The sequence below is a fragment of the Ictidomys tridecemlineatus genome, chromosome 4 (genome assembly GCF_052094955.1).
Source record: "Ictidomys tridecemlineatus isolate mIctTri1 chromosome 4, mIctTri1.hap1, whole genome shotgun sequence".
Lineage (NCBI taxonomy): Eukaryota > Metazoa > Chordata > Mammalia > Rodentia > Sciuridae > Ictidomys > Ictidomys tridecemlineatus.
Window position 1 is genome coordinate 1,519,600 of NC_135480.1, and position 120,804 is coordinate 1,640,403.

The window sequence follows — 120,804 nt, forward strand, 5'->3', positions numbered from 1 at the left end:
AGTGGGCTTCACCAGGACGAGACCGAGGCACCCACAGCCGTGGCCCTCTGGAGGCTCTGGGGACAGCCCTGCTCCCCTCTTCCTGGCTCCCGCCTGCAGGCCTTGGCTGGGGGCCCACTCCAGCTCCTGGGGTCCCCGGCTTCCCGAGCACCTTGTGATTGCACTGCACACTCAGATAATCCAGGGTTATCTCCTGGGCAGTCAGCTGTCCGGTGGCCTCCGTCCCCTCTGCCGTCCCGGGCCTGGGACAGGACAGGGATTTGGACTGGGCCTCATGGAGTGGGGGTGGGATGGTTCCTCTTGTGCCTACCGCAGTCACTGCCTCATTAATTTTAATTGCTGAATAGCTTTCTGTCACGTGCATGTGCCACAGGTTTGCCCATTGACTGTGCATGGTCTTGGGTGGGTTCCAGCCTGGGGCACTGCAGGGTAGCTGCTGGGATGTGCCAGCGCTAGTCCTCATGGGGACTTGTGACTTGGATTCTGAGGCTTGCAGGGCTGCATGGTGGCACACGGTTCATCTCCAGAGCACCCCCGGGTGGGGTTTGCCTAGTCCTTGGGCCCTCTCCGCTCCTCCAGCCTACGGACCCGTCAGCCTGGTGCCGCTCACAGGTATGAGGGGACCTGCCGCCTTGCTGTGCACTGACCCGAGGTTCTCACCTAGGCACCTTTTCGGGTCGTTAGTGGCCCTTCTCTTCTTTGGGGCTGCTCATCTGAACCTCTGTCTCCTTTACATATGGCATTATTTATCCTGTTATCCAGTGGAAAGTGGTCGTTGTTTATCCTAAGCCTTTTGTCAAAGACGATATTTTGCTGATATTTCCCAATGTGGCTTGTCCTTGCATTCTTTTGGAAAGGGTCATTCAAACAACAGAAGTCTTAAGTTTTTTAATAAAGTCTAACTTATTGATTTTTCTTTACTGTTTTATGTGGTATCTGATAATTCTTTGCTAAATTTGAGTAAGAATTTTCTCCTGTTTTCTTCTAGAGGTTTTATAGTTCTTCTTCTCACTTGTAGGTCTAAGGTTCCTTTGGAGTTAACTTCTGTATGGGACATGACCTAAGGATTGTCCTTCATTTTTATGACACTCCACTGTTAGCGTTGGGATGTCCAGTCCAACTCCAGGTCCTTGATGTCCCGAGCAAAGCATCGAGAGAGACACACAGAAGTCACGGAGAGGAGAGGGAGTTGAAGGTGAAGAGAGCACTCTGTTAGGCACAGCAGAGTGGCCCAGAGGGACAGGGCTCAAGGACCTGGTGCCTGGAAATGGGGGTCTTAGCTCCTTCCCTAGTGGGCCTGATTGAAGACCTCATCCCATTTCTCCCATTGGTCATCTTAGGATCCCAATTAAAACGTTTTCCAATCCCCCCACCTTTGATTACTTTAGAAAACCTCAGTTAGAATACTTTACCCCATTGGTCATTTTAGAATCTGAACCTGTGGCAGGAGCTGTCATGGTGACAAGTGCTCAGTGGTGGGAGTTGTCATTATCATGGAGTTCATCACAAACAGTCTCCTTGACTTGGCCTCCAGTGGCTTCTTTCTGATACCCTGGCTCGGCCATCTTGGAGTCCCTGAGCTCCTGCCTGGCGTCGTGGATCAACCTCTCTGTTTACAAGATAGCCCTTTCTCTGATGAATGGCATCAGCTGTGGCTGAGAATCAGGTGGCTGTTTGTGGGGCTCCACCTCAGGGTGCTCTTTTGGACGGAGGCCAGGACGTGGTGCACTGACCACACAGGCGCCCTGTTCTGCCTTCCGCTAGGTGCCCAGGATACACCTCCAAGTCAAGTAGGCGAGCCATGGTTCTCTTTCAAAGTTGTTCTATATGAATTTTAAAATCATCTTGTCGATTTCTACAAAAGAAACCCACCTGACGTTGGATCCAGATTGCGTCTGTAGACCATGTTGGATTGTCACTGTAACCTGGACTCTTCCTGTCCTTGAACACTGGATGTCTCTGGGTTCTTTATTTTCTCTTAGTATGTTCCATAGCTTTCAGAGTGAGTCCTAGAGGTCAGGTTCATCTCTAAACATTGCCTGATTTCCATTCCCCTGTAAATGGACATTTAAAACTCCACCTTCGCCATTTCTGTTAATTATACAGAAATACAGTTAACTTTCATCTGCTGATGCTCCACCCTACCACCCTGCTAAATCCACATATTAGTCTTCCTATTTGGGGGTGGATTTTCATGAAGATCGTGTCTTCCTCAAATAAAGCCAGTTCTATTTTCCAGCGAGGCCACCCTCACCTGGGCAGGCAGCCCTGGGCTTCCCTTCCAGGGACGGTTGGAGGCTGTAGCCTCAGCTTGGGGGTAGGTAAGGGCTGCTGGGTTATCTGCTTCCTGCAGCTGCCTTGAGGCTCATGCCGTCATTGCAGCCCGAGGAGCCGGTAGGCTCCGCCAGGATCCCCACGATATTGCTCATCTCCCCCAGACCACGGGCCTAGAGGGTGTCCCGAACTTCATCTTCTCGAGCAAACCTCTTCAGAGTCACGGACCGCCTTTCCTGTTGTCAAGTTTCTGCGCTCACAGGGACCATCTCCATCCTCTGCCTGCTTGAGTTTTGTTGGTTTATTTTTCTGATTCTTAGGGAGGAAGATGAGGCCTTTTCTAGATCACCTGACATCGTGTGCGGTGTCTTCTCTGTCGCTTTGCTCCCTCTGGAGTGACAACTCTCTGGCTGTGTGTCAGGTGGATGGTGCTTAGCGTTCCGTCCGTCCATCCGTCTAACAGCGCCAACCCACAGGGCCGTCAGAGGCGGTGCTTTTCACGAGGCTGGCTGCTGCTGGGCAGAGTCAGGGCCGGGGCCCCAGAGGTGGGATCCCCCCACCATCCTGCCTGCTGGCAGGAGCCAGCGCCCTGCTGTAGGAAGGTCCTCGCTGGGCGTTGGTCAGGCACCTGCAGCTCTGCAGCCCTCTGCGTCATTGCTCCCTGAGTGTCCACCCTGTGCTACAGGGCCTACGGCCTTCTGACCTCTGCCTGCCTCTTTCTAGAGGCCTGGTCCCCTGCCCACATGTCCTAACTCCATCCCAGGAGTCACCATGGGCAAGGCCTGAGGCTGACGTGGGGTGCTGCCCTCCACATGAGGACTGGGCGACCTCCTGGTCACAGCCACTTTCTACTCTTCCAGTTGACCCCCTGGCCTGCTGCACAGGACTCAGGCCCTTGCACATTCCTGAGACTGGTTTTATGGCCAGAGTGGTGTATTCGGAGAGTGCTCCGCACCCCTGGGAGACGCAGGCTGTGCCATCAGGGTGGGGTGCGCCATCGTCACCGAGGCCTGTAGTTGGGGGCTGGCACTGCAGTCTGTGCTCCTTCTGGTTTCCCAGGGTGCGTCCCCTGGGTCACCAACAGAGCCTGGCTCTGCTGAAGGCCTGGGTCAGTGCCTTCCCCGTTAGTGCTGGGCGTGCTGTCTCCATGGGCCTCAGTGGGTGCCCATCAGGGCCGCCGGGTCCCCTGGACGAGCTGGCCCGTTGTCATTACAAAACAGCCCTTTAGAAGCCCCCCACACACTTCCTTTTTTCTTAAAATCTATTCTCTGGAATTAACGTATCAGCCCAAGCTTCTTTAGCTTAGTGTTAGATATTTCCTTTTCCATCCCTAAAAACTAAAATGTCTGTCTTTGAACAGATTTAGATTTCTGCCGCAGTCTGGCTGGGCACAAATAACCGAGCCGCCACAAAGCCTTGTAGGTTCAAACAGCAACTCTTTATTCCCGAATTCTCAGCGGCCCTCTACACACACTTCCCGGGAACACACTGCCTCCACCGGCTTCTCTCAGAACCCGGGAGAACTCAGCGGGAACTCCAAAGTAGCCGGCTGGGAATAGGGCGGATCCCGAGGCAGTGGGATCCGCCCTATTCCCAGCAGGATCCGCCCTAATCCTGGAGCCGCCCTAATCCCAGAGCAGGGTCACCTTTCAACCATTCCCTCTGGCAAAAATGCCAGGCCTCATTCTGACTCAACTGTGGCTCTCAACAGATTTCCAGAAAATTTGAGCAGATCTTGCATGTCCTGTGTCCCCGGCCCCCACGTCTCTCCTATTATCAGTACCTTGCACTGGGTGGTGCGTTGTTCCATGAGGAGCCAGTGTTGACGTGGCCCCCAGCCACACTCTGTGTGTCATTGGGGTTAGACAGGGTCAGGGCGAGTCACCAAGGGCAACGCGGGGCCTTCAGGGCATGCGCCAGGGACCTGGGAAGGGCCTCCCGCTGGGGGCTGGGGGGCCGGAGGGAAAGACAAAGCCCTGCAGAGTCTGTGGCTGTGGGGGGGGACTCGGAGGGGAGACAGGGGACCTGAAGGTGCCTGGGCTGTTTCCCCATCACAGTACCACACAGCAGGCTTCTCCACCTTCATGTCCCCTGTCTCCCCTCCAAGTCCCCTCCCCCCCACAGCCAGGGGACTCTGCGCCACCACCGAGCCCCGTCCCTGCCTGCCCTGCCCGTGAAGATATCGCTGTGACCTTTGAATTTCAAGGTTCTCTGTCCATCTGAACCCAGGCCTCAGCAGATGTTGCCAGCGGCCTCATCGTGGGGCCTGGGGTAGCTGGCACATTGCCACCAGGCCCCAGGTCAGCGGGAACTTCCCGGCCTCCACTTGGCACCTGTTCTGTGACCCTCTGAATGACCTCCTCTGGAGGTTTCTCTGCTGTGACTTCTTGTGCCATGTACCTGGCTGGTTGGGGGCTGCGCATTTCACTTGCCTGTGGCGTCCCCTTGTCCCGGCACCATTCCTAGTGTCCATCCTTTCTCCTGAATCTCCTCTGCTCCTTGAGACCGGCTGGGGCTGCCTCCTGGTCTCCCTGGTTCTCTGTTCTGCTCATGATCCGCCGCCGTCACCATGGAGTCTGCAGCCATCCAGAGCCCAGTTCTCTGGCTCTGTACGTCCCCAGTACTGACTCGGCTCTTTGGGTCTTGGGTTCTCTCCTAGAGACTTTAGAATCCACCTGTCTATGGTCCCAGAAGAGCTGGCCGAGGTGTGGGTGGGACTGAGCTGAGCCCACAGGCCGAGCGGGCAGAACTGATACATGCCCAGTATTGGGTTCCTATGAATCACACGGATCCCTGCTTCTTTAGATCTCCTTTGATTTATTTTCTGAGCTATGTAGTTTTCTCCTGTAGGTCTTGTACATATGTCATTTCATTAGATTTATACTGTGGTGTCTCATTTTGGGTACTAAGGAAAACAGGAAAGTGTTTTTAATCTCACACTCCAGTGGCTCATTGCTGGGCCATTTTTGTTTAATCTATTTGTGGCTCTGTGTTTAGGCAGGATATGGTTGGGTCCTGCTTTTCTTCTTAAAACCCAATTTGGTTCTTTCTTTCTTTTCTGGGGGGAGATTCTAGGGATTGAACCTGGGGATGCTTTGCCACTGAGCCACATCCCCAGCCCTATTTTATTTCTTATTTTCAGACAGGGTTTTGCTAAATTGCTCAGAGCCTGGCTGAGTTGCTGAGGCTGGGTATGAACTTGTGATCCTCCTGCCTCAGCCTCCCCAATTGCTGGAATTACAGACCTGTGCCCCCTGCCCTGCCGTTTCCTTTAATTGGGGATTTTAGACGGTGGGGCCGTTTAGACCTTTATTAGAGCTGAATTCAAGCAGAACACCTTGCTGTGGCCTTCCGCTGGCCTCACTGGTCCTTGGGCTGTTTCTCTTCTGCCTTTGTCTCTTTCTGGGCAATATTGTAAGTACTTTTTCATGCCATCTTCTTCCTCTGCTGGTTCCTTTGCTGTGACTTTTTGCTGTGTTATGTCACTGGCTGGTTGGCTCAGGGCCACAGTGTGCCTGTTCTGCTGACCGCCGTCCATCCTCCTGGTACCTGCCTCTCGCAGGCCTGGGCCTCTGTGGTGACTGCATGCCCCTCCCTGTGCCCAGGCCTCTGGACCACGGCGATCAGTTCTGTTTGGACAGTTGGTATCTCTTAAAGAGCTCTGATGCCGTACTGTCCACTGCTGGAGCTGGGGGCTCTGCGCAGCTGTGGATTTCCGTGTGGTGTCCGCTGGCCCTGCAGGGGCAGGCCCACTGGCGCGAATCCTCCAGCTGGAAGCGTCTGGTTCTGCCCTCACCACGGGGGGGATTTCTGCGGGATTCAGGAGTTGGGCCAAAGGATTCTTTCTTGGAACTTCACGCGGCCGCCCCCCAAGCCCAGATGGCCCCTCTGCTGCGCTTCCTGCTGTCCATCTTCAGGGTCCTCTCTCTGTGCGCGAGGCGACAGTCTTCCGCGGAGGCGTTGGAGGCGAGGGCTGGTCTTGGGCACTCCGATGGTGGTGTGCTGTGCTGTGGTTTACTCCTGTTTGTGGGCGTTTCTGGATCTGTGGGTCACGTACTTTATGAGACTTGGTGGTTTTGGCCGCAGCCCTCCCGTAATTCTGGCACCACCCTCCCCTGGGAATCGTGATTTCATGCATGTTGGCCAGCTTGGCGCTGTCCCCCTGGCTCACAGATGCCCCATTCACCTTGGTCATGTGGCTCTTTCCCTGTGCTCCGTTGCGTAGTCGGTCACGATCTGCCCCTGGTTGAACCTGGTGTCACTGTGTCTCGGGCGAGGTGGTTTGGACCCCTGGGTGTGTCCTGGGTCTTCCCCTTTGCTCCTGTCTCTTTCAGCCCACGCGTCTCCCCTTCGCCTTCCTGGACACGTGGGCTAGGGCACGCGTCAGCCAACCTGTCCACGCGCCTCTCGTGCTGCCGTCTGTGAACGTGCCTCCACGGGCTGATTGTCCTGTCCATGGAGATCACATCTCCTGCTTCACCGCCGCCCGCTGTTCCTGGTGGGACCTTGACACTGTGCGTCCCCTTGGGTGGGGCTGGCTCCCCCCTGAGCTTCGTTCTGGGTGTGGTCATATTTGGCCCTTGGTCTTGCTCTGAGCCTTGGCAGGAGGGAGGACCTTCCCGGGCCTCTACTCCACACCTCAGGTCTCAGGAGGTGTTTCCACCCTGGCTGCCAGGACCCCATTCCCCGGCCCTTGTGAGCTCCGAGGGCTGCTCCCTGGTCCCCTCGGGGAGGTGGCCTCCTTTTTGGGGAGTCCTCTCCTCTTGGGGGGTGGTCTCCTCCTGGGGGTGGTCTCTGGCACTCTCCTGCATTCTCTTCTCTGGAACTTTCCCCCTTGGACTCCGCTCACTGCCAGGGCCATTGCATCTGGGTGGCATGGACATCTGCACCTGGGGGCACCACTCTGAGGCCTCAGCTGGTGCTGGGCTGTGTCGTGTGGCCTTTTCCACACATGAACCTTTCCAGGTTTCGGGTGCTGTTCCAGGATGGAGGCTATCTGACCCCCGCCTCGCCCTCTGCTCCAAGGCCCGATTGTCTGAAGTAGGTTTCTCTGTTTCCGTGGCCTTCGGAGGTTTTGAACTCCCAAGAGCAGGGGGTCGGGCTGGGTCCAGTCCCTGGGTCTGGTTGAGGTTTTGGGTGAAAGTCTGCATGGAGGTGAGTTTGTAGGTTGGATGGGCGGAAACTGGCCCTGTCCAGCAGACACATGTTTCTGGGGCTGGACAGAGCTCACCCACCCTTCCCTTGGTTACAGCTGGCCAGGGATGGGCTCAGGGGGACATTGCCTACCCAGGCCTGGCCTCTTGTGAGTGCTCTGCAGGACTCTCGGGACCTAGGCCAGGTGCACCTGTGGGTCACGTCCTGCCCCTCGGGAGCAGAGAGGAATCAGCCTAAACCCCGGCCCCCGGACAGGATCCAGATGCCGACCCAGCGACGGCACGGCTGGGCCGGCCCCGAGCCCCGGAGGGTCGTGTCTTCTCACCTGCGTCTCAGCAGAGGGGCCCCAGGCTCCGGGGCCAGGTGTGGCCAGGGCTCAGAGCTCAACCTGCCCGCCAGTCGCGGCCACGACAGTTGAGGGACAGGCCCGGGAGTCACGGAGACGTCACCCAGGCCGCAGCAGCCCGCACGAGTCTGCTTCCAGGGAAAGCCAACTGGACTTGCTGGCGGGTCAGTGAAGGAAGCCCAGCCGGGGACCCTGAGGTGTGGTGGAGGCGAGGGAGCCCAGGAGGGAGCTGGACACAGAGCTGAGCTCAGGAAAGGGGGCCGGCTAGCCTCTGGGTGTCGGTGCCCACACGCAGCTCAAAGTGACGGGGACAGGCCAGTCTCCTGGGCCGGAGCGTGCCCTGAGACCCGGGGAGCCAAGGGCTCGGCAACAAGCCTCCACAGGGCACACCCCAGGAAGCCGGGGCCTCACCCCAGGTAAGCGCCTGTGGGTTAAAACTGACCTGCAGAGTGGAGGAGGGTCAAAGGGGAGCCTGGGCATCGGGTTCACCTGGCTCTGTGACTGGGAGGCCACTGAGCCTCCCGGGCCTCCAGCTCCTCGTCTGCAAGGTGCGTGGATGGCACAGCTGCAGGAAGCTCAAGCGGGGGTCTGGGGGTGCGCTCAGCGCTCAGGGCGCCTGGGAGTGTGGGGCAGTGTGGATGTTCCACTGCACCTGCCCCAGGGGAGGCCCTTTCTCCCCCTCGGGTGCAGGGAGGGAGCCCCATCCTTAGGGGAAGCTGTTTCCCGTCTGAGGCTAAACCCAGAAAGACTGACGGCCGGGAGACGCCTGGCTGCGGGTAGCAACGGTCGCAGGAACAGGTGGCAGCACACAGCAAGGTGTTGCGGGGGCAGAGGCGGAGCCCGGCCCTGGGAGAACCCGGCAGTCATGACCCTGGCCATCCCTGACCTTGGCACGGCCCTTGCAGGCGGCGGAGGGCAGATCTGCCCTCGGCTGGGTAGGTGGTGTGCGCCCAGCAGTGAGGGCTGTGCGTGCCTCCTGGAGACCGGGGCCCCATGCAGGCGTCCCGGAAACAAGCACCAGGACCGTCTTCCCATGTCACGGCCCAGGATGGCTGGGCTGGGTGCCCAGGAGACAGACTGTGGCGGGAGGCACTGCGCTGATCCTCTGGGCACAGAGAAGGTGGTTAACAGAGCGCCGTTGGGTCAGGAGCCAGGCATCTCAGGAGGACACCAGAAAACTGGGGGTGGGCAGAGGGGTCTCTCGGCAGCCCTGTTCCGACTGGTTCATGTGAACGTGGGACTCAGGCAAAACAACACAGTTAATTTCAAACTCGTGAAAAGAAAACTGAAAAGCCATCTCAAGGCCTGCAGGAATTCTCCCGGTAAAACTCATCGTGGGGGGTGGCCTTGGTTTAAATGAGTGCTCAAGCTAACTAGAGCCTGGGCACCTCCCTAAGCCGCCCCCAGCACGTGGTGCCAAGCTTCCCGCAAACACTGCGCTGACGGGGAAGTACTCAGGCACCCCAGCCAAGAGCAGGACGGGAACTGGCCGCCACCTTCCCTCAGCGGGCAGATTCCTCTCCAGCCCAGAGGGACAGACATCTCATCAAGGCAGAAAACCTGTAGAAGGTGAAGGAAGAAAGAATTCTCAGCCGACGTGCCTCTCTCCTCACCTAGAAAGCCCAAGAGAAGCAGCGGAGAGATGCACAAGGATCCGCCAGGACCCTGGATACCAGACCAACAGAGCAGAAGGCAGAATGAATGCATGCCACATACAGGACAGCGGGAAACACGTTTAATTACTTGTCCAGTCAACCAGTGTATGATACTGGGCATCGAACCCACGGACATCCTGCTGCTGAGCCACCTCCCAGCCCTTTTTGTCTGGTTTTATTTTGAGACAGGACCTTTGCTGAGGCTGGCCTTGGACTTGGGATCCTCCTTCCTCAGCCTCCTGAGTAGCTGGGATCGCAGGCTGCGCCACCCTGCCTGCTCAGAAAACAGACTTTAAAAGTTAACTCTAGTAACGAGAAAGGGGTGCTTAGGGATAGACCTAGGGTACTGACCTAGGGCACTGGTGGGAAGAGGGGTCCTGAAGGGGCTATGGCAGTACCTTTGTCCCCCTAACCCACAGCTGGAGTGGCCAAAGAGTTGTGGCTGGGGGTTCCCTTAGGGGGACACAGCCTTCCGAGATGGGGTCAGTTGGGTCCTGAGAGAAACACCGGAGGCTGGGGAGAGCTTTTACAAGGGGGCTCGGGCACAGGGCGGGACGGCAGGACCCAGGGCGCTCAGCCCAGGGGTCTGCAGCGAGGAGGAGTCGTGTCAGGGTGTCTCGGGGCTGGGTGCAGTTCCCTCCAGCGTTTGCGGAACAGCCCGGACACCCTCGCCCTGCCAGCTGGGCGTGGTGCTGCATGGAAGTAACACACGGTGGCCCACGCTGGCCTCGGCTCCCCAGCACACAGCCTGCACCCCGTCTTCCTTCGTCTTTCCAGCGTTTCCAGAGCTCCCCTGGGATCCATCTTGGCTTGGAATCCCTCGTTTTGTCCTTGGCCTGGGGTGGCATGTGCCTATGAAGGCCGAGTTCCATCCCCAGCCCTGGGGGAAAAAAATGTATTTTTAAATAATTTGCTTCTCTGAAGCCTGGGGTGGTGGCTATCCCAGTCTTTTATATGACCTCACAAGTAGATGACCGGCTCGCTGAGTCCAGCCTCTGCCCTCCGCAACTCAGAGCCCCGGCTCTCCTGCCAGGTGCTGACCAGGTTCCCCACGCTCTGAGGGGCGTGTTCCCTGTTTTCATGATTGCTTAGTCTTGAGTCCTACCGGGTGTCCAGGGCGAGTTCTTCTCTGGCCTCCATCTATTTTGGAATGTCCTTCCAAGTTTAAAAATGCATCTCAGGTCATGTTCTTCTTGCGCTGGATTCCAGCCTGTTTGCAATCTGATCAGAGCCTGGGTCAACGTGCTACAAAGGGATTGGCGTGCACGAGGCTTGCTCTGTGGACCCAGAGCCCACGAACGCGGGCCTGAGATGCGGCTCTGGAGCTGAAGGGCCCAGGGCCACCTCCTGTCAGTCAGGCCTGTTAATGGTGCTCAGTCACCTGGATCAATGTGGGTTCCAGCAGCAGCAAGTGGCCTTCATCAGGCCAAATTCTCTGCAGAGAGCAATGATGAAATGGGGAGAAAACATCTTTTCAGACTATTTAAAGGAACTGGGGAGCGATGGAACTTAGGAAGAAACTGCAGAGTCATTGCCAGGGAGCGCGGGCTTGTCCCCAGGACATAAGTTCACCTGGGGCAGGGAGCTCAGCAGAGGGCCAGATCCGGCCGGATTCGGCCTCCGAGGAGCAGTGTGGGGTGAGGGGGGAAATCCCAGAGAGGACCCCAGACCTGCCAGAAATTGTGCCATAGCCTCTACTACTAACCCAGGCCCCCACGGGGGAGGTCCCAGGGACCCTAACCCAGGCCACCTCCCCACCCCCCAGGTCCCAGGGACCCTAACCCAGGCCCCCACGGGGGAGGTCCCAGGGACCCTAACCCAGGCCACCCCCCCCCAGGTCCCAGGGACCCTAACCCAGGCCCCCACGGGGGGGGGAGGGGAGGGAGGTCCCAGGGACCCTAACCCAGGCCACCCCCCCACCCCCCAGGTCCCAGGGACCCTAACCCGGGACCCTAACCCAGGCCCCCACGGGGGGCGGGGGGAGGGAGGTCCCAGGGACCCTGGTTGGAAGCTGGAGGATGCAGTGGGTTTCCAGCCAGGCCCCAGAGAGCGTGGAGCCCGCTGTCGGAATCACAGGAAGCAGGAAGGCAGACACACACTCAGCTTCCTGCCCCCATGGGGCTGCCCCAGGTATCCATTTAACCATGGAAGACAGTGTATTATGATTTAAAGCTCACACAGGAAAACTCCGGCCCAGGTGGCTCCGCAGAGGCCTCGCAGACCTCCTTGTCCTGCGGGTGAGGAGGAAGCTCAGGGCCTGACTCTCCCTTGAAACCGGCACTGACCTAGCACCCAAACCAGGCCAGGAGGCACCCACAAGTCTCGAGACTGAGTTTCCGGTCACAGGGACGGGGCTGGGAACCCAGCGAAATTAGACATCCGTCTTCAAAGGAAAAGCCACCAAACGTTGGCATAAAAAGAAATCACAGGGAGGTTAGAAAACATTTAACCCAAGGAAAATGGGAATACAGCAGGTCAGAACTGGCGGGAGCAGTTAATGCTGCGCTTGGAAGGAAAGGTGTGGCTTTGTGTGCTGATCAAGACAAAGACCTAAGATCAGCTCCCTCTGCTTCACCTGATCAAGCTAAACAGAAAAGGAGAAAACTAGCCTAACTACAGGATAAAAAAGGACCAACACTCAGAGTAGGAATTTTGTGTGGTGCTGGGAGCCATGTACACTAGGCAAAGACTCAATCACTGAGCTACAGCCCCAGCCAAGAAACCGCCAAAACCCAAAGCAGAAAGATGATGAAGGATGATTAACAAATTGTTAAAGGCCTAGCAAAGCACAGAGAGAACGAGGAGGGTGCAGAATAGGGGGCTCCCAGGTCTCTGGAAGGCCCCACACCCCAGTCCTGCACCTTGGAAGCAGTTAGACACATTCCATTCTGGTACATCAGCTCTTTTAGCTAAGATGCTTGAAAAACAGCAGGTGCAGAGAGATTACTGTGACCTTCCTGTCATTTATTAAAAGCAGGAGATGAAATTCTCCTGTGAAAGATGCAACATCCTTATCTTCAAAGACCACAGGGCTCCATTTGGGTCTTATCTGGGACACTTCCCATGGAATCCAGTGCTTTTCCCCCACGGGCTCCTCTGTTCAGTTCAGCACAAGGGCTGGCCTCCTCCCACCCCCTGGGTCTTCATGTCCTTAGGAACATTCCAGCCCCTTAAAACTTGCCTGAAATAAGTCTGCATGCCTTTCTCCTGTGAATCCCTGGCGTCTAACTCTGGGCCCAGCCAGGACCCCAGGAGGACGGAGGTGAAGACTGTGTCCTGTGCTCTCTGTGGAGCCAGGAGCCTGGGAAGGGAGGTGCTGACCCTGGGCAGAGACAGACGCCCAGAGTGATAAAGAGGTGGGGTGCAGCGCTGAGCAGGTCTGACAGCAGCTCCTTGTGAAACGGGATCTTTCCCAAGCTCCAAGAAGCAAACCCACTGCACCAGCACACCCTCTGAGGTGTCCCCTGTCACCCAGGGACTAGGACAGAGAATCTAGTGCTTGCAGGAGGTTAGGCTGCCTTAGCTGAGCAGCAGGTCGACCGGGTTGGTCTGCAACTGAAAGAGTCAGAGCTGTCGATACGTCAGTCATCTCCAAGTTCCCCTAGAAGTCAGCACAGCCCCCGTCAGAATACCACCAGGGTTCCAAAGCGTGCACAGAACCACAAAGAAGCCAGGAGAGCCCAACAAGGGTTTTCAAAAGGGAATGAAGTGGGAGGCGCCGCCCTACCGGGCTTTCAGGGGAATCCACTTACTGTGAGGCTGCGGTGGTGGCTCGGTGGCTCGGTGGCTCGGGAAGGACCGACTGGCAGACCAAGCGCAAGCCAGAAACAGGTCACGCGGAGGGCTGGATGGCTTTTGACAAGGGCAGAGGTAAGTTAATGGAGGAAGGACGGCCTCTTCAATCAAGGGCAAGGACTCACCAGACGTCCTCTGCAAAAGGAGCGATGAGAACCTTCAAGCTGCCCCACACTTAGAGAAAAGTTAGGGTCAGTGGCGATCACAGGCCCAGGGGTAAAGTGGGCAGGAGAAGGCTTGCAGAAGCGAGACTCGTCCAGGAAAGGGTTGGTGGGCCAGGCTTCATCAACGGGAAACGTGGCTCTTCCAAAGACCCCGTCAAGACAAGCCTCTGTCCTGGAGAAAGGATCTGCCACTTCCACGTCAGAGACCCGTGAGCTCTCAGAATTCAACAAAAGGCAAGCCACCAATGAAACAATGGGCAGAGACTTCCCTGGACACCCGGGAGGGCAGACGGGCCCAGGAGGCTCAACCTGCCAGCCTCAGAAGTCCAGGTTAAACCCACAGCCAGTTGTCCCCGCACACCTGCCAGACGGGCTGCGCCAAGCAGTTTGGGAACAGGCCAGGTAAGTGCTGGGGGGGGGCAGCCGGACGTCAGTTAGCATTCACCTACATCTAAGTGAAAGCGCGGAGCCCACCAGGCGCAGCACCTGGACGTCAGTCTGGCAGCCCTTGGTGCCTTTTCTGGGGTGTTGGCATCCCACCGGCCCCGCGGCTCACACAGACGGCAGCACCCGAGCGTCGAGGCAGCCTGGCCCCTCCTCGTCAAGTCTGGAACCACCCCGGGCCCTCAGTGAATGTTGGGGACACCCCCAGATCCAGCCCCACTGGGGAGGCCGCCCCACGATGGACAGCCAGGCCCTTTGGACCCCGCGGGCCCCCGACTTGGAGCTTCCAGCACAGAGAGCTGACAGCGGGTGCCATGTGCTGTGATTCCATTCACGTGACATTCTGGAAGTGACAAAAACTATGGGGACCAAAGCCAGGCAGGTGGCTGCAGGGCTGAGTGGGAGGACGGGTCCTACCCAGGAAGCTTGAGGGACAGTTTGTGGAGTCCCTCTTCCTCCTGATTCTGATGCAGGTCACACTAGTTACACAGTCACCCAAAAAGCCAGATGCACTGTGTGAGGGAGAGGCTGCTCCAGTGCTCCAGCTTCTCACCACGCCCCCTCCTCTTTGGGGACTGGGGTCCGGGGCAGCGGCAGACCCCCCTCTCCCATCTGAGGGATTATCAGCAAGCATTTCATTTTAACTTTTTTTTAAAACCCTACAAATTAGTCATTCGTCGTTTCTGAGCAAACGTTGGTCTAGGTGCTCCAACAGGCCCCTTGCCCTTGCTCTGCCTGGTGGTCTCTGCCCCTGGAGGGTCCGTCCCTGCCGCTTTGGTGAGCTGTGGGGTGAACTCTTGGTGTGCAGGCGACGCCTCATTTCCACCCAGTCCTGAGGAGCCGCGGCGGTGTGCTGAGTCAGCAGGGGCCTCTTCCAAGCCCAGCGGCTCCTGGGGCTGGGCCGGGGCGAGCGCCTGCCGGGTGCCCGGGCCCTGCTCGGGAGTCTGCGCTGGCACCGGTCGTTGCCAGGTGGTTTTCCAGGCTGCTCTCCTTACTGCTGCTCTGTGAGAGCAGGCCATCGGCCTCCTGGGGCCTGCGAGGGCGCCTCCTGTCCAGTTTCCCTGCGGGGCCGCGTGCGTGGCGCACTCCTGCTCTGCTCATCACCTGGTGGGCCCCGGAAGTGGCCGGGAGGGCAGAGCTGTGTGTGAGGGTGTGTGTGAGGGTGTGTGCGCACGTGCATGTGTGGGGGGTGTTTGGGTGGAGTATGTGCGTGGGTGCAGGTGTGTGTGTGTGTGCGTGTGTGCGTGTGTGTGCATGCTCGTGTGTGTGTGTGTGTGTGTGCGTGCGAGTGTGTGGGGGTGTTTGGGTGGAGTATGTGCGTGGATGCGGGCGTGTGTATGTGTGTGTGTGTGTGTGTGCGTGCGAGTGTGTGGGGGGTGTTTGGGTGGAGTATGTGCGTGGGTGCAGGTGTGTGTGTGTGCGTGTGTGTGCACGCTCGTGTGTGTGTGTGTGTATGTGTGTGTGTGTGTGTGGTGATGTGCATTTTGGGAGCTGCTCTGGGATCCAGGGTTGGTGGCAGGATCTTTCCACACTTCCTGCCCAATGCCAGGGACTTCCCAGCGCCAGGCAGTTTGCCCACATCAGTGCAGCAGCGCCAGGCTTGGATCTCTCGCTGGTGCCTCTGCGTGGTCCCCTGGAGCCCTGACCACTTGCCCCTCTGCCATGGTAAGCTGGCATGGCTTCTTGGAAACTTCACTGAGGTAGAATCCACGTGCCACGTGGTACGTGGGCCCATGGATCTTGGTGTGTTGAGAGTTGCCAGACGTGGCCATAGGCCATTCCAGAACACCCCAAAGAGGCCCTGGACCACCTGGCGTCACCCACCAGCAGCCTGCTCACCCACAGCCACTAATCGACCTTTTGTGGCCATCATTGGGGCCTGCCCGGGGCATCTCACAGAAGCCGAGTCGTCAGAGATCGAGGTCTTTCGGGGCTGGCTTCTCTCTGAGCAGAGTTCCCAAGGCCTGAGGGCTCAGGAGTGGGTCAGGGCTTTGTCCCTCTGTGGCCAATAGCATTCCACAGAGCAGGAGACCTGCATCCTCGGTGGACACCTGGAAGATGGCACTTCCATCTGCCGTGAGTGACGCTGCTGGGGGCATGGTGTGGATGTGTCTGAGTGGACATGCTCTCCGTTTCTCCTGGGCACAGGCCTGGGAGTGGAATGGTGGCCGTGTGGCACCTCTGTGCTCGGCCTTGGGGGAAATGAAGACCATCTCCACAGCAGCTGCCCCACTTTCCTTCCCTGCCAGCAGCAGGTGACGGCTCCATTTGCTGGGCATCAGTGCTTGGTGTCTGTCACCTGTTTGATTATGGCCACCGTAGGGGTTGAAGTGACATCTCATTATGGCTGCGTGGCATTTCCCTGGTGGCTGGTGACGTGGAGTAGCTTCTGTGCCGTGGGGCGTGCAATGTCTTCTCTGAGGGGCGGTCAGGAGCGTGCTTTGGTCTTCACCCGACACACACAAGGTGGAGCCTGTGTCCCGGTGGTCACTGGTGGGGCATCTCCAAGCTGCCAGCGCCTGTTTCGTAGCCCGCCATTTCCCTGGGCGCTGTGGTTTTTGGATGGTCTGTCAGAGCCCGACTTCTGTAACTCTTCCCACAGCCTTGATGAGTGGGACTTGAGAGGGAGGAGGGTCAAGAGGGCCACTCTCTCGGACCTCACCCAGGAAATCCTCTCCTGCCTCGGCCGTGCAGGTGCCCTGTGGCCTCTGCTGCCTGCGTGACTCTGGCCCGTCCCACGGTCCAGCACATGTTCTAAGGTGATGGTCGAGATGCCAGCTGGTCAGCTGTCCAGGTGTGCACAGGTGGCCTTTGGGGACCTGCCGTTCTCATGGATCACCACTTACATGGTGCAGGGAGTAGGCGGTGGGTTCCTCGAGCCAACGGTGCCCTGACATCGGATGGGGAGCTCCTGGGCTGCTCCTGGCTCCGGGCCTGTGCACTCCCCCTCAGTCCATCCACTTCTGCCAACCCCGGGGCTCGTTGCTGGAGACCTGATGGACCCACGGGACCTTGGGGATAGTGGTGTTTTAGAATATGAAGGATGCAAAGTCGATGCACCTTTATTCCTTATTATTTGAGACAGGCAGAGGAGTACATGAAGCTTATTTGCATTGAGCTTTGTGATGTGCACACCCATGTGACGAACCGAGGCACACAAGTGGCAGTTGGGGCACTTTTCCAAAGCGGTTGTAGAGGTGGGCCAGGGCCAGGGTGTCCGGGAGGCGTGCAGCTCCTCGGCCTGCACACCAGGCCTGTCTCAGGCTTGGTAATTCCTGCCACTTCAGTGAGAACGTCCACTTCCTGGTGACAGGGCTTTCCCAGCCACGGACGAACGCCGCTCGGCGTGTTTACTGGGGACGTGGACGAGCCATGTTGTCCACTGCCCGGGCAGCCACTCGCTCGCATTCCTCCCTGGTGCTAGAAGCCTCTCCACCCTAACGGTCCTTTCCACCCTGTGTGTGCAAAGCAGCGTCCCCAGCTCCTCTGGTGACATTGCTCACTCTTTATGGAAATCTATGTAATCAACTTTATCAAGATAAGATTAAAGGCAATGGAGCGCGTGGCACATGTACGGTGCGTGTCTGGCTGCCCACCTGTGAGGCGCCATGCTCTCCCTCCACGGGTTCCCTCAGGTTCTCTGTGGCTCGTGCACCCAGCCGCCAGCCCCCATGCCTGTCACCTGCTCCACACACCTCTGATCTGAGTCCCATCCATGTGGCTCCCGAACGCCACCCGCGTGGATGTCCACGGCTTTCTTCACGGTCAGGAGCCGGCCCCGGGCTGCACAGGCTGTGGCAGTGCCCCCCTTGCCCAGTGTGGATGTAGCACAGCGAGCTCCCTGTCAGCAGCTGAGGGGCCTTCAACCTGCTCCTAACCTGCTGCTGTGGATGACGCTTCTGGGAGCACCTGCGGGGACGTCTGAGAGCGGAGGTCCCTGCGTCTCTTGGGAGAGCAGGTGTGTTGGCTCCGCAGGGAACCGCAGAGCCCGACCCCAGGCTGCTCGGTACAGCGCAGGTTTCACGGACTGCCCCCTCGCCACTCTGTGACGTCCTGAGTTGTCGCTGCTCCTCTTTCTTGAATCGGGATCTTGCCCTGGGCTCAAGGGATTCTCCCGCCTCAGCCTCCCACGTGCTGGACCAGGTGGGCCACTGCGCCCTGCCAAGTTCTTTAAAGTGCTGTGCTCAGGTATGAGGACAGGCACACTGGGAGAGGGTGGCAGCTGCCTGGCCACATGACCCAGAGCCTTGAGAGATGCTGGGGGACTAGCTTTCCCACTTTGGGGCCAAAGTGGCCCCTGGCTGCCCGCCTGTATTGCCAGAAGTGGCTGCAGGGGAGACACACATGGCTTCCTGGACAGGAATGGGCAGCCTGGTTCCCCGGGCAGCAGCCAGGAAGAAGCATGGGAAGCTCAGAGACCAGATGTCCAGGGTGGGAGATGTGGACAGACGTTGGAGCAGGGGCACAGGCCTGAAGACCACTGGAACATGCCTGCCCCCAAGGAGGATGCAGGCAGGACGACTTGGGCATCGGGGTCAGCTGCCCAGACCTGGCCCCTTATGCCCATGAATGGAGGACCCAGCATGGGCGGCCACTCACCCAGGCTGAGCTGGGCACTGCTGCCTCAGAAACTCAGCCTTCCAGCAGCCGGGGCAGTGCTGAGCCCCCAGCTCTGTGCTGCTCCTTGGGGACCCAACTGGCCTCCTGGCACCAGGCAGCCACACGGGCCCTGCCCATCGCCGAGGGCCAGGCCTTCTCTTGATGCCTACTCCAGATACGGACTTGCCTTTCCTGTCCACAGAAACCCTGCCTGCCCCACTGTGGGGAGCTCCTGCCCGCCGCGCGGTCAAGGATCACACGCAAGGCACCACCCAGTCCGGGAACTCAGGGAGGGAGGCGGGAAGGGGCCGGGAGCAGACTGGGCCTGCCACAGACCACAGCGCCGGGAGGGAGTGCAGGCCTGGCCCAGCACAGGAGCCGTCTCGGAGAGGCGCCGAGGGAGGGCCACTAGGAGACCATGTGGGGACAGGAGGGCACCCCTCAGGAACAGCTGTGGCCAAGTCAGACACAGTGTCCGCGGAGACCTGCGAGGGGAGAGTGGAGGGAGGAGGGAGGGGGTCTCCCCCGAGAGACAGGGCCTGGGTGGCTCTGCCCTTGTCCTCAAGTCCTCTACCCTGTGTTGGAGGGTGCAGTCGGCCCTCTCTGACCACTCGCAGGGCCCAACCTGGCATGAGGGCCAGTGAGCAGATGGACCCTCCTCTGTCTCCAAGCCACGGATGCCACCTCCGTCACTCACCAGAACGTTCAGCCTCCTGGAACGGGCAGGGGCCAGTACCCCCCGGAGCCCCGCAGTGAGAGCCCACACAGCCCATGTCCCAGCCTGAAGGCCTGTGGCTTCTCTTCTCCCCTCGGGGCGCAGGGCAGAGCCCCACAGCAGGGGCCTAAAGAGCAGGAGCCTCCGTCCTGTCGTGGAGGGGCTGCAGTCCGGGATCCCCGTCACAGCAGGCTCCTCCTGTGTCCTCACGTGGTCCTCTGTCTAGACCGATGGCCTCTTCTTACAAGGACACCATCATGGGTCCTTGTACCTCGTTCCACCTCGGTCACCCCTTAGGAAACCCACCTCCTCGTGCGGGAATCTGAGGGTCAGGGCTTCAACACATGCACCTGGGGGGAAGAGGGCCCATTCAGCCCCCCGTGGCCACTCAACACACATTCAGGGGCGGCAGAGGAGAGTCGCCCTGTCTCCCCAGGAGGGGACCCACCTGGACTGCATCCTCGGGGCCCAGGGAGCCTGCAGGACAGGGGCCATGCCTGTCTCCAGGGCTGCATCTCCAGGGAGTCAGGATCCTGTCCCGCCAGCAGCTCTCCGCTCCCTGAGCCCCAACACAGCCCCAAGAAGGAGACTGGAGAGGAAACTGGTGTCCAGGGGGACGGGGTGCCCAAGGGATCTGACAGGCCGCATTGGATACAGTAAGCCCTGAGGGTCCTCCCACTGTGGGGCCTTCTGGGCTGGAGGGATGAGCCTTTGCACCCCCCAGGTGCCTGCCCAGACCCTCCACTGGCCTCTTGGAGCACTCCCTCTCCCTTTGGGCATCAGACCCAGCCCCCTGGGCCGTGGTGGACCTGCCCATCACCGTTGGCCATGCCAGCCGGAAAGGATGTGATGGACACACAGGATGGTCTGGGGCCTTGAGCCTGCTCCCCATGGAGTCCCCAGGGGCGCTCACGGCTGCCCCTCTCCAGCAAATGTCTCCAATTATTTTTTCCCTGTCTGGAGTTGGCCAGGGTCAGTTTGTGCTACGGTCAACCAGAACGTTGGCCGACACTCTCCGATGACCATGCTGGGATTTGGGGTGGGGGTCCAGAGGCACTGGTGATGTATTGCAGGTTGACTGGGCTGTGGAGTGTGGGCAGTGGAACCCTCCGGAGCAGTTAATGCTCTGGGCAGCACCTTGGTGGCCTTCCTCTTCCTGGCTGCATGGTCTGCCTCCCAGGAGAAAGGCCAGGGAGCGGCCCAGACACCCACTTCCCTCCCATGGACAGACACACCCACATCTGTCCCATCGATGGAGGAAGGACCCCCACCTGTCACACCAACAGCGTCAGACGCAGAGCTACCAAACAGTGAGACGTGCCACCTTGGCCAGGGGACCTCCAGGGATGTGGATCTGGACCCCGGGGCAGAGCAGGGTGGGGACTGGTAAGAGAGGGTGTGGATGAGCCCCGGCGGGCCGCTAAGTGAGCGGGGAAAGTCAGGACAACAGAAAGGACCACCCTCCGGACCAGAGAGGGCAGGGGGGGCCATCGGGGTCTGCCATTCTGTCTTCAAAGTCCAAGAAATGCTTCACGCAGGTGTGACGCGCAGGGAACCCAGGTGAAGAGGCCAAGAGAGGGGGAGGTCAGTGCACCCAACTTGGAGCTGGCTGGTCCCCCTTCCAGAAAGGTGTGCCCTAGCCACTTGAGAGCCGGGACTGAGGACGCCTGTCCTGTGGGGTGAGTGTGTGCGAGCGGCTGGGCGTGAGCCCTGTGTCGGGCCGCTGGGGAGCAGGGTTTTCCAATGACAACAGATATGAGCCCAGGAGTCAAAGGAAAGCTGGGAATCTCACAGTCAAATATCCGGCGTGGGCCCCAGAGGCCTTCTGTCTTAACAAAATGCGCGTCTCCTGCGCCAGGGAGGAGCGGTGGGCAGGAGCAGATTCAGTGGGACGGAGCTCCAGGCTGGGGAGAGGCGGGAGCTGGGGCTGGAGGTGGGGAAGGCTGCCCGGCAGGGAGTATGCCCAGGCCCCCGGACTTGCTAAGTGCCGTCAAGATGGAGAATTTTACATAATTTTTCCCACAGTGAAAAAAAAAAAAAGGTGGGTATTCCCGGATCCCAGCTACTGGAAAGTTCTAGAAACAGTGGCCAGACCAGGAGTGATGTGGGAAGCAGGGTCCGTGGAGAAGTGACCGGCTCAGGCAACCGGAGGGGGTGTGTGGGCCAGCCTGGAACCGCAGCCTCTCTGAGAACAAAACTCCAGAGACCAGGGGGCCTTCAGAACCACACGCCCGGTGACTCCAAAGCCTGCCCACTGGCCACAGACTGGCCACTTGTCCCCAGAGGATGTGAGCACAGTGGCAGGCGGTGCATGGTGGCAGACGCACCCCATGTGACCTCTGTGAGGGGTGACCCAGGTGACAGCTGAGTGTGGCCCTCCCAAGTGCCCGCATTCACGTACTTGCTTTCAGCCAAGACTCTAGGCCAAAGCCAAGCGGTTCTGCAGAGGTGATCCAGGACCCTGGTGGTCAAACTGGACAGTTTCCTGTGGGCCTGACCCAATGGGAAGCCTCCATCGGACAGTCCAGGCTTCTCTGACCTTAGAGGTGGACACGCGGAGGCCCTCCCTGTCCTGCTGACTTTGAAGAAGGGCCTGCCAAGACTCGCTCAGCTGCATGGAGATGGGTCCCAGTGGCACCCTGCAGGGGTGAGAGCTGCTGACCCCCCTCCCTGGGCCTAGATCTCAGCCTCACGAGGCCCTGCCAGCCACGCACCAGCAAGGCCACGAGCAGCGGGCTGTCTCAGACCTTTAGTGGTGGCAATTCACATGTGTGATGTGTGACTTTATGTATTTATCCTAGGAGAGCGTACCTTTTGTTTTTCCCCCGGTGGTGGGGATGGAACTCGGGGCTCCACCCTGGCCAGGCACGCACCCTACCACTGAGCCACCTCCCCAGCCTCAGAAAGCGTGTCTTGGTAGGATTCTTGCAGATCACCGATGAAGAAATGCTGGGTTTGGAGGCCTGCTCTTTGCCACCCCGAGAGTGATCATGGCTCTGGTGCGCAGCTGGGGCTTTGCCCGCACTCTGGGAGCCATCGCAGTGTCCGGAAACAAGCTTGATTGTCACTGTGGGATGCTGCTGGCTCCCAGCGGGTAGGGACCAGGAACGCTGGTCCACAACCTATAATGCACAGGACCCACACCACCATCACAGAGCTGGCAGACAGACCCTGAGAGACCTTAGTCACTGGCTTGCTGTGGTCCATGCTTTTATCTAATCCCCTCCCCTCAAGAGTGGGTGCACCTGTGACTTGCTCCTGACTCATGGAATGTTGTTTGGGGGCAGTTGTCACACCCAGGACAATGTCACAGTATTGATGGTGCCAGAGTCACTCTCTCCTGCCATCCTGGAGAAGCCAGCCGCCTGGCCTGGACTGCCCAGGAAAGCCCCGCATGCTCCCAGCGCTGTGGTCATGGGAGGACCTGGGTCCCACGTCCACCAGGAGCCGAGCTCCGTGCAACTCACAGCAGAGTGGGCCCAGAAGCTCCTGTGCTCCATCCTCAGATGAGAACCAGTCCTGGTCGCTGGGGCCGGGACCCGAGTGCTGCCCTGCGGGAACCGGGACAGCAGCGCGTGAGCATTGCTCGAAGCCCGCCACTGGAGGCCAATAGTGCAGGGCTGGCCAGCTGAGACGCGTCCCTCCTGTGAGGGAAAGGAAGGGTGGTGAGCATCCTTGGTCTTGCAGGCCTTCTGGTCTGTCACAAGGCCCAGCTCTGCAGTGACTTTGCAACAAATCACCAGCTTTGCAGCCACTTCCTGGCCCAGGAAATGGGCCCTGGTGAGCCCCTGGAGTAGAGCACATGGAGTCAGACACAGGAAGCAGGCCACAGTGGATGGGTGGACGGTGAGTGGACAGAGGGATGGATGGGTGGGAAGGCGAGTGGATGGGTGGTGGATATGTGGATAGGTGTAGACATGGTGAATGAATGGGTTGGAGGATGGACACACGGGATGGAAGTATGGGTGGGTGGATGAGTAGATGAGTGGACTTCAGACAGATACCACATGACTAGACAGGTTCATAGAAGGATGGGTGGATGATGGATAGACGGGCAGATGGGTGGGCAGAAGGGTTCATAGTGGATGGGTAGATGAGTGGATGGGTGGGTGGAGAGAGGAAAGGACAGATGGGTGGATGGATGGAAGTTTGGGTGAATTAATTCATGGAATACATGCACAGACGTGGTGTTGATTGACGGATGAGGCCCATGTGTACCGAGAGGCACAGCTGCCTGGACGTGCCTGTGGACAGCACCACAGGGCCACGCTGAGGCTCTGGCTCTGAAGCACCTGTTCTGGCCTCACAGCAGCCCTACAGGTGGGTGCCAGGTCACAGAAGAGGGAGCTCGAGTGCAGAATGTCCCGGCCCCGGTCAGAGTCACACCAAGTGCCTGCAGGCACCATGCGGGGACTCCCAGAAATGGAAGGGGGTCCCAGCACAGCCAGGCTGACGAGAAGCAGGTGACAGATGTGATGACCAGGGGTGACTGCAGCATGAAGAAGTGAGCTGCCCCTGCTGACCTACCCAGACCCCACCTAAAGACCCTGCCCTGCAGGGGGCTCCGGCTGACCCCACCCTCCCCACAGTGCGCCCTGCAGCTGGACTGCTCTGACTCCCAGGGGCTGCTGCCTAAGGTCAGGGTCAGGGCCAGGGTTCCTGCGCCTCCAGTCCTCCACTGGGGCCCGTTCAGAGTGGGTGAGTGAGGAGAGGCTGTGCTGGGCAGGCAGGCTGAGGGCACAGGGAGCTCCCGGGCCTTGGGAGGTCTCTGCAGCACCTGCTCCTCACTCTTCCTTCCTCCATCCTGACCACAACCGGCTCTGCAGAAGTCAAGGCCACAGGCACTCGAACCCAGGAGAGGTGGGCAGCAAGCCCTCAGCTGCCACGTGTGGCCGGACACACCCTGGCGGGCAGAGGAGAGCAGTGCCGGAGAGTGGGTCCTGTCCAGCCGGTGGTGCTGGTCAGAGTGCCTGGAGGAGGGTGGCAGGGCCTGTCCCCGATCCTGCAGGACGAGGCTGGATTTGGTCTGCAGCAGGTGCTGGCCACCCTCAGACCCCATACGCCCAGCAGGGAACCAAGGCCAAGGCTGTGTTCAGGGGTGAGAGTGGAGACGGGAGCCTCGGGCTCCAGCCCAGCACTGCCCCGCCGGCACCCGCTCGTGCCCTCGCCCACCAGCACCTGTTCTGGGGCAAGGGCAGCAGTCCTGTGCCTGTGTGCATGTGTCCTGCTGGGCAGTGCCAGGTACGTGGTGGCCACGGGGAGTCAGGCTCATCCCTTCTGTGGCCGTCCGAGGGCTTCCCCAAGGGGAGCAGGGCGGGAGGAGACACCCTCTTCTGGTCCCCTGGGGAGCTGGGACGGCCTCTTGGGTTTCACCTTGAAGAGAGTGCACCTGCTTGTGTGTGGTGTGCACACAGGTATCTGGGTGTCCACGAGTCACACACCTGTGCTCCCTCACCCGGGGAGGAGGGCCCCGCCTTCTCAGGAGGAGCTGGTGGGTGGGCGGTGAGGGAAGCCAGAGGGGCTCCCTTGGGGGCCAACCCCTTGCCTTCTCTCCACTCCCTCAATGCCCCGTAGCCCCGCCCGCTCTGCGGTGGTCTGCGGGCACTCTCCAGCCAGCTGAGACCCACACCCCACGCCCCACCTGCCGGCTCCCCTGGGAGTCCCCATTTCCGCCCAGGACCCCGCTGCCTTCTCCCAGGGGCAGGGCTGGACGGGTTCTCATTTCTCCCTCTGTTTTGGGGCTGGTGGCCTCTCCGCCCGCCAGACCATCCACTGTCCGGACCCCGGCACACCTGGCTCGTGGGTGTCTGGAGCTGCGTGAGGGCCTCGTGCTCCTGGGCCCTCTCCTCCTCTCCCAGCCGCTGGGGACTTCAGTGCTGTGGCCTGATCTTGGGGCCCGAGGCCTCTGGGTTGAAGGCTGGGGGAGATCCAAGGTCAGAGGCCAGAGCTCCTTCCAAGATGATCTGCTGTCCTAAGGTCCCAGGGAGCCCTGCCCAGAGGGGACCCGTCCAGAGGATCTGCCCAGCCCAGACCCCCCAGGCCCCAGACTTCTACCCAGAAAGCCAGTCCTTGTGGGGAGGGAGCCCTGGCCGGGAACTCTGCACTGCCGGGGGCCCTGGACGGCCCTCTTGGGAGGAGGAGGGCCTGCTGTGGCTGTGGTGGAGGGGCCCAGCTAGAGGCCTGTGTACAGAAGGGGGCGCTCAAAGGCCTGCCAGGCGAGGAACGGGAGGGCAGGGCGGAGCCAGGCCGGTGGGCGGGGGCGGGAGGGGGGTGCGAGCAGGGGTCGGGCCGGAGCCGGAGGTCAGGCCGCTTCCAGGAGCGGCCAGCGGACGGCAGGGGGAGCTGGGAGCCTGGCTCGGCCTGCCCGCGCTGCGCCCGGCCTGCCGCCGGACCTCCCCCAGAGTGCACCTACGGGGACCAGGCGGACATCTCAGGGCTAGTGACTGCCCCTCAGATGACCCCCGGAGGCTGAGAAAGGCCCTGAAGACCCATGAGGGACAAATCTTAGCCATTTGCACTCAGTTCTGGGGCCTGGTGGACCTGCACACCACTGGCCAGGCAGGGAGGAGGGCCCACCCTACCTCCGACCCCCGGCCTGAGCAAGGGGTGGACAGGGAGAGGTGTGGCCTCAACCAAGCTGCCCCTGAACTGCAGGGAGACTGGCCAGGATGACTCGGCCCACTTGGTCCTGGGCTCCTTCAGCCCTGAGCCCGGTGGCCCCGGATCTAACTATAGCCTGTCACCAGGACGCTCGCCCAGGGTTCCCACACCGTGGGGTCTCTAGAGCTGAGCCGGTGCCCATGGTCCATTCAGGCCCATCAGCAGGTTTCAGGAAAGCCTTGGCCGTCCCTGGGAGACCCCCAACCTGTCTGGAAAGGACTCCTGGTCCATCCTGGGCCTGTCCCCACTGGGGAGCCTGGAGGGCGGGGCCAGCAGCAGAGGGAGCCTGCTGAGGTCCTGAGGGAGCAGCCAGGCAGGGCTGTGGGGCAGCACGTCTGAACTGGACCACGGGGACCACCCGGAGAGGGGTCCTTCTGGGCAGGCCCCAGCGCCTGGCTTCCACTGGGCAGCCCAGAGAACACAAGCCGCCCCAGACTCCCTGCACAGCCCCCCAGGACGAGGGTGGCCCTCACGGGCTGCAGAGCTCCTGTCACCCGAGAGCCCTGGGGAGTGGGCGCCACTCCCACCACGCCAGGGGTCCCTGGGGCAGAAAGTGGGTCACATGCTTATTCCGCTTCACCTCTGACCCCAGGAGCCGTCAGGAGACAGGGACACCTTTTAGAGGGCCACAGAGGGCAGGCAGAGCAGGAGCAGAGACCCACCTCCTTGGGTTTCTCCCAGTGTGAAGAGGGCAGGGGTCTCTGCCCCGGAGGTGAGACCCCCATTGTGCACCCCTGCCCCAGCCAATACTGACAAGTCTGGCAGCGGGGGCCCCCCTTTCCTGGCTGGGCAGCAGTGGGTGGGCAGCCTCATCAGGAAATGGCAGCCGCGGTGGAGGGATCTGGAACATTCCTCCCACCCAGTACACACAGCCACTCCTGCTGGCAGGCAGTCCAGGCCAGGCCTCCGTCATGGGGCTGGGCCCGCACCCCAACGTCCCCTTGGCTGGAGGACACTGTGGACAGGGAAGGCTTTCATCGCATGCCCCCGAACTGGGGGTCCCAGTCCCCCTCCCTGCCCGCCCCTCCATCATCCCACGCCTGCCTGGGCTGACGCTTGCGCCAGCAATCCTCGGGTTTGCGTTGGCCCCCGGCCAAACCCCGGAATGTGCCTGCTGGCTGCACGGCGGCTGTTCCTGGAACAGGGGTGACAATGGACAGACTGTCTTGGAGATGGGGGCGGACGGGGTGCAGACTGCCCAGGGCCACGCATGAATAGGGCACAGAGTCCTGAGACAGGATGAATGGCCTCACCCGAGCCCAGACACCCCTGAATGGGTCTGGGGCATCCAAAGACGCAGTGGAACTTGGCATGGCCGCCAGGAGCCCAGGCTGGGACGTGGGCCTACGTGAGCGCTGAGACGAGGGGCTGGGGGCACGGGCACTCGCTGAGGGCTGAGAGACTGGACCCCTGGGGCCCGTGCACTCTGACACTGAGTCACGGGATGCCTGAGAGGGGCACCGGAGGGGCACGTGCCACAGTACCCGACTCCAGGTGATAAGGAGACGTTCAGTCAGAAGGCATGTCACCAGGCACTCGGTGGCACAGTTACAGGGGGGCAGGACACCCAGACTCTTGGGTCAGTGGGGTTCATGTCCTTGTGATGCTCCTCAGGTGGGGGCTGCAGACCTCCAGGGAAGGCCAGGGACCCTGGATGCTCAGGGGGAGGTGGTCTGCCTGGCCCCAGGCATGAACAGGGCACAGAGGTGCTGGACAACGTGGCTGATAGGCCTGGACAGGATGAACGGGCAGCAGCGCCCAAGGATGCAATGGGCCTGGGAACTGGTCCTGGGCCCTCGCCTGCCACGAGGGCTCTTGTGAAAGGCATTGAGAGCCAGCCGGGGGGGGGGGGGCTGTCAGAGCCCCTGAGGAGGGGGACAGGCTGTCCAGACCCTGGGGTAATGAGGGAAGAGGGGGACAGGGGGACCGCAGCATGGTGCCCAGCTCACTAAGGCTTAGTGGAAACTGGGCTTCGAGGACTGTGCGTGACATTTGAGGTCCCTGTTACCTGGGTGTGTGGAGGAGTGGGGGACAGGCTACCAGCAGAGGCCAGGGATAGAGCTGGAGCCTGGGCAGGGGCTACAGGAAGAGGGGCCAGGCTGCAGGTGGCCGAGAGGCCAAGTATCCACTCATTCTGAGGGGCCACGGGGTCAGAGGCTTGGGGACAGCTATGCAGGGGAGGGTGGGACTAGTGCAGCCTGGGTGGCCAGGGGCACCTGTGTGGGTCTACTCTCAGGACCTCTGGGAGTTTGGGACTTGGTCACAGAAACCTGGTGGCTGAGGGGACTGGAGGTTAGGTGGTCAGCTATAAGGACCACCTAGGGCAGTCTAATGTCCCAGGGTGGGCTCCTGGGACCCAGACGTTCAGACAGTGAGTGTCCGGGTAGAAGCCCCTGGTGTCCAGGTGGGCAGCATTCGGGCGCAGAATTGCCAAGGAGCATGAGGCAGCAGCCAGCGCGTCCCCAGGGAACGGGTAGAGGCCACTCGGCCCCAACAGCGTCCACAGGTCCTCAGGGCACAGGGATGACCCAGACCTGCTCAGAAGACGAGCCAGCGCTCCGACTCTCGGGGTGCAGGGACCCAGGTGCCCAGACAGGGTACAGAGACTAACTCAGTTTAATGAGGCCCTTGGGCTAAGGGGTACCTAGACTAGACTCACTCAGGCCAATGGGGTGCAGAGACTAGACTCAGGCTAAGGGGGTACAGAGACTAGACTCACACAGGCCAATGGGGTGCAGAGACTAGACTCAGGCTAAGGGGGTACCTAGACTAGACTCACACAGGCCAATGGGGTGCAGAGACTAGACTCACTCAGGCTAATGGGGTGCAGAGACTAGACTCAGGCTAAGGGGGTACCTAGACTAGACTCACACAGGCCAATGGGGTGCAGAGACTAGACTCACACAGGCCAATGGGGTGCAGAGACTAGACTCACACAGGCCAATGGGGTGCAGAGACTAGACTCACTCAGGCCAATGGGGTGCAGAGACTAGACTCACTCAGGCCAATGGGGTGCAGAGACTAGACTCACTCAGGCCAATGGGGTGCAGAGACTAGACTCAGGCTAAGGGGGTACAGAGACTAGACTCACACAGGCCAATGGGGTGCAGAGACTAGACTCAGGCTAAGGGGGTACCTAGACTAGACTCACACAGGCCAATGGGGTGCAGAGACTAGACTCACTCAGGCTAATGGGGTGCAGAGACTAGACTCAGGCTAAGGGGGTACCTAGACTAGACTCACACAGGCCAATGGGGTGCAGAGACTAGACTCACTCAGGCCAATGGGGTGCAGAGACTAGACTCACTCAGGCCAATGGGGTGCAGAGACTAGACTCACTCAGGCCAATGGGGTGCAGAGACTAGACTCAGGCTAAGGGGGTACCTAGACTAGACTCACACAGGCCAATGGGGTGCAGAGACTAGACTCAGGCTAAGGGGGTACCTAGACTAGACTCACACAGGCCAATGGGGTGCAGAGACTAGACTCAGGCCAATGGGGTTCAGAGACTAGACTCAGGCTAAGGGGGTGCAGAGACTAGACTCAGGCTAAGGGGGTGCAGAGACTAGACTCACTCAGGCTAATGGGGTGCAGAGACTAGACTCACTCAGGCTAATGGGGTGCAGAGACTAGACTCACTCAGGCTAATGGGGTGCAGAGACTGGACTCAGGCCAATGGGGTGCAGAGACTAGACTCACTCAGGCCAATGGGGTGCAGAGACTAGACTCAGGCCAATGGGGTGCAGAGACTAGACTCAGGCTAATGGGGTGCAGAGACTAGACTCACGCAGGCCAATGGGGTGCAGAGACTAGACTCAGGCTAAGGGGGTACCTAGACTAGACTCACACAGGCCAATGGGGTGCAGAGACTAGACTCACACAGGCCAATGGGGTGCAGAGACTAGACTCAGGCTAAGGGGGTACAGAGACTAGACTCAGGCTAAGGGGGTACAGAGACTAGACTCACTCAGGCTAATGGGGTGCAGAGACTAGACTCACTCAGGCCAATGGGGTGCAGAGACTGGACTCAGGCTAAGGGGGTACCTAGACTAGACTCACACAGGCCAATGGGGTGCAGAGACTAGACTCAGGCTAATGGGGTACAGAGACTAGACTCACACAGGCCAATGGGGTGCAGAGACTAGACTCAGGCTAATGGGGGTACCTAGACTAGACTCACACAGGCCAATGGGGTGCAGAGACTAGACTCAGGCTAAGGGGGTACCTAGACTAGACTCACACAGGCCAATGGGGTGCAGAGACTAGACTCAGGCTAAGGGGGTACCTAGACTAGACTCACACAGGCCAATGGGGTGCAGAGACTAGACTCAGGCCAATGGGGTTCAGAGACTAGACTCACACAGGCCAATGGGGTTCAGAGACTAGACTCAGGCTAATGGGGTGCAGAGACTAGACTCAGGCTAAGGGGGTGCAGAGACTAGACTCACTCAGGCTAATGGGGTGCAGAGACTAGACTCACTCAGGCTAATGGGGTGCAGAGACTAGACTCACTCAGGCTAATGGGGTGCAGAGACTGGACTCAGGCCAATGGGGTGCAGAGACTAGACTCAGAATAACTGGGTACAGGGCAGGGGGACCAGACGCTGGCCTCTCTGGAGCAGGAAACCAGCCTGGGCCGGGCTCGTCTCCTGTGGGCTCAGGTTCATAGTCCAGACCCCTGGGCAGCTCGGGGTGGGCAGGCGGCCCAGCACACTAATGAATGGTGCACAGAGAGCAGAGACAAGGGTGAATGGGACACATACAGCCGTGCAAGGGACGGGCACAAGGCGTCCAAAACCACAGGAAGAGGGCACCGGCCCCTGGGCCCCGGGCCTGGCACACAGGCCCACGAGCTGTGTCAATGGGGCATTCAGTGGGCCCAACCAGCCGGTACAGGCTGTCCAGGGCCCTGGCGACCATAGAATAGAGTCCTGTTCTCCAGCTGACGGGGCCAGCTCACCCAGGCTGTGAGGGCACTCAGGTGACCAGGACACGGGCCCCAGGTATTCACAAGTGGGGTCAGAGACACTGACTCTTGGGGTCCTGGGGTGAACAGGGAGCCTGGGACAAAGTGGGGGGCTCACACAAATCTCCAGAAGGTGGTGGAGCAAGTGAGGGAGGCAGAGACCCCCATCCAGTTGGTGAGTGGGTTCCAGCCAGGAGATGATGGGTGGGTGCCACCAGACCCTCAGGGAAATGGGGTTCACCTGGACACCCCAAGGAGTGGTGTGCACAGTCCTAAAAGCCCAGGTCTCAGAACACATGCACCACCCCAAAGGGCCAGAGCACAGTGTCACAGTCGAGTGGGGAGCAGGTACCGATGCTCCGATCATGGGGTGCAGCCCCTCCCAAAGATGAGGTACAGTTCCTGTGTGGTCAGATAATGAGGTAACCTCCCTGGATGCTCGGGTGATGGGCAAATTCTTCCCTGGTGCTTGGAAGACGGGGTTCAGTTGACCTGGGAGGTTGGAATGTTGGGGTACAGCCTCCCAGGTGAGCAGAGCATGGACAATCTGAGTTACAGGTGACTGGGGCACACAGAGTGGTCTCAGGGTACAGAGGACAGGGCCCGCTGAGCACCCCCCGGCCATCCTGGGCTCTAGGGGAAGGGGCACCCGGGCAGTCGGGGTGCACAGCGGGTCAGCACAGGCGGAGAGCGCGCGTGCTGAGCTAGCACGTCCCACACATGTGTGCCAGCAGCTCCCGGCTCCCCGGCCAGTGTCTGCCTTGTGTTCCAACCTCAGACATTCCCCAGGCGCCCTCAAAGGAAGAGCCCCCGTCCAGGAGCCCCGCCAGGGTCTCCACGGGGCTGCTGGCTGCCAAGCCGCCGTCTCGGGGCCGAGGGGCTGGCCGCGGGGTGGTCGCAGGCTGCCAGCTCTGTTTGGTTTTCTCCTTCCTGCCCAGGAACCTCAGACGCCGTCTCGCCACGGAGGCGCCCTCATCCTGGGGAGGCACAAAGCCCTACACAGCCAGCCTGGGGAGCGGCTCGGGGGGCCCTCGTGTCCCCCACAGCACAGGCGCCTGCTGGCCGAGGTGCCCTGTGGCCTGCCCTGAGGTGGGCGCCTCCTGGGTCAGCTTCTTCCAAGCCCCCCTCACCCCAGCTAGGTCAGCGTGGAGGATGGGGACGCCCACGTGGCAGGACCCAGTGTCGAGCCACACAGGCACAACTCACGGCCCCCACAGCCCAAGCGCTCTGGGCCTGGGCCCTGCTGGTGCAGCAGGTTCTGTGTTAAGCATTAACCAGCCACGTCTCACTGCCAGCAGCAGATAAGGGGTGGGTGAGACACCTGGCCTGGGACCTGGAGGGACTGGACCAGATCAGCTGGCCACAGCACAGTGGGGGAGCTCGGATGTGCAGGCCCAACTGAAGCGGCACCATCGGGGACAGACTGCAGGGAGGGCTTCGGTCCCCTGGCTCTCCCGCCATCCAGATGAGGGCTGCTCGTTGGGAAACCCAGAGCTCCAGGGACCGGGGCAGAGCACAGACAGGATGGCCTCCACCAAGCTCCCTGGTCCCGGAAGCTGGGTGGCAGCAGGACCCAGCAGGCCCACGTGACCCTGTGAGAGCTCCACCCGGCATGGCTTGGGGAGGCCCCAGCTCTAGGGCCTGCAGACCCCTGCCCAGCTCCCACCCTCCTCACCCTTGGTGTGGGGCAGCCAGCGGTGCCGGAAGGCCGCCCCATGACTCAGCAGCCCCTTGGAGGGCCAAGCTGCACAGGCCAGTCTGCCCCCTCCCAGGGTCAGCCCGCTGGGCCCATCACTCGGCTCGAAAAGCCCCTGGGGCTCAGGACCCCTCCAGCCCTGAGGGACCCCTGGAAAGGCTGGGCCCAGACCCTCAGCCCAGGTTTGGGGGGCTGCCTCCCCAGAGTTTTCTGGCTCCTGAGGGCCAGCAGTTCCGGCCACGAGGTGGGGCTCCCCGAAGCCCTGCCTCCCACACCCTTCCTCCCACTGAGCTTTCCTGATCACTAGAGGCACAGGGAGCACTGGGCTCCGGCCGCAGGCTGCAAGTGGGCCTGGCCTCTTGGTGTCCAGGGTCTGAGAGGAAGGCCTGAGGCCGGCTAGCCAAGGAAGTGTTGGGCATCAGGTGAGAGCCGCACACGTGGGATTCGCCAGCAGATTGTGGGGAGATCTGGCACACAGAGGGCGTCCACGTCTCAGTTGACTGGTGGTGGAGGACAGTGGTCAGCAGTAAGTGCCGGGCCTGGGCTGGCAGAGTGGGCAGGAGGCACCCAGCCACTGCACTGACCCCAGCGAGGGATCCAGCCTGGAAGGCTCCCTGGAGGAGGTGGGGCCGCCGATGCAGGCCCTGAAGGGCTCCCGGGTGGCATGGGGCGGAGACTGTGGGAATGAGCTGGAGCCCTCCCAGATGGGCAGCCAGGGCTGGGTGCACACGGGGACAGGGAGGGGGCCGGGGGTGGGGACTGCAATTGGGGAAGGACACCTGTTTCCCTTTCCTGGTCAAACTGCCCTGACCCCTAGAGAGGCTTTCCTCTTAGGGCCACAGAAGGCAGACCACTAATTTTAGGCAGCAGGACGAGAGGCCTGCCTTCCCTTCCCAGGGGGACGCTGTCCCAGCAAGAATGGCCCAGTCCCAGGCTCTGAGGCTGTGTGCCTCTCTGGCCTGTCTGGCCTGCCCTGGGCTCCTGGGTGCTTTCCCCTGGATGCCCAGTCTGGAGGCTGGAGGCTGCCCAGTGATGGGGACCAGTGGAGTGGACGGCGCCACCTGGTGGCTGTGTGCCCGCCGGAACCTGTACCACCGTAGGGACCCAGAGGTCCAGTGGGACCCTGCCGGGTTTGCGATTCTCCGGGCCCAGCAACTGGTGTCCCCAGGGTCCCAAGACCCTCCATGTTCAGCCTCCAGGCAACCCCTGTGGTCCCCTGTGGACTGGCTTTGCAAGGCCGGCCCAGGAATCCTGCTGGACCGGCAACACCAATTCACCATTCAGGCCCCATCCCCGCCCTTTGCCCCCAGCCCTGCTTAGACTCAGGGCGGTAGGACCCCCAGTCAAGCGGGGCTAGAGGAGGCCTCAGGAGTCGGCTCCAGTCACCGAATGCATGTGTTCTCTGGCTTCTCAAAGGGCAAAGAGGCTTTGAGTTCCACACAGGGAGCAGGAGGCTGTTTGAACCTGGCCTGGCCTCCTACTTCAGGACCCCCTGAGGCTCCTGCCACCTCCTTCCATCCCCAGCCACTAGGGGTGCTCTGCCAGCCACAGGTGGGCAAGAGGGAGAGCAGTGGCTGGAGCCACAGGGCAGACCGTCTGGGCAGAGGGGCCCCGACCAAATTAGGGACTGGGGTCCATAACCAAATTATGGCCAGATACGGACTTTACGGGGCCCAGCATGGAATGAAAATGTGCAACCTCTTATTCAGAAAACCAGGAATTTCAGGAGCAAGGACAGACAGGCCAGCATGGAGCACCTCTCGGGGGGTGGGGGTCTGGGCTGCAGGCTGTAGAAGCCTCCCCACCTTCACGTCCCCAGGCCCTGCTCTGGGGTCGACCTGTGTGCAGCCTCTGGTCACCGAGGAGGGGTGTTCTGGGACCAGAGCTCCTCAGCCCGTTGGCCGAGAGACACTGATGCTGTGTGTGGGGGGGTCACCCCTGGGATCAGGGTGTGTAGGGGACAGGTTGAGAGGTGAAAGGGTCCAACGACTGGTTCCTTCTGGGGGGCTGGCCCCTGAGGTCTGTGGGCTCTGTGCGCGGGCTGGAATTAGGCTTCAAGGGCTGGAACCCAGACTCTGGCTGGATGCTGCCCCTGGGATGGGGAGAGCTGAGCTAGAGAGGACTCTCCCCAGGGTCAGAGAGGAACCCCAGCCCCCAGCTGGGGACCCCGTCCTCCACTCGTGGGGGCGGGACCACCCTGGCCAGGTGCGCTTCCTCCCCAGCCCCAGGCAGGTGGGGTGCAGTCCCAGGACGGCAGTGCCCCACCCTCCATCCCACCCGCCTGCCCAGGGGTTGGGGCAGGCAGGTAGGCGAGTCTGGGCAGGGCTGCGTCAGAGTGGAGGAATGTTCCGGCGCTCCCAGCTACGCCCTGCCCCTGCCTGCCCCCACCTCGCCCTCCTCCCCAGGCACTGCTGGCCTGGCGCCCGCCTGACAAATGCACCTTAAGCCCAGGCCTGCTCCAACGAGCCCCTGCCAGTGCAGCCCTGCTCCGCGGACCCCCAGCTCCCTCCCATGACTCCCACAGAGCTCTAGGTCCACGGTCCCGAGCAGCCCCTGGTCCTGGGGCCATGGTGATCAGGTCCACCTGTGAACAAGAAAACTCGAGTGGACCCCAGCTGAGGAGGGGGGTGAAATGAGACCCCAGGAAGAGCTCAGAACCCGGAAAGGGGCAGGGAGGGGGCTTCTTGGAAGGGGGAGAGGCATCTCGTGGGCCAAGGCCAGCTTGGGCAGGGCAGGGGCTGCCCGGGCCGGGCCTGTTGGCTGGGGCTGGGGAGGGGGCCGTCAGGCCAGGCCCGAGGCGGCCAGCTCAGGCTTTGGCCAAGGCCCAGCGCTCCTCTCCCTTTGGCTTGCTGCACCCAGAATCCTGCCCCTGGCCACCAGCCTCCTCCTTGACCAGGCAGCCCCAGCTCTGCTACTGCCTGGCAAATGGGGCAACAGGCCGGAGCCGAGTGGCCACTTCTCCCAGGTGACTTGGCCGCCATGACCATCTCGCAGGGCAGGAGGATGGGGCGCCCACCTGGTCCCTCCAGCCCCCTGGCCCCAGCTGGCACCACAGCTATGCCAGGGCTCATTCCGGACCTCATCTCTGGGATCCCCTGTGAGTGGTGAAACCCCAGGCAGGGCATGGGATGGCCTGGCTGCTGGTCCATGGTTGTCCACAGAGGCATCTCAGTCCCTGCCCCTAGGGCCCCGCTGGGCACTCATCCTTGTGGCCCTGGCTGCCAGTGCCCTGATCGTGTCCTGTCTGCTGTGTGCCTTCTGTTGCTGCCGTCGCCGCCACAAGAATCAGCCTCGAGACAAGGAGGCCGTGGGCCTGGGCAGTGCCCGCAGTAGCACCACCACCCACCTGGTAGGAGCAGGCACCTGTGCCTCCTGGTGCCCACCTCCATGCTGGCTCAGCCCAGAGAGGGCAAGGCCAAATTCCTGGGAGCTCAGGGAAGCACAGGGAGTTAGGGGTGAGCCCCCAGGGTCAGTCTGAGCCACGCAGAAGCAGGGCAGAGAGGGCCTTCCCGGCAAGGCAAGTGGGTGAAGAAGGTGAGGGGAGCGTTGCCAAGCAGGGGCAGATGTTGGCCCACGGGTCACAGGAACCTTGTGGGGGCGGAGCTGAGCTCGGGAGGTGAGCCCATCTGGCAGCCTGGCCTGGAGGTGGGAGGCTTGACCCACGTCAGGGAGGAGCCACATTTTGGGAATGCAGTTCTCTGATGGGGGCATGATCCCCATCACACCAGTGTCCCTGGTCCCTGCCCACCCAGGTGCAGCCAGATGTGGATAGACTGCAAGGCGACCCGGGGGACCCTCGACAGTGGGGTCGCCTGCAGCTCTCCCTGGAGTACGACCTGGGGAGGGAGGAGGTGAGGCCTTGGGCAGGCCCGGAGGCCCTGTGGTTCAGGAGGCTGTGAGGGAGCAGTGGGCTGCTGGGGAGACCCTCGGCTGAGCCCACACTGCTGCCTCCCAGGTAAAGGTGGGCCTGAAGCAGGCAGCCGACCTGAGGGCGGGGGGCACGGCAGACCCCTATGTCCGCGTCAGCGTCTCCACTCAGCCGGGGCACGGGCACGAGACGAAGGTGCACCATGGGACGCTCTGCCCCGTGTTTGAGGAAACCTGCTGCTTCCACGTGAGTCTGGGCGGCAGGCGGTGGCCTGGGCCGGGTGGCAGGCTTGACTCACAGCCCTCTGCAGGTCCCGCAGGCAGAGCTGCCTCGGACCACCCTGCACGTGCGGCTGCTGGACTTCAAGCCCTTCTCGGAGCACCGGCCCCTGGGGGAGCTCCACTTGCCGCTGGGAGCGGTGGACCCGCAGCATGTGCTGGAACGCTGGTACCAGCTGGGCCCGCCGGGTCCCCAGGAGGTGAGGCCCAGGGTGGCAGCAGTGCAGGCAGACTCCCCCCGGCAAGGCCGATCCCCCAGCGGAAGCCTTCTGGGTGCCCACAGCCCGAGCAGACCGGGGAGCTGTGCTTCTCGCTGCGGTACGTCCCCAGCTCTGGCCGCCTGACAGTGGTGGTGCTGGAGGCCCGAGGCCTGAGTCCAGGACTGGCAGGTGAGGGCCACACTTGCCCACTCGGGAGAGGACTAGGGGCCTTGTGCTCGACCCAGTCCTGGGCCCCTTCTCGTCTTCCCAGAGCCCTACGTGAAGGTCCAGCTCATGGTGAACCAGAGGAAGTGGAGGAAGAGAAAGACCTCTGCCAGGAGGGGCACGGCCAGCCCCTACTTCAACGAGGCCTTCACCTTCCTGGTGCCCTTCAGCCAGATCCAGGTGGGCTGTGGGGAGGCCGAGGCAGGGTGGGAAGGCCTTGCACAGGGCTGACTGACCAGGCCTTCCTCTCCCCGTGCTGCCCGTCTGAGCAGAGCGTGGACCTGGTGCTGGCTGTCTGGGCTCACGGTCTGCGGTTCCGAGCTGAGCCTGTGGGCAAGGTACTGCTCGGCTCCCGGGCCTCCGGCCAGCCTCTGCAGCACTGGGCAGATATGCTGGCCCATGCCCGGCGGCCCATTGCTCAGTGGCACCGTTTGAGGCCTGCCATGGAGGTGGACAGCACCCTGGCCCTGCGGCCCCGACTGCACCTACCACTGCCCGGCTCCTGACAGCACCCTGAGCTTCAGCCCACTCCCAGGAACCCCCTGTAATAAACACCCTCTTTCCACCACCTGTGTTCTCGGGGGCCCTGGGGGGACTCTGTCCTCAGCTGTGGACCCTCCCGAGGGTGGAGCAGGCTCTCCTTTCAGATTCCCGAGGCCCTGACCCCAGGTCAGGGGAAGGATCCTTCGAGAGGCTCGGGTCCAAGCAGGATGCCGTGGGGACCTCCCATCGGGTGGGCTGGCAATCGCATGGGTGGGGGCTGGAGCTGTCCTGCGGGGACTCGGTGTGGAAACTGGGGACGGTGATGACGGGGACAGCGGAGTGAGGGGATGGGGCGCCTTCAGGGACAAGCGGTTACGGCCTCCCCTGTGCGGGCAGCAGGGGGCAGTAGACACCTTTGGAAGCTGCTGGGGGCCTTGGGGGAGCAGCCCTGGCCCAGGATGCACTCCTAATCCCCGCACATCTGGAGGGCTTCAGCGCTCCAAGCCTCCTGCCTCTCATGTCTCTGATCCCCGTGGGCTGGGGAGCCTTTGGAGCTGGGCCCAGCGCCCCACCACTCAGAGAGGGGCCTTGGCAGGGTTGGGCCCCAGGGGCGGGTGGGGAGCGGCCTGGCCGGGTGAGAAGGGCAATGCGGGCCTGCCCAGGCGGCTGAGGGGCCCCGAGCCCCCACAGGTCAGAGAAAGGTTCCCAGGGCGTCGCTGTGCTGTCCTGGGTGGAGGACGTGTTCTGAGTTGTCTCTCAGAGGCGCCAGCAGGCAGGCAGGGCGCGGTGGCAGGCCGGGGCAGCTCAGCGGCTCAGCCCGGCCCCACCCTTCTCCAGCAACCCTGCAGGAGGAAAGTTCATGCCCAGGGAAGAGTAGCACCCCAGTCCTGGTCACTGCTCAGGGCCCAGGGGCTGAGGTTGGGGGCCCGGTCTCCCCCAGAAGGGAGGCACCTGGCCGGGTCTGCCTGAAGAGCCGGCCCCGGGCTGAAGTGGGGAGCAGTCAGCTGGCGGTAGGATCTGAGTGGGGGGCCACTCAGCAGGCAGCGAGGCAGTCCTGTGGAAGCAGAGCTTGGGGAGTCCAGGAGGGGGTCCGATGTGGACCCAGGCAGACGGGTGCTGTGGGCCCAGCTCGCGGCCGAGGAGGCTCCCTGATGTGGGGGCTGCAGCTTCTCCAAGAGCCACACTCAAAGCCACCCACGCTGTCCTCAGCTCCTTGCTCCTTGTAAGAACAAGGGAGGTATCTCGAACTCGTCACTGAGCCCTAAATAGAGCAGCCCCACCGCACCCTCCCCAAGACTTCTTGGACAGGATGGCAGCACGAGGCCAGCAGCAAGTGCCTGGGCTGGGCCGGGCCAGGCGGCCTGGGCAGGTGGGGAGGCCTCTCTGTGCCCCCATTGGTCTAAGGAAGTCTCCATGCCCTTTCTGAGCAGGGGCCCAGCCTGGGGGAGGCCATTTATACCCCTCCCCCGGGCCCACCAGCCGACTCTCCACGGCCGGCCTGACCTCGTTCCCAGCCCTGCTGCCCCGACTCTAGGTGAGGCCAGCCTTGCCCACTGAGGCCAGAGGACAAGGCGTACTCAAGTTTGCAGAGGGCTTCCCGGGGCAGGGGCTGGGGCTGGGGGTGGGGGGCAGCTGCCTGCAGCCCTCCCGGGGAGCTCCGCGAAGCAGGCAGTGAGAAGCAGACGTTTGGGGAGGTAGCCAGGATGGGCAGGGGTCTTGGAGAGGCCCCTGATGACCAGACCTCAACGGGGGACACTGGCATGAGCTTTCAGGTCAAGAGCCCAGGACCTGAGACCCCAGCCGCATTGGGGCGACTCCTGCATGCACTTGGGTTCAAAGCCAAAGGAGCAGAGTTAAAAATAGCAACACCATGTGGGCAGCCACCTGTGCTGGCCCGTCCCACCCCTCCCTCGGGACAGCTGCAGCTCCCCTCAGGCCCTGCCTGGACATCTGGGAGCCCTGTCTCCTGGCTTCTTACCCTGGGGAGCTACTCCAGGGCCTGGCCCTCTGAGGAGGCTGGATTGGGGCTGGCAGGCGGAAGGGGCCAGCGAGCGAGCGGCTGCTGCCCTCACCACCTGCCTGGCCAGCCTCGTGTGGCCTGGGCCTGACGCCTCCGCCCTGTCTCTCCCCACAGGCTCCGAGCTCAAGACCTCAGGATGGGGGAGTAAGTGGCACCAGGGCAGGGCCCCTGCTGCCCCCCCCCCCCCACGCGCCCTCACATGTCCCCAGAAGCGGCCCCTGCCCACCCTGGCCCCCAGGAGCCCCTGTGCCCCTCTCATGCCCACACTCTGCCAGCAGGGCCCTAACCTCTCTCTTTTCTCCCCCTCCCCCTTCCTTTCTCCGGGGACAGTGAGGAGGTGAGTACCCCCTGGGGGGCCTGAGACCTGGAGGGAACAACCCTCCCACTCAGAACAGGTCAGAGGGCAGACCTTGAAGGTCCTGAGGCCCAGGAAGATCCTCCACACCGGAAAGGCCCCGCCCACGGAGGCACTCAAGAAAGAGAGGAAGCGGCTGCCTGCTGCCCTGGGGCAGGGGAAGTGGGCTGGGCCTGGACACCCAGAAGCACTTCTTCTTTCTAATTTCTGTACCCCACACACCTTCCCAGCCTCCCGCACTGCTGTGCCCCCCCCCCAGGCCACAGTTCCTCCTAGCAGAGTGTTACAGCCACAGGCCCCGAGTCCTCGGGAAGGCCCTGGGCTGCGTGGGGGGACAGGGCCTGGGCTCTGGGAGCAGGCCCCAGGTGGGAGGGAATGGGCCCTGGGGCAGAGACCCTGGGGCGGGGCAAGCCCTGGGGGACACGGCCTCCCCCTCAGAAGCACCAGGCTCAGCACCATCTGCAGGAGCCATGCCTGGGCCACTCCTGGGGTGGGGGGACTCCAGCCATGGCCTGACTCTGCCCCCGGACCCGCTTTGCAGAAGCGTAACAGGGCCATCACGGCCCGGAGACAGCACCTGAAGGTGGGTACTGGCTGCAGGGGGGCCGCCAGGGTGTGCGGTCTCTGCAGCCCCTCACGGCCTGCCCCCACCCCACCCTGCAGAGCGTGATGCTCCAGATCGCCGCCACGGAGCAGGAGAAGGAGAGGGCCCGCCGGGAGACGGAGAAGCAGAACTACCTCTCCGAGCACTGCCCGCCACTGCACATCCCGGGCTCCATGGCCGAAGTGCAGGTACTGGGCTTCTCACGCCCTGAGAGGGCCCGCGGGGTGGGGAGGGGCGGCCAGGGGCCCCGGGTGTGGAGAGGGTGCCCACTTGCTGCCCGCCCCCACCCCAGGAGCTGTGCAAGCAGCTGCACGCCAAGATCGACGCGGCTGAGGAGGAGAAGTACGACATGGAGGTGAAAGTGCAGAAGAGCAGCAAGGAGGTGAGGCCAGCCGGCCGCGGGGCGCGGGGCAGGGGGCGCGGGGCAGCGGGCACCTACCCACTGGCTCCCTCCCTGCAGCTGGAGGACATGAACCAGAAGCTGTTCGACCTGAGGGGCAAGTTCAAGAGGCCCCCGCTGCGCAGGGTGCGCATGTCCGCAGACGCCATGCTGAAGGCGCTGCTGGGCTCCAAGCACAAGGTGTGCATGGACCTGAGGGCTAACCTGAAGCAGGTCAAGAAGGAGGACACGGAGAAGGTAAGTCAAGAAGGCCTCCGGGAGGCCCTGACGGAGGGGACGATGAGGCAGGGCGATGTGGGGCTGGTGGGTGGGGGCCTGAGTCCTCTCTGTCCCCCCAGGAGCGGGACCTGCGCGACGTGGGTGACTGGAGGAAGAACATCGAGGAGAAGTCTGGCATGGAGGGCCGGAAGAAGATGTTCGAAACGGAATCCTAGGCCGCCTACCGCCCCCCCAACCCCAGTGCCCAGCTGGGGAGGCGCCCGATGCCCAGCCCAGCCCCAGGGGCAGCTGGCCTTGGCCTCGTGCCCATGGTCAATAAAGGATGGAAACCCATGCTGGTCTGGTCTGGTTCTTCCCCACCTGCTCTGGGCCGTAGCACCCGCTGGCAGGGCGTCAGGGTGCAGCGGATTTGGGCTTGGGGAAAAGGGGGAGCCAGGAGAGCCCCACAGGGAACCTACCCCAGGCTGCTGGGCATGGTTGGCGCCAGCCCCAGGATTCCCCAGGCCACTCTGGACACATCCACCATCGCGGAGCCCTGGGGCCCGGCCATGTCTGGGTGGGAGTTCCCAAGGTGAGCTCACCGCTCCTCGGCACTGCCATCCAGAGCCCTGGTGGGATTCAGAGAAACCGACTCTGAGGGACGCAGGGCCAGGCAGGGCCATGGCAGGCAGGCCCCTCCCCAGCTGCCCTCCCATTGAAGGCCAGAAGCCGGAAGCCACTTTGGGTCCCTGTCTGCCGTCCCTGTGTTTCCACCAGCATCACTCAGGAGTGGTGTCCGTGCCCGGGACCGCCCTGTAGGCTGTGCCTGCCCCCTGACTGGGCATGGGGCCTGAGGCCTCACCATCTCTGCGCAGGGCTACACCGGAGGACGTAGGACCTTGGTGCTTGGCTACAAAGTTGAGCTGTGGGCCAGGCCCTCCCAGCCTCTCCCACAGAGGCACACAGGCCCTCCCACAGGCCAGGGCTGGGTCCTTGATCTTGTGCTAGGACTGACAGCAGGACCCACCTGGCCACTCCTGGGCCCAGAGGGCACTTGCCCCTGTTTTCTGTTCCGCCCAGGCCCTGGCTGCAGAACAAGGTCCCCAACAGTCCCTAACAAGAGTTGGTACAGCAGGGCTGGGTGTCAGTCTCCCTGTGCCATGGGCCCCAAAGTCCCCCTGCCCAGATCTCCAGTGGGAGCCCAGGGAGGCTGCCCGCCAAGGGCCTGCCCTAGCCCTCCAGAGGTCCTGGGCTGGGTCTGTCGTCCCTGGAGGTAGGAAGGGCAGCTGCAGGTCAGCCTGATGCCCAAGACAGCTTCACTGAGAATAGCTCCCCCCGGCCTGCCCAGCCCTAGGGTGCCCACCGTACGCCTGTCCAGGACCCCTGAGGCCTTCCCAGCCTGGGGATACTGCAGCTGGAGCCCCAACCTCATTACCTGCCCCCAGCCCTGGGCCTTCTGCCCAGGGCCTAGGCCACCCCTCCAGCTCCTGAGGGAAAGAGAGGCCTCTGGGGAAAGCTCTTGTTCAGGGCAGGAGGCTGAGGGCTAGTGGGTGGAGCTGCAGGGACAGGACTGTGACCGGGGCATGTCCAGAGCTCAGGCACCTCAGGGCCTGTGAGTGGGGCCCGTGCCAGCCTGGGTTTGGGTACCCTGCATGGCGAGGTGTCGGCGCGGTCCCCAGAGACCATCAGGGAGGGAGGCTGAGCCTGAGGAACCCAGGTGTTCTGGACTCAGGTACAGCTGGCCTTGGCCTCGTCCCAGTGGTCGTCACCCACAGGGCACAGGAGGGCACAGTGGTGGCTACAAGGAGCAGACTGCGGCCAGAGCTTGGCCACAGATGTCACAGAGCCATGGAGGCCATCCCACCAGGGAGAGAGCAGAGAGGCCTGGAGATGGGTGAAGAAGAAGGAGGAGGCGGGACGCTGGGAGCCCGCTCCCCACAGGCAGGACTCGCCCCTCCGCTTTAGGCAGACTCTGAGGGAGATTTCTTTTCATTTTAAGGCAAAGAAAGATTGTCGGCAGCCATGATCGGGGTAGGTGGGGTCAGCAGGGAGCAGAACGGGCAGACCCTGAGCCAATGGAGTTGGGCTAGAGGTGGAGATATGGACGCCTGTTAAACCTTCCCATGAAGGAATAAGGGAAGCCGATGAGACCTGGGTGGCCAGACCAGACCAGCAGATGTAAAGCGGGCACTGCTTTGAGCCCACACACCCCCACGCCAGGTGCGCCCTGAGGCCCACAGGGTGATTCTGGGTGTCCCAAAGGAAGAGAATATGTCCCCAGAGAGCAGGGGCCAAACCAGGCAATTCCTGCCAAGCTCCTAGGCCAGCACATGGCCTGTGGGGGTCCTTGCCAGGTTTGCATTCTAGAAAGATCTCAGCAGGTGGAGAACAGACAGAGAGGAGGAGGACGGGAGGGGGAATAGCATCCAAACCTGCGCTGTCACCCCGGGAAGCAGGTGGATGGGGACACTGGAGCAGTTGGGTCCCCAGAACCTGGTGGCTGTGGGAGACGTGGAGCCAGGTAGGTGCCATTCTGCAGGGTTCCAGAGGAGCAGGAGCAGCACGGGCTGTGGGCTCGGGGCCTGTGGGAGCTTGGGGCAGACACCCCTGTGGGGGTGGCCGGGGCGCAGACCAGATGTCCTGGAGACAATGGGCACGACTTGGCAGATGTGCTGGGCGAGGGCAGGAGGAAGCAGGGAGATGAGGGGAAGGGGCACACCTACTGGGTGGGGTGCTGGAGCCTGGAGGCCAGGGAGGAGGGCAGGCCACAGATGTCACAGCTGACCTGTGCCTGGCCACATGCCGAGGGAAGTGGACAAGGCACATAAAACCATGCTTTCCACATCGTGGCTCCCGTAGACCAAAGGAAGGAGGGCTTAGTGAGCAAGGCCAGGCCATCAGGAGTGCGTGTGTGGACGCTTGTGGGTCTGCACACTCAGGTTTCTCCTGCTACACATGCAGCGGCACAAGGGCGGGTCTCCAAGACGGTCCCCTACCAAAGGCACAGGCTCCCTGGAGACACAGCTGTCCCAGGGACTGAGTAGGAGATGCACAGAAGAGTCTGAGTTCCTTTGCACCAGGAATTCCATAAATGGTCCAAACAAAATAAAATACAGCAGAAGGTCCCGGGTCCCGGGACAGGGCCGGGGTGAGGTAACGTGGGGCTTCAGTGTTCCCCTGCTGGTGTTGCTGAGTGCGGGGGTCTTCGCACTCAGACTGTGAAATCTTAGAGGAGGTTAGGAGCGGTCAGGCACAGAGAGCGGCAGAGAGGCAGAGAGGACCACAGAGGGGACACGGGGCGGGTGTGGGTGCTGGCACACGGCTCCTTCGTACCTTTCTCATTCCTGAACCTTTTCTGTAAGTTTGAGATTATTACTAAGTCAAACTTCTCCAAATCTTAGACTATAGAATTCTTAAGCAACAACGGAAAAAAAATAAAGCAAAAGCCAACAGAAGTCAGTGGATGGGACTTCAGAGGCCAAGATGTGACAGGAAGGTGCCACCGACCAGGGAACCGGGGCCCAGGTGAGGCTACGCCACGCTGCTCTGGAGGACCCAGGCCTCTGCCCCATTCTGGGGAGCTCCCGTGGGTTCAGAGGAGGACAAACTGCTCAGCGGACCTCTTGGTCATCCGGAGTGGTCGCCACCTCCTGGGACAGCAGGAGCAGAGGCCGCACACTGGACAGAGCGAGGGCAACAGGGTCGTTTGGGGCACAGGTAGGATCAACGGCAGCAAGGTCTGCTGGTCAAGAGGGGCCAGCAGTGGGTCCTTCCTTCAGCTGAGCACCCCCAGATGCCCACCTGCAGTGGCACCTCAGCCACTGGATGCCAGGACCCAGACCAGGCTCTCCCTCCTTCTCCAGCCCAGCCTCACTCCAGTGACCTGCCGCCTCTGTGCTGTCTGGTCCCCGTCAAGAGCTCCCCCTGGGCCCTGGCCGGCGTGGGGAGCAGTGGCTCTCCACCTCCTTGAAGCCCTCTTCATCCTCCGCTTTCCACCGTGCCGGGGCTCTAGGGTGCCCACTCCACACAGATGGCACAGCCTCCAGTGGAGAAGGGAGGCCTGGCTCACAGGACAGACCGGACCCCCAGTGCCCACTGCCCTGGCCTGCCTCCACGGGGTCCCCTCCCACCCAGGCCCCCAGCTCTGCGGTCTCGCGCGTCTCCCAAGTCTCCCCCCGCTCGCTCCTCAGCGGTTGGGTTCTGTCTCCCACTGGAGTTGGGGACCTGGAGCTATTCCCTGTGTCTCTGATGCCAGGGGAGGAGCTGGCACACACCCCAATTCCCCGTAACTTCCCTTCCTGCAGACAAGTCCCCAGACCCCGGTGGGGCCGGGGGTCGCGTGTCCGTCATCCACAGTCTCCAGGGAGAGTCCCCAGCCTGCAGGGCTGGGTGTGGCTGTGCCGGGCAGCCCCTGGGTGTCCTGGCTGCGTCCAGCAAGGCCCTCCGGTCTGGACAACCGTCTTCAGCCACACGGCCTCTCCTCTCCTCGGCCCTGTCACCCGCTTCCTGATCACTCCTGTCATCGCCAACGTCCCTTCTCTGACTCCAAGCCTTCCTGGCCCAGAGGCTGCATCCTGCCCGTCCTGGGAGACTGCACCCTGGGACCCCCGCCCCCGCCTCTCCCCTTCCAGGTTGGCCTCGGAGGCCCTCCTGCCCCCCACTCCCTCCGACTCTCCTGCCCAGGCCCCTTCCTGCCCAGGACGGGTGTCTGGCACTACCCCAAGTGCTGGGGTCAGAGGAGCCAGAACGGGGCAGACCAGGGGCAGCCCAGGCCCCACTGCCTGGTCCTCCTCTCTGTCCCCACCAACCCAGCCCCAAGCAGAGGCCTAGGGCAGAGCCCAAGGAGCAGGGAGCCCCTCCACCGGGGCATGTCCTGGGGACCGGTCCTGTGGCTACAGTCAGGTGCTGCGTGCAGCAGAGCCCATCTGCCTGCCTGTCACTGGGCTGGGCCTCTCTCTCCACTGCACCAAGCTGTGGAGAAAGCAAAGCCGGACTCCCCTTCCCCCAGGGCCCTTGACACATGCCACCACCCAGGGCACCTTCCAGGATGAGCACCGTCCGATACCACTGTTTCCTCTTTGCTCCGCTACCACCCCTCAGAGAGCCTCTCCCACTGTCCACTAAGTGGTCCTCACCTGTCCCTAAATCCACCGGCCACCATCTGCGCTTGTCCTACTGACCTTTCAGCCTGTCCACTGAGTCCTGCCTTTCTTGGCCCCACCCCTCCTCAGGGTCTCCTCACTGGGCTTGGAGGTTCCTGCCTGTTTTCTGGGGGGCAGAGCAGCACCAGCAGTCAGCAGGATGTGCCCACCCCCAGCTCTGCTGGCCACACAAGATCCGTCCATCCCCACCTGCCCCAGGGAAGTGATTCTGCAGGACAGAGCCTTCCTGGAGGCCCCTCCACGCTCCGGTGGCCCAAGCTTCCCTCCCTACACCTTAAGGCCACGGAGGCAGAGGCCACGAGGCTGGCCACACACAGACGCAGACTCCGTGTCCTCCAGGGAGCATATCTTCCACAGGGAAGCTCCCCGGGGACTGTGCAGGCCTGGGGACCCCCCCGCCTTCCCCAGGGTCTCTCCCGGGCCCCGCCAGCTGAACACAGAGGACCAGCCGACTCAGGTCCCCGGAGGGCGGAGCCTGGGGTCCTAGGGTGACTGTGGCAGAGCCCCCCCAGGGAGAAGCTGGCCTCTGAGGTGCGGGACTGCTTGTGACGGCAGCTCATTCTTCCCTGGCTGACCTGACTGTGTGAGCTCCCGGCAGTCACAGCAGCAGACAGCCACCACTGTCCCTGTCCTGGGGCTGGAGTGCGGGTCCAGGTGCCACGGTGTCTCCTCCCCATGTCCTCACGCAGTCCTCGGGGTCTGTCCTGATTGGCCACCTGGAGACACGTCCCAGCCTGATCGCCTCTTCAAGGGCCTGGCTCATTCTCAGTCGTGTTCTGAGGCACGGGGTGAGGGCTTCGTCCTGGGCCTGTTCGGGGGTGCAGGCCTGCCCTCCAGCCCCCCAGCCCACTCTTCCCAACTCTGCACCACATCCCACCTCAGAGTCCCTCTCCTGGGCCTGAGCCCCGCCGCGTCCTTCTGCTGCTCCGTCCTGCGGACACTTCCATGCGCGGCCAGGTGGCTCTGGCTGTGTGCCGTGTGGCTTCCTGGCTCCCAGGTGTGGCACTGTCACCACACCCAGGCCCTCTCGCTCCCCCAGGACCAGCCACACCACAGACACCCGAGAGCCTGCCCGGTGAGGCCAGAGCCCCCTGGCCCAGGCCAGAGCCCCCTGGCCGCACTGGTGCTCTGCGGCTCAGGATGCGGTCACGGTCCTGCCACCCTCCCTTGGGTGGTGTCCACGCCTGGATCCCGTCCCCATGTCCTCCTGCGTCACCCACCCACTCTGACCATCTTGCCACACCTGCCCCTCGGCATGTCCCTTGGAGAGGGCCCACGTCCACTCCTGCCAACAGAAGGCCAAGGCTGGGGTTAACGAAAGACGGCGAGGCCTTTCGCCCAGTTCTGAGAGCTGAAGTCCAGGGCCGAGGCTCCGGCAGATCTGGGCTTTGGTGAGGGCTCTCTGCTGCCAAGAGGGCAGCTGGTCTCTGCAGCCCCACGTGGCAGAGGGCAGAGGGCAGGGGACGCGTGGCCCTGGCCGGTTCCCCTCTGCCTCTGGACTGCTGGAATCCTGGAGGAGCAGGGCCTCCACGTGCCCAAAGGACCTACGGCTGCTTCCCTGCTCCCCCGCCTGACCCTGGGGACCCAACACTTAGGCCACAGCACCTCACCTGCCACCCCTCTGCCCATCTCGAGTGCCCACCTGTCCCCCAGCCAGGACCTGGAAGTCTCATTGCCCTGTCCCTTGGCCCACTGGGTGGGGCGGTTCCCTGTCCTCAGCGCCTCTTGGAGCCCCCCACCCCCCACTTGGCCCCACACCCCTGCCCACCTCAGGACTGGTCTGCTGTCTGTCCCCTGCTCAGCCGTGGGGACATCTGCAGACGTTGGCTTCGTCCAGCTCCTCTCCTTCACAGCATGGTCCCGGGCCCTCAGGCTCCACCCAGCTCTCCTGGGCCCCAGGCCACCTCGCCCCACCTGGTAGGCTTTCTGTGTCACTCCACCCAGACCATCTGCAGGTCCCTCTGCCCCACCACCTCATCTCCCAGTGCACGGCACCTGGGCTGCCCTCTGCCCCTCGCACGTCCCCTTGACGGTGAGCTGCTGGCTGGACCCTGCACCAGGGCTGAGGAGTGGGTGGAAGTGGCAAGGTCCCGCCCCCCCACATGCTGCTTTGGGGTTTGGGGAGGGAAGGATTCCTAGTGACGCAAAGTTGTGTCTGATTCTTGGGGTGATGCTCAGCTCCAGGGCCTGTCCCTGAGCCGGTCCCCGAGTCTGCCACCAGCATGGTGTGTGCCGCTCAGGAGCTCACACGGGTGCCCGATGGGTGATGGTCCCACCTGACACACTCCCCAGTCCACCCGCTGGTCCAGGTGGAGTGGCGACAGGGCGGCGGCCAGGTCCTGGCTGGGAGGGAGGAGAGGAGCCTGGTCTGCAGGTGGCTCTGGCTCTGAGTGTGGACAGTGGGAGGCCTGCACCTGGACACTGGAGAAGAGGGCGGGTCCCGGAGGCAGGAGGGATGCACAGCCAAGGGCCTGAATCTGCAATGGCTGGACTGAGAGCCCAGGGAGGGCAGGGCCTTGGTGGCAGGAGCCCACCTGCTCCAGGATTCAAGGAGTGGCTGTGTGGGGTGACACTGAGCTCTGGCTGCCACTTCCTCTGAGAAGCAGGAGGTGGCAAGTGTGGTCTGCTGAGAGTGACGAAGGTCCAGGGGCCTGTGGCTGGGGTGGCTGCACATGGCCCCAAGCATCGTCATGGCAGACCAGTCCTGAAGTGGGCAGGGGTGTGGGGCCAGGTGTGGAGGACAGGGAGGGCATTCCCAGCCCCCCTGGACAAGCAGAGGGGCTTCCAAAGTTGCTGCAGCACCACAGATGGGTGGGACTGGGTGAAGGCTGGAGCTGCAGGCGTGGGCCAGCCGGTGCCTCCCAGCTGCGAGGGCTGTCTCCGCTCCTGGCTTTGCTTCGACCCTCGGTTCCTTGTTCTGAGAAACACCGCCAACCTCCAGCTCCATCGTCACGTGACGTGCTCCCTGTGTGCGTCTGAGACCAGATTGCCCCGATCACAAGGCACAGTCATGCCCCAGCAGGGCCTTTCCTGGTGACCTCACCTTCTCTGATACATCTGCAACCACCCTACTTCCAAATATGGTCACCTCGAGGTCCTGGGTCGGGACTTCAGCAGACATGACAGGAGGGGGCAGGCTCCACCCCAGGCCTGGGAGGAAGTATCTCCTTCAAGGGTAAAAACTGCCATCTCAGATGGGGTTAAAAAGTAGGTCCAGTGGGGCACGGTGGCACATGGCTGAGGCAGGATGATGGCAAGTTCAAAGCCAGCCTCCCTTAGCGAAGCTCTAAGTCACTTAGCAAGACCCTAAGCAACTTTGTGAGACTCTGTCCCATAATATTGAAGCCAGATTTACAGATAGGTAGTCAGTGTAGTTAGGTAAACAGGGTCTAATATGGAGTAAGATAAAGAAAATGGAGGCCATTATGGAGAAGGGGATCCAGGAAAGCAGAGCAGCACTTGGGGAAGTTGAAATGTCAATGTCCCCAAGGCCAAGCCCCTCCATTGGAACTGTTCATGAAGCTGCTCCCAGCAAACAGGGAGGGGCTAATCCAAAAGCCCCCAGGCCTTCCTGCCCAGATTCCTGCTCCAGCCCACTGTCCCCCACCTGTTGGGCCTTCCCACCTGCATTGCATCACTGGGAGATAACGGGAACAAGGGGCAGGAGGGTGGGAGAGCTGAAAGAAGACCTTGGCTGTAACAGAGGGATACCTCCCCTTCCACGGATTCCCCCTTTGGGTCCCCTCCTTCCTCCAGGGAGAAGTCCCTTCTGCTGACCTCTAATAAAGCTTCCACTGTCCACTCTCCACGGGCCTCGGCCTGCTTCTCTGGTGTTATACTTCAGCATTGGGGAAGTGAGGGCTCCTCACCGGTCCACAGCGGGAACCATAAGGAAGACCTGGGGATGTCGTTCAGTGGTGAAGCACCCCTGGGTTTAACCTCCTGAACCAAAAGACACAAAAAAGTGGGTTGGACTGGGCAATCACAGTGGGCCTCCAGGTCCTAAGGGTCTGCATCCATTTTCTGTTGCTGTGACAAAATGCCTCAGATTGGGCGATTCATGAAGCACTGAGGTTTGTTGAGCTCAGGGCTCTGGAGGCAGGGAGGTCCAGGAACATGGCGCTGAATGTTGGTGAAGCGGTGGTGCTCCTTCATGGCATGCAGAGGCCATCACAGGTGAGACACCAGCCTGAGAGAGTCGGCTGAGCTATAGGACAAAACCTCCTTCAAGATGTCCCTGGAATCCCCTGACATGCTGTCCTGGGGACCTGCTTCCAACACATGCCTGTAGGGGACATATTCAGGCCACAGGACTCTTCCCTCGGGGAGGCCCTGCCTGGGTCTGGGCCCTAAGGATGCAGAAGCTGGTCCAGCCTTCCAGCAGTGACCAGGAGAGGGAGGACACGGGCCTCCACCCGGTCATCCGCTTCAGTCTCACCACAGGACACTGGCTGGGCAGAAGCCTGCTGACCAGGTGCCTGGCCACAGGGAGGGGTGGCGGGGGGCTGCCATTTGGGTGGGTTCAGGAGGGGGACAGCACAGCGTGCCACTGGGCTCTCTGATGTGCCCCATGTACTCTCAGCCCTGCACTAAGGGGACTCGGGGGCCCTGAGTGAGGATGGAAAGGTCCAGCTGATGTAACAGGAGGGCAGCTGGGGAGGACAGGGCCTGGGTCTTTCCTGGTAGCCCTGGGCCCCGCCTGGTAAGCCTGCCCAGTGCCTGTGGCATGGGGACCCGTGCTTGGGGCTGGCGTGGGCCTTTGCTGCCACCTAAGGTGTGTGCGGGTGGATGGAGGCCCCTGGCCTCCTGGGCCTCTCTCCTACCCTCTCTACCTCAGAGTCCTCCCAAGGCCCGGCAGGCAGGGGGCACGAGCAGAGCAGGCCCAGCAGGCAGGAGGCACGAGCAGAGCAGGCCCGGCAGGCACTGGGCACGAGCAGAGCAGGCCCGGCAGGCAGGGGGCACGAGCAGAGCAGGCCCGGCAGGCAGGGGGCACGAGCAGAGCAGGCCCGGCAGGCACTGGGCACGAGCAGAGCAGGCCCGGCAGGCAGGGGGCACGAGCAGAGCAGGCCCGGCAGGCAGGGGGCACGAGCAGAGCAGGCCCGGCAGGCAGGGGGCACGAGCAGAGCAGGCCCGGCAGGCAGGGGGCACGAGCAGAGCAGGCCCGGCAGGCAGGGGGCACGAGCAGAGCAGGCCCGGCAGGCAGGGGGCACGAGCAGAGCAGGCCCGGCAGGCACTGGGCACAAGGAGAGCAGGCCCGGCAGGCAGGGGGCACGAGCAGAGCAGGCCCGGCAGGCAGGGGGCACGAGCAGCCTCGGGAAGACTTCATGCAGAGGCTAAAGTGCTTCTGCGGTGCTTTAGGGAGGGTGAATCAGCTCCCGATGCTCTGGGGAGAAGCAGCCGCTCACAAATGCACTTGGGGGCCAGGGCTTCTGGCAGGGGCCCCGGGGTGTCGGGGTGTCCTAGCCGGCTGCACCTGCACTGAGTTGCGGGGAGCTGCCGGGCCCCGCCCCTGCCCTCGTCCCCTCTTGTCACCCTGGGTGACGGCAGCTTACTTAACACTTCCTGATGGCTGCTTGGGTTTTAGGGTTTTTCTTTTCCTCTCCTGTTGCAGCAACAGATTAAAAAACAACCCCCACCCCAGCCATAGGTCCCAAACCTCAACCTGCATCGAGGAGGAAGTGAAACCCATCAGGGTGGGGGCCCAGGCAGCTGCGCGCCTGCTAGACACACGGAGTCACGGCACACAGTGCGCAGGGACCATGGCCGAGGCTCCCGGCGACCTGGGCTCTGAGGAGCAGGAAGATCTGCTGGCAGAGGAAGGCACAGGGTAAGGGTCAGCTGAGGGTAAGAGTCCCGGTCAACGCTTACTCCAGGGGTTCCTCCTGGGCCCTTCTCACCAAGAAGGTGGGTGGCCCTCGGTCTCCCTCTGCAACTTGGCCTCACTGGGGAGGCCAGTTCCCCCGTGAGTTTGCAGGGCCCTAGGTCCAGGGCCAGGACGGCGGGCGTGGGGGAGCCAGGATGTGGCCTGCCTGGCTGGAGGAGACAGTACCTGCTGTGGGAGGAAGTGAAGCGGGGTGCCCTGGGCAGGACCCTGGCCTCCTACCCACAGGCCCGAGGGAGAAGCTGCTCTGCCCTGAGACCTGGGAGGTGGCCGGGCCTCAGGAGAAGGCTACCTGGCCACAGCTCTTCTGGCCATGGTGATGGAGGAGCCCAGGGATGTGGGCAGACACCTGTCCTGAGCGCCAGGCACTGAGCTGGGCAGCTGAGATCTTAGGGGAACATGGGCAGAGGCATGTGGGTCGCTAAAAAAAGAAAAAAGGACAGACCTCTGTACCCCCAGAGCTGGGCAGGGACGGGCAGGGACGGGCTCCGAGGAGACATTGAGCACCCATCCTGTGCTGGGGTTGGCCTGAGCGTTGGGCCTGGCGCCCAGGGCCCCTGGGGGGGGGCCTGTTGGTGGTCAGGCATGGAGGCCCAGTGGGGCCATGGGCCTGAGTTGTCTGGGTCTCGGTCTCAGAGGACCGGGGGCAGGCAGGGCGCCGAGGAGCGTCAGGGGTGGGGAGCCCCTGGGGGACTCGAGGCTGGTCCACGGAAGGACAGTGGGGCTGCTGCCCAGTGTGTGGACGGGAAGGAGCCAGGCACAGGTTAGAGGAAGATGGCGAGACCCCCGGGGGCCTGCAGCTGCTGCAGGCTGCAGGGCTGCTGGGTCGGGGGTGAGCAGCAGGGCCCTGCTGTATGTTGCCGCGTGGAGGGCCCCATCTAAGCAGTCTCCACAACCTCGGGTGGTCTTGCCCAGGGGATCCTGGCCCCTGTTCCTGTGCAGATGGCAGGTGGTAGCTCTGTCTGGGCCCACGAGCAGGCCAGAGAGGGCAGCTGGGTGCGTCTGGGGGTTAGGGCGGAGGAGGACTATCTACCCTCAGCTGCTCACTGCAAACGCCGTTCTGGAATTGGCTGGTGGGCTACCGAGGGACCCTGACTGGCAGAAGGAGTATCAGAGGCTCAGCAGAGGCCAGGGTGGACCTGGCTCAGAAGGTGTGAGCCTGGCCAGGCTGTCAGGGCCACCCTGCCCCTCAGAGGGCTCCATGAAGCCTTCCTCCAGGTAGAGGCACGTGTAGCACGAGAGGCCCTGGAGGGCCGGCACACAACCCGCCAGGTCTGAATGCCCCCCGAGCACACAGGCTGCTGGTTCTGAAAGCAGGGTGACTGGGTGACAGCTGTGTCCCGGCTGGGAAGTGTGTCCTCACGTCAATGCCGTCCCCGGCGCTGGACTTCACTCCTGCCACCTCATACCCATAGAAGGACACAGACTAGGCCGCCTGGCTGGCCCCCCTTCCTCCTCAGCCCTTTCTTGGCCACCCCCTCCCAGCTGTCTCAAATGCCAGGTCGGAGGGGACACGGTCAACGCTGCCCGCAGCGCTGGCAGGCACAGCTGATCCCCAGCGTCTTGGTGCAGGTCCCAGGGCCAGGGCTGCCCTGTGCCAGGTCTGTGAGGAGCTGGCTGGAGAGCCAGGCAGACCCTCCTTGAGCCCTGAGGGGTCCGGGAGACCCAAGGACCCTTCCCCAAAGTGAGCAGAGGGAAAGTGTGAGACTGACCCGTCAGAATGAAACTGAGACCCGCTGCTGGGTGGGGCTGTCCTTCCACAAGGTGACAAGACAGCTGGGATTTTCCTCTGCAGGGTGTCAGAGAAGCCCCCGGTACCAGGAGTGGGGGGCCCCACCTGGGAATCCCTACGAAGGCCAGGCTGGGCCGGGTCAGCGGGGAGAGCAGGGGAGACCTTGGCATGCTTCTCTAGGAGCCAGGGCACTTCTCTGGGGGCCTCAGGACACATTTACCCCAGGGCCCCGGCAGCTGAGACCCTCCAGTTGGTCGGGTGGGCCCCACCCAGGATGGCACTGTCCTCCTCCCACTGGGCCTGGGCAGGCAGGTCCCCTGGCCCACCCTTTGGGCCCACAGAGCTTTGGCTCCTTCCTGGGGGTACTGTCTCCCTGTCCCAGCTGTCAAGACATTAGCTTGCTTGCCCTTGTTCCTTGGGGGCAGCACATGACATTTACACAGGGTCACAAGTGGCTCTGTTGGGATTCCTGGGTGATGCTGAGGGCATTTTTCCCTTCTGTGGTCCCCAATATGGCCCCGAAGAGCAGGGATTACCCCCATACTGTGCCAAGTCCTCAGAGGCCATGGAGAGGGGCAGGTGGTCATCAGGGTCCCTCAGGGTCCCAGATTGAACACCTCCAAATCCTGGAGCTCCATGGGGTCACATGCCCGCAGCCTCACTTATACCAGACCTGACTGTCCTGGCTGGAAGTCACCCATGCCCCAAACCACATGGCAGGGTCCTGCCACCTCCCCCAGCAGACGTCCTGGCTGTCCCCTTAGGCAGTCCCTGGTGCAGTGCTGACCGTCCCTGGCTCACTGCCTAGAAGAGCATCCCTCAGGCTCACTGGCGCCTCCCTTGCCCAGCCCAGGGGTGGGAGGGGCCGGGATGGCCCTTTCGTGGGCCAGCGGACCCTCTCAGCCCCACTTGGAAGGCTCAGGTGTCCTTGAGAGGCCTCTGCATGAGGACTAGGAGTCTACAGGACAGAGCCCCCAGCCCCTGCGCTGGGAGGGGGTCTGTGAGGGTGGAAGAACGGGGGCCAGGGCCCTGTTTCGCAGGCTGCTGGGGTCTAGACTGCAGGCAGCAGGGCCAGGGCTGCTTTCTGAGGGCTCCCTCCGCTCTTCCCCTGGGTCAGGGTCTCAGCCCAGACGACAGGTGGGCCTCTTCCTCCCGTGCCTGAGCAGCTGGGTCACTGGCTTCTCCTCTCCTCTCCCAAGCCCCGCCCCTCCCTGGGTGGATGTCGCAGGCCCCGCCCCTCCCTGGGTGGATGTCGCAGGCCCCGCCCCTCCCTGGGTGGATATCGCAGGCCCCGCCCCTGCTGGTTCCGGAAGCCAGAAGCCCTCCCTCCTGCCCATTCATGGCTTCACCGTCCCCTTACAGAACAACCCTGGATCCCCACTTGGGCAGGGCCAGGAAGGTCTTGGGGACAGAGGCCTGAAATAGGTTACCTGACCAGGGTGGCATCGTGGGTCTGCAGGAGTCACCCTGCCCTCCACTGCGCGGTGGCCAGCCTGCCTCTGCCTCAGCTTCCCTGGGAGGATGCTGGAGGGATGCCCCTGGGGGAAATGCAGGTCTCGGCAGGGCCTGGGGTCTTTCCCACCGAGTGCTGGGGCTGGCAGGTGGGGGCGGGCAGAGCCCCGGACACCTGGCTTTTGCTGCAGTGGCTCCGACTGGTACTCCCTGGTGCCCTGCCTCTCGGGGCCTCAGCCTCCCCATCTGTGACTAGTCGGACGCATGGCTCCCCCACCTGGGTCCCAAGACTTGAAAATGCAGGCTTTGGCTTTACCCCGAAGCCCAGTGAGGAGGGTCCAGGACCCTCCTGCTCACAGACAGGAGCGCCTGAGGCTCTGCGGAGCAGATGTCTCCTCTGGGCAGCCTCCGAGTTGGCTTGGGGCAGGCAGGGCCCACGCCTCCTGGGCTCCAGCCGGGGTGCCGGGAGCCAGGGTGGGCTGCACTGGGCGGTCCTCAAGGGAGCTCCACGCCCTCCTGAGTGTGTCTGGGCTGCAGGTGGAGGCTGCCGAGGGCTGGGATGACCCACGGGCGCTGCCCAGGCAAAGCCCAGGCTGGAGCTGGTTTTCCTCACAGCTTCCCGCCCTGCCAGCCCCGCCCCAGCCCTCCTGCCTCAGGGAGCCCCTCTTGTCAGGGCTTCTAAAGACTTGCTGGGAGATGGGCCACAGGGTGACCACCAAGGGGGATTCCCAGCTGCCCCTGAGGCGGACAGAATCAGGACCTCTGGATGATGCTGTGGTGAGACCCAGATGGGGAGGAGGGGGGACCCCGCCCAGGGAGCACCCCAGCCCCTTCCCAGGGTTGGCTTCTCTGCAGCCAGCCCTCCTGGCTCCTCAGGGCTGTGTGGAGCAGGGTTTATAGGAGACCGGGGATGGGGACAGTCAGAGGAGGGTGGGTGGAGGTGGGAAAGCCTCTGGTCTTTCCTTGGGGCCAGGACAGTCCTGGCAAAGCTCCTTCTGCTAACTGCCTGCAAGTTAGGAAATTGTGGGTTGGTGGGGAAAGGCCACCACTGACCCCACTGGCTGGCAGAGAGGGGTATCTGGATGCTGGGGAGCAGCCTCTGTCCCCCATAGAGTCCCCAGAATGACTAGGGAGGGACTTGGGACTCTGCCTCCTCAGTGCAGGGCAGGTCTGTAGAAGGCTTTCGTAGGGTCAGCCCTGGCACTCCACACCACCGGCCTGGGATCTCTCGTTGCCAGGGTGTGGAAGGAGGGTGCCTACCCAGGCGCACACACCTACACTCACAGCTGCACTCATGCGTGTGTGTGCACCAAGGGTGTCTGAGGTGTCCAGGGTGTTCAGGAGGAACCATCTTCTGGGTGAGGTAGGTTCTATAGGCAGTTCCTTGGCTTTTGCAAAGATGAGGACCAGGATCCCCATCTTGGCAGGTGGGGCCTCAGATCCTGCTCCTTCCTGCCACTGTGGAAGAACAGAATCCCTCCTCCCATATGAGTCTGGGCCCTCCCTCCTGGACAGTACCTCCTCTTGGAGGGTGGTCTCCAAAGAAATCAGGCTGCCTCCTCCTCTCCCCAGTTTCTCTCCTGGAAGAGCTATGGCTCATGGTATGAATGGATTCAGCCAGTGTGCTCCAGAGGAATCTGGAGAGAAGCCTTTCACATTTCTCCTAGCCCCAGCCCCAACTAAAATCTGACCTTAATGACCACCATCCACCACCTGGCCCTTGCCCCCTGCTTTGGTCCACTTGCCCTTCATTAGAGGTGCTTACTTAGACAGAGGGAGGCACTGAACTGGTGAGTGCCCAAGGCATCTGGAGGTTGCTGCCTCCGTCAGTCAGAAGCTTCTCCATCAGAAGCCCCCAAGTCCTTACCTCCTCCACCCCAAGGGACCTCACTGCTCACTGCAGCTTTCACAGAAAGCGTGTGTTTGGGGGATGATGAGAGGGTGTACTGCTCTTCCCCAGGCTCGGCTCAGCTGCCTCTGTGGTGCTCAGTTTCCTAGGCCATGAAGGTAGGCTTTACTCTCAGGCCATGAGCTCATGAACCATGTCTTACTCACAGAAGAAATGAAATAAGACAATAATAGAAGAATGAAGGAAGGAAAGTAGGAGGTAGGAACATTTGGATGGATGGCTGGGTGGACAAATGCATGGGTGGATGGGTGGGTGCATGGATGGATGGATAGGAGGGTGGATAGGTGGGTGCATGGATGGATGGATGGGTGGACAAATGCATGGGTGGATGGGTGGGTGCATGGATGGATGGATGGGTGGGTGGATGGGTGGGTGCATGGATGGATGGGTGGGTGGATGGATGGATGGGTGGGTGGATGGAAGGGTGGATGGGTGGGTGCATGGATGGATGGATGGATGGGTGGGTGCATGGATGGATGGATGGATGGATGGGTGGGTGGATGGGTGGGTGCATGGATGGATGGATGGGTGGGTGGATGGGTGGGTGCATGGATGGATGGGTGGGTGGGTGGATGGATGGATGGGTGGGTGGATGGAAGGGTGGATGGGTGGGTGCATGGATGGATGGATGGATGGATGGGTGGGTGGATGGATGGGTGGATGGGTGGGTGCATGGATGGATGGATGGATGGATGGGTGGGTGCATGGATGGATGGATGGATGGATGGGTGGGTGGATGGGTGGGTGCATGGATGGATGGGTGGATGGATGGGTGGGTGGATGGGTGGGTGCATGGATGGATGGATGGGTGGGTGGATGGGTGGGTGCATGGATGGATGGGTGGGTGGCTGGATGGGTGGGTGCATGGATGGATGGGTGGGTGGATGAGTAGATGGGTGGATGAATGGATAGGTCTAGAAATGAGTAAATGAATGGATTGGAATATGGATGCATAGAACAAAAGTATGGAGGTGGATGAGTAGAGAGCTGGAATACAGACAGATAAATGACTAGACTGAAGAAAAGAATGATATCTAAAGAGATGAATATATATGAATGATGGATAGATGGACAGAAATACAAACTGGCAAATATAATGAGAGAGCAATGAGTGGAAAGATAAATGTACAAATAATAAATGAATAGCTGGATGAATTGGTGCTGGGTTAACTATTGAAGACATAGATAAGTAATCGGACACTTGTCAATCAGAATGTAGCATTCTTCCTGGAATTGTTTCCCCTGCTGTGCGTGCCATGTTCCCGCACCTCTCTCTTGTATGTTTTTCTCAACTCTCTTGAGGTAAGTTGCTTTTTCCTTCCCATGAGTCTTTCCTGGACTGTCGTACACAAAATGTCAATTCTCTCCAGAGTTTCTTATTCCCCAACCCAATTCATATTTTCTGAGCATTTGCCATCACATAATGTATTACAGTGTGTTTACTTATTTGTTTGTTTCCACCAAAATCATGAGAATAGGAACTTTGTTAACGCTGAATCGCCACCCCTTAACAGGGCCTGAAAATCCATATGAATTTATTGAGTAAACACGCGGACGATGGGTAAAGACGTGATATGTAAGTGGAGAGGTGAATGGAGGCTGGCTGGCTGGCTGGACGCCTGAGCTGGTGGGGGTGGGGAGTGCTTGGCCCTGGTCGAGGTGACCATCCCAGGAGCTTTTTTAAGCATTAACTCACTTGGCGGACTATGTTCAGAAGGACCCACGCAGGTGGATGCACGGCTTGCTAGGTTGGGAAGCTGGAAGAAAAGATGGATGTGATGTACAGCCTGCCTGGAGAAATAGAACCTCTAGACAGACCAGTGACAACAGTGACAGAGGAGCATTTGGAGAGAGAAGCTTGTATTAAGAGGATAATCCTAGCTAGCCAGACATGGTGAACATATAAACACTAGTGATGAACACCGATGAGTGGTTGTTCTGTTCCAAAGGGATGGATAGCTTGCAAAATGCTTCTGAGTGTTTTACCTGTATTGAGACATTTAAATAGCAAATGTATGGGTGGGTGAATGGATGGGTGGGTGGATGGGGGGGTGGGTGATGGGTGGGTGAATGGATGGGTAGGTGGATAGATGGGTGGGTGGATGGGTGGGTGGATGGGGGGTGGGTGATGGGTGGGTGAATGGATGGGTAGGTGGATAGATGGGTGGGTGATGGGTGGGTGAATGGATGGGTAGGTGGATAGATGGGTGGGTGGATGGGTGGGTGGGTGGATGGGGTGGATGGGTAGGTGGGTGAATGGATGGATGGGTGGATGGGAGGGTGAATGGATGGATGGATGGATGGATGGGGTGGATGGGTAGGTGAGGGGTGGATGGGTAGGTGGGTGGGTGGGTGGGTAGAGGGATGGATGGGGTAGATGGGTGGTTGGGTGGGTGTATGGGTGGGTGGATGAGTGGGTGAATGGATGGATGGATGGGGTGGATGGTAGGTGGGTGGGTGGGAGGATGGATGGATGGGATAGATGGATGGGGTGGGTGGATGAGTGGGTGAATGGATGGAGGGATGGGGTGGATGGGTAGGTGGGTGGAGGGGTGGATGGGGTAGATGGGTGGATGAGTGGGTGAATGGATGGAGGGATGGGGTGGATGGGTAGGTGAGGGGTGGATGGGTAGGTGGGTGGGTGGGTGGGTAGAGGGATGGATGGGGTAGATGGGTGGTTGGGTGGGTGTATGGGTGGGTGGATGAGTGGGTGAATGGATGGATGGATGGGGTGGATGGTAGGTGGGTGGGTGGGAGGATGGATGGATGGGATAGATGGATGGGGTGGGTGGATGAGTGGGTGAATGGATGGAGGGATGGGGTGGATGGGTAGGTGGGTGGAGGGGTGGATGGGGTAGATGGGTGGATGAGTGGGTGAATGGATGGAGGGATGGGGTGGATGGGTAGGTGGGTGGATGGGGTAGATGGGTAGATGGGTGGATGGGTGGGTGAATGGATGGAGGGATGGGTGGATGGGTAGGTGGGTGGATGGGTGGAGGGATGGATGGATGCCTGCTTAGTGGACAGATGTAAAGAGAAACAGATTGACAAGGGTATAGAAGGCTGGATGGCTGGATGTACCATGTTTGTGTAGATAAGTGAATGGATAGGTATGTTGATGAGTTGATGAACTGATAAATGATCAATAGCAAGACAGACAGCACAAGGAAGGATGGATGGATGAAGAGGGAAAGAGGGATGGAGGGAAAGGTGGCTGGTGGATGGAGAGATTGATGGCTGGGTGGGTGGATGGATGAATCATCATGAAGCTGACATCAATATTCTGCACCGCTGTCCACATCACAACACATCCTAGTCACAAAACTGCCTTTCTGGGCTGCCATGTTGAAGATCAGCTCTTGCCACTCGGCACCACTGACACTTCTGAAGGTGGGCCACCCTCCTGAGGCAGCCCTCTCCTCGGTGGGAATATTCTTCCTTCTTTTGAACCCAAATTGCCTTGGCCACCTTTCATTCCGGGTGTCTCTCCCAGGACAGGCACAGGAGGCAAGGGGCAGGTGGGCGTGCTTCTTCCCCACCTTCTGGGTTCCTAGGTGTGAGGTGCTGAGTGTGGCCTCCACCTGGGGCCCAGGCCTCCTCCATCTGCCTCTTATTCCAGCAGAATCCTGAGGTCTTGGTGGCTCTGTGGATGCTGGGTTGGGCAGCCGGCCAGCTGTCTTTGTTGTGCGAGCGACACTCCCTGGTCCCTGCTGTGTGGTGGCGGGAGGAGAGGAGGGGAGTCTCACCCCTGGGACCGGCCCTGAGACCCAGCCTGTGGGTGTGGCGGGCGGTAGGCCTGCTTTCCCCTGGTGATTCACTGCCGTATGCGCACCCTTGTCTCTTGGATGGGTCCATTCCATAGTCCCCAGGTGCCTGTCTGGCCCACTGGGGAGGTCACACTACCTGGGAATGTCAGAAGGCCAGTCCTCTGCCCATGGAGACAGAGGGCAGCTGGGGGTAGATGCCGTGGGGCGTCCGGCAGTGGGTAGATGGGTGAGGTCCTGGCTCAGCCGGGCCTGGCTCTGTGGTCTCGGAACCCGGTGCTCCTGGCCGGGCCTCGGTTTTCCCATCCAGGACGTGGACACAGTGGCATCTGCCTCTCAGTGGTGGTGCGTGTTGGCGAGCCAGATGTGGGCCAGAGCTGGCCCACGATGATTCCCTATGAATGTGAGTCCAGGCCCCGTTCAGCCACTAGCCTGCTCTGAGTGAGTCACAGAGACTAAGCCCAACCAGAAAAACAAAGGGCTGGGCTGCGTGTCCCTGGGTCTTGGCCAGAGGACAGGACAAGGGGGGTCTGGCTGGCAAGGGTACTGACCGGTGCCCATGGCCACTTCTGGGGACGATGGCTCCCAACTCCAAAGACGCTGTGTGCCTGGTGTCTCTGCGTCCTGCACCTCCCTGCCCTGAGGGCTGTCCCCGGGCCTTGGGGAAAGCAGCGGCCTCCCCACCTGGGGACCAAGAAGGGTTCCTGGGGTGCCCGGCCGCCCCTGTGGGGAGGCTAAGCAGACGGCTGGGAATAAACAAAGGGAAGATGGAGACCCAGAGGGAGGGGGAAGGAGGGAGGGAGAGGGAGGGAGCGAGGAAGGGAGGGGAGAGGAAGGGGTGGGGGAGGGAAGGAGGGAGGGAGACTGAGATAGGGACAGAGACACCAGAGGGAGAGCCAGAGGAGAGGGGCGAACAAGGGCAGGAGGGGCAGCGAGGGGCGGACAGGGCCCAGGCCTGGCCAGGCCAGGAGCAGGTCAAGTGCGCCAGGCCAGGAGAGGAGGGCAGCAGGAGGCCCAGGCCAGGGCTAGGGCAGAGGCGATGGCTGGAGACATGGGGTGGCAGGGTGTCCGGCGCCCAGAGGGAGCGGTGGGCAGAGGAGTGGGGGACAGCGGCAGCTGCCCAGGGAGCCCGGGGAGAGGCCCAGGGAGGCGGCGAAGGGAGGGAGGGGGCAGTAGTGCTGCCCATCAGCGGCCGCCGAGGTCCGGCTGAGCCCCTGCTGCGGGGCTGGGAGGGTTCTCTCTGACATTTTTACTAGTCTGGGAAGGAGGAGGAGGTGGAGGTGGAGGAGACCAGGGGGGCGGAGAAGGGGCTTGGGGGACAAAAGGGAAGCAGCTGTGAAGCCTCCTGAGGAGGAGAGGGGAGCGGGACCCACAGAGGAGGGACCCAGGCACAGTGGACGGGCCTCAGCCGACAGCTGGGAGCCAGCCCAGGACCCCCAGCCCCGGGCCAGAGGGACCAGGACAGGCAGAGAGAGGGACAGGGACAGGGGAGAGAAGGAGGGGCAGGGGGAGCAGAGAGAGGGGAGAGAGGAGAGGAGAGGGAGGAGAGGGAGAAGGAGGGGAGAGGAAGGCCAGGAGGCAGAGCAGCAGCAGGCCGCAGGCGCCAGCACTGGGGACGGGAGCCTTTGAAGCAGGCGGTGGTGTCCCCAGGGCCGGGGTCAGGCCAGGTCGCCTGGCGGCCGGGCCAGCATGAGCCGCTCGGTGCTCCTCAGGAGGAAGTCTAGCACGCGGGGCCTGGAGACGCTCTTGAGGTAGGTCCCTCCTGGCCAGGGCAGGTGCCTGTGCCGTGGCGCCCAGGCTGGGGCCGGTGGCCGGGCCTAGCTCCCCCCGCAGGGCCGGTGCACGTGCCGCCGACGCAGCTCGAGGTCATCTCCTGCCTGGGCCCTGGTGGCCTGTGCACCCTTCGCGGACCTTCCCCTGCCCTCAGGGGGCGGACCGCAGCAGCCTCCAGGCCCCGCGCTGAACTGCGGGCCCGGGGGACGGTCACCCTCACTTGACCCTCACTTGCCGCCACACACTGGCTGACCCTGGCTCTTCAGCCCCACGTGGGAGGCCCATGAGCACCTGGCCTTGGAGCCCTGGCACGGACACCAGGCCGGGGGCAGCGCACAGCCCTCTCTCAGGCTGCGTCTCGTCCTCTGTGAAGTGTGGCCTGGGAGCTGCTGCTCGGAGGGTCGTGGCCAGAGCTGGCGGCAGAGCGCGAGGCCTGCCCGGCCCTGCGGAGCCGGTCAGAGCTGCCACTCTCGGTGGCTAGCTGCTCACTGCCACGCTCTGGGCCGCCTGCGGCGTCCTTCCTCCTTCTCAGGGGTCTTCTGCAGACCCCCTGCAATGCCGGCTCCTCCAGGAAGTCCCTGTGGTCCTCCTGAGGCGGGTGGGGGCTGTCCTCCTCGGCCAGCCAAGCAGATCCGCTCCCTGGCCCCCTTCCCCGCTCACGGGGAGCACCCGGCCTCTGGCACCCGGCCACCCCCTGCCCGCGGGTCCTGGCTCTGGGTGGTGGAGCGGTGGAGCAGAGGCTCAGGTGTGTGGCGGGGGGTGGTGCAGTCCGAGTGGCCTGGGAGCTGGCTGGCTCTTCACACCTGTCCCCAGACGCAGCTCCAGCCTGCCAGGGCCCCGAGGCAGGGCTGCCAGTCTCAGTCCAGACCCCCCCGCCCACCCAGCAGGAATGCAGTGCCCAGGGCCGGCATGTCCCCAGAGAGCTGTGACAGGGGCTTGGAAAGCGCCTGGCATCCATCCCCAGCACCTCTTAATCACCAGGGAAACTGAGGCCACTGCCCCCACACCAGGGCCGGGCTGCTGCCCGCTGACCAAGAGCGTTCAGAGGCCATGGAGCTGGCAGGGTCGGACCCGGCAGGAGACGGTGGGAGGGGCCCCGAGGCCAGGTCCTGTGAGCCGCGGGCAGGGGCAGGGGAGAGGGAACTGTCCCCGGGGAGCTGGGCTCTGGGGGAGCAGGGAGAGCCGGGGACACAGCTTTCAGCAGTGAGGAGTGGGTGTCAGCCCCCCGCCACCCTCGAGGACCCTGCGCCTGTGGAGGGCCAGGGTCACCCCCAGGCACTCACATCTGCTGCCACCCAGGACAGCGAGCCCCCCCACACCTATGGCCAGAGTTCACAGCTGACCGTTTTTACTTCCCCAAGCCCTGGCAGGCAGGCCCTGCCTCGTCCCTGTTAAATGAAAAACCAGGCTCAGAGAGGTTAAGTGATTCACCCAGGGACAGCCAGCAGAGACCAGTAAGCCTGCCTCCCACAAAGACCCTCGTCACCCCAGGTCCTCCCCAGGGACTCCCGAGCTCTCTCACCGGCCGGGGGCAGGCCTTGCCTGTCTTCTCTGGGACAAGATCTCGAGGGCTCTGCTGGGCACGCTGGGCACCAGCCGTGGCCCAGGTGTAAACTGAATTCAGTTTAAGCTCATTAAAAAGGACGCCGTGGGTCAGCGGGAAGATGTGTCCTCCCGACCCACCTGCTCTCCTTGTCTGCGTCAGGGTGTGAGTGGGGCTTGTGGGGCCGGTGGCCACCCAGACTTCGGTCCCCGGCCTCAGCCCACACAAGGCTTCAAGCGGAGAGGGTCGGGTCCCGCTTGGGCAATCTGCCCACACCCCAGCACCCTCCTACCTGGCCCTGGTGGAGTCCCGTCCCTCCCAGGCCCACCCAAGGCCAGGATCGTGTCAGGGTGGTCAGAGACCTGCGGTCCTGGGTCACCCTGGTCCTGCGGCCCTCCGTGGCCAATACCCCTGTCGGGCACCCGGGCTCCCCTGCCCCTGGCTGCCTTCCAGCCTGGGCTCCTGGAGGCATGAGCCCCTCTGTCCCCTGGGTCTGGGGCACATGTCCACCCACAGAGGCTAGGGTCTTCTGCATCCAGGGATCCCCCCAGGGCTCTGGGCACCCTGGTCCGAGGGCCTCTGGGGACCTGTGTGGCCAGTCGTGCAGGGGATAGGGCCGGCAGCCTGCTGGGCTGGCCCCCACCGGGGTGGGGAAGGCAGGCTCCAAACCACAGTGTCCAAAGGGGCGTGGCCGCCGGGCCCATCCAAGGCCGCGATCCCGAGGGTGGGGTAGCCCCCGCCCTGGCAGGGCCCGGCGTCTGGTGGGCGGCACCGGCTCCGGCCGGGTGGTCTGTTGGCCAGAGCCCATCCTGCCCGGAGCCCGGCGGAGCCAGCCACAGGGGGTACAGGGACCAAGTGGCCCAGCCCCTGGGCAGGGTGTCAGGGCCAGAACCCAGAAGGCTGCGATTCCGATTCCGGTCCCAGCCGGCAAATCAGAGCTGGGCAGCCCGGGCAGCGAGCAGCCGGGGCGCCCGGGCCTCTGGGACTCACCTGCCTGCTTTTGGCTGCCGGAGCCCCGGGAGGCCCTGCGGCCCCTGGGACCCTCCGTGGGGTTGGAGGGGCACGGCCCCCAGGGACGTGTGCGGAACTCAGCGGCTCAGCAGAGGATGGTGGCCGGGGCTGACCTCAGAGGCCTTCAGAGGGCAGGTGGGCAGGCAGGCGACAGGTGGGCGCTCCGGGAGTCAGAACCCTCAGTGGCCCTGCAGGGGCAGGCCCAGGGAGAGGGGTCTTCAGGCTGGCCCAGGTGCTCCTGGTTGACCCTGTACAGGGCGCTGGGTGTCCCCCTGCCACCCCAGGGCAGGAGTGTGGCCCTGGGTGGCTGCTGCCTGGGACAGCAGGAAGTCAGGAGGTGGCACCGGGAGGGGGGTGGCGGGAGCCTGGCCTGGGAGCCTGAGGGTCTCCACGGAGGACATGTCCTGCCAGGCCGGAGGGGACCCGGAAGACCCTGGCGGGGGGCAGGGCAGGGGGCCTGCGGAGGAGCAGGCGCAGGGGCAAGCCTCGGCCGCCAGACGAGGGCGCCGGCAGGAGCGCTGGCACCCTGTGACCAGGCAGGGGGGTCCCTCCTCTGTCACCTGCACCTGGCGGACGGGCACTGGGGGCCAGGGGACTGAGCAGGGTGGCGCCGGGTGCAGGGGGTGGTGGGAAAGATGGGAGCGGTCTGGACAGTCAGAGCAAGCCCTCGTGGTGGGGACGGAGGACCAGAGGGAGAGGAGAGGGAGGAGACCGGGGAGGACCAAGGAACCGGAGGAGGGACAAGTGACCGCTGTCCTGGGACGGCCGCCGTGCTGCTGGTCCTCTCCCTGGAGGTGGAGGGAGGCTCTTCCTGCTTGCTGCAGCCTCTGCCGGGCACTGTGCTGGGCCAAGGGGCTCACTGACCCCATGCTCCTACCCCTCTGAGCCTGGACGGCTGCAGGGGTTGCCACGAGGACCCTGGTGTCCCGGGCGGGTCCCACTTTGGCCCTGTACGGCAGCAGTGCTGGTCTGGCCCTCAGCCTTGGCTGGGGCCTTGGGATCTGAAGGCCAGAGTGGACCTCAGCCACTGTGACACCCAGAGGGACGAGGGTCTCCCCAGCCGACTGAGGCTGGCCCTTGGGGTTGGAAAGCAGAGCTTCAGGGTAGCGGAGCAGCTCGCCCAGCACCCCGGGGGCAGGAGGAAGCCGGACGGGGGTGCGCAGGAGAGGGACGGAATGACTGGCCCCCGAGGGGCTCAGCATCCCTCAGGATCTGGCCGAGGGGCCAGGCGGGCACCCAGGCTCCACAGGCAGACCTGGGGACAGCCCGGGGCGAGACGCGGGGAGGCAGGAAGATGGGGTGAACGACGCGGACGCGTTTGGACAGGGCGCACTTGGGCTGCGTCTGTGGGCAGAGCCGCAGCGAGGCCACAGCCGGCCAGGGCGGGAAGAGGAGGCATGGCCGAGCCCAGAGCTGGCCAGCCACCATGGCCTGTCAGGGAGAGTGCCAAGCCTCGCCTGGCGAGCCCTGCGCAGGAGCACTGTCCAGTATGGAGAGGAGACACAGCCCGGACCCGTCCCCGTCCCCCGGAGTCGGCTCTGAGGGACGGTCAGACACTCCCCAGGCGCAGCCGCGTCTCGCCCCTGCAGGGAATGCTGAGCTGGGCACTGAGCCTCTGCGACATGTGGTCAGTGACACCAAGAACAGAGGCCTGGGACGAGCGTGCACAGTGCTGGGAGGGAGGACCGACAGGCGCAGGACCAGTGGGGACCACAGCCACACCAGGATCCAACAGGCCAGGAGGGCGAGGCCTGACCTCTGACCCTAGGTCCTCAGGGGCAGGCCTGACTGAGCAGACACGAGCAGAGACTTAGAAGAGTCACAGTGCTGGGGCGAGGAGGCTGTCAGCATCAAGTTGACCATGGAGCACATCACAAGAGGTAGGGCACCCAGACCAAGGGAGGTGACTGGCTGGTCAGTAGGACATCTAGCTGGGTTCTGGTCCTCACACTGAGGGCAGAGGTGGATGGGCCCTGACCTGATCTCTGAGGAAAATGTGGGATGGGGAGCTGGAGGAGGCATCCTATTTCCAGTCTCATGGGGTCTTTAGGGCAAGACTCTGGGCTCCATGGAACCCAACCCTAGCTCCGGAGAAGGTGCTGGGCCTGACCCCTGAGATCTGAGCTGTCTGCTGGGGCGCGGCTACCTTCCCCACGGGTGTGTGGGCAGAGCTGGGGTCTGCCCAGCGACTTGGGTGCTGTGATGGGGAGACCTGGGCTGCGGCTACCTGACCAGCATTGGCAGCTGGGCTCCCCAGGGAGCAGTGTGGTCCCCAGGGGGTCACCACGTCCACTCCAGGGCTGCAGTTCCAGGCACCTGGCAGGGGCTGCAGGGGCAGTTCTCAAGGGAGGGACTCTTCCCACCTCCAGAGCAGAAGGCAGGGCAGTGGTGGGCAGTGGGGGGCAGGGCAAGGGTGGGCAGCAGGGGGCCGGGCAGTGGTGGGCAGTGGGGGGCCAGGCAGTGGTGGGCAGTGGGGGGCCGGGCAAGGGTGGGCAGCGGGGGGCCGGGCAGTGGTGGGCAGTGGGAGGCCGGGCAGTGGTGGGCAGCGGGGGGCCGGGCAGGCAGCTCCCTCCAGGCAGGGTGGGGGCAAGGGTGGGATTGGGTGGTGGGAGCAGGGTGCAGCAGGTGGGGACCCAGGGGACAGATGCCAGCCGATGACCTCCGTGCTCAGGGTGGGTGGGAAGGGCTCTGGGTGCAGCTGCACCGAGGCCCCAGGCCCTCCTGGATGCCCTCAGCTGCGGCCCTGCGGCTGTCCCCCTGTGCCCGTTGTCCAGTGGCTGCACCCTTCTTGCGGTGGCCTCTCCCCACACAAGCCCCCAGGGCAGGACAACAAGAGGACCCTGCCCCTAGGAGCCTTCCTGCCACGGCCTCCCCACGAACCTCGCAAGAGCGGCCGACTGCAGCCTCGTCTCCTGGCCCCGCCAAGGCTGTAAGCAGGGACAGACACCATGTTTGGGCCCTGACCTCCAGGGAAGAACTGACCACCCTGTGCCCGGGAGGTTGGCAGGTGGAGGTGGGGAGCTGGGCCCTGGGGATGGCAGCCGGCGAGGCGTTGCCGTCCCCATCCCCAGGGCCAGTGGAGACACCCCAAGGCCGGGCTCATCCTCTGGAGGTGACCGGCGGGTGGCCTGCGCGGCAGCTGAGAGCTGACTGTTAGCTGGGGGCCACCAGGGCCAGTGCGCTACGGGAGGCCCGTGGGGCACAGGCAGAGGGGAGGCCAGGGCTGGCTGGAGGGGTCCCCAGTGAGCGGAGCACTCTGCAGAGCCAGGGGGGAGGGAGGTGGGTGGACCTTGGCAGCAGTGGCCCCTCCCTGGGTCAGCCCCTGGTCATGAGCTCCAGGCCGTGGGGCGGGCAGGAGCAGAGCCGCCTTGGCTTTGGGGGTTCTGGCTGGAGGCAGCGGGCTCCCCACCGTGGGGAAAGAGGAGGTGCCGGGTGCCCTGTGGGACCACCAGGCCACCAGGAGGTGGGAGAGGGGCCGGCGCTCAGCAGCAGTGCCCTGCATGTACAGGACCCTCTGTGGCAGGCGTCCAGGGAGGCTCCCAGATACGATCTGCTGCCCAGGCAGGGGGGATGTGGGCAGGGGCCCTGGGAGGCCTCGGCTGGGCCCGGCCTGCTCCTGGGCACCGGACAGCCCAGGGGAAATGCGGCTCAGGGGTCCCCGCTCTCACCCTCCGGGCAGGGCCGTGGTCTCCCTTCTTCTGCAGAGGGCAGCGGAGGCTGGGGAGGGTGAGCTGGGCCTGGGTGCGAGTCAGGGGAACCGGGGCCTGTCCCTGGCCACCTGCCCTGGCTGGGTTCCCTCAGGCACCCGTCCCTGCCACGCCAAGGGCAGCCATGTGCCCGACCGGCAGCTGGCTCTGGTTCTGGTTCTGCCCGGCTGAGCCTCTTCCCTCCCTGCCCGGAAACCTCCATGACTCCCACAGCCCTGAGCCACTCAGCATCTGTGACCTTCCCCCCCCCGGGGTGTCACGGCCCTCCAGAGAGGTCCCCTCCAGGAAGACCCTATTGAAATCACCAGAAGAGCTGGCCACGTGTGTGGCCAGGCTGGGCTCTGCGTGGGCCGTCCTCCTGGCCCGTACGGAGGAGACCGCAGGCTGCCAGGTTGGAGACTGAGTGTCAGGCAGGCTCCTGGTTCTAACTCCTGCCTGGGCCAGGTGCTGGCCACAGTAGGACCAGCAGAGGCCACGCAGTGTCCCGGGTGGCCATGCTGACCAGGGGAGCCCTGAGGGCAATACCTGGGCCAGGAGGGTAGGGGACCCCTGTGCTTCCCAGAAGTTCCCGTCCCCCAGGTCCTGTGGGGCCTCCTGCAGCTGTGCCTGGGTGCTGGCTGTCCCCGGGGGGTCCCCACACTCCCCATGTGCATGCCCAGGCTGGACTCCGTTTCTCCCCAGACCATGCCCCTGGTTCTGCCTCTCCACAGACGGACACCGGGCCAGCTCTGGAGTCCCTGTCCCTGTTCCCCGTGTCCAGCACAGCCCTCCACATTCCTCCTGCCTGGATCCCTCCTCCCTCCCCACCCTGCTGGCCCTTCCCAACACCACTGATGGCACTGGCCACGCCCCATCCAGCCCAGGGGGCAGCCAGGGCCACCGAGGGCCCCCCAGCTCTGCCACCTTCCTGACTTTACCCTCACCCTGGTCCTCTCTCTGGTCCCAGGACCCCTACCCATCTTTCAGACCTAAGTTCAAGGTCACCTCCCTCCCCTAGAGAGTGGGACAGGGTCATGGCCACTCTCCTGGGATGGTGATGGCCAGGCGTCTGGGGGCGGAGGAGCCAGGTTCTGGTACCCTCTCGCAGCCCCAGCGGGGAACACCTGCTGTCCCCATGGCTGGGGCTGTGCTCCTGGCTCGCCCGGCACATCTGCCTCCAGTGGCCTCCCAGGATGAGTGACAGCCAGGCAGAACCACACCCAGGCCAGCTCCCTGGGGACAAGGGGCCTGCTGATGTGGCCCAAGGTGCGGGTGCAGGTTCTGCTCTGCCACTCTGTCCCCAGGCTTCCAGGACAGACCTGACCTCTGCCTGGGGGGCCTTCTTGTGAGTATCCTGGGCAGGGTGCCTGCTGTCCCACTGCCCTCTGGAAGCCAGGGCTCATGCCCCCGTGGTCTGTCCCTTCTCCCCAGGGCTCTGCAGTGGCTCAGGGGGTAAATGTGCATCCTGGTGGACAGTGTAGGAGATCCTGGGGCATCTGGGCTCTTAAAAGGCCACAGAGACTCTGGTGGTCGCAGGGAGCCGGCTCACCTACCCCTGGGGGCCACCAGCCAGCTCCCAGGCCTCCTGGTCACCTCCAGCCTCCTGGTCTCCATTGTCCAGGAGACTTGGAGTCCGGAGGGTATGGGGAGCCTGGAGGAGAAGTTGTTCCTGGACATTCTTGCTTTGGTCCCATCCCCCAGCTGAACGGTCACGTTCTCCCCAGGATGGGGACAAAGCCTGCCTGATCTTCAGGCTGGGCTGATGGGGCAGTCACATGAGTAGCCTGCAGGGGGCAGAATTGGGACGGGTACCGAGTCTTGCCGCCCCTGCAGGAACTATCCAGAGGGGGCTGGTGGGGGTGGGCAGCTGGGAGTGTCCAGCCCGGGAGGGGCATTTTTGGCGTCTCAGTGGGGACTGGGAGACAGGACTGGGGTAGTGTGGAGGGAGTAAAAAGGGATGGGTGTCCTGAGCTGGGGGCTGCAGATGGTGGTCATGGTCCCAGGGAAGCTCTGAGCTCAGGGAGCCCTGCTGAAAGTGGGGAGAGGGTCTGGGGTCTGTGCGAGTCGGTGCACGTGGACAGGGCTGAGCCCCGGGCTGAGCCGGGCTGTGCTGGCGTGGGGAACAGGGCCCCCCGGCCTGTCAGGCTGAGCCCTGGGCCCCGGAGCCAGAGCAGACGCAGGAAATGGCTGATTGCATTCAGCTCAGGAACACCAAATCCCTCGCAGCTGCGCTTGACGGGGCCTGGCCCCGGGTGGGGCGGCCAGAGTCCTGACAGCTCTGCAGAGCGTGCCAAGGGTCTGGGCCGCGGGCCGGGGGCGCCTTTCCCAGGCCAGAGGCCCCCACCCCACCCCAGGAGAGCGGCCCCTCTCAGTTCCCAGAACGGAGCCCAGCTGTGGAAGAGCAGGGGTGAGGTCATGGGGAGGGGGCCGCATGACTCACATCCTGGGGCAGGCGGGAAGGGAGGAGGCAGGGAAAGGGGCCCAGAGGCCTCCTTGTCCTTGGCTGCTGGGTCAGGAGTGGGGGCTGGTGGGACTTCTCCCTGCACCTTCCCTGTCCCCCAAGCCCCTGTCCAAGGAGGGCTAAGTGGGGGTGCCCCTCGGAGGAGCCACCATGTTCCCAGAAAACACACCTTGGCCTCCCCCTAGGCCCTGCTGACTGTTGTCTGGGTGATGTGCAGGAAAACAGTCAATAGTGAGGTGAGGGCACCCCAGAAGGAGCCTGGGAGGGGGCAGGACCTGCCGTTCCCAGGCCCTGCTGCTACGTCCTGTGTGTACAGGCTCGGGGACGTCCATGTGTGTGCCAGGGTCGTGTGGGGTGCCCACTGGGCACAGGAGAGCCAGTGTGTGCACGTCCACCCTGCTGGGTGGGAGCTGGGAGCAGCTTCATGTGCTCACGTGGCTCTGCCCGTGGGCCCCGTGGGGCCCTGTGGCCTTGGGTCGGTACCCCGGGGGTTTGCACCCCTGTCTTTGTGCTTTTGGAGGTTCTTGGCTTGATGGAGGGGTCTGAGGAGCAAGACTGAGCCTGGTCCCACTCAGAGAGCACAAGGGAGCAGGGCCAGCCCCAAGAGGAAGCTGAGGCTCTGCCTGGGGACCAAGGCCCACATGCCCACTTGGGCACAAGCGTCCTGTCCACACACGCTCCAGAACCTCCCTCCACGTGCGTGTGCAGACTTCAAGGCACACCCGGCCTGTGCCCACAGAGACCCAGAGGTGGGAGCAGCTCACCCTGCATGGGCTTTCCCAGGGGCTGCCCGGGCAAGGCAGGGACACCCCTACCTGCCCACTCTGGCTGTCCACTGGGAGACGGCTGGTGTGCATGGGTGCTAGCAGGAACCCCAAGAGCAAGGAGCCCCCCCTCCCTGGCCGGCAGAGGCCGCAGAGCAGGAGGCTGGCCTCTCTGCGGGTGATGGGAGCCAGGTGTGGGGAGCTGAGGGCTGCAGTTGGAGGCCCTGTGAAGATGAGGCAGGCAGCTGGCCGAGGGAGGTGCAGTCCCATGTGGCTGGGGGGGCCGTGCTGGAGCCTGAGGAGAGGCCTGGCTTTCGTCTGACAGGCTTAGGGGAGACCTGGGGAGATTAGATCATGTGCTGGCAGGGCTGCCTGGCCAGGGGACGGAGGCCCAGAGGGGAGCGGGCTGTGGGGTCATGCGGCGGACACCGGCCGGGAAGGACTGAGACCCCGGCAGAGAGATGCAGGCCTGTACCAGCTCTGGCCTGGGCTCCTTCCCTGGTGGAGGGGGCAGTGAGCCCTGTAGATGCAGAGACCCTGGAGGCCCCCCAGCTCCAGGTGAGCTGGGGGTCGGCTGGGATGGCTGAGCTGTGGTGCCTGCTGGACAGCAGTGGCTAGAGAGCTATGGGCCAGGGCTCCAGATCCCCAGGCCAGCCTTGTGCCTTCCTCTGTTTGTTCCCAACCCTGCTGTGAGGGACTCTTCTGAGAAGCCTGGGGTCAGGGCACTCTGAGGGCAGCTGACCAGCCCAGAGACTGGGGCTTCCACCTTGAACCAGCCCAGAGACTCCACAGAGGACTCTGAGCTGAGGGTGGGGTGCCCGTCAGGGATCCCAGCTGTGGACTGGACACATGCTCAGTGGACGTGTGAAGGGGCTGAGGCTGGACAGGACCACATGCTGGGATGCTGACGCAGGCCTCCTACTGTGACTTGGTGCCAGGGCCACCTCGTCCTGACACTCGGTGCTGAGCAGGAAGGCCTGCCCAAGTCAGGTGGGGTGAGGGTGGCTGGCTGGCTGGCCACCTGGTGTGCTGCTGTCCAAGGTGTGTGACCACAAGTGGCCATGGCCATGACCCCCAGCCATCTCTTCCCAAGCCCTGGTGCTCTAGGTCCTGGTCCAGTTGGGCCTAGGGAGGCAGGCAAGTAGGAAGGGACACCTGGACATTGCAGCCCCTCCATCCCCAGGAGAGCAGTACATGGGTGCCCAGATGCATGGGGCCCAGGGCCTCCACCTGGACCAGAGGCAACTTCCTGGCTTGGTGCATGGCCTCTATTTTAAAGATGGGAAAACTGAGGCTGAGAGAACTGGTCCAGGGCTGTCCACCGCTCTTACCAGGTGACACCTTGTCTCCGCCATGGCATGACTGTCCCTCTGTGTATCCCTTCAGGCTCACCACTCAGTGGAGTGTGGAGGATGAAGAGGAAGTGGCCCGGGAGCAGCGCCGGCGGGAGCGGGAGAGGATGAAGCAGGACCAGGATGAGGGTGGCCCAGACCCAGACCAGTCGGAGCAGGAGGCTCTGTAAGCCCCCTGGCCCTTGAGCCCTGGGTGCTGTGGCCCAGGGCCTGGGTGCAGGGTCAGGCCCTGGGCTTTGAGGTCCCAGGGTAGGACGACTTAGAGCAAGGCAGTGCTCTTAGGGCAAGGGTGGTCAGCAGCCTTGGATGACCCCATCTGCCAGATGCCTGCCTGGCCAGAGGGTGCGCAGAGCCACGAAAGGCCGCCCCTCCCAGCCAGGCTCCTGGGGTCTGACTCAGGCTCTGGACACTCTGCCTGGTCCCAGCCCTCGCTTGGACCGGTGCTGACCCCAGCCCCGGCCCTGGCCCCCGAGCCCCCCGCCCAAGTTCCCGCTGCCGGTGACTCACAGAGGCCACGTCCAAGTTGGCGGCCACAGGCCTGCTCGTTTCCTCCCCGGGCCCAGGAGGCCTCCGCGGCTGGGCTGGGCTGTTTCTCCAATAATGCTCCCCTTCCTCCTGGCCCTGTTCTGTTCCATTTTCTCCGAGTCAGCAGCTTAGGGCGGGGTGGGGTGCTGCAGCGGTCATGGTCCCTCGGCCAGGTCTCTCAGTCACCCTGAAGCCTGAGAATCCCTTCTAGCCCCCAGCCCCTGCTTCTGCAGAGCTCCCCTTGTTATACTGGAGAGTCTGTGAGGACAGCTCAGGGCAGGGAGGCACAGTCCTGCTCCAGGGGAGCCCTAGGCCCATGGGGGAGGCCCAGCCCTGCTCCAGGGGAGACCTAGGCCCATGGGGGAGGCCCAGCCCTGTTCCAGGGGAGACCTAGGCCCATGGGGGAGGCCCAGCCCTGTTCCAGGGGAGCCCTAGGCCCATGGGGGAGGCCCAGCCCTGCTCCAGGAGAGACCTAGGCCCATAGGGAGGCCCAGCCCTGCTCCAGGGGAGACCTAGGCCCATGGGGAGGCCCAGCCCTGTTCCAGGGGAGCCCTAGGCCCATGGGGGAGGCCCAGCCCTGTTCTGGGGGAGCCCTAGGCCCATGGGGGAGGCCCAGCCCTGCTCCAGGGGAGCCCTAGGCCCATGGGGAGGCCCAGCCCTGCTCCAGGGGAGCCCTAGGCCCATGGGGGAGGCCCAGCCCTGTTCCAGGGGAGCTCTAGGCCCATGGGGGAGGCCCAGCCCTGCTCCAGGGGAGCTCTAGGCCCATGGGGAGGCCCAGCCCTGCTCCAGGGGAGCCCTAGGCCCATGGGGGAGGCCCAGCCCTGCTCCAGGGGAGACCTAGGCCCATGGGGAGGCCCAGCCCTGCTCCAGGGCAGCCCTAGGCCCATGGGGGAGGCCCAGCCCTGTTCCAGGGGAGACCTAGGCCCATGGGGGAGGCCCAGCCCTGCTCCAGGGGAGCTCTAGGCCCATGGGGGAGGCCCAGCCCTGCTGGGGGACCTCAGATGGATAGTGGGGGAAGTGTTGCCCTAAAGGGTTCTGACCATGGGGAGCAGAGCCTAGCCATGGGCCAGCTCTGAGGCAGATGGGTCTCCCTCTCTTGGGGCCCAGGGTGGGCTGGAGGAGGCCGGGGAAGGGGAGCAGGGGCACATCTAACACCTCTACTTCCCTGCAGCCTCGGAGGGAAGCCCTCGGAGGCCCCTGAACTAGATGAGGACGAGGGTTTTGGTGACTGGTCCCAGAAGTCAGAGCAGCAGCGACAGCAGCACTGGGTTGAGGAGGGGGCCTTGGATGCTGGAGAAGGTCCAGAGGGCAAGCAGGACAGGCAAGTGGGGCGGAGGCTGCACCTACCCAGCGCCTCTGACTGCGTTCCCAGCCCGCTCCCCAGTGCTCATGGCTGTGAGGGAGGAAGGAGGAAGGGAGCGAGACAGCAGGGCGGCGGGGAGGGGGCTGCAGGCGGGCGGTGAGGAAATTTCATTCCTGGGCTCCCCAGGGCCCCTGGGCCCCATCCAGACCAGCTGCGGCGGGGGTGGGCGGTGGGAGTGGGGGGCTGGGGGCGGCCACATCAGCGCACAGCTGCAGCCCACTTACGTAATGCTAGCTCTGCAGCCCCGGCCGCCACCCCCTCCCTGGGGGCTGGCTGATCTCCATTCCCACGGAGGGGAGCAGGTATTTCCAGATGTGTGCCTGCGAGTCAGCCTGGGGAGGGGGGACACACTTTCCAGATGTTTGGACGTGTGTGCCTCTGAATTAGGGCGGTTGGGGCCCAAAGCAACCCTGGGCCCACGGATGGGGTCTGTTCCCAGACCCTCACCTGGCCCTCCCCCAGCTCCGGGTCTGAGCTGCTCTGAGTAACCAGGAGCTGTTTGCAGGAAGACCCCCAGCCCTAGCCCATCAGGCCTGGGCATGGTAGGCCTCCAACCCTGCTCAGAATTCTGCCCCCAGCTTGGGGCCAGGGCCTCAAGTAGCCAGAGCCTGTGGCCGTGCTGCCCACGCTCCCTGATCCAGAGCCCGCCCGCGGCCCCTCTGAGGCCCCCAGGCAGCCAGAGTGCTGGTTCAGCCCTCCCCCGTGTCATTGCTGCCCCCTTTCACCTACAGCCAGGCTCCCACACCTGAGGTCCCCTGCCTGCCCACTCCTCAGCCTCCCTGCAGGGCCTTTGTCTTCCCTGCACACTCTGGGTCTCTCACAGGGAGCGGCCGCCAACGGGCTGGCTTCCTCCTGCCCCCGCCCAACAGCAGGGGGCGCTTTTGCTCTTCTGGAGGATCTCTGGGCCCCTGCAGCCTCCACCCCACCCACACCTGCCTAACCACAAGGACAGTGAGCTGCTGAATGGCCTCTCTGTGTGGCTGCCCTGGCTCCGACCCCGGCCCACCTTGGGCGGCTGGGTCTGGGCCTTGGCTGGCAGGTACACCAAGGGGCCTGAAATCATGGAAAACCCAGGAATTTACCATCTTCTTCTCCAGGTTCAGTCCCGCCCAGACGCAGAGCCACCCCTGTTGCCCGCAGGCCCGCGTCTCCCTGTGTCAGGCAGTCCCCTCCTCGCCTCGCCCACCACCTGACCCAGGCCCCCCAAACTTCCCCCGACCCCTCCCTCCCTCCCCTGGACGTCCTGCTCTGCGAGCCACTTGCCCACACACGGAGTGGGGCAGGAGCAGGCAGGAGGTTGTGGACAGACAGGCTGGCCTCAGAGGGGCCTGTAGGGAGGGGTCCACCCAGCGCCTGGGTGGCCCTGCACAGCCTGGACCGGGCAGTGGCTGCTCTTCTGGAAGGGACCTCGGGCCTCAGCACAGGTCTAGGAAGTGGGGCTGGCTCTGGGGTCACCTGGTTGGACTGCCGTCGTTTATAGATGGGGAAACTGAGAGGAGGAATGGGACAGGACCCTAGCCAAGCTGCTGGGTGGCCCTCAGTCGGTTTTGCCTGTCCGACCCACAGGTCCTGCCAGCAAACCTGTGGAAATGACATCAGTGATGGGCTGCGGCAAGCCAGTGTCCACCTGGAACAGCTAGGTTTGAGCCAAGAGGGGTCTGGCCCAGAGGAGCCTGTCCAGGGCCACCAGGAGGTGGCAGAGGCTGGGGAGGCAGAGGAGGTGAGGGCTACTGCAAGGGTCCCAGCACACTCCCACCCCTACCACACCCCGTGGGTCCCGTGATCAGTTCAGCTCCCCCTGCCCCAGACTGTAGCTTCCCAGGCCCACAGCGTGTCCACTCCCCAGGACACTGCTCTGCTGTTAAGAATTCCAGAGACAGCCCCTGAGGCCCAGCCAGGGGAAAGCGCTGGCTTCAGCAGGGCCCGGCTGCAGGAGGGGTCACCTGGTTGTCTGGGCTTTCTATCCACAGCACCAGAGATGTCAGCAGCCCAAGACCCCCAGCCCCTTGGGCTTGGAGGGGAACACCAGACCAAGCTCACCTCCCCTGAGCCCTACCACCAAAGTACGTCAACCTCAGGCTCCGGCCCATGTCCTGTGCGTCCACTAGGCTCCTGCCCCGTGTCCTCTGCCCCCCCCAGTCTCCTGCCCCGTGTCCTCTGCCCCCCCAGGTTCCTGCCCCATGTCCTCTGCACCCCAGTCTCCTGCCCCGTGTCCTCTGCCCCCCCAGTCTCCTGACCCATGTCCTCTGCCCCCCAGGATCCTACCCTGTGTCCTCTGCTCCCCCAGGCTCCTGACCCATGTCCTCTGCCCCCCCAGGCTCCTGACCCGTGTCCTCTGCTCCCCCAGGCTCCTGCCCCATGTCCTCTGCCTCCCCAGCTCCTGACCCGTGTCCTCTGCCCCCCAGGATCCTGCCCTGTGTCCTCTGCTCCCCCAGGCTCCTGCCCCATGTCCTCTGCCCCCCAGGATCCTGCCCATGTCCTCTGCCCCCATGGCTCCTGCCCCATGTCCTCTGCTCCCCCAGCTCCTGACCCGTGTCCTCTGCCCCCCAGGCTCCTGACCCATGTCCTCTGCTCCCCCAGGCTCCTGCCCCGTGTCCTCTGCCCCCCCAGGCTCCTGACCCATGTCCTCTGCCCCCCAGACTCCTGCCCCGTGTCCTCTGCCCCCCCAGGCTCCTGCCCCGTGTCCTCTGCCTCCCCAGCTCCTGCCCCGTGTCCTCTGCCCCCCCAGGCTCCTGACCCATGTCCTCTGCCCCCCAGGCTCCTGCCCCGTGTCCTCTGACCCCCCAGCTCCTGCCCCGTGTCCTCTGCCCCCCCCCAGTCTCCTGCCCCGTGTCCTCTGCTCCCCCAGGCTCCTGACCCATGTCCTCTGCTCCCCCAGGCTCCTGCCCATGTCCTCTGCTCCCCCAGGCTCCTGCCCCATGTCCTCTGCTCCCCCAGGCTCCTGGCCCATGTCCTCTGTCCCCCCAGGCTCCTGGCCCATGTCCTCTGCCCCCCCCCAGCTCCTGCCCTGTGTCCTCTGCACCCCCAGCTCCTGCCCTGTGTCCTCTGCCTCCCCAGGCTCCTGCCCTGTGTCCTCTGGCCCCCCAGGCTCCTGCCCATGTCCTCTGTCCCCTCAGCTCCTGCCCCACGTCCTCTGCTCCCCCAGGCTCCTGCCCCGTGTCCTCTGCCTCCCCAGCTCCTGCCCCATGTCCTCTGCCCCCCCAGCTCCTGCCCCGTGTCCTTTGCCCCTCCAACTCCTGCCCCGTGTCCTCTGCACCCCCAGCTCCTGCCCCATGTCCTCTGCCCCCCCAGCTCCTGACCCATGTCCTCTGCACCCCCAGCTCCTGCCCCATGTCCTCTGCCCCCCCAGCTCCTGCCCCCTGTCCTCTGCCCCCACCAACTCCTGCCCCATGTCCTCTGCTCCCCCAGCTCCTGCCCCGTGTCCTCTGCCCCCACCAACTCCTGCCCCCTGTCCTCTGCCCCCACCAACTCCTGCCCCGTGTCCTCTGCCTCCCCAGCTCCTGCCCCATGTCCTCTGCCCCCCCAGCTCCTGACCCATGTCCTCTGCACCCCCAGCTCCTGCCCCATGTCCTCTGCCTCCCCAGCTCCTGCCCCATGTCCTCTGCCTCCCCAGCTCCTGCCCCGTGTCCTCTGCCCCCCCCAGGCTCCTGCCCCGTGTCCTCTGCCCCCCCCAGCTCCTGCCCCGTGTCCTCTGCCCCCCAGGCTCCTGCCCCGTGTCCTCTGCCTCCCCAGCTCCTGCCCCGTGTCCTCTGCCCCCCCAGCTCCTGCCCCGTGTCCTCTGTCCCCCAGGCTCCTGCCCCGTGTCCTCTGCCCCCCCAGCTCCTGCCCCGTGTCCTCTGCCCCCCCCCAGTCTCCTGCCCCGTGTCCTCTGCCTCCCCAGCTCCTGCCCCATGTCCTCTGCCCCCCCGGCTCCTGCCCCGTGTCCTCTGTCCCCCCAGCTCCTGCCCCGTGTCCTCTGCCCCCCAGGCTCCTGCCCCGTGTCCTCTGCCTCCCCAGCTCCTGCCCCGTGTCCTCTGCCCCCCCAGCTCCTGCCCCGTGTCCTCTGCCCCCCAGCTCCTGCCCCGTGTCCTCTCCTCCCCCAGCTCCTGCCCCATGTCCTCTGCCCCCCAGCTCCTGCCCCATGTCCTCTGCCCCCCAGCTCCTGCCCCATGTCTTCTGCCCCCCCAGGCTCCTGCCCCGTGTCCTCTGTCCCCCCAGGCTCCTGCCCCGTGTCCTCTGTCCCCCCAGGCTCCTGCCCCATGTCCTCTGCTCCCCCAGGCTCCTGCCCATGTCCTCTGCCCTCCAGCTCCTGCCCCATGTCCTCTGCCCCCCAACTCCTGCCCCGTGTCCTCTGCCCCCCCAGCTCCTGCCCCGTGTCCTCTGCCTCCCCAGCTCCTGCCCCGTGTCCTCTGCCCCCCCAGCTCCTGCCCCATGTCCTCTGCTCCCCCAGCTCCTGCCCCATGTCCTCTCCTCCCCCATGGCTCCTGCCCCATGTCCTCTCCTCCCCCAGCTCCTGACCCATGTCCTCTGCTCCCCAGCTCCTGCCCATGTCCTCTGCCCCCCAGCTCCTGCCCCATGTCCTCTCCTCCCCCAGCTCCTGCCCCGTGTCCTCTGCTCCCCCAGGCTCCTGACCCGTGTCCTCTGCCCCCCCAGGCTCCTGCCCATGTCCTCTGCTCCCCCCAGCTCCTGACCCATGTCCTCTGCTCCCCAGCTCCTGCCCATGTCCTCTGCCCCCCAGCTCCTGCCCCATGTCCTCTCCTCCCCCAGCTCCTGCCCCGTGTCCTCTGCTCCCCCAGGCTCCTGACCCGTGTCCTCTGCCCCCCCAGGCTCCTGCCCATGTCCTCTGCTCCCCCAGGCTCCTGCCCATGTCCTCTGCCTCCCAGCTCCTGCCCCATGTCCTTTGCCCCCCCAGCTCCTGCCCCATGTCCTCTCCTCCCCCAGCTCCTGCCCCATGTCCTCTGCCCCCCCAGCTCCTGACCCGTGTCCTCTGCACCCTAGCTCCTGCCCCATGTCCTTTCCTGTTTTCTATACCTCCTCATAGCCAGCAAGCAGTAGCCTTTGTGACATGGAAGTCACAATCCATGACTGGATTGATGGGTGGGGTCATTGGGGGATTAGCATGGCCTATTCTGGCTGCCCAGGACCCACAGCCCTCTCCACCTCCACAGCTTGCTGACAGGACCGAGTCCCTGAACCGCTCCATAGAGAAGAGGTGTGTCCGTCCCCCAGGATTCTCAAGAGGGGGTGGAGACCTGGGACCTGGGGGGTTCCAAGAGGGTCTCAAAGTGGGCTGGGAGGACTGACGGGGACGTGAGGCTCATCCCTCTACCCTCCAGTAACACTGTGAAGAAGTCCCAGCCAGCCCTGCCCATCGCCAGGATCGACGAGCGGCTGGAGCAGTATACCCAGGCCATTGAGGTACGCCTGCCCGCGGGGCCCGTGCCCTCCACTCCTGCGTAGACTTTCCGTGCCACCAACACCCTGTCTCCAGCTGACACTCCTCCGGTCAGTGACAGAGGTCTGGTCATAACCATTTACTGGACCCATGTCTCCCTGTCCAGCTGATACCCTTTCATCCAACCCACACCCCTCTGTGCAAACAAACCTCTCCGTGCCACCAGTGGCCCTCCACACCACACGGATTCCTCTAGCCCCTCCCATGAGCAGCGTGAAGACAGACCCCGATGTCTCGCGTGCCTTGGCCTCCTGAGTGCTTCAGGACGCGCGCACCGTGGGAGGGGAGCACCCCGTTCCAGCAGGCTGTGGGGAAGCCCTCGTGGGGAGACTGAACCGCCCAGCGTGCCCCGTGGTGGCTGTCCACTAAAGCTACCTGGGGCTCTGTCTCCTCCACAGTCTGCTGGCCGGACGCCCAGACTCTCCCGCCAGGCCTCCATAGAGTTGCCCAGCATGGCGGTGGCCAGTACCAAGAGTCTATGGGAGACAGGAGAGATGCAGACTCTGTCTTCTGCCAAGACCCCCTCCTGCAAGGTAGGGCCCCCTGCAGGCAGTGCAGAGCTGGGAAGGCAAAGCCTGGCGGGTGGTAGCAGCAGAGGTCCCTGGAAGAGCCAGTGTGTGGCCCCTCGGGGTGAGGGGGGAGGGCCGAGGGCTGGCCTGTGGGAGGTGGTGTGGAGAAGGCTGGGCCATCGGTGGAAGCTCCCCCGGGTCTCCCTCGAGATGAGAGGTAGGCAGGTCCCCTTGAGCAGGCGAGACCCAGCCAAAGAGAAGGGCCAGGGCTGCCAGCCCCACGGCCTGGCTCTGCCCGTGACTGCCCCTTTGTCTGCCCAGGATATTGTAGCAGGAGACATGAGCAAGAAGAGCCTCTGGGAGCTCAGAGGAGACCCCACGCCCTCATCCTCCATCAAGGTAGGGCCTGATGTGACCGCGCAGGCCGGGCCAGGCGAGGCGGGCTGCCCTCGTGGGCCGGATGGCCTCCCTTTCTCCCCTCTCCCTTTGACTTGGCCTTCTTCCCCCACAGGCCACCCCATCTGGAAAGAGGTACAAGTTTGTGGCCACCGGACACGGGAAGTACGAGAAGGTCCTTGTGGACGAGGGCCCGGTACCCTAGGGCCTGCGTCTCGGTGCGTCCAGGGTGGTGACGAGTGCCGTGTGTGGAGTGTGGGAGAGTACAAGGGAGCAGGGCCCACTGGCCATGTCTCAGGCCGTGAGGCTGAGGCCTGCGGGCTGAGGCCTGGCCTCCCAGCTAGCCGAAGCTCAGAGCCAACTCAGCCTCTGGCCCCTGGCAGACCTGGCCCCTGGTCTCACACCTGGAACCGTCCATCAAGGTCAGGATGGTTCAGCCACCTCAAAGTGCCCTTCAGGAGTCCCCTGTGACCCAGGGGTCCTCCAGAGAGGAGAGGGCGGCCTGGCCTAGAGCTGGTGGGGTGGAGCCCCCAGGAGAGTGCTCCCTGAGCACCCAGGCCCTGAGGATCTTAAAGGAGCAGAACCTATGTCTCCCCCTCCCACGGGCCCCTGGAAGGTTCTGCTGCCCTCCCCGTCCAGGTGGAGACAGAGAGCGACACCATGGCTGGACACACATTTATTAGTGGCCTGGATCCCAGGCTCCATTCACAGTCCACTTCCTGTCCCTCACCTGTGTCCCTCCCCTGCTTCCCAGGGCTGGGGCTGGAGGCCGCTGCCAGGCTGTGGGAAGGGCCCAGGGCCCAGCAGGGAGCCCCTCCAGTGCCCCCGCCCACCCCGCCTCTCGTCAGCACTGCGTCCCTGCCCCACTCTTCCATCACAGGCCCCCAGCCCTGGTGGCCTTCCTCCCGTCACCCTGCTCCCAGGGCCAGCCCGCTGCACCTGGCCCGCCCTCCCAGGCCCCTCAGGACCAGCGGCTAGCTGCCAGGGCCAGTGCTGGCTCCCCCTTGACCAGCAGAGGGAGGGGGCAGTAGGGCTGCCCGACAGGAGGCACAGGCCACCTCTCCTGTCTCCCCCCAACCCCACGCTGACCCTGAGGTGTACCTCTCCGCCTCCCCACACTGCTGAGACTGCCGCTGCCCCTCGCTGCACGCTCTGCACCCCTTCCCCTTCCCCAAATGTCCTTACCGCTCCTGTCCCCTCGACCTGCCCCAACCACCCACTGGGCTCCGGGCCCGCCTCCCCAGCCCCTGACGCACACTGTCCTCCTGCACCTCCTTCACAATGGCCACGGCCTCCCCGAGCCTCAGCCTGTCCGCCTCCTCCTGGGCCTGGGTCCCAGGGGACCACTCTGCCCCTCACTGGAGCCTCCAGCCTGCTGCCGTCCGATTGAAGTTCTTGGGTTGGGGGCTCAGCTGCAGGTTGGAGTGGAAGGAGGGAGGGGGCCGGGTGGTCTCCTGCAGCTTCCGGGCATTGAAGCGAGGCCGGTATAGGAAGGGCAGGCGGGCAAGACCAGCTGGGGGGCAGCTCCCACCCCTGGGCCCCGCCAAGCAGCCACGGGACTCGGCCACGGACATGCGGTACAGCACGGCATCCCACATTCTGGAGGCCCGGGAGGCAGGCGGCCGGGGACCAGCCACAGCGGGCACCGCTGGCTGCATGGACCCCAGGCTGGGCTCCGGTTCTGGGAATGAGGGATCCTCTGCATCCTCCATCAGCTGCTTCTTGAGGCGCGTCCAGCCGCTGAGCCGCGGCTTGGGTGCAACTTTGGGGGCAGGGCCCGGGTGGGGACCGGATGGCAGGGCCAGGGATGAGCTTCCCAGGGGCCTGGAGATCCTCTCAGCCTCTAGAGCAGGGCTGGACCGGGGAGGCTCCTCTGGGCACTCGGCCTCAGGGGCCACAGCGGCCAGGGGTCCGGGAGAGCGGTAGGTCGGGGCTATGGGCACCACCACCCTGGTGCTGGCCTCTCTGGATGCTGAGGCCTGGAAACTGCAGGGTGGCCTTGCTACAGAGGGCTCCTCGGGTCCAGGGCTGGCCTCCTGGGTCCTGGCAGGCAGCGGGCGGATGTGGGCCACGGGGATCAGAGACTGGGCACTGTGGGTGACTGGAGCCGTGTCCCCACCCTGAGCCCTGGGCCCCCCCTCGGAGGCCGTCTTGAGAGGCTCAGGGGCTGCGTCATGTGGGGATGGTGTCAGCTGGATGAGCACACGGGTGATGTGTGTGCCTCCCGATTTGGGGGCTGAGACGGGGGCAAAACCACTGGGCAGTCGTGTAGGTTCTGGGGCCAGGGCTTCGGGCCTCGGAGGGGCCTCCCCATGTGTGGCCAGTGCCCTGTGCTCAGTGAGGCTGAAGGAGAAAGTGGACCTCTGCTGGGGTGAGGCCACGTGGTGGATGACGGGCGTGTGTGGGGAGCGTGGCAGGGGTGCTACCGTGTGCCGGGCCTCAGTGGCACATGGGGTCGTGGCCTCCTGGTCATGGCTGGCCTCACTCACAGGGGACAGGGAGGCGCGGAAGGCTCCGGGCGGGGCGGGGACAGCCCCTGCCATCCTCTTCCGAGCTGCCTTCCTCAAAAGCTTCTGCAGACGCAGGTTGTCCTTCCCCGGCTTTGGCAGCAGGGGTGGTGGAGGTCCAGGGGGCCTCTGGGGGCTGGGGCCACGGGCCTCCAGGGTCACTGAGGTGGCCGAAGTGAGCATCGCTGCACCCTGCATGGGAGGAACCCTGCTCAGGCTGGCCTCCCGCCCCGCCCGGTGGGGGGCTCGGAGTCTCCGGTCACCCCGCCGGCCCGGGGATGAGGAGTCCCCCTGAGCAGCTTTCCGGAGCCCCGAACTTGCCAGATCCTTCTAGGCCTGGGCATCCGTGACTGTGGGGGGGAGCCGGGCAGTCCCTGGGGCTGACGAGGGGGCCAGGCTGCGGTGCCGCACAGGGCAGGACAGGAGACCCACTTGTGAGCCCTCCGGGGAGGCCCCGCGAGGGTGGGAAAAGCAGGCTGCCCGCAGACACGTGAGGGGCGCCAGACCGACGCCGGCCTGACCACAGGCGCGTCCGTCCGCTGCGAGCCAGTGGTGAGGGGAGGCGGCCAAGAGGCCCGGGGAAGCTGAGGCCGCCTGGCAGAGGCAGGTTGGCTGGAAGGTGGGAGCGGATTTCGCTGAGCTGTGCTGAACGGGTACTCCTGCAGACCGCCGAGCCGGGTGGTCCTGGCCAAGCTACCCGCCTTGGTTTCTGGGCGCCACGAGTTTGCAAGGACGTTGACAAATGGCATCTGGGCCGAGCCAGAGGCTGTCTGGTTTGGGGAGGAGGGAGGCCCCGCTTCCGCAGTGGGGCTGGCTCTGCAGAGGCGAGAGCCCGTTGGCCTGAGGCGGGGCTGGGGGAGTCTGCCCAGCGCGCTCCCAGCCTCCGGCTGCCTCTCGACAGCCGGCCTGTGGAACCGGAGCCTCAGGTCCAGCCTCGGAGTCCACCCAGGGTGCCAGTGTCCCAAGAGGCTGCAGCAGGTGCCTCTGACGCGGGGAGGAGTGTGGGCCGGGCCAGGCAGCCACCAGAGACAGAGGCAGGGGTCACAGAGCCAAGGCCTGGCGGGGCAGGCAGACCTGTTCTCGGGTCCACACTGATGCTTCCCGTGCTCCACGCCCGTGTTTTGGCAGGTACACACCAGAAGCACCTCTGTCCCCAGACTCACCAGCCCCCGGCCCTAGCTGAGACTGCTTCCTGTTGCCACTGTAGCCTGACCTTGTCCTTCTGACAGCTCCACTGCTGTCACCACCCCCTTATGCTTCTGGACCCTCCAACCCCTATCCCACCCCACGGATCCCCCAGCTCTGCCTCTGGCATCTCGGAGGAAAGAGCTCCCTGACCGTTGGCTCGATGGTCCATGCCCTGGAGAGGCCAGAGATGGAGGCCGGTCACCCGCCACACAGCAGGAGCCCTGCGCTGGGACGGACACGGCCTCGCACCCTCCCTGCTCTGCCTGCGGAAGACCCACTTTGTACAATAAAGTTCCTTGAGCAGCCCCCACGCTGGCCTCCTGTGCTCTCTGACGGGCGGGATGGGGAGTGGGACTGGCCAGGACAGAAGGACCATACTGGTGGGCCAGTCCCCCTGATGGCATAGCACATCAGGTCTGGATTCAAGCACTGAGTTCTGCCCCATAGCCTTCTGCAACAACCGACTTCAGAGTCTGAGCTGTGGGGTGGCCTAAGTTGGGGTGCGCACCATGGGTGGGGTCCCACACTCCTTTTCTAGAACGTCTATGACACCACCCCCTGACCCAATACAAACCTCATAGCACCGGCACCAGCGCATTCTGGTCTACGCCCAACGGTGCAGCCCTGGGGGGCCAGAGTCAGCCAGCACCTCCCAGTACTCAGCAGGTGCTCAGTGAGGTTGGGGTGGACAGACAGAGGATAGGTAGATGGATAGATGGGTGAATGGAAGGATGGATGGACAGACAGGTGGATGGATGGGTGTATTGGTGTATGTATCAATGAATGGATGGATGGGCAGACGGATGGATGGATATGGATGAGGGATGATGGATAAATATGAATGAGCAGAAAGGTGGGTGGATGGATGGATGGATGGGTAAGTAGGTGGGAAGTAGATGGGTGGACAGAAGGACGGGGAGAAGGCCAGTGGACCTGAGAGGAGGTGAGGTGAGCACTTGGCTGGCTGCGGGTGGGGTGTCCTCCCCGCACTCCCTGCTCACGCTGGACTGCACTCCGGCTTGATGTAGCCCCGATCCCTCAGTGACTGGGGAGCCCCGGGGCCCTGGTTGGTTCCAGTCTGACCCTGCCACTCGCTCCGCTGTCCAGGGCCTCCACTTTCTGAAGCTGCCTCACAGAATCCCACAGCTTCTCAAGTTCGAGCTCAGGGGGTACAGCTGCCCAGGCCAGGAGGTGGCGTGGCCACTGTCCCTTTTGCTCACAGCTCCACCATGGAGAAAGCCAGCAGGGCCACACCCTGCCCTCCAGGGGCCCCCCTTCCTTCCTGCTCAGTCTGATGGGCTGGTGGCCAGGACAGCTGGCTGAGGCCACCCCAAAGTCCACAGTGGGCAGGGAGCTGGACATGAGCAGAGGACCAGGCCCTGGAGGCAGGAGGGTCATAGCTGCCAGGCTCCCCTGACCGGCCTGACCCCTTGGCTGAGCCTCGGGGTCGAGGATCCAGGGCCTGGGCCCTTTGCCTTAGCCCTGCTCACAGTGTGATCCACCCCACAGCTGCCACTGCTAAGGTCCAGGGCCAAGGGGCCACTGCCCAGAAGGCACTTGGGCAGGGATGCTGGACGCTGCCCTCCTTCGTCCTGCCTGCCTGGGAGCCCTTGGCAGTCCACTGCCCCCCTCCAGGCACCCGCTGCGGCCCCAAGAGAGGAGCCGCCCCGAGAGCCACACAGCCGATCAGGGCACCTGCACCCGGGAGAAGCGCGCAGGCCTGGGGTTGGAGCGGCTGTGTCCCAGGCCTGTCAGCAGCTCCTGACCAGGGCCTGGCAGGCTCTGCCTATGGCGGGTCAGCCCAGGGCACAAGGCAGGGCACGGGGTCCGTGCGCTCCTCCACTCCCAGCCACAGGCACCGCGGGCTGGAATCCCATCAGAGACCTCTGTCCAGCTGCCTTCCTGGGTCCACTGGAGGAGGCCTCCTCTCCCTGGGCTCAGCTTGGCATTGGCCAGCTTTACAGTCCCCCCTGGCCTGCAGCTCAGGTCCAGAGCTTTTGGCCCTCAGCCTCTGGTGTGGAAATCAGTCCCCCACCCAACAAAGCTGGCCCACCCCTTCTCCCTGGCCTCCACACAAGTCTCTGGTCCCCCACCCTACTCCCCAGGGGAGGCCAGGTGGGACCTGGAAGGATTGATTACCTGTGGTAGACCCTCAGCGACCAGCTGTCCACCCAGCAGTGCCCACTCGACGCTGTCCTGCTGTACCCTGGGCCTGGTGCCTGAGGAGGAGGTGGCCATCACCCAAAATAGGACCTGCCTGCCCCTCTGACCTCACGGGAAAGCACCTGCCAAGGGCTGAGTCTCACTAAGCGGGCAGCCACCGTCCTCTGCTGGCTGAGCAGGGCCACTGCAGAACCCCTGGCTTGACCGCGGGCAGCACAGCTCCTGAGGATGCCCACCCCAGCCTGGCCAGGGCTGGTGGCCACGGGACTTCCTGGGAAGCCAGGCTGGAGGACAATAAAATCCTCCTGCTTTTCACGTGTGCCCTGGAGAGCGGTGCTGCGGCCAGTTGGCAGAGGCCCACCCCGGGAAGATGGTGCCCAGGCCCAGCTCCCAGCCTCACAGAAATGGAGAGCTGGCCAGGGTGGCCAGGGGTGCAGGCTCTGACGACACGGACAGGTAGAGGGAGAAGCCAGGTTCTGACTAGGAGGTGACCCCAGCAGCTCCAGAGGATCTCAGGGCCAGGCACTCGGGGCGGGTGGGCAGCTGCCGTCCTGTGAGCCAGCTGCCTGAGGGCTGCTTTCCCTTGCTCAGTGACCCCAGGCATCTCTCTGCCTGCCGCCAGCCTCTATGGCCTTGGCTCCCACAGGTGGACTGGTGAAGTGTCCACAGCCGCCTCCTCCTCCTCCTCCTCCTCCGGGCACAGGGCCAGGAGCTGTGGGGGCAGGGGCTCCTTCCAGGCCATCGCGATGTCCCTAGCCTTGGGACTCTGGAGGGCAGGGGCCTGCCTGCCTCTTCTGAGGCTCACACTGTCTGGACTCTGGTCCACCCTTGACAGCAACAGCCACCCTGGGTGGGCAACTCCACAGGCCCCTCGCGGGCCCAATCCTGGGCTGCAGAGGCATGGGACAGAAGTCAAGGTGCCTCCTGGCACCTGGGACCTCAGTGTCCCTAACCCCAGAGGCAGGGCCGAGGGCCACGTGGCCTCACTGTCAAGCATGGGGGCTGTGGGAGCCCAGGAGGTGTGTGTTGGTTGGATGGTGGCCCCTGGAGTCCGGGGAAAGCAAGGTCAGCCTCCACGGGCACAGGGGCAGTCAGCTCCATGAGGGCCCTGGGAGAGAGAGAGCGCCTCCAGGGTCCAGTCCCCGAACAGAGTCCCCAGGCCAACTGCAGAGGAGGGACCCACCTTGAGAGGAAGCCATGACTGGAGGAGGCCCCATGGACAGGAGCCCCTGCAGCTCAGGGGAGGAGGCCCCATGGACAGGAGCCCCTCCAGGATCAGGGGAGGAGACCCCATGGACAGGAGCCCCTGCAGCTCAGGGGAGGAGACCCCATGGACAGGAGCCCCTCCAGGATCAGGGGAGGAGACCCCATGGACAGGAGCCCCTCCAGCTCAGTGTAGGAGACCCCATGGACAGGAGCCCCTCCAGCTCAGTGTAGGAGACCCCATGGACAGGAGCCCCTCCAGCTCAGTGTAGGAGACCCCATGGACAGGAGCCCCTCCAGGATCAGGGGAGGAGACCCCATGGACAGGAGCCCCTCCAGGATCAGGGGAGGAGACCCCATGGACAGGAGCCCCTGCAGCTCAGGGGAGGAGACCCCATGGACAGGAGCCCCTCCAGGATCAGTGTAGGAGACCCCATGGACAGGAGCCCCTCCAGGATCAGGGGAGGAGACCCCATGGACAGGAGCCCCTCCAGGATCCTGGGAGGAGACCCCATGGACAGGAGCCCCTCCAGCTCAGGGGAGGAGACCCCATGGACAGGAGTCCCTCCAGGATCAGGGGAGGAGACCCCATGGACAGGAGCCCCTGCAGCTCAGGGGAGGAGACCCCATGGACAGGAGCCCCTCCAGGATCAGGGGAGGAGACCCCATGGGCAGGAGCCCCTGCAGCTCAGGGGAGGAGACCCCATGGACAGGAGCCCCTCCAGGATCAGGGGAGGAGACCCCATGGACAGGAGCCCCTCCAGGATCAGGGGAGGAGGCCCCATGGACAGGAGCCCCTCCAGGATCAGGGGAGGAGACCCCATGGACAGGAGCCCCTCCAGCTCAGGGGAGGAGACCCCATGGACAGGAGCCCCTCCAGCTCAGGGGAGGAGACCCCATGGACAGGAGCCCCTCCAGGATCAGGGGAGGAGACCCCATGGACAGGAGCCCCTCCAGGATCAGGGGAGGAGACCCCATGGGCAGGAGCCCCTCCAGCTCAGGGGAGGAGACCCCATGGACAGGAGCCCCTCCAGCTCAGTGTAGGAGACCCCATGGGCAGGAGCCCCTCCAGCTCAGGGGAGGAGACCCCATGGACAGGAGCCCCTCCAGCTCAGGGGAGGAGACCCCATGGACAGGAGCCCCTCCAGGATCAGGGGAGGAGGCCCCATGGACAGGAGCCCCTCCAGCTCAGGGGAGGAGACCCCATGGACAGGAGCCCCTCCAGGATCAGGGGAGGAGACCCCATGGACAGGAGCCCCTCCAGGATCAGGGGAGGAGACCCCATGGACAGGAGCCCCTCCAGGATCAGGGGAGGAGACCCCATGGACAGGAGCCCCTCCAGGATCAGGGGAGGAGACCCCATGGACAGGAGCCCCTCCAGGATCAGGGGAGGAGACCCCATGGACAGGAGCCCCTCCAGGATCAGGGGAGGAGACCCCATGGAAAGGAGCCCCTGCAGCTCAGGGGAGGAGACCCCATGGACAGGAGCCCCTCCAGGATCAGGGGAGGAGACCCCATGGACAGGAGCCCCTCCAGCTCAGTGTAGGAGACCCCATGGACAGGAGCCCCTCCAGCTCAGTGTAGGAGACCCCATGGACAGGAGCCCCTCCAGCTCAGTGTAGGAGACCCCATGGACAGGAGCCCCTCCAGCTCAGTGTAGGAGACCCCATGGACAGGAGCCCCTCCAGCTCAGTGTAGGAGACCCCATGGGCAGGAGCCCCTCCAGGATCAGGGGAGGAGACCCCATGAACAGGAGCCCCTCCAGGATCAGGGGAGGAGACCCCATGGACAGGAGCCCCTCCAGGATCAGGGGAGGAGACCCCATGGACAGGAGCCCCTCCAGGATCAGTGTAGGAGACCCCATGGACAGGAGCCCCTCCAGGATCAGGGGAGGAGACCCCATGGACAGGAGCCCCTCCAGTATCAGGGGAGGAGGCCCCATGGACAGGAGCCCCTCCAGCTCAGGGGAAGAGACCCCATGGACAGGAGCCCCTCCAGGATCAGGGGAGGAGACCCCATGGGCAGGAGCCCCTCCAGCTCAGGGGAGGAGACCCCATGGACAGGAGCCCCTCCAGCTCAGGGGAGGAGACACCATGGACAGGAGCCCCTCCAGGATCAGGGGAGGAGACCCCATGGACAGGAGCCCCTCCAGCTCAGGGGAGGAGGCCCCATGGACAGGAGCCCCTCCAGGATCAGGGGAGGAGACCCCATGGACAGGAGCCCCTGCAGCTCAGGGGAGGAGACCCCATGGACAGGAGCCCCTCCAGCTCAGGGGAGGAGACCCCATGGACAGGAGCCCCTCCAGGATCAGGGGAGGAGACCCCATGGACAGGAGCCCCTCCAGGATCAGGGGAGGAGACCCCATGGACAGGAGCCCCTCCAGGATCAGGGGAGGAGACCCCATGGACAGGAGCCCCTCCAGTATCAGGGGAGGAGGCCCCATGGACAGGAGCCCCTCCAGCTCAGGGGAGGAGACCCCATGGACAGGAGCCCCTCCAGGATCAGGGGAGGAGACCCCATGGACAGGAGCCCCTCCAGGATCAGGGGAGGAGACCCCATGGACAGGAGCCCCTCCAGCTCAGTGTAGGAGACCCCATGGACAGGAGCCCCTCCAGGATCAGGGGAGGAGACCCCATGGACAGGAGCCCCTCCAGGATCAGTGTAGGAGACCCCATGGACAGGAGCCCCTCCAGGATCAGGGGAGGAGACCCCATGGACAGGAGCCCCTCCAGGATCCTGGGAGGAGACCCCATGGACAGGAGCCCCTCCAGCTCAGGGGAGGAGACCCCATGGACAGGAGTCCCTCCAGGATCAGGGGAGGAGACCCCATGGACAGGAGCCCCTGCAGCTCAGGGGAGGAGACCCCATGGACAGGAGCCCCTCCAGGATCAGGGGAGGAGACCCCATGGACAGGAGCCCCTCCAGCTCAGGGGAGGAGACACCATGGACAGGAGCCCCTCCAGGATCAGGGGAGGAGACCCCATGGACAGGAGCCCCTCCAGCTCAGGGGAGGAGGCCCCATGGACAGGAGCCCCTCCAGGATCAGGGGAGGAGACCCCATGGACAGGAGCCCCTGCAGCTCAGGGGAGGAGACCCCATGGACAGGAGCCCCTCCAGCTCAGGGGAGGAGACCCCATGGACAGGAGCCCCTCCAGGATCAGGGGAGGAGACCCCATGGACAGGAGCCCCTCCAGGATCAGGGGAGGAGACCCCATGGACAGGAGCCCCTCCAGGATCAGGGGAGGAGACCCCATGGACAGGAGCCCCTCCAGGATCAGGGGAGGAGACCCCATGGACAGGAGCCCCTCCAGGATCAGGGGAGGAGACCTCATGGACAGGAGCCCCTCCAGTATCAGGGGAGGAGGCCCCATGGACAGGAGCCCCTCCAGGATCAGGGGAGGAGACCCCATGGACAGGAGCCCCTCCAGCTCAGTGTAGGAGACCCCATGGACAGGAGCCCCTCCAGGATCAGGGGAGGAGACCCCATGGACAGGAGCCCCTCCAGGATCAGTGTAGGAGACCCCATGGACAGGAGCCCCTCCAGGATCAGGGGAGGAGACCCCATGGACAGGAGCCCCTCCAGGATCCTGGGAGGAGACCCCATGGACAGGAGCCCCTCCAGCTCAGGGGAGGAGACCCCATGGACAGGAGTCCCTCCAGGATCAGGGGAGGAGACCCCATGGACAGGAGCCCCTGCAGCTCAGGGGAGGAGACCCCATGGACAGGAGCCCCTCCAGGATCAGGGGAGGAGACCCCATGGACAGGAGCCCCTCCAGCTCAGGGGAGGAGACCCCATGGACAGGAGCCCCTCCAGGATCAGGGGAGGAGACCCCATGGACAGGAGCCCCTCCAGGATCAGGGGAGGAGACCCCATGGACAGGAGCCCCTCCAGGATCAAGGGAGGAGACCCCATGGACAGAAGCCCCTCCAGGATCAGGGGAGGAGACCCCATGGACAGGAGCCCCTCCAGTATCAGGGGAGGAGGCCCCATGGACAGGAGCCCCTCCAGCTCAGGGGAGGAGACCCCATGGACAGGAGCCCCTCCAGGATCAGGGGAGGAGACCCCATGGACAGGAGCCCCTCCAGGATCAGTGTAGGAGACCCCATGGAGAGGAGCCCCTCCAGGATCAGGGGAGGAGACCCCATGGACAGGAGCCCCTGCAGCTCAGGGGAGGAGACCCCATGGACAGGAGCCCCTCCAGGATCAGGGGAGGAGACCTCATGGGCAGGAGCCCCTGCAGCTCAGGGGAGGAGACCCCATGGACAGGAGCCCCTACAGGATCAGAGGAGGAGACCCCATGGACAGGAGCCCCTCCAGGATCAGGGGAGGAGGCCCCATGGACAGGAGCCCCTCCAGGATCAGGGGAGGAGACCCCATGGACAGGAGCCCCTCCAGGATCCTGGGAGGAGGCCCCATGGACAGGAGCCCCTCCAGGATCAGGGGAGGAGACCCCATGGACAGGAGCCCCTCCAGCTCAGTGTAGGAGACCCCATGGACAGGAGCCCCTCCAGGATCAGGGGAGGATACCCCATGGACAGGAGCCCCTCCAGCTCAGTGTAGGAGACCCCATGGACAGGAGCCCCTCCAGGATCAGGGGAGGAGGCCCCATGGACAGGAGCCCCTCCAGCTCAGGGGAGGAGGCCCCATGGACAGGAGCCCCTCCAGCTCAGGGGAAGAGACCCCATGGACAGGTGCCCCTCCAGCTCAGGGGAGGAGGCCCCATGGACAGGAGCCCCTCCAGGATCAGGGGAGGAGACCCCATGGACAGGAGCCTCTCCAGGATCTGGGGAGTAGACCCCATGGACAGGAGCCCCTCCAGGATCAGGGGAGGAGGCCCCATGGACAGGAGCCCCTCCAGGAACAGGGAGGAGACCCCATGGACAGGAGCCCCTCCAGGATCCTGGGAGGAGACCCCATGGACAGGAGCCCCTCCAGCTCAGTGTAGGAGGCCCCATGGACAGGAGCCCCTCCAGCTCAGTGTAGGAGGCCCCATGGACAGGAGCCCCTCCAGGATCAGGGGAGGAGGCCCCATGGACAGGAGCCCCTCCAGCTCAGGGGAGAAGGCCCCATGAACTGGAGCCCCTCCAGCTCAGTGTAGGAGACCCCATGGACAGGAGCCCCTCCAGCTCAGTGTAGGAGACCCCATGGACAGGAGCTTCTCCAGCTCAGGGGAGGAGACCCCATGGACAGGAGCCCCTGCAGCTCAGTGTAGGAGACCCCATGGACAGGAGCCCCTCCAGCTTAGTGTAGGAGACCCCATGGACAGGAGCCCCTCCAGGATCAGGGGATGATCCCCATGGACAGGAGCCCCCACCCCAGGCTCAGGACACAGCTTGTTCTGTGTATTCTGCATGCCCCAGTAGCGTCCACTCAAGGGAGCAGGTCTGGCCTTTCAGGCACTCAGATGTGGGGGCTTGCTGGTCCCCTATGGAGGAGGTGGGGCTGGGACCAGGTGCCACCCTGGGGTAATGACCCCTGGATGCAGACCCCTGGATGGGCCAAGTAGGCACCCCACACAGAGTGTTCCTCAAAGGGGAGGGGGCTGGGGAAATTGGGGCCCCAGCTCTGAGGACCCCACACTAGTCTGGCCCAGAGATAGCCCTCTGCCCTATCCTGGGGCCACCAAGCTCCTTCCTCCTCCCTCCACAGCCGTCAAGAATGTGCCTGCCCAGGGCGGCAAAAATAGCAGCTGACACCTTCCTGCGGCAGGCGAGACCCTGTCTCCTTCTCAGGCACGTCTCCTTGTCCTCACGGCCTTCATCTCCTCCCATGGCCATTCCTATACTTGGTAAGGGGACTGCCTGGGCACACCCTGCCCCCCTTGCCCTGGCTGCCCAGCTGCTGGCCAATGGGCTGCTGGGAAAGCTCAAATGCCGCTATAACACGAGGGTGCAGCTGGGAGGCAGTGCCTGTGCTGGACCTGTCCACAGGGAGTTCTCGTCCTTCTCAGGCGTGACCACAGGTGGGTGCAGCAGTGAGCAGCTCTCTTAGGAGGGCTCAGAGCCTCCTGCTTCGGGACAGGGCCCCTGGCATCCAAGGAGACACTAGTCCTGGGGGCTGAGGTCCTTGGCCAGCGAACTGCCCAGCCCCTCACCTGGAAGCATGGTGGCCAAGACCAGGCCGCCACCCAGCACCCGCCTGGGATTCTGACATGGTACCTGGGCGTTCTCTGAGCTTGGGATGGTGCGGGACACCTGGCTCAGCCCGGACCACAGGGTGGAGGTGGGGAGGGTCCCCAGGAGCTATGAGGTGAGGGGCCAATCAGAGCAGGGACCGAGAGGAGAGGGTGAGGGAGGAAGCGCACGGAGCAGCTGTGACGCAGCTGCCTCGGGCCATCTGGGCTTTCTGTGCGTGGCCCATGGAGAAGCACAGTGCGTCCCCAGGATCCCTGGGGCCCCCTGCCTTGAATGGCCCCCGCCCGACACTGCCACTTTGTATAGGTGACAGCAGGGCCAGGAGCTGTCTCGGGTCACCCCAAGGAGGAATCCCCAGGGAGAAGCCCTAGGCTGCTCTCCGAAGCCCGGGTCAGGAACACCCAGGGGCTGGGCTCCAGGCAGGGGCTGGACACTCCTGCCTCCTCCTTGGGTGGGAGGAGCAGTTTCTCCCCAGAGACCCCTGCCCACCCTCCTTGGCCGCCACCCTTGAAATCCCTTGGCCAGGTACCCTGGCCCACCAGGTCCTTTGGAGATTTCTGGAGGTTCTTGGGCATCCAGGATGAGAGGGGGCCAGGTGAGGCTGGCCACAAGGAAGCAGGGCCCAAAGCAGGGCATGGGTGCAGTCCTACTGCAAGTGACTGGCAGAGCTCCTGCCCCTCCTCCTTGGCCCTTGTCACCTTCTTAGGAGGGAAAGATGGCATGTGGCCCCAAGGAACTTGACCTGACAGGCTATTTTCATACCCTGCTCTGAGATGGAACATGAAACTGGACAACTGGTCCCCCCTCAGCTGTTGCCATGCCGTCCCCGTCCCTAGCACCTCCACCTCACTCTCCCCAACCCACAGGGAATGTGACCCAGACCGTGAGAGGGCACCAAGGAGCCCTGAGGAGGGGCAGGAGCCTCAGTTTCCCCACTGGTGGAGTGGACCCCTGCTGGGCTCTTGGAGGAGACTGGAGATGAGGAGGCTGGCCCCTGGCCCGCCCCGCCCCCCGCCCATCTTGGGTTTCTGGGCAGAGGCGTCTTGCTGATTTTGGTGTCTATTTCTGGACACTTCAGCTGTCACTGCTCCTTGTACATGACTCCCTGGGTGTGGTCACTGCCCCCTCTGTCGGCATGACAGGTGTTGACCCTACTGGGTCAGAGGTGGCCACAGAAGGGCACGACCTCTACAGCCCCTCCCCAGGGAGTGGCACTCGGGGGAGGGTGGCGGGGTTAGGGCCTGGACCTGAGGGGTGGGCAGCCTCCAAGGGTGAGGAGAAGCAGAGAGTCACCACCCCAGAGGCCTTACCCTGGAGGTCCCAGAGAGTCTGGGCAGGGGTCTGGGAGGACCTGGGCGGCACCCAGGGCCTGGACGAGGATTCTGAAGACACAGCTGATTTTGCACGGAGCTGGAGTGGCTCTGGGAACGCCGTGTTCCCCACAGGGGGCTTGGGAATGGCTCCCGTCTTAGTGGCGGGCTGCAGATGCCAGTCCACAGATGTGCTGCGCCTTCTTAGGGAAGTTCCCTGGGGACCGTGACTGCCCGCTTCCAGTCGGCTCTGACATGCTGTGGAGAGTCTGGTTTCTCAGACCCCAGGGCCCACCTTCTGCTCAGAGTGACCCCAGGCCACCATGGGGGGTGTGGCGGCCAGTTCTTGCAGCCCAGGGAGCCCAGGGACTGTGTGTCTCCACCTCCTAAAGAAGAGGGAAGACGGAGACAGGCCACGTGTGCTCTGATTTGGAGGAGGGGGTCCTCAGGGGCTTGAGGCGCCCTGTAGAGAAGCTTCTTCCTCCAGGAGGACATGTGGCCTGGAAGTCCCCCTGGGAAGAGGGACTCTCATGGGGGACAGTGGAGTTGACAAGCCAGAGAAGATCCCTATTACCCAGCTCAGCCATCTTGGGGCTTCCAGGGAGGCCCCCAGCCTGGGCAGTGGCAGAGGCCACCAAGAAGCAGGTCCTAATCCAATCAGCCAGACTTCCAGGGTCTTGGGCAGCCTGTTCTGCATTCCTGGTGACATTCTTCGGGGTTGGGGGGGGGGTGGACGCCATGACCTTCCAGAGTCCCAACCGGCTCCTGGATTCCTAGCTCCAGGCTGGATCCAGGGCAGGAAGGAGCAGGTCCCGGGGCTGTGTGAGGACCAAGGGCTGCTCCAACCCCATCCGCAGGAGTCCCCTCTCCATCCCAGCTCTGAGAACCCCCTGCTCCCGAACCAGGGCGGTCCCTAACTCTCCCCCTCCCCCCCCAGAAACAGCCCACCTCCACCATGTCTGACGAGGAAGTGTGAGTACCGATGCCCGCTGCCCACCGCCCGCTGCTGCCAGCTGCCTGCCCAGTGGGGTGTGGGGCTGGGCTTCAGCATCGGGCTGGCTCTGCCGTCCACCTCACCTCCCTTTCTCTCTCCCCCTCTCCCTCCCCGGCCTCTGCAGTGAACAGGTTGAGGGTGAGTATCAGCTATTTCTCTCTCTTCTACCTCTAGACGGAAAAGTCTCCACTGGGGAGGGGGGTCACCATGGATGCCACCTGTCCTCTGGGAACCCTGGGCCTGAAAGTCCCAGATCTCTGTGTGGTGGTCTTCAGGCCCCTCTGGAAGTGGCCCTGCATCCTGGCCTTCCCCGGCCTCTAAGAGGTGGCCACACCTCAGCCTGTCCGCCTACCGGGGAGCCGCCTGGGGGCTGTGTGGCCCTTAGGACTCCACTGCCAGGCAGGCTGCTCTGGCCCTGAGGAACCCTGACCCTCATCCCTGGCCAGCAGAAGCGGCTGGACCTCAGGGACCGGGCAGCTGGCCCCTGCTAACATGGCTCCTCTCTTTTGTTCTCTTCCAATGCAGAGCAGTACGAGGAGGAAGGTAACTCAGGCAGCCCTGAGGCCCTGGGCCCCCCCAGACCTTCCTCTTAACAGAGCCCTCTCCACCTGGACCTTGGGTCCTCCTCAGCTCATCCATTAACTGTCCATCTTCCTCACCGTTAACCACTAGCATTAATCATTAACTTGTTTAATGATTAATGTGTCACCTCGTTAATGGTTAATGACTTCCTCATTAATCAAGTCATCATTAACTTGCCATCACTCCAATCCATTAATGGACACTCATTAATCGCTCACCCCTGCCTGGTGCTGGTCTGTCCCCAGAGTGTGGAGTTTCATCTGATCATTAAAACTCTCACCCATTAATATCAGGGCCGGGGCGCACAGCCGCCGTCTCTCAGCTCCTCCCTGTGTCTCTGTCTGTCATCTCTCAGTCTCTCTCTGTCCTGTGGTTTCTGACTCCCTGTCTCTGTGTCTCTCTGTCTCTCAGCATCTGTCCCTGTCTCTCAATCTCTCTCTGTCTCTCAGCATCTCTCCATTCCACCCCCCACCCCTGCACCCTGGGGCGCACTCAGAGCACACCTCCCTGGATCTGTCGCGCCCGGGCAGGCGTGGGCGGGTGGGGATCACTGGGCGCGGGCGCACCTGGGAGCGGTGGGCCGTGGCAGTTCCCAGGCGGGACGGGCGCTGCTCAGGATCCTGGCTCCCACTCAACTGGGGGCGGCTTTCACCGCAGCTTTAGCCGGCGAGGTCTTCTGGCTGTTATGTTTTGAAAATATTTTGAAAACATTCGCTACCTTAACAACGTCAGCAAAATGTTTCTTTTTCTGCCGAAAAGGTGGCCAGGCTCCTTTCTGAGTGGGAAAGAGGCCCTGGGTGCTGGCCGTCCCCTGGGGAAGCCACAGAAGGGTCTCAGGCCGAGCTTTCCTCCAGGCGCCCCCGAGACAGGGACCTTCCCTGTCAAACACACCAGGTTCCTCAAAGCACAGAGGTCACGATCCGCAGGACCCTCTGTCCCCCACAAAGCACGACACAGGCAGGGCCTCTCTGTGCACCCACAGCTCCCGGGACACACGAAGGCCAGGTCCGAGCGGGGAGTGGAGGTGTGACGGCCCCTGCAGGGAGGCCCAGGCCCAAGCCCAGCCAGGCTGGACTGGGCAGGCTGAGTGTGCCTGAATGTCTTGGGAGGCCCTGTAGACCCCCCACTCAGGCCACCTCCTGTCCCCCCGGCCACATCCTCTAACGACGGTCCTGTTCCTTCCTTCCCTGCTCGTTCCTGCTCTCGGCTTCTCTCCCCTCAGAAGAGGCCCAGGAGGAGGAAGGTGAGTGGGTCCAGGGCCCAGCCCCCGCCAGTCCTCCTGCCCACTGTCCTCCCCCGCACAGTGGCCCTGTGTGCTTGCCTCCCGCTGGGTCCGACCCTGGCCCCCCCCTCTAAGGACCCGGGGACCTCCTGTCTAATCCTGTCCTCTCTCCTCCCTGCCACCCTGCACGCCCTGGCACCCCTCCGCAGCAGAAGTCCAGGAGGAAGGTAGGAGCCCACGGACTTCTGGTCCCCATGTGGGGCCCGGGGCCTGGCTGGAGCCCAGGGTGGGGAGAAGGGGAGGCCATGAGGCGCCAGCCAGCCCAGGGGCCCCACATGTGGCCCCCAGTAACCCACTAACCCAGGCTGATGCTTGACAGAGAGGGTGCAGGACCCCAGTGGGCCCCAGAGGTGGCCCAGGCCCCCCGAGTCCCTGCTGTTGGGGACCATGTGCCACTCAGCTGGGAGTAGCTGGTGTGAGGATCGGGGGAGATGGGGCCAGGGAACTGAGAGTCCCCATGGTGGCAGCCTCTGACCCCGCAGCCAGACCAGGACATGAAGCCACATCTCAGGATAGCTCAAGTGTCGGGAGAGGCCCTGTGGCCTGGCAGGTGCCTTCATCCCAGCCTTTCTTGGGGTCTGCATCTGGCTGTTAGGACGGCGGTAGGCAGGGCACCCAGGTGTGCACCTATCCCTGGGGCCTGCGTCCCTGGGCTGCAGCCCCTTCGCAGGTCCCTGGAACCACTACCAGGTTGCAGGCCTGGACACTCTAGAGGTGGTAGGGAAAAAAGGGGAGCCCACCATGGCAGCTCCCTGGGACAGACAGCATGGAGTGACCAGGACAAGACCTGGCCTGCGTCCCCAACGCCCCTGCCTCAGTTTCCCTGATTTTGAGACAGGTCAGGCTGAGGGTGGGCCACAGGAGCTGGGGGAAGCAGGGCTGGAGGGGACAGCACCCAGGCTAACTCCGATCCATGTCTTGCTCACCCTGCACGTCCCCTCCCCGTGGCCTTGGTGACGGGTGTTTCCACTTAACCTCGGATCCCTCTCCTTTGGCTCTGACCCGCGGTTTGCCTCTTGCTCTGTGGCCTCCTTAGCCCCTGAAGTTCATGAACCAGGTATGTGACATGACTTCAGAGCCACATGGCCGGTGTGAGTGTGTGCAGGAGCAGGGCCAGAAGGGACAAGAGGCTGCCGGCCCCGCACCCGGTCCTGCGGTTGGCGGCTCTGCCAAATCCCCCCTCCACTCACGGTGTCTCTCCTCCTTCTCTCCCCAACTCGGTGCTGCCTGACGCTGCTTCCAGAGGAGGTCCAGGAAGGTAGGCCTTGCACTGCAGCCAACCAGAGCTGCCCCTTCCTCCTCTGTCCCCTGGTCCCCTGTGCCCCACCACACTTCCAAGTCCCCCACCTTGGACTGAGCCTCAGGCCTCTAACTGAAGTCTGACTCAGGTGGGACTAGAGACAGGTGAAGCTCCCCCTGTCCATCTGGCAGAGGGTTTAGGGGCAGGGACTGTGAAGCAGATCTTGGGAGGAGGGTGCTGGGGTCCACTGGGACCCTCTGGATTCATCAGGTGGAAGAGAGAAGAGCAGAGAGGAGGGGTAGGGTGGATGGCCTCCGCCCTGCCACAGATAGGAAGCCAGCGAAGTCAAGTCAGGAGGCGGTGAGGTGGCAGGGAGGGTGGAAGGGCAAGTGGGGTGAAGCAGAACAGCAGGCTGAGGCCCAAGGTGGGGACGTCAGGGAGCTGGAACAGCCGGGGGCCGTGCGTGCAAATGAGCCATCAGTCAGGTCCCAGCATCCCACCCTTGCTGGGCCAGGGCCAGACACACCCGGGCAGAGGCAGGCAAGAGGGGACCTGGGGGCCTGCCCTCGCGCAGCAGGCTGCTGTGCTGGGCGGAGTGCAGATCCAGGCCAGGGGCGCTGCTCGGGAGCTTCTCTCCAATCACATGCTGCCTCGGTGGGCCGCGGGCCTTCCCGCCGAGCCTGGGACCCCCACTCCAGCCCTGCCTGCCCAGAGAGGTCACCCAGACATGGAAGGAGAGGGACTGGGGGTGGACTCCCAGGCCACACAGGAAAATGGTGTCCAGGAGCCAGTCTAGTGGGCGATAAGGTCACCAGGCCATCCTGGGACCAGCCCTGAGGCCCCGGATGGACACACAGGAGGGAGGGAGTCGGAGGGGCAGGCAGGCGGTGCCACACAGGAGACCCCATGGGCACCCGGGCATCGGGAAAGGGCGGCACGAGGCCCAGCTGCAAGTCAAGGCCACACTGCAGGGTCCACCACCTGCATTGTCCCCGGGCAACTGCATGGTCATGAGCCAGAGCACACGCTGCAGACCCCAGCAAGCACAGGCGCTGTCCAGGGTCAGCGGGCAGGACCCCCACCTGCCTCAGATGGGGATAGCTTCTGGCCAAGGGCAGGGCATGGCTGCTGGCCCAAGATGCCTTCTCAGCAGGTCCTGCTTGGCCTGGCAGAGGCAGGGCAGGCAGAGGGCACTGCAGGGCCCTGAGCTGATCTGCAGACCCCTGCGTACCAGGCCAGGCTGGGCCTAGGGGTCGACACCCACAAAGAAAGCAGCCCCCACTAGCTGGGGGTGGCTACTTAGTCGAGGCTCAGGGGCCGTGGCCTGGGGGACAGGCCATCTTCTCGAGGCAGAACCTAGAGGTAGCTCAGGGAGAGGAAGGGGTGGGTATCCCAGAGAGGCCGACCCAGGCGCCAGGGGAGAAGCACGGCTCCCATGGGCCAGGAGGCCGCTGCCCTGGGTGAGAGAGCCCTCGGGGCACTGTGGGGGCTGCGGAGGATCTTGACACGGTGGGGGGGGGCAGGACTGCAGGGTTAGGGGTGGACAACAGGAGAGGCTTGCACCCTCGTGGGCTCAGAGTCAGCGTGAGGGTTCCTTGACCCGCTGGCTTTCAGCCCAGCAAAACTGACCTTGCAGACAGAGGGGCTCTGGAACTGCCCAGGGTCAAAAGGCTGTGCCCAGCCCAGCCCCAGACTGAGAGGGTTGGAGGAGAGCCTGGGCCTCCCGGGTCTCCTCAGCACCCAGCTCTCTCCCTGCCCTGGAGAGCGATGCTCGGGCTGCAGCTGGGTGCCCATGGGGGGCCTGGGCACAGCCCGCCCCCTCCTGCTGCCTGCTGGCCTCGCCCAGTGCTGCCCCACACCAGTGCCCTGGCCCTTCTCTTGCATGTGCGCTTAGCCAATCCACGGAGACGCCACAGAGGAGCGGGAGGAGGAGGAAGGTGAAGGACCGCAGCTCCTGCTGCACCCCCTTCACAAGGTCCTGGGGACCCTGCCCTCTGGCTCTGCCGTCCTCCTCCCGCCTGTCTACCTGTCCGCCTGTGCTCTTGGCACCACACGCCGAGGCCCTGAGCCAAGGGCCTCTCTGCTTTGCACAGTGACGGCCGTAGGGCTTGGGTGCCGGGTGAGCTTCTGCCTGCTGAGGTGGGCAGTGGGTGGGACCAGCGCAGACCAGCCGCTCCCAGGCTCCTAGCTCCCTCCTCCAGTCCTCCACCTGTCTGGCCTCTTCCCTCCCTGGCCTCTGACCCTTAGCAGCAGCTCCTCCCTCTCTCTTCACCCTGCACTTCAGCCCTTCTCAGAGCCCCAGGGACCTGGAGTCGGGGGCCGAGGGGTGGGCTCAGCTGGAGAGGCAGGTGGCCCCCACAGGCCAGAGCAGAGGAAGACCCCACCTTGGTGGTCTCTGTGGGCAGGAGGCAGCCACCCCTCTCACCTGTCTCTCTCTCTCCCCCTCTCCCCACACTGGTGCCGTGGTGACCAGAGAGGAAGCCAAGACCCCAGTGAGTATGGCGTCCGCTGGGCTGGGGTGGTCAGTGGTTATGGCCCCGGGTGGGAGGCCTGGGTCTGCACTGGAGGAAAAGTCCAAGTGCTCACCACAGGGACCGACAGGAAGCACAGGAGGGTGTGACGCTGCAGGCCACGGGGGAAGAAAGGCAAAACGGAGCTCAGGCTGCCCCCCAGCCTTGCTGTGCCCGGCTCTGCTGAGGGGTCTCCCAGGGCCCAGATGGAAAAGCAGACATGGAGTGGTGTGGTGGGATGTGGAAGGAAGGGCTTCGCCACATCAGATGGACCATGTCCACACCAGCTTGCTGCCTGGGCGCTCTTATGCAGGCCTCTCGGGAACCCTGCTTTTAGGGAGGGTCTTGCCCTCCTTTCACAAGATTAAAAAAAAAAAATCCAACCCTGACTTCCTGGCTTTGGTGGAACTCACAAGCCCACAGCCCTTCTGCCCCTCTGAGCAGCCTGCCTGCCCCCCACTCTGCCCCCCAGCAGCCTGCCTGCCCCCCACTCTGCCCCCCAGCAGCCTGCCTGCCCCCCACTCTGCCCCCCAGCAGCCTGCCTGCCCCCCACTCTGCTCCCCCAGCAGCCTGCCTGCCCCCCACTCTGCCCCCCAGCAGCCTGCCTGCCCCCCACTCTGCCCCCCAGCAGCCTGCCTGCCCCCCACTCTGCTCCCCCAGCAGCCTGCCTGCCCCCCACTCTGCCCCCCAGCAGCCTGCCTGCCCCCCACTCTGCCTGAGGTGGGACTGAGGTTTGCTCCCGGGGGGTGGGGGTGGGTCTCTGCAGAGTCACAGGAAGGTGAAGATGCAGGAAGGGTTTGGTCAGCTATTCACGGCCTTTGCACTTTATTTTTTTGGTGATTTTGAATAGATTGATGCCAGAACACAAGATATTTTCTCATTTTAGAAAATATTATTTGTGTTTTCATTATGAAAACAAAACACCTTATTAAAGGAAATTTGGAAAGTACATAAAAGTCAAATGAAGAAGAAGAAATTCATCCATCATTCTCCCACCCACCCACCAGCCCGCCAGACTGTGGAAAGGAACAGAAAGAAATAAAAATACTTATTTCTTCCTACTCTTTTTCCATGCAAAGGGCTTGGAAAAAAAGACCTCAACTCTAGCTGTTTTTCAAACATCAGACTGTCTATACAGCCTTGAATTCTGCTTTTTTAAAATTTAGCACTATTCATAAGTATTTTTCCATGTTTTTATATAGTCTTCTTAAATATTTTGAATGGCCACGTAATATTCCATCGATTGGACAAACGGTGGTTTTCCTGCCCATGCCCTGCTGCAGGCTCCCCGAGTTCTTCGCTATCATTAGTGACGCCGGGTGGAAGCGTTTTCCGTCTTCAGGGCTATTTCCCTAGGCCACATTCCCAGAACTAGAATTACTGGGTCAAAGAGTATGAGCGTTCTTAAGACTGCCATGTCCGTTGCCAAATTGCTCTCCACGAGGGCTTGGCCAAGTGGGCCTCCTACGTGGGATGTGAGCCGTTCTGTGTCCCACACCCTCCTCACCCGAGGCAGAGGCTGCCTCCGCGCTCGCCCTTGATGGATGGCAAATGGCATCCCACGGTTGTTTTCCTTTGCATTCCTCCGATGGCGCGAGGGCCAGCCTTTCCCGTTTGTGAACGGGTTGTCTTTCTTCTCGAGAGTCAGTAGTTTGTGCCCTGTGCTCATTTATCTCACGGTGGACACGTCTCTATGTTTTCTCAATCATCAGTTTGCATAAGGATATAAGTCTTCTCTGTATTTGCTGAAAATATTTTCTTAGTCTGGGCTTTTCCCCTGGCTCCCGAGTTTGCCTTCTTGCACATACATAAGTTTCTCATTTGCATGGGGCCATCTGCACATCTCTCCCTTGGAGGGAACTTCTGATGCTTCCAAGCTCAGAAAATCCCTTCCCGCTCCAGCGTTTGATCGACACCCCGCTCCACTTTCCTCTGTGGTTGTTTTAAAAAGCCCTTGTCTCAACTCTCCGCTCCATCTGGAACATATTGGTGGGAGGAGGGGGCTGCACGGCCGGTGGACCGGGGGCTCCTTCCTCCTAGAAGGCCTCTTTCCCTCCCTGGGCCCCAGAAAGAGAGATTAAAGAGTGGCCAGAAAAGCGGGAAGGGTCTCCACGGCCGGTCCCGACCCCAGAGGCAAACGCCACCTTGTTCCCGGGGGCCTGCGGGGGCCACCCTGCCTCCTTGGTTTGAGAAAGAAACCGAGGTGCCTTTCCTGCAGACGGAGACGGAGAGTCAGCCGGCAGAACCCCGGCACTGGGGTGGTGGAGGCCTGCTCCAAGGGGCCGGCCCTGGGCGTGAGGGTCATGAGTCTGATGAGAACAAAGCTCAGGTGAACGCACGGTCAGGCAGTCGGCACCCTCTCACCAGCCTCTCTCTTCCTCAGACTCACTGCTCCTAAGATCCCGGAAGGGGAGAAAGTAGACTTTGATGTAAGTGAGTGGGACCCAAATCAGAGCGCCCCAAGCCTACCACTGAGCGCCAGGGTGGGCCTCTGCCCCTCTCCTCTCAAGCAGCAGAGCCCGGGCTTCCTAAGCCAATCCTGGACCACACTCCAAGAATATGCACCTCTCCCTTCTCCCCACCCATCCTTCTCTCTCCCCACTCTTCATCCATCCATCCACCCTCCCTCCTTCCTCCTACCCACCCTTCCTTCCACCCATCCATCCACCCATCCTTCCATCTATCCTCACTCCAGCTATCTCTCCATCCACCCTCCCTCCTTCCTCCTACCCACCCTTCCTTCCACCCATCCATCCACCCATTCTTCCGTCTATCCTCAATCCAGCTGTCTCTCCATCCACCCTCCATCCTTCCCTCCTACCCACCCTTCCTTCCACCCATCCATCCACCCATCCTTCCATCTATCCTCACTCCAGCTCTTTCCATCATCCATCTTCCTTCCTTCCATTCATCTATCCATTCATCATTATCTGCCTATTCATGAGTCTACCCATCCATCCACTCACTGCCTGCTCACTGATCCCACTGTCCATCCACTATCCATCCACCCACTGCTCCATCGTCATCCGTCCATCTCTCCCATCCCATTACCTACTTCTTCCATCTGCACACTCATTCATCTGTTCGCACAACAAGTGTGCACAGCTCACTCTCTCCCCCAGGCTCAGCCCCTGAAGGGCATCTCTGAGCATGATGACAGGGTCAGTCCACCCTAGGGATGCTACTGACCTCACGGTACAGCCATGCCTGGGTCACCTCCAAGGAGAGCATCACCCAACCCTGAGGCTTGGGGATCAGGCCACCTACGGCCCCAAGAGGGCAGCAAGAAAGACAGTTGTCTTGGTGGCCCGAGCAGGCAGGGCTTCTTTGGGGCACAGGTGCCACTTTCCCCAGGTAGAGGCCAGGCCGGGCGGAGGGGTGGAAGTGACAGGCCTCTCTGCCCACAGGACATCCAGAAGAAGCGCCAGAACAAGGACCTCATGGAGCTGCAGGCCCTCATCGACAGCCACTTTGAAGCCCGGAAGAAAGAGGAGGAGGAGCTGATTGCCCTCAAAGAGAGGATCGTGAGTGTGGCCATGGGTGGAGGCCGCCGGGCACACTTGGAGGGTGCCGGTGGCAAGGCTGGACTGACCTGCCTCCTGGCCACAGGAGAAGCGCCGGGCGGAGAGGGCTGAGCAGCAGAGGATCCGTGCAGAGAAGGAGCGTGAGCGCCAGAACCGCCTGGCGGTGAGCGGGGTGTCCGGCCCCGGGCCTTTCTCCAGTGGTCAAGCTGTGGGGGCCAGGGTTCAGAGCCAGGAGTTAAGCCCTGCCCCGCTGAAACACTGACCCTGGAGATTCCTCCCAGCCACCTCTTCGTCCACAGGGTGGGGGCAGTCTGCCCCTGCCCCTGAGGGTCCGGGGGTGTGGTCTCCACAGGAGGAGAAGGCCCGGAGGGAGGAGGAGGACGCCAAGAGGAGGGCCGAGGACGACCTGAAGAAGAAGAAGGCCCTGTCCTCCATGGGGGCCAACTACAGCAGCTACCTGGCCAAGGTAGGCGGGCGAGGCCGGGGGCCTGGGCCTGGCTGGTGCGCGGCCCCTCCTGAGACCCCACGTCCCTTCAGGCTGACCAGAAGAGAGGCAAGAAGCAGACGGCCCGGGAGATGAAGAAGAAGATCCTGGCCGAGAGACGCAAGCCCCTCAACATCGACCACCTGGGCGACGACAAGCTGAGGTGGGAGCCCGTCGGGGGCACGGGCTGCCGGTCCTTCCTGTGCCCTGAGGTCCCTTCCTGGCTCTCAGGCCGACCCCCGTGCCATCCTCCCCCTCAGGGACAAGGCTAAGGAGCTCTGGGAAACCCTGTACCAACTCGAGACAGACAAGTTTGAGTTTGGGGAGAAGCTGAAACGCCAGAAATATGACGTGAGTCCAGGCACCTGCGCCTGGGGGCCGCTGGGCCCCACCCACTGCGTCCCGCGGGGGCTGTGGCTGGAGGCCACCTCTGGGGCAGCCACTTGGCCACCCGAGGCATCGGCCAGGCCCCTGGGTACATTGGCAACCCTGCCTGAGGGCCAGCATGAGTTTAGGCCACGGGGGCCCTAAGGTGTCCTCAGAGCAGGCCCAGGGGGTGGCACAGGCACAGCTCTGGACGGCGGCTCCTGGGGCACCGGCTGCCTGGAGTTGCGTGGAGGGCTCGCGACCTTGAGCGACCTTCGCTCACAGACCCCCGGCACGAAGGCAAAGCTGGAGTCAGAGGCGGGCTGCCCGGGGTGGGACATCGAAGGCTCTGTGAGGCCCAGCCCTGGCCCACGCACAGAGGCCCAGGTGGCCCAGGGAGGGCTCCAGTCCTGGGTGACCAATGTGCCCTGGGACAACCCAGATACCTGGAGCTTCCCCACCTGAACGCCCTGCAGCACCCCTCGGGTGAAGGACACATGCAGGGGTACCTCCGGTGACCAGCCCCGGCTCCCCGGGAACCCTGGGCAGGCCTCTCCTGAGCCCGCACGTCCTCCCCCTCCCAGAGGCAGCCGATCCCCGCCCTGGTGGCTCCCAGGAGGAGCTGCCTCCCTCACCCTCCAGGCTCCCCTGGGGCTGGCCCACACAGAGCCCCGGCCAGCTCCCCTGTGTCCACCATGCAGTCAGTTGTGGTGGCCTCCACACACACGCTGCCCATACCAGGGCCCAGGGGCTCAGAACCCCAAGGGCCATCTCCAGAGCAGCCCAGCGCATGGCGGGGCCTTGAAGCCTTGGCCACCCACCCAGCCCTATAACCATCTCGGTCTCTCTAGATCATGACCCTCCGGGCCAGAGTGGAGATGCTGGCCAAGTTGTGAGTAGCCAGAGTCCACTGCGGGCCCGGCTGGCGCGTGTGCAGTGCACGGTGCTCCTCTCGCATGGCAAAGGCCAGGTCACGGAGTCGGGCAGGCAGGCTGGCCCTCTGTGGCCTTGGTACTCTCCTTCCTGCCCCGTCCCCTCCTGCCTCCAGACGTGGCCTTGAGGCTGGCCTGCTGCCCTGGTTGGCAGGAGAGGAGGGGCCTCTGCTTCCCAGGAGCTTTGGGAACCAGGTGCCGTGGCCACCAAGCTGGGAGCAGGGGTGGGGCCAGGAGCAGGAGGGTCAGAGTCAGGGGTCGAGGGCCGGAAGGAGGGTCTGCGGGCCCCACCTCCACCCTGCCCCAGGGCCTGCTGCAGTTAGAAGGTAAGTGGCCAGCTCTGCAGCTGCTGTGTATGGTATCGCAGGCCGCTACAGGCCAGTGAGAGTGAGTCGGGTCAGCCACCCAAGGGCAAGGGACAGCGCCCTCCCGAAGGAGCCAGGAGCAGGAGCCAGCACGGAGCCACCGCTCTGCTGCGGTGGCTGGGCCCCCGGGTCCCCCTCGCAGTAAGTCGCCTGTGTTGTTTGCAGATCACCACCCTCAGGAGCCGCATCGACCAGGCCCAGAAGCAGTGAGTAGCCTGGCCCACCTTGCTCTGCCCTGGGCACAGGGGCCACAGGGCCTGCTGCCACTGTCCCTGCGGGCCTGGTGTTTTAGCCAGCCCCTGAACAAGGGCCAGGAGTGGCCGGCCCTCAGCAGAGCAGTAACACAACTAACCAGGTCCTGTGCCCTGGGGCCTGTGGACCCTCCTCACCTGCTCACAGGAGGGGGTGCCAGAGAGGGTTTGCCAGTGATGCCCTCTGGTGCCCAGCACCGGCCAGCAAGGAGAGGGCTGCAGGAGGCCCCCAGCATGCGGAGGCTCTCAGGGGCCATCAGATGGCCTTGCATGGCCGGCCTGGACACCCAGAGTGTCACCCTCCAAGGTGACCGGGGGTGGGGAGTTCAGAGGCTGACCTGGGGGGCGACATGGCCCCTCTGCAACCGTCGGTTCCTCAGAAATGCCCTTGGGCCATGGAATCATGCCCCACGGGGTGCGGGGACCAAGGGCAACACTTCTCCCGGCCCCCTGGGCTGAGCTCTGGTGCCAGTGACATGTCACCGGGGTCTGGTCACTGAGCCTGGCTGCAGGCTGTCCCTCCCCGAGAGCCTGGTGGAGCTCCTGCCTCCCAGGGCTTCCTCCCTCTTACCAGAGGCTCCCTTCTGCTCCCAGAGACGGGCCCCCTCTAGGGAGGGTCTCGGTTCTGTGGGCCAGGACTGTCACGGGTGTGCATGTGCACGTGTGTGTGTTCACGCGTGTGTGCTCAGGAATGGTCCTGTCGTGCCAGCCTCTGGGGCTGAAGCCCTCTGTCTTCCGCCTGCCTGGGCCCCACTCAGCACCTCCTGGCTCTTTGGTGCACAAAGGTCCTCAAACCCTCAGAAGAGGGGACAGGTTCCTGGGGATGGCCACACTTATCTGCCCCCCAGAGTGGCACAGACTGTGTGGGGAAGAGAGTAGTCATCTGCCAAGACAGTCTCCACCCACTGGGGTCTGTCTGCAGCAACCCCAGGCAGGGCAGGGAAGACAGAGGGTGGCCCTGCCCCGGGCCCACCCCTGCTAACCACACTAAGCCCTAAGCCCCAGGCCCCTGGCCAGGCCAGTACAGGTGAGTCAGTGCTGTGCAGAGGGGAAGAAGTGTGTGTGTGTGTGTGGGGGGGGTTGTGAGGCTTGGCCAGGACCTCATCCTGCATGCATTTTGGAGTCCAGGGCTAGAGGTCCACACTGGGGAGGCCAGGGCTAGAGGGCTGCAAGGCAGGGAGAGGCTCTGCCTCTCAAGGCTGCCCTTCCGGCCGGGCTGATGCTCAGACTCAAGAACAACTTGCTTCCCATCTGCAGCAGCAAGAAGGCCGGTGCCACCGCTAAGGGCAAAGTCGGTGGGCGCTGGAAGTAAAGGGCCAGGAGGTCCCGCGGCAGAGACCCGGCCCCGGCGCACTCCAGCACCATCGCCCCAACACTCGTGCCCAGGCTGCTTCTGGGGTTCCGGGACGCCGCCGGGGGTGGAGGGCCCCGCTGGAGCACCCCCTTGTCTCTGCCGTCCCAGTCCCCACCCTCTGGGGTCTGTGAATAAAGCCAGCAGACCCCCCTCCAGCAGATGTGTGCTGTCGTTCATGGGGGGCCTGGGGTGAGAGCCGCCCAGTGGAGCGGCTCCTGAGAGCGTGGGGCACATCATGCCCACTAACAGCGACTGTGGCCATGCTGGGTGCTGGGCCCGGAGCGCCTCCAGGACTCTGTCATTGACTCCTCTCACCAAGGGCTTGTCACCCCTAAGATGCCCCCCCCGTCCCCTATCCCAGGGCTTGCCACGTCGTACACAGGCTGAGCCCCCAGAGAGCCCCCTTCACCTGGGCTGCTCTGAAACCATCCGAGTCAGAAGAACTCTGCTTTAGGAGGGTCAGGCAGGGCAGCCAGCCAACGGGAGGCTGCAGACGCCCCCGAGGGTGGGGTGAGACCCCAGCTCCTCTCTGCAGAGCTCAGCACATCAAGGCAAAAGAGGAATGCGAGAGGCACGTTTCCAGCAAGAGAGCAAATATGGCAAACACACAGGGCTCCTCTATATTATAAGAGAACACAGTGCACAACTGTGCCATAAATTTGAAAGTCCTGACCAAATAGAATTATGGAAAGTATAAATCACAGAAATTGGATCAAGACGCGGAGCCTCGGACAGCCAGGTATTCATGCAGGAAGGTATTTGTCCAGAAGGGCCTCTCCAGGGGGCTCCAGGGGCGGGTCTGTGGGCTGCAGCAGCACAGGGGCTGGACCCCAGGGACAGAGGAGCCCCTCAGCTCCAGCACACATGTGCACACCCAACACGTACAGCTACGTGACCCTCTGTGCGCACCAACACACACACACACAGAGCAACGTGGTTCCCTCTGTGCGCACCAACACACACACACACACACACACACACACACAGAGCAACGTGGTTCCCTCTGTGCGCACCAACACACACACACACACACACACAGAGCAACGTGGTTCCCTCTGTGCGCACCAACACACACAGAGCAACGTGGCCCCTCTGTGCACACCAACACACACACACACACAGAGCAACGTGGCACCCTCTGTGCTCACCAACACACACACACTTACAGAGCAATGTGGCTCCTCTGTGCACACCAACACACACACATCCAGAACAACGTGGCCCCCTCTGTGCGCACCAACACACACACGGACACACTCACAGAGCAACATGACTCCATCTGTGTACACCAACACACACACACAGACATACTCACAGAGGAACGTGATTCCCTCTGTGCACACCAACACACACACACAGAGCAACGTGATTCCCTCTGTGCACACCAACACACACAGAGCAACATGGCCCCTCTGTGCACACCAACACACACACACACACACAGAGCAACGTGGCACCCTCTGTGCTCACCAACACACACACACACTTACAGAGCAATGTGGCTCCTCTGTGCACACCAACACACACACACACCCAGAACAACGTGGCCCCCTCTGTGCGCACCAACACACACACACTTACAGAGCAATGTGGCTCCTCTGTGTGCACCAACACACACACACACAGACACACTCACAGAGCAATGTGGCCCCATCTGTGTGCACCAACACACACACACGGACACATTCACAGAGCAACATGACTCCATCTGTGTGCACCAACACACACACACAGACACACTCACAGAGCAATGTGGCCCCATCTGTGTGAACCAACACACACACAGACACACTTACAGAGCAACGTGGCCCCCTCTGTGTGCACCAACACACACACACAGAGACACACTTACAGAGCAATGTGGCCCCATCTGTGTGCACCAACACACACACAGATAGACATACTCACAGAGCAACATGGCCCCATCTGTGTGCAGCAACACACACACACTCACAGGGCAATGTGGCCCCCTCTGTGTGCACCAACACACACACACTCACAGAGCAACTCACAGAGCCTCGGACACACACTCACAGAGCAACGTGGCCCCCTCTGTGTGCACCAACACACACAGACACACAGAGCAACGTGGCCCCATCTGTGTGCACCAACACACACAGACACACTCACAGAGCAACATGGCCCCATCTGTGTGCACCAACACACACACACTCACAGGGCAACGTGGCCCCATCTGTGTGCACCAACACACACACACTCACAGGGCAACGTGGCCCCATCTGTGTACACCCAACACACACACAGACACACTCACAGAGCAATGTGGCCCCCTCTGTGTGCACCTACACACACAGACACACAGAGCAACGTGGCCCCATCTGTGTGCACCAACACACACACAGACACACTCACAGAGCAATGTGGCCCCCTCTGTGTGCACCAACACACACACACAGACACACACACAGAGCAACGTGGCCCCCTCTGTGTGCACCAACACACACACAGACACACTCACAGAGCAACGTGGCCCCCTCTGTGTGCACCTACACACACACACAGACACACTCACAGAGCAATGTGGCCCCCTCTGTGTGCACCTACACACACACACAGACACACACAGAGAGCAACATGGCCCCCTCTGTGTGCACCTACACACACACACACACACACACACAGAGACGCAGCCCTGTGTGTGCACACACTGAAGAAATGTTTGCAGAGATGCTGCGGAAGCCTCGCCCAGCAGCAGCGTCAGAGCCATGGGGACCCCATGGCAGGGCCCTGCAGTGGGACACGTGAGCTCAAGCTCGGGGCCTGTGTGAGCAGGCAGGGTCCCTGGGGCGGGAGCAGCAGCCCCCAGAGGTGGGGTGGTCTGGGAGGTGGGTCCTCCAGCAGCCTGGCCCGGCTCTCTGCTGAATGGAGCTGGTGGTGGGAGGTGCACAGGGCACCCAGGGAAGGCCAGGGGCCCGGCAGGGTGTGGTCGAGCAGAGAACCGCTGTCAACACCTCGACACGCCACCAGCACAAGGGCCCGCGTGCGCCCGGCCCAGCATGACGCGCACCACAAGCCCTCGTGGCACAGCCCCCTCCACGTGGCATGTCCTCAAGCACCACCCAGGCCCTGGCCCACCCAGCCCTGCCCCCAGCCGGCCTCCACACAGTGGGTTTACGCGAGCTAAGAGGGACCAGGACACTCTTCAACGACGCAAAGAAGGGAATCCTGACACAAGAGTGACGGCGCCGCCACCCGCTCGTCCAGCCTCCGTGCCTCCTGGTGAAGGCAGCTGTGGGGGGTCGGGTGGCCCCCACCCCAGGAGGAGGCCCTGCACTGGGAGCTGGCTGGGCTTCAGATGCAGAACTTCGTGAGCCTGAGGCAGGCAGGGGACGTGTGGATCGGAACAGAACAACCCGCTGATGGGTGGACTGGGCGGAGCGCGGCTCCTGCAGGCCAGAGTGCTGACAGAGGCTGACCTCAGACTGGGACCCGCAGTGAACTCCAAGTCCAAACAGCACGCACGTCCGCACGTCCCGCCCGCTGCCCCCCTCTGCAGGAGCCCAGGCCAAGAGGAGGCGACGCTCAGCCTATGTGGGAAATGCAAAAGTCCACTCTGGAAGCTGTGTGTCCAGGGGCCACGCAGCGGAGGGCGGGAGCCACCCAGGCCCAGTGATGATGGCGGCCGGCGCCCAGGCCACAGAGCTTGCCTCAGGACAGGGAAGGCCACCAGTGTTTACCAGGGACACGTCTGACTCCAGAAATGAGTGAATGAACAAAAAGCTAAACCAGGAACCAGAGCGGTGACAAGAACCTGAGAAGACGGATGAAGGGAGATTGAGTGTCAGTGGGGGAGAGCCACCAAGGCAAAAGTGGTCCTGGGGAGGACGGGTCGGGGGCCCAGCACTCGACACGGTGACAAGGACGGGGAGGAGACATGGGCATCAGGAAAGAGCCAGCCGGTGACAAAGAGCAGAGCCACGGTCTGGAGGAAAAGACGGGACAGCCACCCAGGGGCAGTCCCCAGAAAGACGGGAGCTCAGGATGGGTGGGATCCAGGGGGAGCTCCGGGAAGCTGATTTGTTCTCCAGACAGCAAACTCAAGGCCAGTCGCTTCCCGGAAAGCACATGGGCTTTCAAAACTCTGAACCCAGACACTGTAGCCACCGCGTGCACAACACGTCGAGTTTCCAGGCTGCAAAACCAGGTGAAAATCGAGGGCTGGTGTGGAGGCAGAAGCCGAGGCCTCCGGGCACATGGCCCTGTTCTGCCCCTGCACCACAAACGGAGATTAAAACACCCGCATCCATGAAGAAAATTCTCAGGCAGGCCACATGGAAGTGGAGTCCAGCCCCTCGGTGAGCCTGGTCCTCTGAGCAGGGCCTAGAAGTCCCCTGGTCAGCGAGAGTGAGGCAGGCAGGCAGGCGGTCCCAGCTCCTGGATGCAGGCCTGGCGATCCCGCCCAAGCTTGAGACAAGCCAAGGGAGGGTTTTTCAAAAAGATCTGGTAAGGTGCTGGCTCAAGCGGTAGCGCGCTCGCCTGGCGTGCGTGCGGCCCGGGTTCGATCCTCAGCACCACATACCAACAAAGATGTTGTGTCCGCCAAAAACTAAAAAAAAAAAAAAAAAAGAAAAAAAAAGATCTGGTAAAGAAGAAAAAGAAGCATCATTTTCCACAACAGCATGATATTGACAAGGAGCTGCATGGTCAGGGTGGAAGGGAGCCTAGAGACGCTCCTGTGGGCGGGAGATGGACGGCTGAACCCTCTCGGTGTCTAAGAGGCTAGTCCCCGCAGACAACAAGAGTAAACCTAACGAAAGACAACAAGGAGTACAGAGGAGTGAAGAAGATGCCCGCGGGAAGCCTTGGGGGAGCCGCAGCTGAGACGCCCTGGGTCCCAGGAGGTGCTCCAGAACTTGGGTGACACTGCTCACAGCCCCTTTGGAAGGCTTCACCCAGAGACCCCAAGGCAGGGTTTTCGGGGGGGACACCTCTGGCCAAGCTGAGGGCCCAGGTGAGCAGGCGGAGCCACCTGGGGCAGGAGGAGCAGCAGCCGCACCAGCTGGGGGTGCTCAGGGGAAGGGGGTCTCGCCACCTGCCTGGAAGGCCCTTTGCAAAGCTGTTTCTAGGAGGAGGTGCCTGGGTGGGCCCAGGAGAAGGCCAGGGGCCCAGCTCAAGGGTGGCCTTGAAGAGCCCGCTGTCAGAAGAACCAGTGCTCCGCGCGGTGCAGAACCGGCACGTGGGGAGGCGGCCAGCTGAGCCAGACAGGTGCGGGGTGGCCAGCAGGGCAGGGGAGGCGGAGGCCAGGCACCCCGGGGACCCAGAGGGAGCTTCAGGCGGAACACGGTCCAACGTGGCAGCCACCTGGAAGGAGGTGACGCAGGCCAGCCCATCAGACTTCAGGAGCCACCCGCCTGACTAGGTGGGTCAAGAACGGAGGCACCTGGTGGCAGCCCCTGTGGGTCCAGGTACCCCCTGCAGGCAGCTTAGCACCCTGTGCCTTCCAGGAAGTGGAGGGGACACTTCCTCGACCATCTGACCCCCTCCGACCCCCTCCAACCAGAGTGTGGGACCCTCTGGAGACCACTGTCCTATACTGCCTAAAACTGTCACTGGCCCCAAAGAGAACAAAATTAGTGGAATGTTCTAGACTGAGACCTAAGGGACAAGAGCTTGACCGCGCACCAGGTCAGAACCCAGGAGGGGCTCTTGCATTGAGAGACTCTTGTCCTTGGGGCAGGGACAGGAGGCCCTGGTCCCCAGAAGTGCACCTGGGGGCCCAGGGGTTCAGGGAGGTGGCTGAGTTGAGGAAGCCAAAGCAACCCCCAAAACCACGGGCCCTGGAGCTGGGGTGCTCGGCACGGCTGGACAGAAGGCTCGCTGCAGAGGTAGACCCCTCGTCCACAGACCCTCTGCTGGGTACAGAGTGCTGCTGACCGTGGCCCCAGATTAGAAACATCTGGGCATCCATCAAGGGGAGCAGGGCAGGCTGACGGTGGCGGGCTCACACATGGACTCTCCACCACCCAGGCAACTGGCCGCAGCTGCCAGTGAGCCCCGCGGCCAAGCCCAGAAGACCCAGGCTGGGGCAGGGAGAGGGCAAGAGCCACGCTGCAGTGCGCCATCACCCACACACCGATGGAAGACATTTTTATACCTAAAAATTGGACCACATGAGCCTGGGTTTCCAGAACACAGCATTCAGACGAAGGGTCACCTCTAGCCCGGGGCAGGGGGCCCTCTGGCAAAGGGCCACCCCGGGCAGGGACAGACTGCTGTGTTTCTCATATGCCAGAGGTGGGTGGGGTGGCGGGCCTTCCTGTTGTTATTTATACCTTCTGATATATCTCGCACAGTCCCGACTGTTAACCATGGCGGAAGGGCCTTGCTAAAAGTCAATCTGTATTTCTGAAAGCAGAACAAAACAAAAGCCCCACAAGCTATAGAGAACTATAAATAAGTGCTTCCTCTATCTCTCCTGGCTGCACATTCCAGGCAGGGCAGGAACCGCACGAGGAGGCCTGGTTTTCCCATCACATCTCGGCCCTGTCTGGAAATGGAAGACAATGCAAGAGATGTGGAGCGGAAATCAGATGTATAACTTGTGGAGGGGGAGACCAAAATACCACATTCCACAGCCAGCCGAGGGAGAGCCCCCAGGGCCCGCCGGAGAGACCAGGGCCACCAGGCTCCACACACACTCCACATCGGTATCTTTTCATTATTCTTACCACCAACGAATCAGAAGATAAAGCAGAATTTTAAAAAGTTCAGTCTCAAAAAAAAAAAGCATCTGTCAAATGCATAGAAGCCCCTAAAGGACCCTCTTAAGAAATGCTCAGGGTCTGGAGGAGAAAAACAGCAGACTTTACTGAAACAGGAAAAAAAAAATCCAAAAAAAAAAAAAAAGAGAGAGAGAGACGGAGAAGGAAAAAAAAGAAAAACCACATCGTTCTCTTGAGTGGGAAGTTTGACTTTTAATGAAAATCAGTTTTTCCAAAATTAATGTATAGGTTTACCAGATCCAACCCAGACTCTAACAGGATGTGTCTGGGGGTGAGGGGTGGGCCGGGGTGGGAAGGCATTTGGCAAGAGGAACCCAGACCCCTACAGAACCAGGCAGGAGGAGCTGAGAAGACACGCAGCTGACTCACCCGGGGGACTCAGCCAGGCGCCTAGGCCTGCACCCCGAGGCCTTGCGGCCAGGGGAGGGTGGACTTTTCCAGAAGAGCAAAGGGAGCTCAAAGCTGCACAAGCAAAGCCCCAAGTCACGCAGCTATGGAGCCACTGCTCAGCCGTGACACAGTCCCACCCTTGACTCTCTGAGGCGGTGGGTGAATTCAGCATGACCCATGTGTCCCTAAGTCTCGGGTGTGTCCATCGGGGGCAGTTCAATAAAGACGGCTGAGAGGAGCCAGGGGCCATAGGGCACGCCTGTCATCCCAGCAGCTCGGGAGGCTGAGGCAGGAGGATCCCGAGTTCAATTCCAGCCTCAGCAAACGTGAGGCGCTAAGCAACTCAGTGAGACCCTGTCTCTAAATAAAATACAAAACAGGGCTGGGACGTGGCTCTGTGGTCGAGTGGCCCAGAGTTCATTCCCTGGTACCAAAAAAAAAAAAAAAAAAAAAGGTGAATGAAGGCTGAAAGCTGGACAGAGTGGCCCACGTCTGTGATCCCAGCAGCTTGGGAGGCTGAGGCAGGAGGATCATGAGTTCAGAGCCAGCCTCAGCAACTTATTACTAAGACCCTGTCTCTAAATAAAATTTAAAAAGGGCTGGGAGGCTGGGGATGTGGCTCAGTGATTAAGCTCCACTGGGTTCAATCCCAAGTACCAAAAAAAAAAAAAAGGTTGAGAAAATCAAGTATGCATTTGGGAGGAAAAAAGGGAATGAGATTTTCACTCCACACCCAAGGCCAGAGTCCATCCCTGGAGAATTCGAGAGTTCGATGTGAAAAACAAGTGTTAAAAATAAAGCTGGGGAGACACAGAGGCGCGTTTTTTTATCGACTTTCATGCTGGAAAATGATTTTCTCAGCTTAAAAATAAAGGAAGCAGCATCATGGCAGAAAGGAGGAAACTCAATCAAATCCCACCACCAAATCCAAAGTTTCCTTAAGTCAAAAATTCTCCATCAACATGGAAAGGCAAGTTTCCACTTTTGGCCAAGATGGAGGAAGAGAGACCGGATTCACCGGGCTGCCGGCAACAACCAGCAAAACAAAACAAAACAAAACAGACCCAACCCCAGGAACAATGGTGTCCAGGGCCCTGGGCACCAGGCAGCGCAGGACAATGATCCCCGAGGGGAGAGCGGTCCAGGGGGGCCCTCACGGAGCCCCCCTCACTTCCTTGAGAGAGATTCCAGGCCTCCGCACAGGAAGGGGGAGCTGAGGTGGGGCTGCAGGATCCTGGAGTGGATGAGCTGAGCCCAGATCTGAGCAGAAAAGGCAACTAGAGTTCACCAACCGAGTCCAGACACAGGGGCCTGCACAGCCTGAGGGCCTGGGGTCCTGCAGAGGGCCTCTCCTGTGGTCAGCAGGAATGGCCAGCTCCCACCCGGGGCTGACCTGAGCAGGAGGAGTTGGAGAGGCCACGGCCTAAAGCTCCCACGGGCAGGAGTGGCATCTGTCCCCACCAGCCAGGGCCTAGAAGCTGAATGACCTGTGGGTATCATGTGGCAAGGGGACTCACCTCAGTCCTGGGGACATCAGTCCCAGGTGGATGCCCTTCCTGGTTGACTGACAGATCACAACAGCAAGACCCGATGGGACCCAGCCCAGAGCCAGCCCTAACGGGGGTCACACAGATACAAAATGTCTAGCACACACCAAGGTAGAATCCACACTGTCTGGTGTCCAGAGCCAAATCCTGGAGCAGGCAGAGAGACAGGAAAGGGGCCTGGGGAGGGGATCCAACCCGTCAGAACCCACTGAGACGCGCTAAAGCTGCAGGACCCCGCAGTCCCGAAACCCTAGGGTGACAGACTGGGTGTGGCTGAAACTCTGGGGAAGTAGAGCAGCAGCAGACTCCCCAGCAACGCCAGCGCAGGTGGAGAAGGCCGAGGGGAGCGGTGGGGGACAAGCGAGAACCATCCACAAGGTGGTGGCTCAAGCCCACCCACGTCAGTCAGGGCACCGAACGCCAAGGCTCTGGGGCCAGGGTGTGGTTGGGGCAGAGCACATGCCTGGCGTGCAAGAGCCCTGGATCCCTCCCAGCAACCCCCAAAAGTAAACAGTCTGAATACCCTTCTCAAGAAGCAGGGCTGTCAGATTGGATTGAAAAAAGGCAACTCTGTGCTGCCTACAGAAACACACGCGCCAGCCAGGCCTGGTGGCCACACCTCTGATCCCAGCTGCCCAGGAGGCTGAGACACAGGACTGCCGCGAGTTCTCTGGGAAACTTAGCGAGACCCAGTCTCAAAATAAAAAACAAAAAGGGCTGAGGATGTGACTCAGTGATAAGCACCCCTGGGTTCACTCTCCAGGACCACGGGGAAAAACAAGCTTTGAATGTACACACAGAGAGGTTGAAAGAAAAAACAAGGCTTCCACATACACAGGAAGCCAAGAACTGATAGAACTGAAAGGAGAAATAGTCAGGCCCACAGTGAAAGCTGTCTCGACACCTCCCTTCCAGTAATTAATAAGAGAGCGGGCTGATGTGAACAGGGCCCTCGACCAGCTGACTTGATCGACATTCACGGAGCGTTCCACCCAGTGCACGTTCTTTCCAAGGGTACATGGAACAGGCACCAGTGTAGACCATGTTCTGGGCTTCACACCAGTCTTAATAGGTTGAGAGGGATTCAAGTCATAGAAATTATATGCTTTGACCATAATGGAATTAAACTGTAAATCAATAACAGAAAGATCCTTGGAAAATCCCCAAGTATTTGGAAACTAAATAGCCCACTTTTAAGTAATCCATGAGTCAAAGACAAATCAAAAAGGAAGCTAGGAAGCATTCTCCACAGGATGGAAAGGAAACCCGACATATGGGAACTTATGGGGTGCCGTGCAGGCAGGATGGGGGAGATTGATGTCACCACGTATGTCGGGGGAGGAAGGGGATGGCGGGGATCCAGGGAGGCTGTGCAGGGGGGAGCAGAGGAGCTACGAGGGTCAGGAAGACAGAACTTGGCTCCCGAGAACTCTGGCCACACCAACCAGCTTCAAGCCAGACATGTGGGGCCGGGAGACAGAGGTGACCCAGGTCAGGCCAGGGAGGTGGCACCTTTGCAGATTCTAAGGAGACATTTTGAGCAAAGAGATGAGAGGAGTTAGAGGAGATGGGCCTATTTCTTGAAAAACTCCAAATACCCAGGTTTACTTGAGAAGAAACAATGAACCCAAACGGGCCTCTATCTACTTAACAGCTTGAAAGCACATCTAAAAACCACTCTACCCAGAGAACTCGCCCACGTGGCTTCATCGGCGGGCTCTACCAAATACCTAAAGAGGCTAAAGAAATGAGTGAAGAAAGGAGAACGCTTTCTAACTCATTCTACAGGTCGGAATTACCCTCATCCCCCAACCAAAGACGCTGGAAGAGAAAGTAAGTCCAGGTCACCGCCCCCATAAATACAGATTCAAAAACTCAGAGTGAAAACGTGGCCTGTAGAATCCCACTCTGTGTGGAA

General features: G+C 62.8%; 5 protein-coding genes and 2 long non-coding RNA genes across 34 annotated transcripts; 4 read left to right on the forward strand and 3 right to left on the reverse strand.

Moving 5' to 3' along the window:
• Positions 1-20,914: 20,914 nt before the first annotated feature.
• Positions 20,915-25,330, reverse strand: LOC144376935 (uncharacterized). The gene is made up of 2 exons (XR_013437284.1): positions 24,939-25,330; positions 20,915-22,790 (listed from the first exon to the last, which is right to left on the reverse strand). It is a non-coding gene; the product is annotated as an uncharacterized LOC144376935 (long non-coding RNA).
• Positions 22,760-40,010, forward strand: Syt8 (synaptotagmin 8). 17 transcript variants are annotated; one of them, XM_078045325.1, is made up of 10 exons: positions 22,760-22,992; positions 23,329-23,466; positions 31,711-31,861; positions 32,839-32,890; positions 33,885-35,565; positions 35,654-35,817; positions 36,221-36,319; positions 36,424-36,582; positions 36,647-36,814; positions 36,898-37,607. In XM_078045325.1, exons 5-10 carry the CDS (start codon positions 35,394-35,396, stop codon positions 37,543-37,545), a joined length of 1,410 nt encoding a protein of 469 aa, XP_077901451.1. In that variant the 5' UTR covers positions 22,760-22,992; positions 23,329-23,466; positions 31,711-31,861; positions 32,839-32,890; positions 33,885-35,393; the 3' UTR covers positions 37,546-37,607. The 17 variants fall into 17 exon arrangements, with proteins under 17 accessions (XP_077901451.1, XP_077901456.1, XP_077901457.1 ...); XM_078045330.1 differs by having other exon boundaries at positions 35,463-35,565; XM_078045335.1 differs by lacking the exons at positions 22,760-22,992; positions 23,329-23,466; positions 31,711-31,861; positions 32,839-32,890 and adding exons at positions 39,657-39,686; positions 39,873-40,010 and having other exon boundaries at positions 33,216-34,019; positions 35,463-35,565; positions 36,898-37,003; positions 37,086-37,219.
• Positions 39,884-41,453, forward strand: Tnni2 (troponin I2, fast skeletal type; the record flags this gene model as incomplete). Its single annotated transcript, XM_005340761.4, has 5 exons — positions 39,884-40,480; positions 40,561-40,689; positions 40,794-40,883; positions 40,962-41,138; positions 41,240-41,453. Coding segments are annotated over 5 exons (1,089 nt in total), but the record flags the coding sequence as incomplete, so codon positions are not given.
• A 10,485-nt stretch (positions 41,454-51,938) lies between these two features.
• On the forward strand, positions 51,939-85,821 carry Lsp1 (lymphocyte specific protein 1). Of its 11 annotated transcripts, none has more exons than XM_013365426.4 (11): positions 51,939-52,088; positions 73,624-73,755; positions 75,286-75,435; positions 77,044-77,197; positions 77,448-77,540; positions 80,625-80,668; positions 80,793-80,874; positions 81,310-81,444; positions 81,742-81,819; positions 81,932-82,034; positions 85,452-85,821. In XM_013365426.4, the coding sequence occupies exons 1-10, from the start codon at positions 52,021-52,023 to the stop codon at positions 82,019-82,021; spliced, it is 1,026 nt and encodes a 341-aa protein (XP_013220880.1). In that variant the 5' UTR covers positions 51,939-52,020; the 3' UTR covers positions 82,022-82,034; positions 85,452-85,821. The 11 variants fall into 11 exon arrangements, with proteins under 11 accessions (XP_013220880.1, XP_077901464.1, XP_077901468.1 ...); XM_005340763.5 differs by lacking the exon at positions 51,939-52,088 and adding an exon at positions 62,536-62,750; XM_021720522.3 differs by lacking the exon at positions 51,939-52,088 and adding an exon at positions 65,271-65,480.
• On the reverse strand, positions 58,718-60,877 carry LOC144376936 (uncharacterized). Its single transcript, XR_013437285.1, has 2 exons — positions 60,775-60,877; positions 58,718-58,992 (listed from the first exon to the last, which is right to left on the reverse strand). It is a non-coding gene; the product is annotated as an uncharacterized LOC144376936 (long non-coding RNA).
• Positions 82,478-85,456, reverse strand: Prr33 (proline rich 33). Its single transcript, XM_021720527.3, has one exon. The coding sequence runs from the start codon at positions 84,519-84,521 to the stop codon at positions 83,172-83,174; it is 1,350 nt and encodes a 449-aa protein (XP_021576202.3). The 5' UTR covers positions 84,522-85,456; the 3' UTR covers positions 82,478-83,171.
• Positions 85,822-94,739: 8,918 nt separating the features above from the next.
• On the forward strand, positions 94,740-110,361 carry Tnnt3 (troponin T3, fast skeletal type). 2 transcript variants are annotated; one of them, XM_013365412.4, is made up of 17 exons: positions 94,740-94,840; positions 97,260-97,294; positions 97,441-97,454; positions 97,842-97,859; positions 99,121-99,141; positions 99,330-99,347; positions 100,217-100,237; positions 100,424-100,438; positions 102,894-102,912; positions 105,314-105,359; positions 106,338-106,454; positions 106,540-106,617; positions 106,807-106,920; positions 106,992-107,101; positions 107,199-107,289; positions 108,767-108,807; positions 110,110-110,361. In XM_013365412.4, exons 2-17 carry the CDS (start codon positions 97,278-97,280, stop codon positions 110,162-110,164), a joined length of 795 nt encoding a protein of 264 aa, XP_013220866.1. In that variant the 5' UTR covers positions 94,740-94,840; positions 97,260-97,277; the 3' UTR covers positions 110,165-110,361. The 2 variants fall into 2 exon arrangements, with proteins under 2 accessions (XP_013220866.1, XP_013220867.1); XM_013365413.4 differs by lacking the exons at positions 94,740-94,840; positions 108,767-108,807 and adding an exon at positions 108,156-108,196 and having other exon boundaries at positions 97,263-97,294.
• The last annotated feature ends 10,443 nt before the right edge of the window (positions 110,362-120,804 follow it).

Coding starts and splice junctions, on each gene's coding strand:
- Lsp1 (XM_013365426.4), top strand. CDS start 52,021: ATGGCCGAGGCTCCCGGCGACCTGGGCTCTGAGGAGCAGGAAGATCTG. Junction 80,669..80,792: donor AACCGCTCCATAGAGAAGAG/GTGTGTCCGTCC, acceptor TCTACCCTCCAG/TAACACTGTGAAGAAGTCCC. Junction 81,445..81,741: donor CCAAGACCCCCTCCTGCAAG/GTAGGGCCCCCT, acceptor TTGTCTGCCCAG/GATATTGTAGCAGGAGACAT.
- Tnnt3 (XM_013365412.4), top strand. Junction 107,290..108,766: donor TGAAACGCCAGAAATATGAC/GTGAGTCCAGGC, acceptor TGTTGTTTGCAG/ATCACCACCCTCAGGAGCCG. Junction 108,808..110,109: donor ATCGACCAGGCCCAGAAGCA/GTGAGTAGCCTG, acceptor TCCCATCTGCAG/CAGCAAGAAGGCCGGTGCCA.
- Prr33 (XM_021720527.3), bottom strand. CDS start 84,521: ATGCAGGGTGCAGCGATGCTCACTTCGGCCACCTCAGTGACCCTGGAG.
- Syt8 (XM_078045321.1), top strand. CDS start 33,858: ATGCATGTGTTCTCTGGCTTCTCAAAGGGCAAAGAGGCTTTGAGTTCC. Junction 34,020..35,462: donor GGGTGCTCTGCCAGCCACAG/GTGGGCAAGAGG, acceptor ACCATCTCGCAG/GGCAGGAGGATGGGGCGCCC. Junction 36,815..36,897: donor GCCCGCCGGGTCCCCAGGAG/GTGAGGCCCAGG, acceptor GGGTGCCCACAG/CCCGAGCAGACCGGGGAGCT.